This window comes from Atractosteus spatula, chromosome 7, assembly GCF_055471065.1.
Source record: "Atractosteus spatula isolate fAtrSpa1 chromosome 7, fAtrSpa1.hap1, whole genome shotgun sequence".
NCBI lineage: Eukaryota > Metazoa > Chordata > Actinopteri > Semionotiformes > Lepisosteidae > Atractosteus > Atractosteus spatula.
The window spans coordinates 8,042,696-8,164,591 of NC_142712.1; the positions used below are offsets into that span (position 1 = coordinate 8,042,696).

The window sequence follows — 121,896 nt, forward strand, 5'->3', positions numbered from 1 at the left end:
TAAACATGCGTCTATAAAATAATCTTATCCAAAAGAAAGAGCCACTTAGCAATACTTTACCCTATAATACTTAAATCTGTATTAATGGTATTCAGAACTACTATATACTATACAGTATATGGTATATTATACATAGTATAGCTGGTGCATGCTTTGGTATACACAACTTGCCAGCCATAGCAGTTGGATAACAAAGCCTCAGTGGTTTATTTTTTTAAATGCCTAAGGATTTGACTCAAACAGCAAATCACTTCTCTGCAAATGTGCATGGCCTTGAACTGGATTTTGAAACAAGTTTGTAGCTTTAAATTACGTTGGAGATTTTTCCTTAATAAACTTTTCCCCCTAACTTTTGTTACATTAAAGAATGAACATGACCTTCTGTTCTGTGTCAGTAAATATGAAACATTTTTGTATTCACATTAAATATATGTGTGGCACAGCTTTGCTCATTTAATCTTCAAGGGGATTTGTGGATGTGGAATGCTCCTTCGAGCATGTGAATCTTATATTATATATATAATATTAATATTTGACAGTTGTAAGGCTGAGATCCATATGGAAATAGATGTAAAGTGTGGGTTACCCACATGTAGCCCTAAATGATCTCAGGCCCTCCTTCAATAATTATATGTTACTTAAGGAAATCTGTGTCAACTTTTTTTTTATATTTGAAAACATGCATTCTTGGAAATCTGCACAGCAATTTAGGCCCATAGCTAAAACATTGATATGAGACTGGAAATACTGAAATGATGAAATCTTTGGTTAACACATTCTTCCCATGAAACATTCTTCATTTAAAAATAGGCAATCTATCTTTTCTGTTTCCCCTTTCTTGCTCAAGGGAGGTTTAAATCCCTTTCACATTTTTCATTAATTGAATAAAAAATAATACATAATCCTGCATATACCCTTACTTTTCAAGAATTCTGATTACTGATATGGAAATTTAAACAACATTTCATTAAGATTAGTATGAGCATTGATGGAGGGAATGCAATAGAAAGTACAGTGTCATAGAGAAGAAGAATTTGCACTTGATAAATACAATGAAAATGACTACTACATGTCTTCATTGTACCATCAGCAAAAGTACTTTGACCTGCGTAAGGTGAATTATGACATTATGCAAAATAAACACATTCATAGAAATTCTTGTACCATTAATATATTTAATCTTCCACTGGTTAAAAAGCAACATATTGAGATATTTTAGTTTTTCCTAATGTATATTAGGAAATGTTTTCAATAATATTTTATTTTCTTGTGTGGGGTGATTTTTCAATGTCTGTTGAAGTAAGGCTCTCAGTATAAAGACATTACTAATAAAAGGAGCTTCTCTGCTTGAGACACGAGTTTTCCTGAGCTGTTACAGTGCAGTCCTAAACATTTAGGGAAGGTTTGGTTTTATGCAATTCTTTCAAATTGCATCAGCTTACTGAAACAAAAGTTTTGATAAAATCAGTGCCACCATCATTCACAGTCATTGGATCAGATCACACTAATGATGCCAGCCAGTACCTCCGTGTGTCATCTCAATCTGAAACTGGGCGCTTATTGTGTGTGACAAGTGGACACGTGATCCAAGTGCAACATTTCTGCATCGCAGCAAAGAGCCTCTCAAGTGATCTGTTGACATACTGCTCATTGTATATCAGCTTTCATATAAATACACATCCTTGCATTTACAACTTCTCATTTGCCAAGTTCAATTAAACTGCAATCCATATCATTTTCAAAATGCAAATACGCAGATGCACAAAACAAATGCAGGTCTTAAATCTGATGGATTTTGTTTCATACAGATCAAAGCATGATGATGAGATTAAGTATTTGGCTCTTTGAGAAATTGTATGACTTGGGCTCAGTGTTTTGTTATCTCAGGGAATGATGTTGCTTAACCAACCTGCCCGCTCTCTGAAATATAAATAACGTTATAAATGTGTCCCATGAGCTATTTATGGAAAATGTGGACTTGCATTTTTATTGTGCATCAATATATTTATATAACATCAAGCATTTTTTCATTGCAGCTCCACTGAAAACATGATGAGGAAATTGTGTACTTGCCATTGAAGAACTGTTTTAAACAGTAAAAACATTTTTTTTAATGTTAGCTAATTTTGAAATGCTATATATACTGTTGCCTGTTTCACTTGTTGTAGTGTGCATCTTCCGTTTTATCTGTTTTGTCAAATCATTAGATTTAATGCCATTCTTCAAGGGGAGATCCCACCAGTGACAAAGCCTGGGGTATTTTGCAAAGGTAATGGGAAAAGCTCTCCCATGCAAACTCTGCAAGTATTACTGTGGTTGGTGGCACACTGGTGCAGAGAATACTACTGCTGCTTCACAGCGCTGGGGTCCGGTGTTCAATTCTGGAGATGGACTGCTATCTGCGTGGAGTTTGTATGTTCTGTGCGTGTTTGCATGGGTTTCCTCCAAGTGCTCTGGTTTCCTCTCACAGTTCAAAAACATGCTGGTAGGTTAAGTGGCAACTGGGAAAATTGGCTCCGGTGTGAGTGTGTCTGCCCTATGATGGATTGGCGTCCCATCCAGGTTGTAGCCTGCTTTGCGCCATTTGCTTACGGCAATAGGTTCTGGATCCCCTGCGACCCAGAATTGGATGAAGCGGCTTGAAAATGGATGTAAAGACAGATGTGATTTTCATTCTTTTTTTTTCTTGCTGGTGTTAATGACAGTTACTGACAGGCAGGTGTTCTAAAACTGCTGATTTTTTAATGTTTTTATGATTCATATGACTGTTGTCATTTTTTATCTACTAACAAATCTTATTTCCGCCTTTAATATAGACACAGCTCGAGCTTTAGGGCTACTGGAAGACTACTGTTCCAAACTAAGAAGGCCTGAGGAGCAGCAGCTAAAAACTGCCATTTTGAGGGTTATGGAAATCTTCAAAAGCAGCCTGTTTCAAGCTCTGCTAGGTAGGTGAGACCAAATGTCACTACGCAAATCCCAGCACACTTCTTGAGAGGTTATATAGAAAACCTCCAACAGCTGACTTGAATGGTATTTTAGTCTGTGAAGTTTCTGTATTATATTTCTTTCTTTTTTCTCAGTAAATCTGCACACAGAATGAGAATCTGCATACTTTAGGTTTCACGTTGGAAGTAAAACTTGACCTTTCAATGTGAAAAATTAGTGTGTCTTTATTTGCTGAATCGCCACTCTTATCTCACCTGGATACATAATACCAAGTTATATTTCTTTTGAACTTCAAGCTTAGTGTGCAGAATGTGTTTTTTTAATGTTTTATTGTTTTGACTACATATACAGGTCATTGCTTCAAAGGACATTAATTTGATATAATGCTAATAATGTCATTTACTTTTAAATTACTTTCATTTGTGTATATATAAAACCCTTAATCGACTTTGTTTCTGAAAAAAAAATCCATATGTACTTTGTTCTGACAAGTGCTCAACAATACTGGTTTTTAATACCTTCCATCTTCTTATCAGTTTAACAATATAGGGCCTCCGTACATATATTCACATGGTTTGTATATCTATACACAAACTTTTGTGTTAATCCTGATGGAAGTCTGCTGTGATGTCTTAATATTCAGAACTTAATTTGCCTAGAACAAATAATCTAGTAGTAAGGTTTTTTTTTGCTACATTGCTTACATTAATGTTACTGCTAATACATACAGTATGGTATATTAGGCCTTGAGACTTCATTGTACAGGGCACTGGTGTTTGGAGTCACCTCTCAGATTATCTGTCAGGGCTGTCTTTACTTATCTAAAGATTTGAAGTGCTCAGGTAGCATTAAGTAGACTTACTGTATGCTGACAAGGCTGACAGTCTTTGTGTGTGTTGGTGTCACCATATTGCTTACTTGAGACATTTTTCGCCTGTGTATGTGTTTATGTACAATTTGTAATTGGAAATGATACAAAGGAATCATTCCTAATCTGAGGCATCTTCTCTTTCAAATGTATTTCATGCTATGATGGGAACATGCTTAGACTTGTTGGGTCCTGAGCAAATTATTTTAACAAACGTGAATTGATTGGAAGTAAATTATGTTCTGTGCTCAGCCTTTTGCAGTTGATTAACCATTTATCTATATATTTTGGTGGGATAAGAAATGTAGAACAATGCAAGGTATAGTATAATACAGTGGTGGCCAACTCTGATCCAGTCCAACAGGTCTTATAGGTTACCCCTAAATCACACATTTGTAAAGACCTGGGAGACTGATTAATTTAGTGTGTTAACTGGAAGTCAGAAAAGATTAATGTCTCATTTGCCAATCAATGGCCAGCAATGGGCATGAACGCTATGATGTATATTTCAAATGATCTTATTACTGTTGAATTGGACAATGCATCTGATCCAGTGTGCAAAAGAAATTATCCCTAATGTTCAGAACTTCTGTGATAGATATTTAACATTGTGCTGGTAACAAATGGTTAGTATCAAATTGCATTGTGTTGGATCACAGGTTAAGTCTGAAATATTAGAATTAAAAACAAGATGAAGGATTCTTAAGACCTGAACAACCTCGACATCCATAATCGGTATGATGAACTTGCATTGTGATGATTATGACAGTCTGTGTGTTGCAGGTAGGAGTGGACACAGGGTCTACAGCGTCTACAGCCTCAGTAAGCAGCAGGACAGGCAGCAGAAGGCAGTTAGAATTTCTGCAGTCCTGATGTGCCCAGGACACAGGAGAAAGGGAGGAGAGATTGAGTGAACATGAGTGGAGTGAAGAGAGGGAACTGCGACCCCTCACTACTATTTAATTCCCTATAGTTTGACTGATTAAAGCAGGGCTGCAAAACCTTCTCTGAGACTTTACGACTTGTGTTCCACATCACACCAGTTAAAACATATCAAGCTCAGAAAAAGGCATCCTGAGCTGAAGCAAGCCTGATTGAATGGTAGCATAAATACCACGTGCTCTTTCAAATGGACAGAGAATATGATTTACAATAGCGCTTCAAGACCTGCGACATATTGCCAATAGGCTTTGCCACGCCTGTGATATTTTTAAAATAGCTGCCATCACTTGGTAGTTTGTTTGGTTACTTCAGAGTAGCAATTCTGTGACAGTAATTACTAGTGTGTGTATGGCTTTTCTGCTGAGTCAACAGAATATTTTCAGAGCTCAATATTTCCTTGCCTAACAATATATTTCTCAATTAAAAAAAAAAGTTAAATGAATTTGGTTAGCCTAAATTATACTGAGTCAACTGCTTGGTTTATTTTCCATCTCTGGACTTATTTTATCATGCCTAATCACAATAACATTTGTTATGTATGCTAATGATTATGGTCTTTCAGCTCCGACTTAAAGCTGCAGTTAAGAGTTTTTGCTTAAACCTGGATTTACTCATTTTTTCTTTTGAACTTGATGTTTTTGATTTCTTGCATTCAATTATATGCCATTATTTGCCATATCCATGTAGAATTATCTACAATACAGCATATACAGTATTAAGATAATTTACCAAACACAACATACACTAAAGGTGTTTGTTTTAGAATGGCACAATGAAATAATAATAACTTGTATTAATGCAGTGTTGTACTGCTTGGACTTTGTCTTCTTAGTACCATTTTTTTGCAGAAAAAAGCAGAGAATCAGCTGATCCATAATACCATGGAATTCTGCATTTGGTCTCTTTTTATTCCAGTGAGAATAAATGACTCATACCATGCCCAGTGCTGTTTTCAGGTAACATCTGCTTTAAGCAACTGTTTTTGGGAATCACTGTACTGCATTTCAGAGTAATGTCTTAATTTAATAGAGTAATAAGGTGCTGGAGAAAACAGCCAATCACATACATCAGTCCTGATACTTGGCTACCCTTCTGTTGTCATTAAATAATTTGATTGTGGCCCTAATCCTACCATTCCTGCACTTGATTAAAGCAACTTACTGATTGTTGGATTATAACATTCTGACTGAAAACTCAGCTTTCAAATATTAAAACAGTTCTGAGTAGAAACAGATTAAACTTGGTCGCTTGAATGTTTTCTGAGCTCTCATCTGTTTTCCATTCATCTGCTGGAATTGTGCTCTTCGCTCTAAACTTATGCTCTTTTATGTGTTTTTTTGGAATGATGTGCCTAGTTTATAGCACTGGCTACATTAAGGAAAGTGCTTTCTCCACATGCAGCATCTTTCACCATCATGAAGGATGTATGAATAGGAATCTGTGGGGGTTGGGATGTTTTTTTTTTATGAATTCTGTAATAAAACATCATTTTAACCCTGCCCTGGAACTAATGCCTCCTGAAATAGATGTAATCATCTTATCAGCATTAGGTAAAAACTAATCTCTCCAGGGCACACACTCCCATAAAACCCATCATTATGAAGTGGAACCACTTTTCATCTATTTAACCCTTTAAAGAATAATACTGGGATTGTTCCTGCAGCAGCTTAAAACATCGAAGAAGCAGACTTGACATGCTAAGAACAACAGTCTCCATCGTGGCAATCACATAATTGGCATCCTGATGCAAACAGTAATTGTGGCTGAAAATTAATGTGTGATTATGGGTTCAACTGCTTGGCAAAGTCACTGCCTACATTTTGTCTTTTACTAGGCTTTATATATTCATTACTGTTCATTACACCAAAGAAATTAGTGGTCTGAACTGTATTTGTTGTTAAGTCAGATCTAATTTCTTGTACACATTTAAGGACATTTATAGAAGTAGATCTTTAAACAGAAAAGTTTTTCCTTTAGGTTTCCTTTAGGTTGTTACATTTGCAGTTCTTATGCGAGACAGAGAATTATTTTTTTTTCAGATCCGTTGGAAAGTAATTGCAAGACATTGCGTAAATCAAATTAGTTTTTTTAATGTTTTTTATAGTTTAATGATGTTATTTTTTGCTGTAGATTGTGACATGCAAAAAGGCTTTTTAACCTTAGATACCACTAGTTAAAAAAAAACTTGTTTGGGGATAGTTGCCAGTAATGTCTTGCATGAACCCAGACATGCTTGCAGGTATGTAAAACAGGATAGTGTAGGAATTCTTGTTCACAGACAGCGGTCTAGCATTCTATGCCAGTACTGGATACTGAATAATCATTACTCTGTCATCCACACACTCAGTATGGGCCGACTGTTTCCTTATTCCTGAAAACCTAGTTTACAGTGTTACTTTATTGGTCAATAGTTAATCTGAGTCATATTTCAATACTTGTATTTGTAAAGAAAATATGCAATCACAGAGGAAAGAATGGTTTGCTTAATTGTCGCAGTCACTGTTAGATCTACAAGGATGGACAATTAATTCATATTATTAATTAAGGCTTTTATTTCTGAGGAGGCAAAAATAAATGATAAAAAATCATTTCTGAGCAACAACAAAAAAAGGACCAACAAGGATGAAGTGAAGGGAAATGGCAGATGTACTAAATTAATATTTCACTCAGGTATTCACTCAGGACAGTTCAACAACATGCCTCAGGCAGTCAGTAGAAGACAGTATACAGTATGAACTCAAGATTAATAAACCCCCAGCACTTGATGGCATCTTGCCAATCATAGTCAAGTAAATAAGAGACATTATTCAGAAGCCATTAATGCCACATTTCCAACAATGCTCAAGACTGAGGTTGTATCCATGGACTGGAGAATTGCTAATCTAATGCCCATCCTGAAGATAGGTGAGAATAGGGTACCAATTAATTATAGACCTACTATAAAAGTTTGACTTCCATTAAATGTGATAGAAATGATTATTTGAACAAAATTTGAGGATCACCTTTTTGATAATCGAATACTAGAGAATGGTCAGCATGGATTAAGAAAAGGTTCTTTGGCTCTTTTAGAGTTCTTTGAACAAGCAACAACAGTAATGGATACACACTGGCCTTTTGATGTGGTATATTTAGATTTTCATAAGGCTTTCAACAAAGATCCTCATAAAAAGATTAGATCTCAAATTACAGGTGGTAGGCATTCAGGGAAACACAACTGTTTGGGTTGAGAATTGGTTATCAAAAAGAAATCAGATGGTAAAAATAAGTGATGACCTACTCAAATCAGGGTGCTGTAACTAGTAGAGTACCACAGTGATCTGTATTAGGACCACTGTTCTTCTTAATTTATATCAGTGATCTAGATTCTGGTACAGTTAGTAAAGTAATCAAGTTTATAGATGAAGACAATGCTCTGACTTCTTTTTAAAATTCTTCTTTCTAGAGATCCTTGAGTCAACTAGCTAGTAACTACCAAACAAGCCAGCTGGGCCAAATGGCCTCTCTTTTTTTTGTACTCTTTCGTATGTTCACAATTCTTTTATTCCAAGGAGATCCATCCCCAGAGGAGAGTTGGAGAGTCTCAGTACTGTAATTAAATCCTCATTTCCTGAGAGGACTGTCTCTAAAGGATAAGAAGCTGGGCATCACAAAGTTGTCTAAAAGCAGTCACATAAAATTCCCACCTTTTCTTTAGATAGTGTGAAGCTACTATTTACAAGAGCTCTATTGTGTCTGAAAGTGTCTTGCTTTTTACTATGCTTGTCAAGTTTAAATGAGCCTGATACCTAGCTTGGATTACTAGCTTGGATTACTACTGGAACGTTAACACAGGAGTAACATTTCAAGTGATTGCAAAGTACAGATCAAACTTAAACAGAATTAGCTTTTATCAAATGTAATTTATTTTTATGTGAAATGTGAAGGTAGTACTCATCCTTTTTTGTAGTTTTGTTTATTTCAATGTATACCTTTGAGCGATTCATTTTATCATACTTTAAATGTACTCTATACAAGACTTTCTGTTGCTATCCAATACAGTATTATTCTTTATATTTATGCCTTAGAAGCATTTCTATCTATACAACAAGGAGCTCCCCTATAAATCTCATTTGTATGCTCTCTGCCTCTCCCTCTGCTGAGCACAAAGTAATTTATGAAATAATCTGATGAAAGATGACTCTCTCTTAAAACTATGAAATTGTTTCTGTTTCTCCAGGCTGTGCTACCTTGGTGACTCCCACTTAAAACCACAAAATGTGAAAAATGCCACTGCCAGAAAAAGGTCTTACTTTTGTACGAATGAACAAAAAAAAAAGTTTTTGGAGCAATGATTTTATCATCTTAAAGCTGGTCTTCGCTATTTTAAACTGACAGCCCTTTTACAGTATATTTAGATATTAATTTAAATTGTTCTAAATATATTTATATATGATATTGAAACTAATTGTAGAAATATAGGAATAAAGGTTTTCTTACTATGTTTTTGATAAATTTGTTGATTGCAATTTACCATCTGTGGCTGTACACAAGATGGAATTAGAGATATCCATATCTGAATTGCTCTGACGGTGCTGTACATACTTACTTATACAGTTTGTAAAGGGTGACATCTAGTGGCTACAGATGAGAACGCATTTCAAACCAGAAGAAATTCCATTCAAACGAGAACAACAAAATGAAATACAGTAGCAGCAGCAAAAACAGATCTTGTGCCTTAATTCAGAGAAAAATAGAGCTCCTATGTGAATAAAACCGATAATAGTGGAAGAACCTCCCTTTCTAGGGATACAAAAATATTTGGTTTTCTGGGGAATATGGGTTTTACTTAATTGGATGATTAACGTACTATGACAGTTAAAGAAGCTAATATTGCGTTGTGTAGTGCACAGATATATTTTAGTGAAAAGTTCATCTAAAAAGTTTGTATCATGCCACATAATTTTGATCAAAGCCATGATGTATTTCTGCAACAGACTGTTTTTAAAAAATATTTCTGTGAACTGAAATACCTAAATGCTTTGAGTATGGACGGTGACATATATCTTTTCTCATATGTCAGTCACTGTTAATTGTGTAGTTTCCTATTTGTACTGTGGATTCATGATTAGTGGATTATAGCTAGGTAATAATTATTTATGTTGAGTAATTTCATAAAAAAACACTTGCAAAAGTAGTTTTAGTTTGAGATTTTTTCTGTTGTAGTGATAAATTGACATTCAGTCTAATAGGAGTATGTGAGGAAAGAAGCTTGCATCTGTTTGTATGTTTTATTGAAACTCTTATCTCTGATACTCAAATCCTATAACTTCTGACAAAGTAAATTTTCAGTCAGGAACAGGAAAGCAATGGAAACCACAAATCAGTTTTTTAATCTGGACACAAAATGTGTTACGTCTCCTATTGACCTGCTTCATACGTTCCATGAGCATAATGGCAGTTTCTCCTCTGAGTTTCTGATATTATTTTAAGTTTCAATTTTCAGTTTTAAATGAAAAAAAAATGCTGTGGTCCTAAGAAACAAAAGTACCAAGCGCAGTCTTTGCTGTTTCCATGGAAACTGCAACATGCAGCTGCAAAAAAGCCTGATGTTACCAAAAAAGGCCCCAAGGTCTGTCAGGCAATAAAGTTTTCCAAAATACTTAATTCCCCATCACATCTGTGGTGTGTTAACAGCAAAGCTTTTGACTTGACATTTATGAGCATGCGAGTATAACACATTTAACAATAGGCTAAATACGTATATACATCAATAAATAAGTGACAGTAAAAGTGGAAACAGACAAAAAATTAATTATAAGGCTAATCAGCTTTCAGGTAGTTTGTATTTACATATTAGTGACAAAAAAAGTTTTGCACTAAAGAAAAAAATCTTTTCATCATTAAATTAACTTTTGTTTTTTTAATGAAAGTGAAATTCTTTGCTTCTCGCAGATAAATGCAAAATTATAGGAAGACCTTGCATTTGTTTTTAATTTAAGAGAAAGCTTTTGCTCATAGAGACATTCATCTGGGATATTAGAAAAAAAACAACAACAAACAACAAATCAAACAGTTCTATTTGTCCCATGACTTCTAAAACAGCACCAACAATATTAATTATAATTCCTTATATTCATAAAGGACTTTTCATCCCAGAGGATCCCAAAGCATTTACATTTCACATACATTATAGGAGGGGACACATTTCATTCATTATTACCCTGGGTTAGGGTGCAACAGCCATGATGTGCCAGGTGTCCCACTATGCAGCAGATCAGGTAGAGAAGTGAGATCAATTGAATTAACAATGAAATTTAGGGAAGCCAGTTAGTGAAAAAGTGGAAATTAGTCGGGCCTCCAGAGCTACCACCCCTACCCTTACAAACTTTGCCATGGGATATTTAATGTTCAAGTAGCCAGGACCCTTATTTAATGTCACATCCAAAGGAAAGCACATCCTACAGTAAGGTGTCCCCCTTTACCATAATTTGGCATTGGATTCTGGTCCAGATGGAAGAGTGCCTACAATGCCAATTACAGAAGCAATTGGTTTTTGTATTTCTGGAACAGAAAGTAATTTCAAACCTATTTTAGTATTGATATTCCTATATCCTGATGTACTACTCAGTTGGAGGTTTATAGATGCCTGTGGCATCGCGACATCAGTTTCGGCACCCTTCGTCTCAACTCAGTTCATTTACCTGAAGCATTTTCTGTTACTCAGTAGGATCAGTTTGCATTCCCAAAATTCAAAATGGTACCACTGATAAAAAAGGATAGTTCAATAAACTTAAGTTTGTGAATGACACTGCTGATGAATAAAGTTGCATTTCAGTCATAATGTAGTAATACATGGCTTACAAGTAACCCCTAAAATATAGTCCCATCTAAAAAAAGCACATAACTGTGCATCTTTGAAGCATCTTTTTATTTCAATACACAGAAAACATTTCTTAAAGAATCACTGTAATTCGGAAATACCGCTCCTTTTTTGCAGAACAATCTCATTCTGCAGATGGCAGTACACTTCTTGTTTCTGTGAGTTTTATGCAAATGCAGTGTGCCAGGTACTGTAGCTTTGCTGTTAAATTATTCCAATGTGTTTTCCCCAAGAGTGCCGTGTGTTTAATTGCAGAGCTAGCCTCGTCTGCACTTGAATTCATTTCAGTGTGATATTATATACTGTTGAAATATTTACCGTATTTATCATAATGTCCTCTAATGGAATTCTGGGGTGAAAATGTAAGCCAAATTTAGATTCATTCTGGTTATAATTGTATGTAACTTTGAAGGCAGCAGTGTAACCATTGATGGCCATGTTTTTGCCAAGCTTTAGTGAACTATTATTAGATCTAGATTAGTTATGAAATATGTATACCTGTACCTCACATGGCTGAAAGAAAAAAGCCAAAACAAAGCTGTTTCTTTAGCAAGGATACCAATTGTGACACATATTTGAAAACACAAGATTTATTATTTCTTCTAGCTTACTATATAGCTAATTGTGAAATGAAACACATAAATGGATTTAATGTGAGGTATAGTTTTCTAGAAATAAGCTCCTCAGTTAAACTATTATACCTGAAGTATTTTAAGTATACAGAGGACAAGAACTTCACTTTTTGTAAAGGCAAAAAATTGGTTCCTTTTTTTTTTGGTGCCAAACTCAAACTACAGGGGAGCCCTATTCTCACTGGAGAATCGCAGCACGCCTTACATAATCCACTGAGCTGTAAAATCAGAGGCTGGGGCTGGCGTCCCGGCTCACTGCTGCAGCTGGGTGCTTACCCATCACTTCAGATACTGCTGGTGTTGATCCCTCTGCCTTCTGGTTGCATCGGAATCTAACACAGCAGAAGGCAAGGGTCATACATCACATTGATTGGCAATGAAGCTGCTGCTGGATACACAGAAGCATGCTAGGGGGAGAAACCACCCAAAATAAATCACTTATGAGGAAAACACTGTTTTTTTTATTTTTTGTTCTTTGCCTCACTGGGTTCTGATGGGTAAATCACGGTTTCCTATTCATTTCAAAGTCAGCTGTGTGGTTTAACAGGTATGTGGAAGGGCATACCGTGAGTGGCTTTACTATCTGTTGCATGCACTCAGCTGTGAAATCAAGCTGCACTGTTAAATGCTGTTGTGGGAAATCAATCTGTTTGTTGCTCAGTTGGTGTGAATATCTCTGCCGTGATGTAAAATGACCAGCATAAAAGTGCAATTAATTACAAAGGTAAATAGGACTGACTTTCTGACCCCTCCCCCAACAAATATTTTAACTGTCAGAGATAAGGGGATAATGTACTGTTTGTCTTCTGGGCACTAACGGAACGTCTGTGCCTTCGTTGCAAAAACTCAACCACAAAGCAATGGTCTCTCCCACTTTTACACACAATATGTGGTCTTGATGACCTCAGTGTGTCTTACCTAATCCAGTAGATAAGGTCATAAAATTGATAGCAAAAACCACTAAAAGTACTAGATCACAGACTCTCGTTAGGTCCCCTGGAGTGCCTGGTGGTGTCGCACTGTTAAGAGGAATGGAAACAGTGTTGACCAAAGCATCCCAGACTGACCACAGGCTGAGTAGGAATCTCCCCTTGAGTGAAAGAATACAGCCATTACCTCTTGGTCTGTTTCTCTGTCTCTCTTTCACTTTCCTTTTGCTGAGGATTAAATACATGAGGACCAAGAAAGGGAATAAGTCTGGAGAAAAAAATATTTAATAGTAAGAAGAATTGTTTCTTCATTTATCTAATGGAAGCCAGCAATTGTGTTTGAACATCACCATGTTGGAGCATGAAACAGTCAGCAAGTATCAGAAGGCAGAAGTTAATATTGGGGAAAAGCTAAGCATACAAAGACATTGATCTTATAAATACACAGTTATCTCAAACATATGTACTTAATAACCAAATCCCTCTATGGCTTTGTGTTTGTGGTCATAATAGCTGTTCTATTGCAAATATTTTGTCTTCTGAATAACTATATTATAGTAGCCACCCTAGAAATGTACCAATTAATAGGCACCTCTGTCATTGTGGGGGAGGCTTGGCTCAGGGAGAAGAAAAAGAAGTGAGCATCCTCTAGAGAGAATGAAAGATTATAGAGATGAATCCTACGCAGTATAACCCACACCACCCACCCATTACATAAATGTGAAAAAGAATCTGATACGCATTGTATGTGTGTGTGAATCTCCTCAGATTCATAGCCTGGTTCCCATGGAAACAACAATTTGTAAATCTGCATGCAAACAGCTGCTGTTGCATACCTCAAAGCCGAGAGATTGCTTTGAAAAAAAGAAGAAAATGAGGGGAAAAAAAGTGTTGGGAGAGTCCTCTTGTCAGCTTTGGCGAACACAGAAAGGTAGAATTTAGAGGTTAACTTCCATGTCTGCCCAGCATATACTATATGCTTTTCCCTAGGGAAGGAGGTACAGTGACTAAAACTGACAAACTTGACTGTATTAGACATACAGAAGGAGAGCTTGGGTAGGCCATCCCTATATCCTCCATTAGTGCTAGAGACTTAAGCACAACATCTATGTAGAAATCATAGCAGCCTAATGACTTTTTTTAATAATGTATTACCGGACCTGTAAACTGCATAGCTATAAGAATCCAACAAGACATGTGGGCTATTCATACATTTCAAATGAGCGTTTTATCCCTTTCTGTGTTATCTACATTAAGCTGTTTGATGGTGAACATCTGCTTCCTTATGTCTCTCTTTGAAAACTTGAAAACAAAATGCAAATCAAACAAACTACAAAGAACCCTCTTGACACAGTTTTCGTTTTCTTTTTTTTCCGAATCTGCCCTGCAAATACTGTAGCTATGTGTGTAACATAGCACGTATTTATCCTGTATGGAAGCAGATACCAAGACATTTGCTGAACCTTCAAAGCTTTGGGTTTTTATAAGCTGGCATAGTCATGAAGGTAGTCACATGGTTTATCTTCCATTTTCAGTTCCATTTTTTTTACTGTTTTCCAATCCAGTAGGGTAAGCCTGGTTTGAAACTAAAATGTTGTATAACCACCTTTAGCACCTTTATAAAATGTGTGAATACATGGTCAGGTTTATTAAACAAGTTTCTTGTTCCTTGGATTTTATTCAATTGCTCTGCGTACTTGGATAGTTTTGATTTATGCTTTATCACCGAATGTTTGGCACAAAACAAGATAATTGTGCATCTCTGTCTGAGGCTTGTAGTGCTCAAGTCTGTTACCTGGTAAGCACATGGAATGACAGGGGAAAAGGTGCTGTGAAGCAAGAGAGAAGAGGGCAAACAGGGAGTTAACAGACTTATTGTAGGGCGTCTTGTGGCTCCTCTTGCCAAAACAGCACTTTGTGTGAGGTGTAAGTTGATTCACACTGTCAACAGGTCATTATTCTGAGTCCTGGTTGTTCAGAGTAGCAGGTCCTACTTGTATTGTACATTTTTTTCTTTGGGAAATGGAAGGAAAATTATGACCTTGTATTAAAAGGAGCACTCAGCGGAATGTAGTGCTAATGAAAGTTCAGTATAAAACTCCACTATTCAATTTCCTGTTATATAGTACTTATTGTTCAGTACAATATTTGACAAATAAAAAGAATAATTAAAAAAACTATTAATATTGAAAATAACCAGTGTAATATGCCAACTAAATAAGGTCTTTTTCATATCAGAATTGAATTTTGTAGGCAGGGCCAAAAATTACTTTTTTGGAGGACATCTTAGAATGTGTTGTTGAATAGAACAACTTTATTCAAAGTTTTTTAATGACAAGTGACAAAATTTCAGAATCTCAAGGTTCTCTATCTTAAGGTTCATATTAGAAATAAGCCTAAAGATCCTTTTTAGTGATGGATTTTTTAATGTTTTTTATACCTTTTAACAAATTAGAGAACAGCATTGTAGCCTTTAAGATAACAGAATCAACCTATTATGTACTGTATACAGTACTATTATATACTATATATATGGTATTATGATTATGTTTGGCTTATTGTAACTGGGAGGGGAAAACAGATGTTTTCTTTTTACTCTTTTGTAAAGATTTGTTTCTGCAGGTGATGACATCAGAACTAATGATTGCAGATTTTTTTGAAATACCGAATTGCAATCTATTATTTTATTCATGTGCATCTTTTGCAAGCTCAGAGCCAAGCACGCCCATCACACTGGTGCATGGATCAAGTGAGAAGTTAGGCAGCTTGACAGCTGGTTTTGGTGAGCCGGCATGTCTTCAAATAGACTGTTTAGGGAGGTGCACACGAAAAGCTGTTTATTTCTTTCAAAGCATATGGACGGCACAGATAAGTAGGCATAACAAAGACATTTTAGAAATGGCTTTCAAAAGCTACATGTGGGAATTACTGGATTTAGGATGATGCTTGTGTCTGTGTTGTCAATTTGGAAGTAAGTTTTTTTGAGGAGTCCATTTAACCTGCAGTGTGTTTTTGCCAAATGCAGACCACGAATTATGTTTAGCATACAAAACGCTGTTTTTTTTATTATTTGTCATCTGAGATAGTACTCAGACCTGCTCTAGTATGTTTTACTTCCCTGTCATTGCAATGCGTTGCAAAGTTAAATTTCTCTTTATTTCTTAATTTGTTGCATATTTGTTTGTGTTAAAATACCATGCTTTAAATTTATTTTTATTCTGGATTTAGTTAATTACAATTCCAACTAATGCAAACATCCTGTCTTATCCTTCTAGGGAAAGATCTAAACCAAATGAAACAAAACTAGTGGTATAGGAGTAAGAACTCAAAAGCAGGGGTAATAGGTAAATAGAAAGTCTTTACCTAGTGCACCTAGTCTTTAAAACCTTTGGAAATGATCAAATACCAATGGTATTGTAAAGACAGATGGCCAGTGAAAGTCATATGGGATAGTCCTGGTTTTAACAGCCAGATTGACATTTCAGGAAGTTGGTCACATGCAAATGGTGATCCTGCCCATAGGATTTATTGGATCAGTGGGACTTTAAATACATAACAGCAAATGATTTAATTCTGAGTAAAATAATTAATATTATGGCTGGTCAAATGTCTACCCATTTGTCACTGGAAAATATTTTCATTTTGGAAACACATCTAGAAAGACTGTGAAATATGTTAAGTGAAAAATCAATCGATTCAATCGAAATGTAAGCTTGGATTAATGTGGAAAGACAAATGCATTTAGTTTCAATACATTTCCTACAGCACCCTCGAGAGATACTTCAGTATTTATGCCACCCTTTCATGCTATTTCAACTCTTTATTAGCTTGTGAAATTATTCTTGGTGGAATAATTATTTTGTTTTCATTATGGCAGACACAATTCTGTAGCCTACATAAGAAAGTCTTCGTAGCTACTAGTTTAACCCCAAAACAGTATTACAAAACAATACAATGCAACCTACTGTATGTAGTGTATTTTGCTTTGCAACTAATCATCTTTTGTGAATTACTTTACAAAACGTGTGAAGGTATTTGGAAATCCTAACCCATAAGCACCTATGACGTGCTTTATAGGGCTGTGAACAAAACTGATTGACTGATGGATGGATTCAATCTTCTGCCTAACTATTGTTTACTCCCCTCCCACCTTACATTATTAAAAATATTTATTTCAGGCATGTTGAACATTTTTCTTCCTTTAGTGGCCATCTGTACTGTGGATCTCTTGCTCATGAATTTTAATAAGCAAGTAAGACGTTTTTAGTTAGATTTTGGCTTTAGCTCCATTACTAACAGTCTTCCATCAGCCAAAATCCAGTGTACTGTAAGCTGTTCAGTGCCATTTATGTTTTCTTGTTTTATATAACAGCATCACTCTGAGCCCTGCATCTTAACATTGATGATATATAGAACTGCAGGCCGAGATTATTAAAAGAAATCATACCATATGATGTCTATTCCTGTTTTCACATACTGTAGCGCCATCTTAGACTGCTTTTTAAATGATTTTTTCTGCTTTTTAGTTTAGTTTATATTAGGTGTAAAGCAGGATTTTTTCCCTAGAATTGCACTTGGGATTATGGACACAGTTTCCACTAAGTAAGACAAAATCTTGCTACACAGGTTAAGCAGTATCTAAGCAATTATAATAGAAATAATTCTGTGACCGTTTTTAAATTCTAGGGAAGTTATTCATTTGGAAATACACTGCAGAGACTGTTCTGTATAGTCTGTAGTACAGTGTACTTTTACATTCTAAATCTGCCAACATTATCTTGAAGGAAGTCTCGTCTTACATTAAGAGTTCTTCAGAGGTATGATGCGATATCATGTGTCAAGAGTCTACAATTTGGATTCTGGCCTTTTTTCAGTTCCTTATAGAAGGCTCCAAACACTGAGAGCTGGTTGTCTCTTCAGCTGCTGCAGAGCAACAGAAGACTGGAATGATCTTCCAACCCATATCAAAATTTGCAAGTCGGTCGGCTCTTACAAATTCTTTCATAAAAAAATCACTTTTTTGCTGTGCACATACTGTAGCTTTCAGTTTCATGTAGCTGCCTGTTTAATTTACTGTTATAATGTGTAGTCATTTCATTGTTTTATTATAACTTGAGATGGTGTGTCATTGAAGGTACTATAAAATTAATGTATTATTATTATTATTATTATTATTATTATTATTATTATTATTATTAAAAGGAAATGCTTTATACTTCAGATGAAGCTTCAGCAGTCTCTGGAAGCTCAGAATGTTTTGTTGGAATGCCAAAAGCTTCCATTATTCCAGTTTGACTGCTCCACCCCTGTCAGATTCCCCAACTATTCTATGCTGATAATCTAATGAGATCACAATACTTCCCACATTGCATCTCCATCACAGCTGTCACAGTCTGCACCTGTTCCTCCAGCTGGGCCACTTGTGCTCATCTGAACAATTCAGACATATTGATTGGTGCTGGGGGCTGCAGTGGGATCCCTCTTATATGTAAAGCACTTTGGGATCAATTGGGATGAAAAGCACCATACAGTCATTTATCATTATAAATAGATGATGAATCAGACGAGTACGGTAAGAATCTATAAATATAAAGATATTTTACAGGCTTTATTGCTGCTCTCAAGTTGTTGCTTGATATCATTATTAATTTCTCCAGATATGATCCTGAAAGTCATCAAAAATAATCTGAAAATAATACTTATTCTTTTAAATTTGCAGTCTCCTTGATAATAAAAAGGAGTTCTGGCATATATGTTGATCATGATTTCAGGGGAGTGGGGAACAAAGTGTTGATTTTGCAATTGTAATAGAAGTATTACACTAAACTAAAGGGATACAGTGCTTTGCAAAAGCATTCAGGCCAGAATTTTTGCACTCTTTTTGTAGTTTGTTAATTTAAACCTGCAGTCATGACACTTTGATGTAGCTATTAATATTTGTTATATATACAACCTACTCTGCACAGGAAAACCAAATAACCGAAATAAAAAAAGAAATAATCAGTATGAAAGAAAAACTGAAAAAATGTAATTGTATAAGTATTCATACTATTTGCTGTGGTGAACCTAAATTAATTAATGAGCACAAAATTACCTTAGCCACACTAGAGTAGTTAACTACGTAGTTGGTCTCTGTGTGCAATAATTTTGGTTGCCATAATTTCAGAATAATTACATCTACTGTATCTCTTTAAGGTCCTTCAGCCAGGTAGTGAGTTTCACACAAAGATTCAATCAGTGAGCTTTCAAAACAAATGTTTCCTGGAGCATGGTAAAGTGAATCATTAAGAAGTGGGAGGCACCCAAACTCTGGCTAGATCAGGCTGTCCCTTCAAACTGAGTAGATGGGCAGGGAGGAGGCCAACAGTGACTTTGAAAGAGTTACAGAGTTCAGTGGCTAAGATAGGGAAGAATGTAAATAGATCAACAATATCTCAATCAATCCACAAGGGGTCTTCTAGGGAGAAATCACCTAAACAAATTTAGGTGATTTGCATTTAGGTGATTTGTTGTAAACGAAGGACCCGAATAATACTGCAAACATTTGACAAAACGTTTTGTGGTCAGGCACGACAAAATTGAAACAAAACTGACACAAAGCCCACCATAGTCAACATCATCCCTGCTGTCAAGTATGATGGTGGCAGCATTCTGTAATAGTTCTGCTTCTGATCAGCAGGGAGTATGAAATTGTCAAGACTGATGGGAACATAAATGGAGTGAAGTACTGGCCAATCTAAGAGGAAGGCTGTGCAAGGAGCACTTAGTAACCTTCTTTTAAATGGACATATTTCTTGACAGCTGTAATGTTTTTTAATTACATTGAATTTTCTATATTAACCTAGCTTAGTGTAGTTTGTTTTATTTAACTTTTAGTGTTAGGAAGCAATGTGTTGATCTTAGTCTGGCCTTAAACCAAAAATGGCAAGCCCCATAATGAACATTTAGACATATAATGTGTTTAATGTAAAAGTTCACTTTTTATGTCAGGAAGCTGTAAATGCATAGCACAACAACTAAATGGTTGTAATTTGTTTGTGTAATGAATCAGCTGAAGAAGTTAAACAAATAAAATTCCTGTCTGCAAAGCTGCTGAAAACCTTTTATGTTATCAGAAACTGTGATCTTCAGACTGTGTGGTACAACAGAGTGGACTGAGGAAGTTTACTGAAGTCAGGCTATAATTCCACACTGATGTGTAACTCTTAAAGTGACCCACTACTTGGGAGTCTTTTTCAATTTTGGATTAATCCTCCAACAGCTAGTATCAAACACCAGTCTGAGGTATAAGAATTCATGTGACTTTAAATTCAGATAGTTTATGAAAACCGAGTGTGTTTACATTTTGGCTGCAGTGTTTTATTCTAAGTCTGTCAAATGCAAAAAAGTTGGATGTGTACTACTGTACTAAGCCTGGTGGTAAGCACGGAACTGAATTAGAATTCAGCTGTTACGTGTGAATGTTGCCCAGGGTTGAAGGTCATTGTTTGAGTTAGAGAGAACAGGAGGCTGCCCTGGGGATTAGGCTGCGCGTTCAGATGGTGGTAGCGCAGACATCTGGCACTCATATTCCGTTTTACTTCAAGGGACAGACTGTACTGAGCATTTCCATGGAGACCCGGGAAGTTTTACTTCATTGTAAGTGCAATAATAGCATTTTGCATTTTAACTATGCGATGATCCGGGGAAGTTTTGCAAAGTGTACTGCAAGCTGTAATATGTGACTGCTAAATGTTGAAGAGCAGGGTGTAATAAAATAGCCAAAGCATGAAAAGATGTTGTGAGAGCTCTGATTTCAGTGTTCCCTAACTATTGTACTAGAAGCTCAGAGTGGCAGGAGATTTGCATAAATTTGAAGTGTGTGGCATTAGTTCTTGTTAATGTCTTTCCTTAAAAGGATTTAGATTGAAAATAGGTGGAAGAGATGCAAAGTCAGTGTTTGGCAGAAGTAGGTGAAACTTCTGTCTGCCAAAGTTGCAGAATCCTCCATGTTTATTTTTGGTTTCAGAAAAGGAAAATAATAATGTACCTTCCATATGAGTATACAAGTTTCCAATACCCTCAAATCAAAAGTTTGTCAAGAAATATCAAAAAGTTTTAGACTTCATTCATTAGAACTCAGCACCCATGCTGATTTTATTTTTTCTGTGTTTGATTTATACAACAGTGGTTGCATTATTGAGGTGTTGGTTTATTTGTTTTCGGGATTTGTTGCCAGACTTTTGCTTTGCTTTTCAATGAAACAAGACCTTCAAGTACAGTTTACCATTTCTTTGATAGTACTCTCTCCTCTCAAAAACAAAACTGTCATATTTCAAGCCACCGCCTGACAGCCTGTACTGTGCTTATTTCAGTTTGAGTGTCAAAAGTCTGCTGCCTCAACATCACTAAAAACTGCTGCTTGTCTCAATGTCTGCCAATCTAAACAGTATGTTTGTGTTAACTGCTCACTGTGATATCAGTATTCAGATAGGCAATCTGAATATCTGAATGATGTCCTCCTTCTTAGGGACTTGTTATGAGGCAATTTTATGTTGTGAAGCTATGATTTTGTTTTGAGACTGTGTCAGGGGCAGCTATTGAGGTACTGGAAGCCTCTCACTCTCTAGCACAAATATAAACTAGAACTTTCTAAACAAAGGATTTAACGACTGCAGAGCTTTTTCTTTTTGGCAGGGATGATGTTAGTCCAGTTGTTTCTGGCAGTACAGAAGTGTAGTTTGTGTTTAATACCCATTGCCTCCCCTTAAATAAACTTTTAAGTTTCAAATGCATTGCAACTTCACTATCAGGATCATTGTAAACACAAAGGCCTTCCTTTTTGAAAGGTGAGTTGCTTTGTTTAAAAGTCCCAACTCAAATTCATAGCCAAGGAAATGTGCAGTATTTTGTTTCAGAAATCCATGTCTGCTTGATAAGAAACAGGAATGGTTTCCTTAATTCAACATACAATTCACAAAATCCATAAAAACCAATTCATACACAAGTGCTGTGTTTACCAATAAATAAAAATCAAGCAATACAAGCAATATTGTAACTTGATGTAATCGAGGTAGCGTAGCAGGTAGTGTTACAACTCAGCCAAACATATGTGGTTGAGAAGAAAATCACATTCATGGGTGTTGGTTAGCCTGAACTTGAAAAAATAGTGTCTGAAATTCCACAGTACTTTTTCCGTCCTTCACTGAATTCAATAAAGAGTACGAGATGCTATGTGTACTGGAGCCTGGAAAAATGAGCTTAATGTTCCTCCTGATACTACTAAACAGGGAATTAAAAAAAAACTGCAGGAAAAATAGCCTACAGTATGTGATAGTGTCCTCCAGCCATTTAAACATCTAAAGAGTATGAACTGAAATGTAACCTGTCCCAACTATCAGGTTTTGCTAATTATGGACCTTGAAAAATCAGTGTAAGATACTTCTGTGGCAATGTTAAAAATGTTTGGGAGTGCATAAGTTTTACTGGGAAGGTAGTTCAGGGGGCAAATGTGATGCACTGAGGGATGAAGATTAGGATTCTGATCATTTTATGAATAAAGTTCTAATTTAATGTATTCAGACTCTCAATATTATCTGCATCTACTTGATATTATAATCTTTTCCTCCATGCTGAGACTCTGTGAAGTTGAAACTGTTCAGATTTTCATAGAAAGGATTGCTCATATCTCGTTCTGCACAGTATGTCATTTACTTCAGTTTAAGAAATGGTCGTATTTATTTTCGGTACTTGTGTAACATACAGTATGTCTACTGCAACGATACTTCATATCAGGCCCTTCATTACAGAATGGGGCCACTTTGTCTTTATTTTGATTAGCAGCATTTTCACCCTTCATTACCTCCAGATTGTTAGAGATTTAAATCATTATTGCTTTTCAACCTGTGGTGGGCCAGTGACTGGTGATTCAAATATGAAATATGTGAATTGAGCCTATGTTAAGGAAATGAATTAACAGTTTGTTCAGTCATTGACTCCCAGATGAATTGTTAATCTCAGGTTCTAAATGAAATGTAGGAACTTCATTCCTTACTGAAATCAGAAATTGGTGTTACTTAAGCCTTGGTGTGATGCAATATTTTCATGAACCACTTCAATGTTTCTTTTATTCCACTTTTGTGGCTTAAGTGGTACTTGCTAATTAAATTGCAGGTATAAAAAAGTCCTTGAGGTCATATTATGTTTGGGTATGGTTCAATAGATGTCAGAAAATGTTTCAAATAAATCTCATAAAGAGGTAAAAAACAGTGGTTGTTCTTACATTGCCTTAATTTAAATTAGTTATTGTAGTATCCTACTTAATACTATGAGTGATACTTAACCAATATATACTGCATAGATATACAGTATATAGATATATAGTAATATTTTCCCTTATGCTTCATTCTGATTTAAAAAAAATCAATAAACAAACTCAATTTCTGAATTTGTAAAGTGAATAAACATAGTTCTATTCTTTAGCTTAGCATAATGTTTCAACATCACAATGTTTACTGTATAGGGCTGAAATATGGACAATATACAGAAGACACTTATAAGAACTGGAGTCATAAAGCAAATGCTGTTTGAGGTAGATTTTACATATTAATTAAGAAGACAGATGTACCCAAGCCAGTGTTCTTCTCTGATCTTCCTCATATCAGCTCCATTGCGTCCAGTTGCCCAAAGAAGATTCAGTTCTCCCTGTGTAGTCAAGGCAATCATAGGTCCCAGAAGTTTGTGTTTTAAAGAAATGGTAAAAAGCTAACCTGAAGAAAGGCAACCTCCATATCAGCTCCTGGGAGATTGTGGCTGTTGACCTAACCAGATGGAGGAATAATATCTGGGAAGCAGCCCAGCACTTTAAGACCCAAAGATGTCAGAACCATGATGCAAAGCATAGTGTCAAAGAGCGCTCCCCATGACCAGATTGTGCATTGCATGTCCTGATATCTTCTTTGACAACACCTGTTCAAGCGGCCAGACAGTGCACACGTCCTGCAATAGCCTTAACTATCACCTTCGTGTTCATGGCAGACAATTATAATTGAACACAAAGGATAGTCAATGGATAAATTGATCAACTAAAAATGGAGCGGTGGCTCTGTGGCTCAGGATCTGTGTGCCTGTGGCTGGAAGGTTGCTGGTTCGTATCTCACGGCTGGCACAGGAGTCCTACTCCGTTGGGCTCCTGAGCAAGGCCCTTAACCCCAGCTGCTCCAGGGGTGCTATACAATGGCTGACCCTGCGCTCTGACCCCAAGCTTCTCTATCTGTCTGTGTGTCTCATGGAGAGCAAGCTTGGGTATGCAAAAAGACTAATTCCTAATGCAAGAAATTGTATGTGGCTAACAAAGTGATCTTATCTTATAATAATAATAATAATAATAATAATAATAATAATAATTGCCTACACTTTTATAGCACTTTTCTGGACACTCCACTCAAAGCGCTTTTACAGGTAATTGGGACTCCCGTTCACCACCATCAGTGTGCAGCTCCACCTGGACGCTGCGACGGCAGTCATAGTGAGCCAGAACGCTCACCTCACATCAGCTATCAGTGGGGAGGAAAGCAGAGTAATGAAGCCAATTCATAGATGGGGATTATTAGGAGGCCATGATTGGTAAGGGCCAATGGGAAATGTGGCCAGGACGCTGGGATTACACCCCTTATCTTATCTCTTAAATGACAATACCACTCTTAATATGACAATAAGCATTGAGAAAGCATGCATTCTGGAGGGACTGTTGCCTGTCTATCTCTGATCACTTCTGTAAACTCACATGTAACAATTAAAGAAAGGAACACTTGACATCTGTGTTCAATACTGCTCCAGCACCTGGTCTATTGTTATATTTTTATTTATTTTTAAACCATAACACTGAGTGACCTACAGTATATATTCATGAGTTATAAATATGACAAAAATAAACTTCATACAACTGAGTGGTGAAGTCAGTAGATGAGTTCTGCTATGAATGAAGTGCTGGTTACCAGATGCAACAGCTGACTGTGTCTATGGAGTTCATAACATGAATGGGAAATTGCAATGGTTTTACATACCTTTTTATAAGCACATTATTGACAAATTTCTTACCAATTTTTAGGTAGTGTCTGTCAGTTTAGAAAAAGTGTTCATGAGTTGACATGTAACAATATCCCAATATGTAACATGTCTTATCACAGTATTTTAACTAGCATGTGACATTTTGAAGTTTTTTGCAGATACTCAGTTAATGTGGCATCTAGAGTGTATGTGCATCAAGAGTAAAAAAAAATGCCTCTTATCTTCTTTGAAGTTTTAACATGTTAGTAAAACATATTCTTCTGCTTTAAATTTGTGAAGCACCATTGCAATGCGATCATACTAGTAATGCCTGAGAAAAATGTCATTCAACACAGTTTCTAACAATGAAAAAAATCACAATTTACTGTAGGTTATAAACAGACTTCTAGTTATCAATTTTTAAATTATGTTTTCAATGTTGCTTTCTCCATTATGTGCACAGCTACCCATTAGGTTGGCAGCCAACAGTGCTAGATTTTTGGAAGCAAGTTGAGATACCCCTCATTTTTTGGCACTGCAGTGTCTGCTCATTGAAGGAAGGTTCTGTTTTTAGACTGGAGACAGACACATTTGAGATGCTGGGCACGTCAACTGTTTGCCTTTGCTACAGTAAGTACTCACCAGTTTGTGGAGCTTGCAGGGATGTTGAAATTTACTCCCAGGTGAGACTTTGAAGAAAGTATCAAACTTATAGTACATACTGTGGGTGTCCATAACAATAACTATACCAGGTTAATTCTGTAATTTACAAATTTAAGCAGAAGGTACATATTTTGGTAACTGCTGTACAGGCTATGTTCTTGTTTCAAAATCATTTAACAAATATACCTTGCATTTTATAAATATCCTGTAAGAAAGCATGGATAGCAAAAAATATACTGCACATGCACACAGTGCACAGTATAGGTCTATAACACATACTGTATATAATACATACTGTATAGTTTACCTCATTATAAAAAAATCATTCTTAATTTCTTAATTTGCTTCATTCTTAAAAGTGAGGTGCTGAAGAATTAAAACCATCAATTTTTTATCCACACTACACTGGCTTTAAACCATTTATATTTGTATTTACATATGTGTAAATGTACAATATGTTTTTATTGTTTATATGCACAGTGCCTATAGAAAGTCTACACACCCTGAAAATTTTGTAAGGCAGAATGTGCCAACCAAGTCTATGTGTGAGACTTTGGGACAGCCCTATCCAAACAGAATTATGTCTGTAATTCAAGTAAAAGGTGCAAGAACTTGCTAAGGGGTGTGTTCCAACCTATTATTCTAGGTTTTCATTTGTAATAGCTTTTCAAAATGATTGAGCATCTGTTTTTCATTTGGACGTTGTGTCTAACAACGTGTAAATAAAGGTAAAATAAATTCTGATTTAATGCTTCTTGATTTCAGGCTTGATGCAAAATGCGTTTTGTGTACAAAATGTGTGAAAGGGAGTGTAGAATTCCTATAGGCACTGTATATAAAGGGACTTCTATTTATATAATTACAAAATACAGTATACATGGACATTTACATATCTCAGATAAAAAAGATAAGATACTATTTACAGTGGGACAGCTGTCAAAATTTTTGCTAAAGTGTTCCCTAACAACCGAGCTTAGTTTTGACCGCAGATCTTGTTGCTTTTTTTGTGCGCTGTCACATTAATATTTCACTCTTACTTTTGCCTGTCTGACCTGCGCCCATCTCGGTGTTCTCTAAAGAGGATGGACAGAAAATAGCAGCATCCCCACACAAAGTTAAATACAGAAACAAAAAGGTCATTTTCTGATTGCAGAAAGTAGAACGCAGTCAGATATATGCCGCCTGTGCCCACGTAAATGTTTAGCCCACAGCCCTTGCTGTAATAAAATTCCTCCCACAGCCCACACCTCCAAGCTGCAAATATGGCTTTTAATTCACTAGCGAGCTCTGATAGTAATGATGATCCGCAGTCCTCCACTGCTGTAACTGCTTGTGCATTTCTGGGGTTTTAAAGCTGTCAAAAGTAAATTAACTATGGATGAGCTGATTTTGACAGATGCTTATTAAACATTAAGAGGAAGGTGGCAAGAGTACGTACAGGAGAGAAGCCTAAATATCACAAAAAGAGCATTATGAATGCTTTCCACTGTGAATTCTGGAGTACATCTCAAATACATTTTGCTTACCTTAGCATTTATTATCTTACTACGTTGTGCGTAGTAAGTTCTTAAAATAAACAAGTGAGTAGACTACAAGTTTTAAAATCTAGGTAATACACCAAATGAAGACATTTTTCTAATACTGCACAGTTCCAGAGTTGTTCAGTGCAGGCAGTGAGAGTGAGGCCTGAATGAAGGCTGCATAAGGTACATGTACAAAATGTTTCAATGTAATACCCTTCTATTGAAGTTTCTCAGCATCAGTATGTGCCCATTTTGGGTTATTGAAATAGCCTTCTCTTGTTAGCGCTTTTGTCCCACAATACAATATCATTTGCCAGAAAAATGAATGTGCTGGAAAAGATGATTCCAGCATTATCCATGCTTTTGCTGTTCTTTCCCCTTTTATCAACTGAAGCTTATTAAAAAGATATGATTATGTAGAGCAGTATTTTTTAACCCGAGATGACATTTTTCCTATTGAGCGGACATTTGCAAATGAAAATGAATACCTTTGACATGAGAACGTTTTTTTTTCACAGACATCCAGGAGTTCTATGAAGTCACGTTGCTTAACACTCACAAGAGCTGTGAGCAGAAGATAGAGGAAGTCAATCATGTGGCTGACAAGTGGGAGCAAACAAACGCTCCTGCCACTGTCCTCCAGCATCTACACACAGGTCAAGAGGTGAGAGAACAGATTACTGAAGGTGTTTCCCTATGTATTCCTACCAGGTCAGGCAAACAGTCCATCACTATAGCCTGGTCTCTGGAGTGAGAATGTTCTAGGTTTTAGAGACATGCAGTAAATAAGAGATCTGAGTGATGTGATTTTGCCATGCCTCTGTTGTCTTTCCTGTGATTGCAATTAACTGTTACAGTTCTTTAATGCTTACAAACTACAAACGTCTAGTTTACACACTCAATATTATGAACTATTCTTCGATATTCTTTATCAGAGCAGGTCAGAGGGCGTGCGCCTTAGTTAAATATGGAAACAGACCAAGTTTTCATTTCTCTAAAAGAACTAAGTAAAGGACATTGGAAAACTATTAGTACTCTTCTTTCTTTCACTGTGGTTGGCTACATTTTGTGAGATTTAAGTTGTTTACTAATTCATGTAAACCAAATATTTATGAGGAAGTGTAAAAAAATTGAACAGGTAGCTGTGTTTCTAATTACACATTGCATAAGAATATATGTCATTCTACAGTTAAATCAAATCAGACACTCTCGAAGAGAGAAATATTGTTGACTAATTGAAGTTTGTTCTAGAAAATGTTTGAAGAGCCTTTTAAAGAACATATTAAAACCCTTTAGAGGAGTGAAGAGAAATATTACCAGCAAAAAAAAATTAAACAGTTTGATAGTGTACATCATAAGAAACCTTCAGGATTTATACATTTCCATGTGCTTTGTATAGTCTAGGAACTATTAAAGAATGAACTGAGTATGAATCTGATTGAAAAACCACTACTAGATATTGGCTCTCAAGGAGGAGGTTTAGCTGATGATGCTGCCTTTTCCAGTCTGATGGAAAGACAAGTTTAAAAAAAATGTCTGGTAAACTTTTGGGGTTTTGAAATCCTTTCGACATTCTTTTGCTTAAATTCCTGGGTATGATTAATTTAGGGTCAGTTGCTTATGTAGCATGGCTCCTTCAAGTCAGCAGCTGCTGTTTCCCATACACTTTCCTTTCCTGTGATTACAGGCACTGCATATTGTTTTTTAATATGCGGTTCATTTTTTTCTGGATTGTATTTATTTATGCAGTGTTAGTCAAGTTATTAAGTAAAAACACAAATCTATATCGTTCCACTAGGGGGAAACTACTTCTGTAAAAACAATGTATGCTACAGTTCTCTGGGTTGTGAGGAGGGATATTATATTGTGCATCTGGTGCTTAGGTCTCTGGGGTACGAACTACCATTTCTGCAGCACGTTTCACTTACAGTATGCTAATATACATTCTGAATCTGGATTCAATTAAATTTATTTTGATTAGAATTTATTTCCATACGAAAAGGAAACAAAACATTATGAAACACGGATCAGCTGTTTGCGATTTTGTTACCTATATTTGGTGTTTTGTGTCTGATTTAGCTGAGAACAGTAATTACAAGTTTAGCCAATCTTTAACCTTAAACAACAAAGTACAGCAAATGTTTCCAGGACAATTGTGCAACTGCAATATTGTTGCCAGAAATTGGTGGCTTTCACAGGAATGAAGATGTAAGTTATTTTGACTTCACTGTATTATAATTGCAATACAATATTTAAGCATAGGTATCAAGATTTTGAGCATCAAGAGGTTCATATTTTTCTCTCTCTAGGTAGTGTACTGTATATAGTATCTTGTCAGATAGAATATTTTTATATTTCTGATTAGTGCCAGCAGGGGGATTTGTTTTTCCTTTTTGGTTTTGCTTAGGGCAATATAAATCAGTGATGATTTTGCCTTTGTATATGTGGAACTAAATACAAGTATAAAATATTTTAAGCATTACAGAAGGCCATACCAGTAACTTGTTTATGCGCCAAAGTGCCTAAAAACATAGATTTCTACAATGTCAACATCTGTTTCTGACTGCCACCTGTTGCCTGCTTGGTCTTTTTAATCACATAATTCTGCACTCCACTTGGGGGAGGTAATTCATTAATCAGGCATTTGCTGGCAACTTAATATTAGCATTTATTTAAGAAAAAATCATTCAAATGAAAAATAGGCAAGAAATAAGCATGAACCAAGTACTTGTAGGTCTTGTTCTGTTAAGTTGTCTAACTGTTCGTGTTTCTGTCACTTGAGAGAAAATAAAAATTAGTAACACATTTTTGCAGAAGAATTGAGCACAGGGAACTGACCCCACAGTTCAGTTTTTGAATTTGACAAATTACATCCATATGGATAGCAAGCCCAATTTTATTTTGACAATCCCATTGAAACCCTTTGGTTTCACCCTGAAGCCAGCAGGGGTCAGGACTGATTAATCACATAGATATCCAATGTTGTTGTTTTCAATTACATATTTATTATTTGAATTATGACAGTGCTTATTTTTATATTAGGTTATGCGTGGAGGTGTCCTCGCTAGTCTTGTGATATTTCATTTTTTATAAAAATTGATTCTTTCAAATGTAGTGTATGCATCTGCCATCATTATTTTGCGGTCCATAGACACACACTAATACAGCACCTCCCACACCAAAATATATATATACGGTATTCAAAATAATTATGAAAACAGAAAAATGTGTGTGTTTGATGCAAATGATAAATTATAACTTTATAGATTTTGTGTAAAAATGACGTGTTGTGTAATACAGTATTATACTGACATTCTACAATGTCATTGTCAGGTAAAACATCAGAAAAGGCCCATCATATTAGGCCATATTTCATTTGTACACAAAAGCTATTAATCAGTAATGCTTAATTTGCTCCTATATCCAGATTTTCCTTTGATTAAATCATTATTTTGAATACTGTATGCTAACGAAATTCAGCAATAGCATAAAATAGTTTTTTGAATGATGGCTTCATGGTGAAGACAGGTTGTCAGATTCACCTGGATGCCACAACAAAGCAGGCATTCACACACTGACTTTCATCTGACTAGGTAAATACTGTAGGCCTTGAATGAATCATGCGTCACAGTACAATGCAATGTGCAGGTGTAGCCTCACTCTGGCATTTGATAGACGCATACTTGGGTGGTAGTGTGGAGCTGTGGTTAAGGCTGTGTATTCATAGCTTGAAGATTGTGGGTCCAAATCCTGGGTGGTGTACGTTTTTTGATTATATATCCCTGTTAGGTACTTTGATTGCTTCAGTACAATTCCCTGCAGGATATATGGGTACAACTGTAAGTCACTTTGGGTAAAAACAACAGCAAATGAATTAATAATAATGATGATGAATTGATGAGATTGCTTCCATGCATGTGGTCACCTCTTGTACACTGTGATTGCAATAGATTCCACTATCTCAGCAATACAGAATATGTGCCTGTAGGCCTGAGGGATCAGGAGACTTGAAAGGGGTCACCCGTCCTGGTGTTTAATATCAGCTGAATTTGGCCTACATTCGCAGAGCTGGATTTTAGTGTATCATTTGCTTTGCGACTATTCCCCTAGTGAAGCCTTAAAGTCCATTGCCGGGATGAACAGTGACAATAAAAACTACTTTAACCTTTTGTTTTTAATAATATTTCTGTCAGCAGGAATATATAAAATTAAAACATGCACACCACAAATTGTACAATAAGTACCCCCACACCCAAAGAAGGCTCCACAGCCGAAACGTTGTGTTACCTTTCTTCTCTTTTCAGCATGGAATAAACCTATTACTTGTTCCTTTACTATAAGTAAGTACAGCCTACATCACACAAAATGTAGACACATTTCCAAACATTGCTGGAGGATTTTAACTTGGTTATGTTAGACAAATGTTTTAGCAAGCTGTTTACAAGGTGAGATATTGATGTCCTGTTGCTACTTGCATTTTTCTATTCTAGCTGTGTGGTCTGGACAACATGTGCATCCCAGGTCCTGTGTGTCTGTGAACAGATGTATGTTGTGTAGAAATACATTATACGAGGTGCATTGGAAAGCCATTGACAAATTATTTATCGGGCTTCCCGATTTTAATTTGAATAATTTAATAGCAAATAACGTATGCCAGAGAGACCTGCAAAATAATTGTTGTAAAAAATGTTTTATTCATGTTGTCTTATGGAGGGAAAAGCCATTATAAAGGTTACTGACTAATACAGTATACCGTGTAAGCAATAAAATACTACACAAATGTTTCTTCCAATTCATCTGTCTTTGCTAATTGGTAAAACCCCTTTATTGTATTTGCTTAATCTTGTGACCTTTAACTGACACTTCCTGCTTCAACTTACCATACAGATGTGAGCACTCAGAATGAATGTGTCGTACTGTATGTACTGTAACTGGAGCTGGATAAGACTAGCCAGTTCAGCTAAACGTGAAAAATGTTAATTGATTTCTATATTTAGACATAGCATTGATTCAGTGTTACAGACACTTAAGATGTGTTGTATGTTTTAGAAAAAAAAACATTTGATTTTATTTGGGGGAATTATTATACACATTATTAGGATATTACAATGATACAAAATCACAAGAGGACAAGTGAAAAATAAATTGTGTTACTGTAATGGTTGGGGCAGGGTAATGAAGAATTTTCCAAAAACATCGCCTGGACTCTTAAATTGTGAAGTGCTAAAACCTTTTGTTACACCTTTTTAATGATTTTGCCAGAGGTTAACGGAGAGGCTGCAACAAAAAGCCAATTCATAATTTTATTTAGTACTGTATATTCTGGGTTTATTTGTAGCTAAGATAATTTTTGGTCTGTCATTTCCCTAAAGGTTTTTCCTACTTGCTTTGCAACATACAGTATTTCAGCTGTGATTTATTGTTTTTTTTTCAATTTTAAATTGAAATATATATCTAGATTCAAAACACAAATGTTTTATTTATATGCCACCATGATTTAATGCAAACCTCATCTTTAAAAATCAAGTGTGTCTTAACGGTATACCAGGTGCAGTTAGATTTAGTGAGGAGCTTGGTGTATCGTTTATCAAATACAGTTTGTTGAGAAAAACGTCTTATCTTAACTCTTCTGGAAAATTATAATAGTCAGAGGCAAGTTCAGAAAGTTGATAAAGGGTATATAAAAATAATGATATGTCAGCATGCTCTTTTCTGGCATGCTCAACTTTTGTACCAGTGTAAAATTAGAAAGGAAAATAATTGAATATCCTTATTGTATTGTTTCCTACTGTTCTGTACACTGCATGCTTTATCAATGGCTCATGCACTGATGTTTTTCAAAGGAAATGAGAATGCACACAACGCACACTGCTTCAACCGTTTTATACACTCCACAATCTGTGATTTTCACTTCTTTTTAAATTTAATTTTCTGAACTTTCACTGAAGATTTGAGAAAACGAATCATTGTCAATATGTTGACCAAAGGTGTGTTTGGGGAGGAAAAATTGTATCATGAAATGTTATTTGTTAGTCTGTTGCCTTTATCCAAGGTGTGGATGGGTAAATGGAATGGGCATGAATGGATAAGTAAACATTCAACACGGTATTACATTGCATATTCAATGGGTTGATTTAAAAATAATGTTCAGAATAGTATTGTTGCTTATAATCTAACAGCTTTTATTTATTTGTTTACTCACAGCCAAGAGATCTGACCAATTTAGAGTGCTACATGCCTAGAACAGAGGAAAATGCAGAGGAACATGGTGAACACAGCACTATAGAGGTAAATAGTCACTTGGCATGTTTACCACTTACTATTTTGATATTAGTGTCTGACAACATTTGGCTAGATCTTTAGGTCCTGGCATTTGTAGCATTTCTGTGTTTTTGGCCACTTGTATGACCATTGGTAAGACCACAGCCGTCAGACTAGAATTTAAAGAATAATTTAATTGCTTTATTTTGTTGATAATCTGAATCTTTTATTTAGAAATCAAAACAAGCGTTTACAACAACCAACCGTCTTCTGAATTTAGAAACGCGTGTTTCTTCATTATTCAGGAAATCTGTTCGCTGTTGGCATGACACTGCTAAATAGAAATGGAAAATCTGCTACATACTGTACAGGTAATACTTGCAAAATGCAGCAGCGCATTAAGAAAATGAATCTGTTTTCATCAAAACTCCAGAAGCAGCCAGAGGGTATTTTGGAAATCTGCTCCTGTCTGATTTCACAGATAGAAAGTTTTCGGTGTTCATTGGCAGCCTGGAGGTATAGAGAAGAACTAGAACATCTTATAAAAGTGATCAGACTGGTGGTTAAAATGCATGTTCCACAGCGTATTTTAAAATGCCTGTTTTGGGAAAAGGCTGAACTTATTTTACAGGTAGCCAAGCGGTTATTTTATTTCTTGTCAACTAGAAAGGGGCCGGGTTGTTTTCAATCCGGAGGTGCTTTCAACGGTGTGTGTTCTTGTTGCATCATAAAAAACTGCTCTTTGCATGGGAGGTTATAGAAACAAGAGGTGTCCTTTATTAATATCTTCACTTTACATCTTTCATCCCACAAAAGTGGAGGTTCTTTCTGTCTAGGAAGCAGATTCTTAGATTTCTGAGACTGATTTTTTTTCAAAGATGAATGTCCAGTTGTTCATCAGCCATTATGTATGAACAACACTTCAAACCTGACCGTTCACACCTGCAACATGGTTCATTAGGGACCACACCATCCGAGAATTAAATGCTTGGAATACTTGGAAAGTTTGGCTTAACCCACTTGGTTAATGTGTATCCTACTGGCCACAAGACCCCATCCAGACTGATTGAACCATGGTGTAGCTGCAACGTAGAGATGAGGCAGAGGAGGGGTTCTTGAGGTGAATGTGAAAAGAGGTATTTGAGTTCAATATACAGTATGTAGCCAGTTACATAATGATGGTGATGAGGTACACTTGATGAGACTGGCTTGTCATTGTTCAGTTAATAACTTTCATCCATTAAAAGATGTTGACAAAATCTCTGTAGTGGAAAATGTACAAGCATGTGCTTTATTTAATTGAGGCCTCATGTTTTGGGTATATTGCAATGTTCGTAGCACCTTAAAAAGGGTCTTCTGGGATGCTGAACTGCATTTGGTGAGTACATCGGTGAGATTAATAGAGATAGATGAGATGAGACCAAAAAGGAAAGATACTAAAATACAAAGTAAGGAATATACTGTATATAGAAAGGCCTGCAACTGTGACAGTCACGGTTCCGCGCGGGGTTGTGCCCCCCCGTCGCCCGTTCAGGCCCCCACACCTGGGGCGCGAACCCGGGTCTCTGGCGTAACGCAACAGGGCACCAACCGCGTGAGCTAAAGGAGACCTCCCTCAGCCCAGGCAGCTGAGGACCCTGATACGCGCAGTGAGGGCGCTGACGTCACCACACTAGCTCCGCTACACAATGCAGTTAGAAGAAAATGGGGGAGTAGGTTGGTTAGCATGGGAAAAATGTAGTCATTCTGCTATGTTTGTACAGGCCATTGCATTAATAAAGGATGTGAAATTAGACTGAAGATACAGGTTTTGTATGTATTAGAAGCACTTGGCTCTGTTATTAGATAGCCACTGATGACTTAGGAGTGTTGTCATTATATAACTTGGAGTCTTTGAAGATTTTTTTTGACTGCAAGGCAGCAGCAGCACCAGTAATTGTCACATCTCGCCCACACAGGCTGCTGTCTCCGGCTTTACCCTGTGTGTGCTTCATCAGAAGTTGCTACGGAATGGCACATTCCGTTAGAGAACACTAATGAGGAACTAATACATGCAGCCAATCCCTTTCTAGCAGCAACGCACTGCTGTGCCTTTCTTGTCATACTGTAGGTTTTTCTTCTGTAGATATTTTAGATCTTTATCTACAGTGCCAGTGTTTGATGATGTTAATTGCTAATGATGCATTCAATTATGACTAGGGAGACACAATCAAGTGCCGTTTGCATTTGCAATTAGGATTAATGAGCGCCTTTTCTTGGCACTGTTTGGTTTGAATATCAGGGCATATTAAACCAAAAAGGATATCTTGAATCCTGTTAGTTCCAAAAACAGCAATGAACAATGTAAAATGTGTCCGCATTATCACAACTTTGATCACAACTTTCAAATTCTCTCCCTCTAGCGCATTTTTTTGTAATAGAACCATATTTCAGATGTAACGAAGAAAATCTGGTACTAATGTTGGTTTCCACGTAGTCTTGGTATAATGGTAAAGAAAGCTTTTAGAAAAGTATTAATTTATTTTTGCAAAGTATTTAAACGCAGAGCCTCTGATTAAGGTGGTATGTGTAACTGGTTTAATGATAGCTAGGATCCGTAATAATTTATGCTTTGTTTGAAATGATAGAAATGTCCTTTGCAACTACATAATATTCAAGGTCTGTGGCGAAACATTGTATGGTAGGATTGGGATAGGGTAGAGTTTAGTTTGGGAATCTAATGTTATAGAAAAGGAGCAGAATTTCAAAGTATTCATACACAGACCCTTTTCTGTTAAGTTTTATTTACTTTGCGTCACATTTACATATTCCTAAAATATACAAGCCTTCTTTGCCTGACAAAACAAGCATTTTTTAATTGAAGCCTTACATGAAATTCTAGAGGTTGTTATATGCAGCATCAATAGAGATTATGATTGATTTTAACAATTTTACAAATAATCACAGCATAGTTTACAGAAAGCATGTCCCGTCTGCCTTGTGGCTGAGAGAGATCTATTTTTGTCACTGGTGTGTTCAGTTTTATACGTTCCTAGCATAGAAGTAAAATTTATTCACAGCATCAGATAACTCCTTCTCTGCTCCACCTCAGGTTTTCTCGGCCTGAACTTTTTTCCATGATTTGACCTTGTAGGAAAGACATATTTCCCTTCCAAGGTTGGAGAGATTATACTTTGGGATTTGGGAGTGTGGATACCTTTTGATCAGTTCTCATGCAGTTCTTAGCTGTGACTTAAAAATGCTCCTTGCTGGTGAACTAGTTATTCATTATAGTGCAGGTGAGGGATACTACATTTAAAAGGGACATGGGTACATATTCTAAATAATTCTTCACTGCTTTGGTAGAGTTGCTTGGAGAATCTAAGCCAAGTTCTCCATGATAGATCAACAGAGACGTCAAAAGAGAGCTCAAACAGTTCAGCGTGGGAAAGGAGTTTATCTCACTCTGAGGGAGAACAGGAAGATGCCTGCTGAAAGCAGAACATGATCATAATGTCATCATCTCACTGTGTTAGACTGAACTTCTGGGTGCCTAATTGCCTGGCCCAATTATAGAAATCATGTGAGAATCGGTTTTAGGCATTTCTGCAAGTTCAAAAAATGCAGTCTTAACTCCTAAGAAAAATGTTATGATTGCTTATTAATAAAACAGAACATGTAATTCTTATAAAATGTAAATTATTATAATATATTTTTAATAAATAGGTTGCCTTTCTGGGTAGATATTTACAAATGTAATTATTTTTAATTAATTAATCTTCATGTTTGTTTTTGATTTTGCATTACAAATAAATGAGCAAATAATTAGATTCTTAATTTGTCTTTTTTTTCCAAAGGAAGATTTAATTACTTTTTGAAGTCCCTCCTTAACAAAGATTTGTTTTCAGATTCAAGTTAAACACTTTCTATTTATTTTGTCGTTTACTTTTGCATGCGTACTATAAATGTATGAACGTATACTTTGAAAGATTAATAGTAGTTAATAGTAAAACATACTATTGACTGAAGGTTTTTGCTCATTGGTTGTTAATATAATATGGCTATAGATACAGTGCTTATTTTTAGTATGCAACACCTTCTGAGTCTGATGGTTTCTGTCAGCACAAGAATGAGCTAAAGGCATACTTAGTTCAGCTGAGAAATTGTAAAGAAAATAATAAAAGAAATGGGCTTCCTCATTTATTCTTCTCTGTTTACTTTTAAGTTTATTTGGTTTATATTCTGACCTTGTTTGTTAACTGAAAACAAACCTGTAAGTGGCAAAACACGTTCAGGTGTTTTCACTACATAATGTGATCATTATAAATCTGCTTAGGCTCCATCTGTAGAAAAGATTAGCCACTTCCTGAATCTCTACACACAAGCAAATTTTTGCTGAGGCCATGACATGTCCACCAATGAAAGCAGTTATAAGCGTGCTTTTCTGTGAAGAAATTCGGGCAGAAGACCACCCTTTCTTCAGGCAGAAGGTAAAGTTTAATAAATATAGGGGTGAAATTCAATGGTATAGATAAGGCCCCATAACGGATAGCTCAACGGTTAAGAGTAAATCCTTGCTGTTGTGCTCTCCAATTGCTTCTTCGTTATATGTGCTTAACTCTGTTGTCAAACACTTGACCTTGTAATGCAAACTACCTTTCATATGTACTGTATTTTAAATAGTTATGTGCTATAGGTATACTGGTAGTATAGTCTTCAAGTCACTGAGTTTCGTTGTTACTAGAACAAGCTCAGTAACTTGAAGATAGTGACTGTAAATGTTTTACTACTTTAGAACTGAATATACTTGTTTCTCTAGAACTGTAGGAATTTGTTGGTTATTTTTTCTGACCTTTTCAAATGAATTGTCGTATGTATGAATGATGTGTTTATCAGTACCATTTGGATTGGCACATTGCCTGTTGTTGTTTTTGCACACTGCCTGTTGTCTCTGTCTTTCTTTTATTATACAATTGTATTGTTGTTGTTTTTTTGTACCACGTATCGTCTGAGAGCTAGCTAAATAGCATTTCGTTATACCATATACCTGTACATGAGTATAATGACTATAAACTTGAACTTGAACTTGACTTGACTTAGATATTTTTCATGTTATAACATGAGAATCAGCTGTTAAAAAAGGGAAATTTGGATAAAAGGGATCAACATCTAAAGTGACTAAACTCACAAAATCAGTTTCATATAAAAATGTTGAGTCTTTGAATATTTTATCTCCTTCTGGACATTTGTATCTGTATAATTTTGACTGTGTTTATGCAGTACATCCATCTGGGCTTGTTTTAGACTTGCCATTCAGTGAGTTTAATATAAAATGCATTTGTTTATTTGTTTAAAAAACATACCTGTACTGAAAAGTCTCAGTCACTGAAGAATTTCAACATACCTTTGTGAACCGTTGAGAATACTGTATAAATAAGACTAAATCCCTTTCAGAAAGTATTTTACAATCCCCTGTCAGTCGGTAATCTGAAAACAAGATAAGTGTAGGTTTCCATTTGAGTTCTTTAGTCTTTTTTAAGTAAACTACAAAATCAGGTTATAGTTACCATAAAAGAATCTCACTCAAAGGGCAGCACAGTGACATGGTGGTAGCAGTGCTGCCTCACAGCTCTTTGGCCCTGGGTTCAATTCCAGAGTGGGCTGGCATTCTCTTGTGGAGTCTGCATATTCTGGAGATTATCTGGAGTCTCCGGATTGTCCCTGTGTGCTTGAGAGGGTATGTGCTGGCAAAGGACAGGTGTCTTCTGAAGGATGCTGTCCCACCATGTAAAGAACTTTTCCGTAATTTGCTAATAACATATTTTTCATAATAAATGGACTTTTTTAATCTACATGATCAATGGAGTAATTTATTTGATTTACTATATATTCTGAAGCCATGAAATTTTAAAAGTAAAAATATTTGTCTCATCTCAATAAATACTTGATCAGAGATGAAAAATAATGATTAATATGACACTGATGTTTAACGCTAATGTGTCCTGAGAAAGAACTGACTATGACAGCACAGCCTATAGAGAACAAATGTGAATTTTATCTGCATTTTATTAAGCTGGCTCTAAAAACGCTGATAATCTCTTTTGGCTGGCAGATCTACTTGTAATTAAAATGGAAACTGAATGTTATTGATTAAACACTCACATTTTTAAAAATGTTAAAAAGTAAAAAAAAAAAACTTTGGGTGCTCCTTTCAGTTATTGCATTTCCTTCAAGTGAATGACTGATATACCTGTATGGTACTATACAGGTATATCAGTCCTTAGGAAACAGATCAGTACTTCTGTGATTGACTTCCTACTCAAATTGTGTTTCTGCCTGGATCGGTAATTTCAGAGACTTGCCATACTCTTTCTGTAAACTGTTGCTCCCTAGTCAAGTCTTTGACTGTTTATAGATTTTTCACTCTGGTGGCAGTGACCTCATTTTGTATGAAGTAATGACTTGTCAGTTAGAGAGTCAGTTGTGTATTTGGTACTCAGCACAACACCTTTCGTGGAGGGAGAATGTGGGAGGGGATGGGGGGGTTGGGCTGGCTTATGAATTATTCATGAGAGTTGAATGATTGTTAACGGTCCCTTTGTTATTGGCGGTGTGTTTTTAAAAGCAGTATAATAGAGAGAGAGACAGAGGGACTAGCCTCTTTAGTCTTGCTGTGTCCGAGGATTGTATTGCCAAGTGCATTGAAAAGGTGCACTGTAACGTGAGTGCCTGACAATGCCTCTTGTTCTTCTCAACAACCCAGTTGGCAGTGTGTTTTTGTACAGTGAATAGGCAGCATTGATTTCCTCACTCTGAACAGACAGGATTCTCTTGATCTCTCCTCATTTTTTTTCCTTTTTTGCTGTTGGTTGTGTTTTTTTTTTTGCTGCTCTCTCACTCTCTTGTTCTGTGTTTTTTGAATGGGAAGTGTGTGGAATAGGTGGGCAGAAAACAATTTATCTCACTTCAGTATGATTCACATCAAAAGCATCAGAGTCAAGCTCTGCGCCAGCTTCACTGCAAAAAAGGTAGGGGGTTTGGAGACATATAAACTTTTCATTAATATTAAAGGAAGCAATTGTCCAAGGCACCATTTCCTTGAGTCACTGTGTTTTACACCCGCCCCTTTGCTGAATTTAAATTGAATTAAAATAGTAACAGCTTATTTCTTAGTGAGTTGGGAGTTCACTTTCGTCCACATGTAAAAATATAAAGTAATACTTTGACTTAAAATCTTTAGTGGATTCATCCCCATTAAAAAAAAAAAAAGTTCTGTAAATTTATTTCAGTTTTATTTATTTCCGGATTAAGTTGATAGTTAAAGCTGAGTGTTGAATATAAGGATAACTTTCAGATAATGTATTTGTAACTCTATCAAAAGAAAGCCAGTATTTTAGAAAGTTAAAGCGAAATTATTATAGGTAAGCAGTGCATTTTGTAAATGAAATATTTTTTTCCTTGTTTCTTTTACTATCTATTTACATTTAGTTCAGGCATACTTATATTATTTTTCACATATAACAGATCCTTTGTACCCCATCCAGTAAATAACTGAAATAAGAGTTGATATTTGAAAAAATATCATTAAACTCCTTTCTGTTTTTTCCCAAATGTAATAGCTTCAGGGGTTGTGGGGGGGGGAGTGGAGGAGATCGAGTCGGACAAAGCCTGATGACATATCAATATGCACAGAGAGTGAAACTCATTAAGACTATCCCAGTAAAACCGAAAAATGCAACATTACTTAGGCTAGTCCATGCTTATGGTAATTTGTGCTCACTAGCGTTTTTGCTGGTTGACAGGAGACAAGCAGGTTTTTTTTTGTCTCTGTAGGAACAGAGCTTTTTAAGGGGATACTACATATTTAATCCAGTGCCATGCTAAGGCTGATTTCACATAAAAATGGTTTGCCTACAGCATATCTTGCTGTTTCAGTCATGCTCTCCCTGTGTTATATTTGGAGGACTCGTGTTTCTAATAAATAGACTCTCAACAGGAAAGTGATTGTTTTTGCAGGGCTGAGACAGCACTTTAATAGATGGTTCAGTTCTGAAGCTAACTCAGTTTAAGAGGGGAAAAAAAAAGTTGGCAAAAGGAACTTGGATATTTTTGAAACAGAAAAACCAGGATCTTGATATTGAGGCCAGGTTTGGAAATCTGATTCTTTCTACTTCAGCCACTGGTTTTGCCTTTAATATCTGCTTTTCTTGCTCTCCTTTATTTTTTCAATCATCGGCTGACGAAAAAGGAATGTTTTCTTATCAAAGGAACTAACCAGGCAACTGTGTGGCTCAAAGCCTGACGAAGCAAATAGAAGTTTGCACTGGATGATGTCTGGTGGGCTTTAAGATCGTGTTAGAAACATGATTGCCTTTAGCACTGTGGAGGAGGACTACAGTTACTCAGAAGGGGCCCATTTCGAATAGCAGTCTGTGTGCATTTCTGTTCTTGCGGCTAATTCTTCTCCCTTTTTTTATCTTGCTAATTTAATGGTGATGAATACGTGCAGAGGTTAAGATATTCTCCAGAATGGACTGTCTTTGTATTGTCACAACCAAGGTAAGAGTACAGAGAGAGATAGAGAATGAGAGAGAATGTGTATCCCTGTACATTAGAGCAGTATTGCTGCATATTCTACATCACCTCATTGCAGAATATGCTAGTAAATTACTAATGGATGTAATTTGTGTCTTTATTTGGCATTATGTCTTTTCATCTTAAAGGGGTATTGTCTTGTTTAATGTCATCCTTTTTTTTTTTTTCCATTTAAGTTCCTCGATTCCACTGTCATTGCTTGGCTGCATCGAGATCTTTTGAATTGTAAAGAGGGATTAACCCTGTTGTAACTGTTGCATTGGAAATGTCATTTCAAAGAACTTGTCAGAAACTTCAGGCAGCTGCTGAGGCAGAAATCAGAAAATAATGACTTTCTTTGACAGCCAATTGCTCTCACTAATTAGGTTCAGGCCATGCTCTTATACTGTAGAATGACAGATACTCATTTTTGTGCAATATTTTTGTGTTTTGGCAACATTGAGTAAATTAGTAATGTTCTTAAAGCATGAATGGCTATTGTATATGGAGTTTAATTCCAGAATGAATTTCATTTCAATTAGGCAGTGTCTATCGAAGAGCTCTGAAAACTGCATGAAACAGGAAGTATGATCATACTTTATATGTACAAAACTGTAATTCATGTATCTAAGCAATGCCACTGGTGAACTCACTTTGAGTTGAACTAAGTACTTGTATAAATCTGACATATTTCAAAATGGAGACATCTTATTAAATACATGGTTTCTTACAGTTGTACTGTACATAATATATAGTGTACATTAATACATAATATGGTTTGTTTTTAATGTGTTTTATGTTTTTGGAAATGTTGCATGTTATATCATCATGTCTGAGTTGGTAAGAATGATCATTTTCAATTTATTTAGTATATGCTAGTTGTCAGATATGAAAGATAAAAAGACCTACTGTAGGTGTTCATATTAAAATAATCTTTATTCAATGGTCAGTATTATATTCTCAGCACTTTATAATTTTAACTGTTCCAAAGAAACATTCAGGGAAAGAATGTTAAGCCATTGTGTTCCTGTATTTTAAAGTTCCTAAACAGTTGCATAAAACAAGTTGAATGTGTTACATGTTGTAATCTAGCATTGGTTGTGCCTGTTTACTATTATCATAATTGTACTGATCAGTTTTGTACCAGGAGCAAAACACAACAATTATTAAAAAATGATAGATGGAGCCCCAGGTTAAAGGGAAGAGCCTGGAGGTATATTTGAGAACAGTGTAAATTCTCAGGAGAGATCCCAGCTTCATCACAGCAGGAGGAGGCTTTCCAGAATTCTGCTGCATTGCTGACTGACACTAAGACTTGGCATTAATAGATCAGGGTGCTTGCCAAAAGAAATGGAAGATAATATGTATGTGTTTTAGAAGGGTTCTACTTCTTCTCACACCAGTCATTTCTTGTGGACCTACCCCAAGTTCTCAAATTGCTTGTTTTAATTCCTCCGTTTTCTGGCAACAGAGATGGTTTCATACTATGTTCCATAGTTCCATGTTCCACCAAAGGCTATTCATTGTTTCACTGCTAGAAGAAAGGTTCTTTATGTACAGTGAAAAAACAGTGCTGTGTGTCTTATGTGTATGTGTGTATACATGCCATATGCTGTGTATGTTTACTGATGCCTTTTCTAAGGTGGTTTACATTGAAAGAAACTGTAGAGAACAAAAGTATATCGCAAGCCAGATGAACATTTGAATTGGTCAGGACCAGGCTCCTATCATAACTAAATCACATACGATTTGTGGTCTTACTAAATGTATGTTAAAGGAAATGCCTAATAATCTGTAGTCAAAGGGTCGTAAAATACTGAGAGGCTCTTGACCATTTTTGTATCTGTTTAGTTTGATCAGTTGGGTACAGTTCTCTCTTCTTTTGGGTAGAAATTGTTTGTTGTATACTGTAGGTCTGCAGCTGCTTAACATCTTGGAATCTCATTGCTTGATGTACTGTAGATCCAAAAAGCCACTTGGATTATACCTGAAATAAAAACAGGAAGAGCCTGACACTTGAGAACTTAAGGTGCACTCCTATGACTTACTTACACAGCATTTGTTTGTTTGTATTTATTATATCAGTGAAAACAATGTTTTACAAATACACCACTACATTACTCAAAACTCACATAGGTTTCAAAAGTATATTTATTAACACCATAAGCAGGAGAGTTTCTTATGCCTTTGTTAATAATTGAAGACACTCAAACAGTGTGTTCATAGTCCCTAAAGAAAGACATAGAGAAACTCTGGTTTGTTTGGCTAGTGAGAAAGGAGTTTATTACAGCACAATTAAAAACAACATTGCTTGTCAATACAGTGAATTAAAAGGAAACTTCAGAGGAGATTGTAAGACTTGCTTTGTACAGGTGTGAGCCTTTTTCATTTTTGGAAGGAACTTTCAAAAGCATCTGGATGTCAAGGCATACAATTTATTTTTAACTACTTATTTATATCCTTTTATATTTCTCTTATTTTTCAGACAGTATTGGTTACTTAAAACGTTCTTCGCTAAGGAAAGAAACAGCTTTTTAAAGCTGAAATAGAAGAAACCCTAGGCAACAATAAAGAAAATGGAAATAAAATTAGAGCATCTACAACAAATACTTAAACTCTAGGTAGTTTGTTGTCTAATGCTTGAAAAATACACTATATAATATTGTTAATATTCCGAAAACATATAACTGCTACTGTTACTTGATTAATCATGTGGATTTTATGAAATACATTTCCTTTAACTGTTGAGAATTCAGTTCTTAGTGGAAAATGGATTTGAATGTTAAAAACCAGATTTGTTTATAGAATGCAATGATACCTGACTTAAAAGGTTATCGACATATAATTTGATGGGACATTGGGACATTTAGTTATGAATTCTTCAAATTATCTCATCAAAGAAACGTTCTTCATATAGGTATTCTTTGTTACTTATGCTTAATTATTTATTGCAAAATGATCTCTCTTCCTTAAATGTTCTCATTTTCCTTCCCTGGTTTCTATGGCAGCAGTTAAAGTAGAAGGGATTTACTTTGATCTTGAGTTTTGAATTGCATTTTCTATTATTTCATACTTTAGCCCCATTTAATTACCCTGAAATTTTATATGGTACCCAAACGAGTTTGTTTCACTGATTAGAAAGAAATGGCTTTGTCTCTTTGGTTTTACACAAACAAAAGAAAGTCCTTCTATTTGTCTTAGTGGACTTTAATTTATTAGCTTCATAGCTAAGCTGACATAGTTACATTTGATTTAAAGTATTCTGAGTACAGAACAGCTAGACAAAGTAGGCTCTTTGTCTAAATTGTGGGGAGGTTATGATGTTTATCTTACGACATGACACAAGTGAGGGGGGAGATAAAAATGTATTTCAGCTCTTGGTTCTCTTATAATACAGGAGAATCCCTTTGGTCACCTCATCAGTTCTCTCTGGGGTTGGAGTAGTTTCACATTACCACTGCTCATTGCCTTGTCTGTTATTTTTGGCTGCTGGTTAAACTTTCTGTCATCTGTTTTTCTGCATTCTATTTAAGTCTCCTAAGACTCTTTTTTGTAATGTTAGCATAGTTCTTTGATGGTTTGTTTCAGTATCTCTTTTCATTAGCTATATACTGTACAGTAGAATTCATTTTTTAAATAAAGATGTTTTCCAAATTTTGGCATTGCTCTGGACTCTGCAAGTACAAAGTGAGGAGATGAATTGAAAGGCTGGGAAGATTCAATAATACTTAGTAATCTAATTGATTAAATATCTGAATGGAAAATTAGATTATCTCTGTATTTCAAGTGTATTTTCAGTCAGGTTTACAACATAAGCATGTGTTTTGAGAGAGACCACAATGTTTCCTAAAAACTTCATATGTGTTTCTACTTGGACCAGGATCTTTTTAAACTCCAAAATTACACAACATAGTTGGGCCTATAAAATAAAATGTAGTTAGGAATAGTAAGATTTTATGATCAAAATAGAAATCCTTTTACATTTCCTTCTGCAGCTGCTTGAGAGAGGCAATCTTTAGCCTGCATTGTTGCCAGGAAGTGGTCTATACAGCCAATATTCCAGACTACCTCAATCTTTATTAGATAAGCCTGGCATTAGTTTGTGAATTGAATGAATGAACTGATCATTGTTCATGTCATACCTATTATTGAGCTGGGCTAGCAACTCTTTTACCTCATAGGATATAGACAAAAATTCTTAAAATAAAAAAAATATATATTTTCCTCATCTATCATGTGCACTGGAGCGCTACATAAAATACATAAGATTTAGAGCTACCTACAGCCAAGAAAGCAAAATTAAATGAAAACATTCTAATGGACTTCAATTCTTTCACTGAGTGATGAGAAACATACATGGTAGGAAGTGAACTTTGAGGTACAGTAAATGTGGGGTTCTGTGCTGTATCAAAAATAATTTTTGCTTGCTTCTTGTATCTCACACTCCATAACAATTTCAACAAATCCAGAATCATTGGGAAAAAAATGTAAGAAAATATAATGTTTTAAAAGTACAACGTATACAGTACCACCATCACGGTTTGACAATGGACAAAATCGTGAAGCATCTATATGTACTGTATATGGTAGTGTTAAAAGGGAAACACAAAAATTTGTTAGTTTTATCATTTCACAGCCTACCTACTATATACAATACAGTAGATGCCAAGGGCTCCAAGGGCAGAAATCCATACACCTACACTATTACTGAAAACCCAGCACTTCCCAACACGGTGTTAATATTTGAGCTCTGAGCCTTTTTTAGAAGTACTCAACTCCACTTGTAAGTGATGTAATGTAGAAAATACCTATCAGTACCAGGATTATCACAAAAGCCTGCATGGCTCTCACGTCAATGTCTGAAAGAAGTTCAGATTCCTTTTAAAGAGTTGATCCTCACCCATCCCTTATTCTTTCACTATGGGGGATGAAACATTCTGTCCATGAATCATTTTTAATTCCTTTCCTGACAAACTGTCTTTCCTTCTGTCAGGCTTTGCATATTATTGTAGATGTTACAATTAACAATGCAAGGTGTACAGGTTGTGTTTAAATTGTAGATTTTAATTAGAATGAAACAGCCCACAGTATGTATCCCTTCAATGCTGGTTGAAGTAGATACCAATGTATGCAAACTGATTTATATCTAGCATATTTACTTTTTTGTAAATACGGTAGCTGTTCTAGACTGACTATATTACGTAATACAGTAATACTCCGCTCTTTCTCTGTTTCTCAGTAGCAGATGTGAAAAAAAATATGACTGCTGCTCAGAAAAAGCCATTAGCAATTGCAGGAAAAATGGGTCTGTGGCATTCATTTCCTTGAACTTGATGTGGAAATGATTGCAATGTAATAGTTGTTTATTTCAGTTGAAGTACTACAAGGTAAAAAATGACATTGAAAGCTGTTCGTCTGGGCATAGTATTGTGATATTAATGATGTTATTGAGGGTAAAATTGGTATTGTGGTTTAGCACTGGAAGTTGATGAAAGGAACCTGTTGAGTAAAAGTAGAGTTGAAGTAGAGTACTCGTTTACGTTGAACGATCATCTTGGTTATGCATGGCTGGTATCATTGATAACATTCCTGAGGATCTTTGAAGTCCTGATTTAATGGCCTTTTAGCATTTTTTTTTGTTTTTTGCCCTTTAAATGGTGATGAAATACTTTTGACCACAAACCTGTTGGAGCAGAAACAAACTGAGTACAGTAAAAGCTTTTTTAAAATATGTGAATACTCAAATATGTAAAGAAATGTCTTTATATTAAATACATGTGTTAATGTCTATATGTCCTCATTGAAGAACAGCACTTACCTGGTGGTGCATCTAACAGTTTGCAGGAATGCAGAACATAGAGCTGCTGATACTTATGAAAGTCTTTGGGTAAATATGATCTGATGCCATCTTCAGATTGTTTCATTTCTTTAACTAATTTATTTTATCTGCTTTTTCCTATGTGAAGACTTAACCCATAATTTAAATCTCTGCTTCAATAAGATGGATCTGTTCTGGTTAATTGGATGTGCCAAATTCCATTTTATTTTTCAGAGTAGATTTAACCTGAGAGGCCATTTGTCATAGTTCTCAGTACAAGTGAAAACAAACCAAACGGAAAAACGCACAGCTGAACTTTGAGGGGTACTAAATAATTTTAAGGCTGGCTATTCCCCTTGATTTAAAACAAATGTTATAATTTCTCTTTGGCAACAGGACTGTGGAGATGAAACAGTAAAAAGGGAGAAATGTACAAATTTTTTTCTGTCTTTGTGACTATATAGAGAGGAACAAGTTATGTTAACAATAAGGAGCATTTGAGTTGGGGTACCCTGTTGGATTTGTTGATAGATCTGTTTATGTATTTTCAGTCTAAGCTTATTTTTTGTATTTTGAACACGTTTCTTGGATTCACATTGATCAGTTGTGTCATTTTAAAATATAAAAAAGAGTAGAGTGCGCACTTCTTGATATTTGTTAATAGTTTACTATTTTGTGGCTAAATCACATTTAAAAAATTATGCACTATATTGTGTGTATCATTTTGTAGTCACAAAACTGAACTCCTTTATTTGCACTGCTTTCATTAGCACTTGCCAGCTGCAATAAGCCTAAAAACACCTGAGTTCTCAAATGACCAGACTTGTTAAAAACTTTCTGTCTGTACATCTCTGCTTATGATTTGAACATCATTTTAAGAATCTTATTGATGATACTGTAATATTTTCAAATATGAAAAGTACTGTAAGTGCCTTAGGATCATGAGAACTTCTTCCTTTTCCTTCTTTTCTCATTTGTCAGGATCAGTAAGTTCAGTAAGGTTTGGGAATGCTCTTGACGGAGGACTCACTATTTACCTCACTTCACCAAAATAAATACGTACTTGATGTCCACGGGCATGATATTTGTACCACTCCACACAGGACTGAAATAGTGAAGAGTCAAAGCCTGAAATAAAGACCCATTTGAATAGAACTGAAATCATCCCTTTGTAATAAAAAAAGCTAATATGTAGTCTGAGTAGAATATTATGGTAATAACATGGCATTTCTGTAATATCTCATAGTATGACTTTATTACAAGATATGCTGTATTTGTTTTATAAAGTATATTTTGGGTTATCTATGAAGTCTAGTGAGTTCTGATTTAGTTCTTCTTTTACGTGTAAGATATTAAGTCATATTTCTTTTACAACTGCAACATGACTAAAATGACCGTTGAAGAGTACCCTAAAAGAAACCATTCTAATGTCTGGACAAAATGTCTGTATTTTTGTCATCTAAAGAATTTTTCCAGATTCATTTAATATTGTATTAATGTTACTGTCACATCAATGTTGGTCCTACTTTTAGTTTTGCTGTAACTACCACTACTGCTGGTACAGCAAAGCAGTAGTAGTAAGAATAATAATGAATCGCTTGCATTTGTGTAGCGCTTTTAATCCCAAAGGATCAAAAAACATCCACTACGGAAGTGCAGCACCCATCTGGGTGATGTATGGCAGCCATTATGTGCCAGCAACCCCTCTGCAGCACAGTGATATATTTCACCTATTGAATGAAGAAGGAAATTTGAAGATGCCATGTCATATAAAAGTCGAGATTAAGCACCAGCAGTGAGGTTAAATACCCCAGCATTTATGCTTGGGTGGGAATCTCAATGACCATTTAATCAGGGCTTTGGTTTAATGTCTCCTCCAAAAGACGACACCTCCTTCAGAAGTATCTCCTATCAATATATCGGGGATTGGTTTGGCAATTCTGGTCCAGAGGAAAGAGTTACACCTACACAATTGACAGCAGTGACCTGTTTTTCCTTAGAGGTACTTCCATCCCAGTACTGGCAGGGCTCAATATTGCTTAGCTTCTGAGATCTGATGAGACCAACTACAAGGTGTTACCACTGCTGTACTAATAATTTAAACTTCTTCTCTGCTGTTACACTCATTGTCTTAGATTCTAAGTATGGGGTTATACCCAAGTGCTAAGTAAATAATGTGTATGATATCCTTCCAAATATAATATTCATCAGTTTGCATGAAGTTATATGGGATAAGCAAAAACTGGCCAGCAAGAAGTTATGGATCTCCAGGGGGAAGGGTGTGGAACTGAGTGAAATTTGTACCCGGATAGAAAACATGGATTAGCCCCACTGATTAAGGACTAAGTGTAAAGTATAAATATGTGTGCATTTAGATTATGTCTTTAATTAATGACATACAAAAAAAAATATCACTCCTTGGCCAAGAAAGCCTGGCCAATAAATCTAGGGTTCTTTTTCTAAGAATGAACTTGAATTTGCCAAACTATCGCTTTGGCATCAGTTCTGTAAGAAGGTACCGTCAAGGGTTTAGTGAAGATGGTCTCTCACATTCATTCATTTGCACTTCTGAGAGAAAGCATATGGTTGCCTGAGGACCAATCCACTAATCCTATTTGTGTAGTCTTTGTGTTATAAACTATAAACCATGAGCAGTAAGAAGATTTCAACTTATGGCTGCTAGGTCATCTACTTTCAGAGTTTAGAGCATGTGTTTACACTACACTAGTGAGACATTAAGAACACCTTTTAAAGGGACTGCTAGTAATAATTCATTTAGATAAATTAATTTCCTGTTCAGAACCTCATACCCATACCTCCTTCCCACGAAAAAAATGTTTATTGAATTTTTGTTCTGGTTTCTGACTGAGTGTAGGATGATGCTTAATCACTGTACTGAAAAAAAAGGTTTGCAGGGTTATAGTATATTTCTGGCATAGAGTCTGACCTCGGGAGTGTTTATTAATTTACTGGGATGCATTCATAAAGATCATTCAGAGAACTGTAGTATTTGTGAAGTCAGTTTCAATCATTTATACCTTGTGTACATTCCAATCTCCAAACCCTTTTGCCTCTTTTTCAAATCTTATTTTGAATTTTAAAACTTTTGAACTGTGAACTTCAGGGAGAGTAGCTTTAAATCTCAGGTGATGTTCTGCTGCTGTAATTCTGAGCAAGGTGCTTCACTCATATTGCTTCAGTAAAATACCCAGTTGTATGAATGGGAAATCGGTAAAAATGTAAGTTGCTTTGGAAGCTAAATAGCTAAATTATTAAAATTGTCTGTCAAATTGATTAATTACTGCAGTTCAGCTTCCTCTGAAACTAATAAGCAAACACACACCTACTGTTTGTGGAGACTTTGTTTGTATAACTCAGTCTAGAGACTGTAGTTAAATATACAGTATGTTATTATAAGAAAGACCAATTGTTACGTCCCAGTGTGTGTTCTGTGTGTGTTTTTCTGTTATGTCCACACTGCGGACCCTTGATTGTTCTCCCTTCCCCATTGGCCCACCATTACACCACACTTTCAGTTGATGTCATCATCAATCAGCCTTCAGCCAATCAGAACTCATTTTATTCACTATTTAACATGGAGGTTTTCAGCAAGGAGAGGCCTTTCGTTTGACTTCGGTCCCGTTTGGTTTTGGTTATCGCTTCGCTTCGCTTCGCTTCTGGTTATTGCTTTGGCTTCGTTTGTTGGTTTGTTTTGCTTTGTGTGTGTGTATTTTCGTATAGCTTCGGCTTTGTTGTTTTGTTGGTTTTTTGTTAGTTTCTTTGTACTTTCATTTGTTTATGTGTTCATCCTTGTTTTGTCATTACCTTGCCCCAGTGTTACATGTTCAACTTTTGTGTTCTTTTGTACCCTGCTCCTGTTTATTACTCTTGTTTTCCTTTATTTGTCTTCCTGGTTCACTTGTGTTTTTGTGTGAACTTTTGTATATAAGGTTAGTTTAGGTTGTTGGGTACACTTACACACTTAGTTGATTTTGGATTAGTACACTAGACTTGTACGGGTGAGTGCCGTTTGTCTTGTATGGTTTTGGGTAGTCAGTGCAGGTTAGCTAGGGTGTTGAAGACGCCGAAGACCGTGTGTTTCGGGTTTTCTTTTGTAGTCAGATTAGCTTTCCCTCACTGTCCTAGCCAGCTCCATTTTTGTTTGTTATTTTCTTTCCTTTGGCACCACTCTAGTTCCTTACCCTTCTTATCACGCTTCCTAGTCCCTCACCAAAACCCCCCTGCTTCCAAAAGAATTATCCTAAATGTTATACCCCTTTTCCCCTAGACACTTGGGGTCGTAACACCGATCATCTCATGCCAGCTACCAGACTAACTGACAAAAATGTTACTGTATGTACAGTATACAATACAAATTCCGTAGGAACATACAATCTATACAATCTGAAAGGAATTTAAGAGAAAAGAAAAAAATCAGAAAAATTGTACAGAGAGCAGAGGTTACAAATAAGGTGAAGGAATATGCAGAGATAATTTTGGTAAAGTCTTTACATGTGGTGGTGAGTTGTTATGGTGAAAATAATAATTTCTTGTATTTCAGCTTTGAGCTTTGAGGGGATTGAGGAGTGCTATGGCACATTCTGACAGGAAGAATTATTTTCTAAAGCATAAGACATTTGGCAACAGAGATGATAGTATTGTGTATCTTTCCTGATAACCTTATTACTAAATGTATTTACTTTAAAAATATTACATGTGCTTTGTAGTGAGAGTGCTCCTTAAATGAACTTCAGCAAAAACAAGAGTTAATAAAAGAATGGTAAGCTCTCACTGACAGATGGACTTAAGAGATGAAATTGACTGTGTGAGGGGGAAAGGTTCAAAGACTTTGCTGGCAAAAAATTCCCTTTGCAGCCTAGAGATCTAGACTTCATGCACATGGACATTTATAAAATAAACAATAAACTATGTTAGAAGTACAGGTATGTACTTGTTATTCTAAATATTCAATGTTATTCTAAATGCCTATGGAAGTTCAACAAAGCAGACCTAGGAGGAATTGATTGCTGATTTTATGCTCAAGTTAGGATTAAATGCGCTTCAGTGCTTAGTGTAAATTTCCTGGAAGGTAGCATTTGTCATTCTAAGTCTCCTCTCTTGTTATGGTTAGGTGACTTGGATGTATTGTGGCGTATGTGTGATGTGAGGTAAGCTGATAGATCTCAGCAGTGCTCTTTTCTTCAACTTTATTATCAAAAGTGGTTCAAGCAAAGAATGGTATCCATATAATGAATATGTTCAGTCCAAAAGGTGTTTTTCTTCTGCACTTGGTTTTAAAACCTTCTGTATTTATGATTTAAAAAATATTTTAATAATTATTTCTTTTCAGTAAAATATATAGAAAAACATTCTCACTGTCCGATTATGAGCTGGTTTGTGTAATACGTGGAGGATGTGAATGTTAAAAATATCTTCCTCTGCACTCTTTTTCATATAGACATGTGGTGTGTTTGTTGCTTGGAAACCATTTCCCAGTTTTTTTTTCTTTTGGGAATATATAGGACTTCCTTTGATGAACTCGTAATAATTGTACTTCATAATATTCCCATTGTTAATATTTCTTTTACTTTTGCAAACTGGAGACTGAATTCATTGACTTTTCTTCACAGCAACCAAGAAGCACTTAGAACACCATTATGTAACTTAAGCCAATTAGTTCATAGTAACAGTGTTATTTGTTTATGGAAACCATGAAAAAGCACTAACACTACAGTATATACAGTAGTATAAAGGGTTATTTGGTCTTGACTAGTAGTCAGGTGTGAGTGACAAAGTGAAATTTGTGTGAGTTTTAATAAAAATAGTAAGAATGACAGCAGTCCAATAGCTGAATTGAAGAGAATATTATAATCTGGCAAGTTTCAAAATGGTTATTTGTTCTCAAATACAATTACTGAATGGTCTCGACTTTTGCAGAGGTATGTGTTAATCAGATATTACTATAAAATAAATATATACACACTTTACTTACAATTAAGGCCAGAATGTGGTACAGCAGCATTGCATTTAAAAGGTACATGCATATACATGCCCTGCCCTTTTTTGTGTTACCACATCCTGAGAAAAGTGCTTTGGATTCTGGAAAGCAATTTGTTTCCACTTTCTTCATTTTCGCAGGGCAATTACAGGCTGGCTTAGGGTTTCTGAAATCATGATTATGTCTCTTGTGCAGTCTTGCAAACTATCAGCAGTTTGGCTTCAAAAGATTTAGAGCTCTGTGGACTTGCCACTCTCGGACTAAATTTCAGTAAGAGGATTAATTTCTGTTGTATTAAAGCAACTGGAAAAAAAATGTCAAGAGCAGTAAAAATGCCAGATGTACAAAAATTGGATAAAATTCCTAAAGGGATCACAATCTCTCCAGTCCTCACTATCTTTTCCGTTTAGGTCAATTTGAATGGATTTTTTTTGTTGCTTCTTTCCTTTTCAGTGTTTTTCTCATACTCTTCTCTAGCCCCTGTGTTTCATACTTGTACATGTCCTAAATTTAGAGTCTGGGTGCAATCGTCTGCATTCAAATGGATCCATAAATAGTGACGTCTTTACTTAAAGATTTTAACTCCTGGATTTAAACCTATGACATTTATACCAGTATAAGACTATCATAATAATAAATGATCCTCTTATGTGGAAGTGGTTCTTAGAGAAGAATAAGACTTGCATTTCAAGTCACTTTCTTCTCTATCTCTGATCTAGAAAGAAAGTCGTACTTCTCAACATGTTGCCTTCTAGGGCTCTGAGTTGCCTTGCGACACTTTGCATCAGAAACGTCTGCCAAAACCTATTTTAAAACTGTACTGAGCGTGGAAAGACACATCCCTCGCATTATGTAGATTTTATATTCATTAAGTCTGCTTAGTCTATAGTGATGAATCAAGATGTTGTGTAGATGACCCTGATGGAGATCAGCAAGGGATGCACCGTATCATGTGCAGAATGATACGGTACAACAGAACAACAGACTCATGAATGGGAAAGTCCTAGTAGGACAGTCTGGGCAGGAGTCTCTGCAGAACTCCATGATTGATGCCAGCACGGCTGCATGGCACAACATTATTCCAGTCCTGAGACCTTACCTGTTGCCCTTTGTGTGGACTCATCCTGATTTTACAACATTCCCTGTGGATGCCCTACTTGCCATTCTTGTGCACAGCTTCAACATTTGTTTGATGACATGTGGCAGTTTGCTTAAGAGCCCAATGAAGAGGCACATGTTCTTAAAGGCTTCTGAACAGAATGTGGCAGCATGTGCAATCTAGCACAAAGCGTGCATTGCAGATATATAGCTTACATGTCTTCAAACGGTGGCCACAAATTCAAACATTCACCATTTTGTCAATTTATTGCACTTATGAGCGATATGTTTCCTTTGATAGCATATTTTAAGACCAAGGTTCCCTACCTCAGACATTTATTTATGATTTAATTTATTTTAACTATAGCTTAATGTACTTAGTGCGGTCTAGCTTTCCTGAATCCGTCTTTGGTGATAATACATTTTATTTGCAGCACAATTTACATTTAATTTTTTTCTCGAGGTACATACTACTCTTGGGTCCTGGGTTCACATTGGTATTTACAGTATTCATGTTTTTTATGGCTGTCCAAAGGCATGTTAGAAAGTAACTGGTGTCTTCCTGTATACTTTGTCTGTATTCACCCATGTTAATTTAGTGTGAATAAACTGTAAAACCAATTGAATACATGTTTTACATTCTACAGTATATATTTAAATGTAAAGCTGCTGTATCTATTTGTGTTTAGATTATTAACACAAGTCCAAAGCCACAATATGTATATTTCTTACCAAATTTTAATGGATAAACACTTAAAGAATGTTATTTGATATTTCAAATGCAATGAATAAGCAAAAAACATATTTCCCAAAAGAAAAACTGGCTTACAATCATCTTAAAAAAACTGGCTTTCAAACATTCAGAGATCAATGAGGGCATCCTAGCTTCTAATGAAAACAAACTTAGTAAACAGTCCGTGAACTGACTTTTCTGAATGGCAGCTTGCCAGGGGATTTCCATCTGTCTTTAATTTCATTGGTTTGTTAGCTTACAGACTGATCTAGGATCAGGCTGTGTATGCAGATCCTAGCTGTGTACAGTACAAGACTGGTGACACCCAGTGTACTGGACACATCTATATTAGGAGTAATTAACCCCCTTGTCATCCACAATACTGGGCTGTAAACCATTAAACCCAAGTAAATAAATTAAAAAAAGTGTGTTATATTACTGTTGTGCACACGCACCATTTAATTCATTCAAAATATTTTAAGACCCTTAATATTTTCACAACCAACATACAGTAATGTTTCAGCACATAACATACCATAGTTTTACAAAGTTCAGAAAATGAGCAAGAAAAGAAAAAAAACTGGATGAAAACTGCTTTAAAATGACATGCAGTCTTAAACATCATGGCAAATCGAAGAAGTGCTTTTCAGCTGTGAAAATGTACATCTAAAACTTTCGCTCCAAACTATGTGAATACACTTCTGGTCATGTAGAAGTGAGAAACTGTCGATAGTTTGTAAATTCAATAAAATGGTCCCTATTCTCTTAGCAGAATTCAAGTTCATGTAAGTGTTGGGAAACAGTGCTGCAAAGGAAAAGTAACTCATTAAAAAAAAATCAATGATTCTCAAGAAACCCTTACCTGCTATTTCATGCTCCAGTGTTCCTCTGCTCTTTAAAGCCCGAGGATGTTCTCATATAGCTTTCCAATTTTACAACCATTGCTTCCTTGCAACTTCACAAGTCTGAAAATCAAGTTTTTTTTCTGGTCACTTAGAATGAGCTGATGTGTGCTGTAGGTTCCCTATCCCATAGTAAAAGATCCTTAGAACTATAAAGATTACATAGTAATATAACAAACATTAATATGTAGTAAATACCATTCAGAGGCAGACTCGATTAATTGTACTTTTATTTTGGATGCTCATAATTCTCCTTGAGCATAAGAAAGTTTGCAAATGAGGCAATCTGCCTATTTTCCATCACAGTGAGGCTGTTCTGCTGTATTTTCTCTTTTAATTGGTTGCAAGTACAGTAAATATTCGGGTCCGTTTTTTATTCTTTTCTCAGTTTTGGCCTGTAACAATTCAATTTATTGGCTTTTACTAGATGAAGCTTTGATGATGTTCAAATATTGTGCTTTCAACAAAATGTCCCAAAACCTGCAATTATTTGTTAACGTTGCACAACCAGATATCTTTTATCCAAGTTTTGCAATATCACTCCAATGAAGTTGATTATCTTTAATGAAACAGAAGAGTTTTGTTTAAAAATCATATTGTGTCTGTGAATTAATACTGTATATGTTATTTCCATTAATGTAATGAATGAAAAGCATTCATATTTATTAACTGGTAGGATTTTGAAATTACTTCAGTCAAGTCTCTTATTTTCTAATCTTTGATCATGTTTATTAATTATTACGTATTGTAACTCAGAACTTTTATGAAAGTTGATACCTGATACATACTGCACATAGACTTTCACTTAAAGGAAACATTTTAGAATTACATGCCAGACTTGGATTAATGACAGAGCAATTAACATGAGAAAACAATTGATTCTCATTCAGTTAGCTTGAGTTTGTATTGATCGTCTTGGAAAGGCTGACCTGCCTTCAGTTTCAAGTACTTTGTTAAGAGTGTACAGATCTATGTAATGCACAGGAGGCTCAACAGTAATTCTCAATGCCAGTATTTGTCATTGCTTCCAAAAAGTTTGGAAATGTTAGCTAGAAATAGAAAGGGTAGCTAAGTGTTTTTTGAAAACAGAGCTATAACATAAAACATACTTTACATTCAATTAGCTTGATAAAAAAATAACAAAATAATAGCTGATCTATATGAAAAGCTGTGAACAAAAAGAGGCCATTCAGCCCATCTAGACTGTTTTGTAGTTAGTAGCTAGTTGCTTTGAGAACCTCATCTAACCATTTCTCCAAAGAAGCCAATGTAAGGACTATAACAACAAGACTGGGTATCTTACTCCATACTCCCTTAGCACATAATTCTAATATTGACTTGACAACAAATATCACACATGTGACACAAGTTATACAAGCACTTGTTTTAGCTGTGGGTCCCCCCCACATACTTGTGTTTCTACAGCTCATCTAATTATGCTGTTTTTGAAATTCTTGATCTTAGCGCCAAGAAAACCGCTATGCTTGGGCAAAAGACATTTGACTCTGTGACAGGGATTTCATCGGAATGTCCAGCTTGTGCAAAGTGTGAATGATGAGATGGCTGTCTACATCAATTTTATTTATGTGACCAACAAAATCTAATAGCTTTTAACTTTGTGTTATTTCAGCTGTTTAGAATCTATGTTTTGTTTCGTCCCAGAAGAAATGGTGTTGTCTGCTCCTTTTTTGAGGACAGCAAATTGATTCAGACATGCTCAAGGACAGTGAAAATCTAATTGTTTAGATTATGCCTTCAGACGAGGGCAAGCCTGTGGTTGTAATGGTTTCTCAGATTTATGCCTATTTAGAAAGGCAGATAGTAACCTCGAACAGAGTGTTTATGTCACGATCAGTGTGCTTACAGGATTTACCATTTATGTTTCACTGAGTATTCTGCCCCTTTAGAGACTGAAGTTAAATATCTACAACTATGCTTAATCGGTTTACCTGTTTAAAACGGCAGTGATGATTGAAGTGAATCATTGCCTAAAGATTTGATTTGTGTTTCCAAGTCTAGAATTCAGACTTCTAGATTTATATATGAATTAACATATGGCCTTGTATTTGCATCATAGCATATTGAATTTGTTATCATTTAAAAAAATAAAACTTATGAATTATTTTGATATTTTCTAGATGGATGCATTCAGCTTGTCAATTGCTAGGAGTTACATTCTGCATTAATTAATCGTTTGAAGTCTTGTTACTGTGGGAATAGAGTGATGTCTTTTTCATAAAAAAAATTGGGTCACATTATTGTTTTGAATAGCTTAAAAATAATTGCATGTTTTTTTTATTACAAACATATTTTGAATGTGGGACATTGATGTCTTTTATGAGGAGTAAATTATGATTTTGTATTTGATGTCATAGATTTGTTCCTGCTCAGCTGTTTTTTTTCTTGACTAGTGATCAACACATTCTGTATATATACTGTGTATAACTTAAATAGGTTAGAGTGGGGAGATGGATCAGAATACAAACTGCAAAGGAACAAGAAGATGTGAATTACAGATTGAAAAGTAAAAATTAAAAACACAACTTTTTGGCTTTGGAGCCTTCACAAATGTTGCTTACAATGTCTTCTGTTTTTTGTGATTCATACACATTACAGACTATAGAGACTCACGCAAAGCTTTGCTAACACCAGAATTTAGAAATATTTTTTATGAAGAACTTAAAAAATAGCAATCGCTGTGATATAGTAAAAAAAGAACAATGAGGTGTGAAAATAAAGTAACGTTGTTTCTTGTTGAGTTGCTCTGCCAAGACTTCTTCTTGTATGACATTTCTGGTACGAGAGATCTGTTTTAGCTTGATGATTTATAAGGAAGAACTGTTTTACTGACTTCTTATTTAGGTGTTTGATATCCAGTCAGGAAGGGTGTGAATGCTAACACAAAACCCCAGAGCTATATAGACTTTTTTGCAATCTGGTTGGGATCCAGCCTGCTGTTGTTCCACTTACACTAGTTTGCTATTTCTTTATTGGACCGAATACTAGTAAATAAAGACTTTATCCACACATTTTTAATGTCTATGCCACTTTTTTTCTCATTGCATACAGAACCTCTGTGCTTCTAAAGCTTTTGTAACTAAATGTGTTTTACATGCTAATATCTTTTTTGGAATGTATACAAATTTCAGCTGTGGATGTCAGATTTCTTATCATTATCATTTTCATACGTACATTATTATATATATAATAATTATATATTATTATATATATACGTACAAATGACTCCAGGAGTCATTTCCCTGGAGTATTCTTTTATATTAGGGTTAAATTAAGTGTTATGTTGAAAGTAGTTTACATGCAAACATACATTACATCCTCATGAATACACCATCTTCTTTAAATTGGTCAGAATGAAACTTTTTTCTTAAAGTTCTTTTGAGGTATTATTAATGATATGTCGGGTAATTTCGTACTGTATACAGAAATTGATATTTAGGAATAGTTCCAAGGATATGTGTTAAGCAGGATTTGATGTGGTGATCATTTATAAACTTTTTAGTCATCTATAGTTTTTTCGGCACTCACCATCAAAGCATTGTTGCCTTTTTTATTTTTTGAAATCTCTTCACACAATTAATGTTTAAATTTGGGTATTTGAGAGATAGACCACTTCTCCTTTTCACATGAAATAATCTTATTTGAAATGACTCAGACTCAGACCTAGGTAGATTTTTTTGTAAGACATCCACTTTCTCCAATCACTCATAGGCTTCTGTATTGTTTTACTGTGTGTTCAAATGAGCATAGGCTACACCTCTACATTTCCACCTTGAAATGAATCACAAAGTACACTGCACATTTGAATACAAGCTGAGGTTTGGTGTGATTCATTTTATAGATGTTTGACCAAGATATCAAACAGCACAAAGGAGGAAATAAATTTAAAGGTCTGCGTACCGTCACACTGCTTCAGAAAATACAAGTATTCTAGGCAGACCTCCATTCTGTCTCAGACTTCCCCAGAATTACTAACATGTGACCTTGACCTTCCCAGTTAGTAAATCACAATCCAATTTAGACCTGCGATCAACCTCCACAGTATTACTGCACTGTGTCCCATTTAGGCTTTAGCCTTTGATTAGTCCTAATAAACAAGATAATGATTGCAAGTCTGTGAATCATTTGTGTCATTTTGATATCATTTGTGTTTGATATAACCTCTATCCTTGGTGACAGTACATTTATTATTTATTTACCATGCTACAATTTTAGTATTGTTTACAGGATGAATTTGTGGACCTGTACAGTATGAAATTTATTTCACCAAAATTTGCTTAGGTTCCTTTAACCAAATATGTCAGTGTGCTAGAAAACTGAATATTTCTTTGCACACTGGTGCCCGACTGCAAGTCATTAAAGTATGTAATGTGTTGTATAACGGATGTGAGAATATCCCGCTGACAAGCTTGATCATTCAATCTGACTGCTCAGATTTCTTGTATGTCTCTTTATTCTCAGATCTTAGAGGAAGCCGAAGTGGATGTTGTGAAAATAGAACAGCTTCTTCATCCTTTTCTGAAAATCATTAATATTAGGATGGCTGGATGCAATGATCAAAATTAGAAATCTGGATTATAAACCAATTGTGCTTATTCAGCTATAGACCTGCTTTTCTGCTGGCAGATTTTAGGCTGTTGTCAAAGTGATGCCAAAGCTTTAAAATGCATGAGTCTGAGATAGCGAATAGGTTTAATCTTCATTTGTTCTCTTCTGGCTTTCCATATATGCCCTCCTCCCCCTTCCTTCACCCTCCCACAGCTCCCTGTCTTATCCTCCTCTTTCTCCCACACTCTTCATCCCCCTTCTCATTTTTCCCCTCTGTTCCCAACTCTATCCAGTTTTTCTTCCTATTGCAGTAAAAAAAACGCAAGAAGATCTTTCTCATCTGTACTGTAAGCTGCTAGCCACTGAACTACTAGTTACCACGGTAACAGGGAGGCTAGTACCAAAAATATATTCTATAAAACATCTTTGATATCTCCCACGGCATTACGCTTCATGCCTGCATAATGCAGCTTTCCAAAATTTAAGAAAGGGCGTATCGGTATTCAGTGTAGCATGTAGATTTTTAACCTTTATTGAAAAGGAAGTATGAATAAGCCATTGGAGAATTGGGATTTGATATTATTAAGGAAAACAAGTGGGGAAAAATTATATTCTATGCATCCATAGATATCAATTTTAAGTAACACCTCTACTTAAATGCAAAGATTCAATTTTCAGTTTCTTTGGCTTTATTTTCCCCTCAGATTTTTGGAAAGTATATAGTGCACCTGATGGCCAGAAGCTGTAACTGCAGTCTTTTTGGGTGTTTAGTGAAATGTATTTAATGTATTTTTAATGCAACTATAATTCAATGTAAGATTTCAGACGGTAATTATAATCACATTTGTGAAACTCTGCTGTCTGTTTTTCAAATATTTTTCATAGCAGAATCTCATTCTATGGAAAGTGTCAATGTTAATACAGTATCAAAATGTTAGTACTGTATATTCAGAACTGTTGGAAAGAAAACTTTCCATGAACTCAAATTCTGCAATGTCTGTAAAGTTCTGAATCACTGTGACAAAAAATAGTCAAAATGAATTGCATTAGCTTTAGCTTTGATAAAAAAAAACATTTTTATTGAGAACTACTGTAACAGTTCTAACTGCTCAAAGTACAGCAGGATGAACACATCTACTTCTTGTTTTACCCTTTGCAATATAAACACTGATAAAGATGTAGTGTACACTGAATTATTAACATAGATTTGTGTAATTCACAAAAAAAGTAATAGAATAAAATAATTTCATAAAATCTGTTGAAAGGGGAGTCAGCTGCAGTTAATTATGTATGATAGTCCCTGACAAGCTTCTGCACAAAGGATCTGCTAAACTAATTTGGGTATAGAAATGCATCTTGTGACCAGGACACAACTAGGGGTTTCGGTCTTCTACAGAAACAGCTCAAGTAATTAAGAACCTTATTGTCTTACAAAAAATAGCATTTTAGTTTTCCATAAACACTTTTTCAGCGCCTTTTCTGTAAAGTATTGATTTATAGGCATACATCACTAACAGAGTAACACTGCTTTTTTTGTAGCAGTTTGAACTGTTTCATTTTTTGTGGTTGGAGGCAAATGGTTTAAACAGGCATCTTCAACACAGTGTGCTGTTTTGGATTTCTTGCTTTTGTTGAATTTCTGGCTTTTTGATTAATGATAAAAAATCTGATAAAACTTCAATTTATGTTGAGGATGTCTAATGTTTTAATAATTTCAATCATCTGAAAAAAGCATCCTTGTTCTTTTAATTTCAAAAAGTTTGTTGAGATGACATTGATCTAAACTGCTGGTTATAGAGGATATTATTAGGTTGTAATATTGCAACAATTTATTTCCAGTTTGTGCTAAAATATATTTTTTACTGCAGAAATACGCATGCATTCTGTTTTGAATTATACTAGATGAGGAGGCAGCACTACAGCTGGGGAAGGATATTACATAACATTTGCTTTAAAAAAAGGGATATTCCATTGTTAAGTGTCATGCTGCATCTAATGTTCTTCTGCTGGAATTACCAACAGACTTCCTAGCTGCAAGCCTTCCTCCACATTCCTTTTCTGTTTTATTTATGATTAGTCGAATCCTCTATGTCGTGATCATGCCGAGTAACAAGTTAAATTTTAATTCCTCACCTCCCTCTCTCTTTTTTTTCTTTTACGAGTGAAATGACTACAGCACGGGGTGAAGAGATTTATTCTCTCCGTTGCTGAATTCTCTGCCTATTGTGGTTGTCAGGTGAAATGCTCAATATAGCAATAAAGCGATCTGCAGCAGCATTCACTCAATGCCTTCAAACCATGTCTTTTTCTAAAAGTCACCAAAACAGAGATCAATACATTAACAAACTGCCATAGAGAACGCTTGTCTCTGCCTTTGGAAGCACATGCTCAGGGATGTAATGTGTTTGTGATCTGTGCTTTTTCAAAGAAGCTCGACAGTGGTCCTTATGCTCCCTGCTTATTGCAATGTTTTTTGCATGTTACTGTGCACTGAGGACTAATGTGAAGGTAAGGAGAGATTATGTGGGTAGCAGAGTGTGTGAGGAAAAAGTCTGTCTGCCTTGTCTTTGAAACCATGCTTTGGTAATCATAATGCACAGGTGGTTGTGATCTTTTAAATGTACATTGTGTTTAAGTGTGCGCTTTTTCATGCACTTGGTGATGTTGCATTGCTATTGACCTTGCTTGCTTGTTTTAATTGTACTTAAAATAACTATGATTAATACAGAAACAAGGTCGATTTGTTGACGGTAAAAAGACTGCAGTCTTTTTTTTATATTTACTCCCAGCAGTAAATAAATCATAGTGATACCTTTTCATGATTTAAGACAATCATGATAGTGCACAAGTTAAATTAAGCGATACATCTGAAATACAGCAAGAACAGTTAGTCAAGAATGGTGCTGCAAAGGAGGGCATGTTTGCAGAAGTGTGTTGAAATTCTAATGTTATTCTTCCTTGTTTTGGGGGTTAAAAGAGTCAGCTTGCCGTCAGCATCTGCCTTATGGCTTGTGTGAAGCTGGAGTAGCAGTAGCTTTCACTGCAAATGTGAAAATTAATTTGCATGGGTTAATCAAGCACACAACTTCAATGCAAGTTGAAGCCTTTATTCTCCAGACAGGAGCAAGCTTGGAATTTTCAGAAAGAATCACTGACACAGAAAGTAGCTTCGGAGAGGAACATGCAGCTCAGCCATGAGATGTTTGTCTACATAACACTGTAGAGAACAGTTGTCTCTCAGCTGCTGTGCAGCATTTAACATTAACAAGTACAGTATAATTGATTCAGGGCTCTTGGAAAAGTGATCATTTGTATCTTAACTATTCAATTGTTTTTTTTAATTCTTGGGTTGATACTAAAACTTGCATTTCCTACAGTATGTGCTTTCTTTGACAGCTAAGATTTTTTAGGATCATTTTTCACTAACTAAGGGTGAAAGGAATTGAGGGGAACTGTAATTTCGATGCTATAGAAAGATAACTCATCGAGGCTTAGTGCATACAGTATGTAATGAATGTGCCACCTTTCAGGGGGAAATTTAAAGCATGCGTTATCGATTTTATGGGGTTTCTCCTCCCTAATGATTTTTTATCTCTTTACAATATAATTTATGTCTCTCATTGTTGGTCAATGTGCATACTGCACAGCAGGAAGGACTGTGTTAATTTAACTTATTGGATTATTTTGGATGACTGAAGTCTACATTTAGCTTAATTCTTTACCTTTCTCTCTCTTCTTTTTTATGAGTGAAATAACTACAGCAACAGCTGTGCTGTTGGGGACACTTTGCCTGCTATAAAATAGCAGTTAGAAGGTTTTATGGATGTATTACTGTGTGCATATTTATGGTTATATATCATTATTTTTAAATATCTAAAATATGGAACTATGCCACCTTTGCACTACATCTAACCTTGATTTCTAATAACAAGTAGAAGTTGTTTAAAACACATCATTTTACTTATTTTACTTACAGATTACTTACTGTTTTCACTTCTTTCTACAGTAAAATTCACAGAATGTCCTGCATACTCTTGCTGACTGTAGCAGCTCTTAAAAACTAGACTTTTAAGTTGAATAATTTTGGTAATGTAAGTGTAACTTTGAGTCTAAAGTATGAACTGTTGTTTGGCATTCCTAACAGTTGTTTTTTATGGATGTTTTTCGTATGTTTAATTTAAGCCACTGCAAAAGACTATCGTTTAATTTGCTTATTATGTGATATCCTGTATGTTTTAAAACAAACACCTATATAAAGGCTAGATCTCAGAAGTATTTTATGTCAGAATGACAGGTACGATGAGAAATGCCTGGGGCAGTCTATGTGGGCTGGATGTGGAGGTGTCAAAGGAGCATGCTCACTGGCAGCATACAAAAACACAGCTGATTGTAAGAGCTTCTTACACTAATTATTGATAATCTTATTGAAACAAAATTCTGTTTTCAGGATATGTTTGAGCCCACCTTGAAGACAAATGATACTATATGAAACATCAGTCATGTAACTGTTTTAGGCTTGCACATACCAGATTTACATTCTTCCAGATGAATGCATATGCAAACTTTGATCTTGAATTCATTACTGTGCACTTTTTAAAATGTAATTACTTTTTTTAGTTCGTGGTTTGTAAAGATCGTCTAGATATTTTTTCTGGATTTACAAAGTGTGTACAAGCTCCTACCTTTCTTACTGAGATGCCCAATGTGCACTAAAACACACTTCATTTGACAATATTGAAATTTAAACCATTATCATAAGTAGGTCAAACACAATGGTCGAATGAAGAATCAAGTAAGTGTTTTTTCAGTACATGGTGTTATTACTGATAGTGTTTCTCTGGCTGGACCATCTAATGGGCTGGACAGAGTCTCCTACTAGGAATGATTTCATTAAGAAAATGGATACATAGAGTATGAATGTAAATAAATATTTTCATAGTTATTGTCAGATACTATTGGCAGAAATGCCTAAGTCCAGTGCTCCAAAGAGCTTGTCAGTTGTTGCTTTAAATATGGCCATCCATCCATTTTCAAACCACTTCTCTCAAGTGGTCACGGGGGAGCCGGATCCCAGCATAGCAAGCGATATGTACGCCCTGGACGAGATGCCAGTCCATCGCAGGGCAGACACATACAGTAGATAGAAACACAGACACTCACAACAGGGCCAGTTTGCCCAGACTCCAATTAACCTGCCAGTATGTTTTTGGATTGTGAGGGGAAACTGGAGCACCCGGAGGAAACCCACACGAACACGGGGGGAACATACGAGCTCCACACAGACAGCACTCCTTGTCTGGGACCCAGAACCCCAGCACTGTGAGGCAGCAAAGCTAACCACTGCGCCACTGTACAACCCTCTAAATATGGACATGGTCTCCTTAATTCCTTGGGAACAGTATCTATATGTTGTATAATCAATTAATTAAAAAATAATTGATTTCTTTAAAAAATAGTGTAGATCCACACTGGAGGCAAAAAGCTGGTCATTCAATTCATTTTTAACTTGAAACAAAACACATGCAGTATTTTTAAACACACTATTAATAGATAATGCAGTATATTGGAGTATACAGAATCATACTGTACTCATAGAATGTACTTTTATTGTGAAACTTTCACTAGGGGGAAAAGTGGACACGGGAAGTGATAGGTATCTTACTATGCTTGGACAGATGAGCTCATTAAAGCAAGGCTCATTATCAAAAATACAACACAAAGTAAACTTAAACTATCTACTGTTCTATGTGATTAATCCATTCCTAATTCTTGTGTTAATCTTGGAGGTATTAACAAAGCTGAGCAGTGCTGAATGTTATGTTAGTAATAACAGTAGTACACGATCCAGAAAAATTTAGAATATTGATTTTTCATTTATTTGGTTGCTTGTGTTCTTAGTGATATGAATCTGTTACAATTGTTACAGACAACAACGGGGATTCTGAAATTCTATTTTTGGATTATTCCTTAGTGTTGGATTACTCTTTACACCTGGAACTCCTTAGCACAGTGCAACAGTCTGGCACTTAATAAAGACTGCACTTACTGTTTTTTTCTGGTTTTATTGTTGTTCTAATCTTTAAAGGCTATAACATCTTGACACAATACACAATTGTCAGTCACTTTGGTCAAAATGAATCAATTTTATAAATGTATATTGTCATTTCTATGCAGTTTTAGAAATTATCTTTCCAGAATGTGGTGGAATCCTGGAAATGTTTTTTTTTATTCTTGAAAGAAAAGTAATGTGTATTTGAAACTCTGTGCATACGAATGTAGTATACAAAAAAGCAGTAATGCCACACGTTTCTTGATTTCAATAAAATGCCCCCTACTGTTTTAGCTGCTGTAAAACAAAACAGCCAATATTAAAGCAAATGATCTGTAACTTCTCGCCCAGTGTGGTCCTGTTACCACTGTGTATGTAGTGTGACAGGAATGTTGAAACAGTGAACGACAGGTAGGAAGTCAAGTTGTGATTGACCTTCGTCTGTTGACAGTCAGGATGAAATCTCAGGTAGTCCTTCACCGATGAGAGGGGAAATAGAGGATATGAGATCCATGTTTTATTATTTCTCTTTCAGGGGTACAGTACAGTATCATTATAGTTTATTATTCACTTTAATAATCAGTTGTGCCTTTTCTGACTCTAATCGGGGAACTGAAAAATTGAATATAAAGAATGTGTAAACCATCAGGGTTTTAGTAGTGTTTATGAAACTGAAACAGAACTACTCAAGCATAATTGAGTAGAGACTGAGACTTCACATTCTTTAATCTGTACTTTTATGTTATTGGGTCAGGATGTAGCAATTTTACAAAGCACTTTTACTTTGCATAAAATATAGATTTTGCAGATTTGCATTTTCTTGCAGTATTATTGTGAATTTGTGATAAGATTGCATTTTGCAGTTGTCAGATTAAGTCAGTATTTAATTTAATTTAATTAATTATTGTATTAATTAAAACACAATACAAAAACTACTTACCATGCTGCATCCAGTGTTTGTGGTCTGTGCTGAAGCTGAAACCATAAATATTTAATTTTAAATGGCTTGGTCATATACAGTAAGTAGACTGCAAATATACTTTATATTGAAATCCATATTAAGAACCTGCTTTCTCTCTGTGGTAAACAGGTTAGTGGTTAACATGATTTTAAATAGCGCGTATGCTATTTTTCTACGATTATGGAGGTGGTGGGTGGTTATCTCTGGCTTTAGCCTGGAATGATCTGTAACTATAAGTGGAGCTTGAGGAGTGGAGAACATATCAGGATGGTGAGACCTACTGTCATCTGAGCTATAATTCATACAAGGAGACATTAGAAAAAAAGCCTTTGATCATTTAATTACTCTCTTTACCTAAAGTATTCTTGAAGATGATTTTAGAATCGGTAACCTTAAACACTTAGAAGAAAAATCCTAACCATCTAATTCTGAAAAATTACTCAAGTCCTAGATACAGATGAACTTTTCCATTCTGTCACTATTCAAAATTTTGTACATCAAAGAAAGCCCGCATAATTCATGGTGCCAAATAATAGTACTTTCATATACTGTAAAGCAGATATTATATGTTTTTTTTCTATTACAAGTCTAAGGAGCAGGATTTGTTTCTTATAGCATTGCTTAAATATAGACTGTTCCTGACAAGGTGATTGTCCTGCCAACTAGAGGTGCTTAGTGGCAAAGACTATCTATTATCACTGTTTACTCATACTGTATATAAGATGTTGCAGTTGCTCATTTCTTGTTTTACTGCAGAAAGCTACTGTATGCCTTCTCTCTCAGTACACCTTGAAATGGAAAAAGATTGGACAGCTACAGATTCCAGTAGTGATTTTTGCACATGCTAGCTAGACTGAGGTTTTCCTTTCTGAGCTTTCTGATTAGCGAAAATTCACCCTCGTATTCACCCTCAAATACCAGGTCCTGGTTACTCTCTCTCCGTTCTTCGATGTCTGGGTACCTGCTGGTGTACAATGCAAGTACAGCAGCTCCACATTGATCACAGTTTAACAATCTCATCCTCAAAAATGGATTTAAGATGGTTTTGTTTAAATTTACGTAACTTTGTAAATGAAATGCCCTTGAGATACTATGAATCAATCATGAAGTAGATGCTTTACAGAGTCATGAATCTAAGTAAAAGAGTTAAATTAACTACTGCGAGTGCACATCAGTGCATGCAGTGTGAATTAGGTTTATTAATAAAACTGAACAAAATATGTACAACTGGCACTGCGTTTCATCTGAGGCTTCATCTTATAAAACAACAGTTTATTTGAAACTCGATTTTTATCAAATATCTATTGAAGAAAGTCACAATTTTGTATTAAAGATCCTAGTGTTTTGCATTAATTTAGCTTCAGGTGTAAATTGGCTGTTTTCCAAAGCCTTAGCTTTACTTGCTAAAATAAGATTTATAATTTTGATCAATTAGTGAGCGCTTCACATACTCCATTGAGTCACAGAGTCATTTATTTAACACATTTTGTATGACGGCTTTCTGTTTTTGATAGAACAAATATCTAATTTAACACACAATGTCAGGTACTTCAACAGTTTACCTGAAATCTGCCTATGAATATCTGGCATTTTGGGAGATACTTCTTACTTTTCAAAAATGCACACAGTGAGTCACACAGTTTCTAAATCTGGGGGTGTCTGAAGTTTTCTTTGTAGTTTTTATTCTAGTGCTGAAATATTGACAGAACCCTCATTAGTATGGTGCAGGCAAGCCAAAAGCTTCTATCTTTGGCTTCATATTAACCCCAGCAGACTTCACTGCAGATGGGTGTTGTTTTAACTATGTACTTGCCCCATGCAACCAATTATGGTCATTGTAAATACTCTGTAGACTCATACCAGACTCACCTTACAAACCAAAGATTTGCTTCCACATAAAGAAGTATTGCTACAATAACTAAATGGTATAGATTGAGGCCATTTGTGCCCAGCTGTTGTGAATCAAATAATTCACTAGATTTTAAAGGTCTAATAAATTCATTATTTATTGCAAGAGATTTAGTGTTTGTTAATGCAAAGGAATATTGTACACAGCAGTATTAGCATTAATTACATGACTCAAGCTAGAATTTAAAGGTAAAAATGTGGAACTCTATATTAAAAATAACCTAGGTGCTTACAAGTCAGTGTTTATACTATACTAAGCATTTGGTGGGTTTATTTGTGCATGTTGATATTTTCTAGAATATGTAATTGATTAAATGCAGAATGATCATTAGAAATTCTGTACTTCTGATACTAGACGGGGGTGGGGTGGTAGCTCTGTGGCTAAGGATCTGCGCCTGTGCCTGGAAGGTTGGCGCTTCAAATCCTGCAGCCGGCAGAGGAATCCTACTCCGTTGGGCCCCTGAGCAAGGCCCTTAACCCCAACTGCTCCAAGGGCGCCGTACAATGGCTGACCCTGCACTCTGACCCCAAGCTTCTCTCCCTGTCTGTGTGTCTGTGTCTCATGGAGCAAAGCTGGGGTATGCGAAAAGACAAATTCCTAATGCAAGAAATTGTATAGGGCTAATAAAGAAACATTATCATTACATTATCATTATAGACTGTATCCTACACCCCTGTCCAGTTTGCTCCATTTAAAGAATCAGTAGTCTGTTAATGAATGTGACCCCTGGATGGTTCTGTTATGTCAGTGCTTTTAGGTCAATTCCTTTATCACGCACTGTATCCAATGGTTTCTGATTAAAATTCCGAACTATTTACTGTGAGATTCCATTGGTTTTGCTTTGACCTGAATGACCACATCCACAGGCAATGAAAGAGTGGCTTTCATTATAATTAGATTATATCCATTTCTGTGGAAATGTTCAACATTTTATTTAATCTGCTTACTCAATCAAATAGGATTTTCATTTTAATATTTTAGAATGTAATTTGGATACTTTTTGTAAAGTTCCACAATTGCATATCTTAAGGAAAGGAAATGTGCTTTGCAGGTCTGTGGTATTGGGATAATACCTTATGCAAAGGAATATTTTTTGAAAATGAGAGTGTTTTTTCAGTTTCTTAACTTATACTTTCACATCTGTTTTGCTGTGCTGTGTCTTTTTTGGCATAATTATCCTTTTGAACATATCCTCATTCGTTTCTAATGTCCGGGCCCTCCACATTTATATGCCAACTATAAAATAATTCCTTAGAGCAGCAGAATCACAGGCATCTTAGTTCCAGCCTGGATGTCTCAGAATTAAGTGCAGTTGTGGGGAAGCAATTTACAGCTGTCCCGGCTTCCTGGCATGCATTACAAACACAATGAGCATGAATTATAAACACAGCCAAAGAGAAAAGTAGAAGTTAATAAAATAAAGATGTACTAAGGCTGGATGACAATTTTTAAATGGCAATGCAAGATCAAAAGGAGATGAGCACTAAGGTAGGCTAATACTAATAAATACTAATTACATAATAAAAAATATTGGTGTTTTTAGCAGCTGTCATTTGAGACTGCAGAACCCAGGTGTATGTTATTCTGTTAGACATGTTTACTCCTGCTGGCTATTACTTTATATGGGCAAACATGTTCCTCAGAGCTAAGCAGCAAAACTCATGTCAGCTCATGTACTTAGTGAAATCTCGGAAAGCTTTCAGACAAAAAGGCAGACACCTGTATGCACAAATAACATACTGCAGGACTAAAACAAAAACAAGAAATATAAAATCTACTAGACATTACAGTGTTATAGTGAACCAAATCAGCATAGTAGTGGAAAGAAATGCAATAATAGCTAAAAATATAAAAATTGTGCTTTTTTGAGTGATGGCATTTGTGTTAGGAAAAAATCTTGGCTATGACCAGGGTTGATCAGGTTTCCCTATGGAAGGAGGCTTTTTCTTATTTGGTTTGGCTCCAGAAGATGTACTACTTGAGTTTAAGAGGTGCCAAGGAGTCTGAGACTGGTGCAATCACATCAAACTATGGTGCTTGGATTTGCAAATTAAAATAAAAAGAGATAACCACCGATCAGACACCAGAAAGGGGAAGATATGAAAAGCTGTGAGAGCGGATTTCTTTTTTTTCTTTATCCAGCCTTGTTTCATTATGCCATTCTGTATTCAGGTTCTAATCATGTGGCCTTTATACTTTTTCTCTTCCTGCTCTTTTTCTCTCTAGAATGTGGGCATTGTTAATGTAACTGCTCTCATGTTACTGCCTGCCTTCAGCACTGTCTAACCAAAAAAGGGAAAGACAGCTCACATTACCCTGCCTGTGTAAGAAGCAGGCAAATAAACACAGGCTGTTAACAGATAAAGCTACTATTTGTCAGTGTTAGTCATTATAATGTTCCTTTTCTTAACAGAGACTTTTTATGAGTCAAAGAGTTCAACAGAGTCCTTTAACATTTGTGCTCTGAAGCTGTAATGCCTTTCTGCTTCTTTTGTCTCAAAGTACACACAGTATATTAGATATTATTGGCATTTTTCCAGAAAAAGACATACCTCATAAAATTAATAGATGATGCACAAAAGTATATGTTCACATACAGTATTTAAATTATATTGAATATTAATTGTATTGACCATATTTCAATTTTAAAGCAAGATGTTTATGATTCAATTGGTTTATGTAAAGAAGTAAACAAAGTATTGTGATGACATAGCATGATGTCAGTCAAAAGTTAGAAAATGTATGATTGGACAATAAGATTCTTTTATGTTTTATGTTTTCAAAGCTTGTTCTATATGGGCTATACATTCACCATTCCTTTTAAGCTCTTATGAAAGTGGTGGCAGTCATTTGACACTGTAGTATGTGTCTTAGCTGCACACTATGAAATTGAGTTTCATGTAAATTAGACTATTCTCCACCTGACAAACAGCATCTGCATTCATTTTTTATTTTTGAACTTGCTTAGGGCATACAGGAGCTGATATTATTCAGAGGCTGTTGTTTGAGAGGTCTCATGAGAAATTGGCAATTTGATCAAATCGTTTTAGCATTTTTTACATTCAGCCATTTCTCTTCGGTTGTTTTGTCCCATTTCACGTGGCAGAGGGAAATGAGCTGTTTAGAATTCAAAAACATCCCTGCCTTTAAAAGTTTGAAATGTTATTCATTTAAGTTCCTATAGTTTGTATGAAACTTTGTTCAGCTTGACTACTGTATTTTAAAATAATAGAATCTAAATCGTTTGAAGATTTCTGCAGCTTAACTCCCAATAAGAGACTGATGTTTGTAGGAAAAGTGATTAATGAATACATGTGTATAAAAATAGAGATATTTGTGACAAATACCTGTTTTCAAAAAGAAAGACATTTTCATTTGATCAGGTTTCTGTGGGTCTATGAGTCCATGTGTAGACAGACTTTCAGTGAAATGAAAGGTTTTCTATTATTAGTAGGCTATTATCTAAATAACAGAATTAATGACATAGCTAGCTTGCAATGCCTTCAACACTAGAGATTTCCATAACAGTTTGCAAACAGTTTTCTTAAAGGCTATCATCACTATAGGAAATACAGTACTTTGATGTGGTCATATACTGTACCTCCTTTATATCATTTACAGTATAATGCCAATCTATTTCACAATAGCTGTCTAAGCAAATCAATTATCTAAGAAACCTGACATCTTAGGAAAGGTTAAAGTGTACTGTTTTCCATTAAAGCATGTCATTTAACATGATTGATGACAAATTTGCAGCTGTTTGTAGTGGTAGATGCATGTGATCTCAGACTTGTACTCATGGTACATGACTTTGATGACAAGAGGCATAAAACCTACAGCAAAGAGGAGAATGTCCCTATTACTTAAAACCTGTTACATTTCATACAGCACCGAATCATGTTCTGCCAAACAGAAGACAAAAAATAAGAAATTACTTAATACTTGGTCAACTTCCCATCATTACACGCATGGACAAAAGTACATACTGTATGCACACTCCTTTAATGATTTACACCAGCACACAGCAGAAAATGTAACAGCACTTTTAGTCTGCATGTTACTCAGGTGAGCACATTGTTCCACTTTCTTTATGGATAGGAAATTGCAGAAAATGTACAGTGTAATTTTTGACTGTTATACAGTATATATTATATACTGTATTACAGTATATACTATATTAGTACAGCATATACCTTGCTCTATTTGAAGAATAGTCACATTTCATTGTAAAAAAGTGATGAAATAGGTAATTACTTCTTACTCTCTGTACTGTAAGTGGTTAATTCCAAAAATGAAAGCCCTGAAGGAAAGTGCTAATCACGACAAACACATTATTCAATTCATTCAATATTTTTTTAAAAACATGTTAGAAATTCTTGGAAAATTCAGTAAAGATGTAAATTCAGTAAATTCAATCTGAGCTGCCCTTCCTTATAAGATAAGATCACTTTATCGGCCATATACAATTTCTTGTATTAGGAATTTGTCTTTTTGCATATCCTGACTTGCTCTCCATGAGACACACAGACAGGGAGAGAAGCTTGGGGTTAGAGCGCAGGGTCTGTCATTTATACGGTGCCCCTGGAGCAGCTGGGGTTAAGGACCTTGCTCAGGGGCCCAATGGAGTAGGATTCCTCTGCCGGCCGCAGGATTTGAACCAGCAACCTCTCAGCCACAGGCGCAGATCCTTAGCCACAGACCCACCACTCCACCCCCTTTTTACCCCCCTATTTACTTTTGACCACTAAGATTCAGGATAGATCATCTATAGGAGACCCAGTGGGTCTTGTTTTTGTCATTTGTCATGGGAAAATAGAAATTTAGTCAGATTACATCACATTTTTACCCTGATACCTTATTCCCTTATGACAAATAGGCTGGGAATAGGCTAGGACATCATTTTCCAATTAAATGAAAAGTTAATACAAATGCGAAGAAGGCTTTGTCATATCCATAAGAGGAGCTGGAATAGTCATGTTAAATGCTTGTTCACATGGAACTTCAAGGATCTTCAATTTGTAATTTTCTACAGAATGCAATTTCCAGCTTAAATCCATTAAAAAAAAACAATGCATTTTGCTCCTGTTCCAACAGTGTGATTGCAGCTGCTACCCTGCAGTGCACTGGAACTTTAACTTGTTTGTACGAAGCCAAAAAATGCAATATTCAGTATTAATCATTGGAGTGGCTTCTTTATTAGGCTTAGTGTCTCTTAATGTATCAGCAATATACTGTGCATGTTGCGGTAAGAGTTGCAGGACATTTGGAAGGCCATATAGTTCTAGCTTTAATTACACTGCCTGACTGTAATCATTAAGGGCAGTTGTGTGCAACAGTAACTATTGGTTGTGTGTTCATCTTTCACTAAAGTGTAATTATTTTACACTTGCTTTTTTAGAATAAAAGTCTAATGACTTTTATTTTCTTAAAAATGTCTAGGTAACGATAGCACATTACTTCCTCACAGTGCTGGGTTTCAATTCCTGGGGTGCTACCAAATGTACAGTACGTCGAGTTTGTATGTTCCCCCCCATTTCTGTGTGGGTTTCCTTTAGGTGCCGCAGTTTCCTCCCACGGTCCACAGACATGCTGGTAGGTTAATTGGCTTCTGTCAAGGTCTGGCGTGAGTGTGCGTGTTTGTGTCTGTGTGTGCCCCGTGATGGACTGACATCCCACCCAGGGTGTATCCTGCCTTGTGCCCTCTGCTTGCTGGGATAGGCTCTGCCTCCCCTCTGAACCCTGTGTGAATTATTTTTATACAATATTGCGAGGGACACTTTACATTAAATCAATCAAAAAGTTAATATACTTTAAAAAAGTTGTTTCTTGTTTACCATTTGAAAAAATGAATTCTGTGTATGACAATATTTGGTATAGAACTCTGACACAATGACAGCAGGTGAAACCTTTTTATTTAACCTTTTTCAGTACCTACTGTGTGTCCTTCTGCTAAGAGATCATTAATTTGGAACAATACTTGTCCTTCTGCAGTAGGGAGTCCTTTTCAGGAAGATACCTGCTGCCGATATTACGGTTTTAGTTACAGGACATAAAAATAAAGTTTGCTGTTGTTTTCCCCTAAACAGTGAACCGATTTTTTTGAATGCTTCGTTTTTTCCAAACTGCTACAAAGACAAAGACTGAGAGCTCGCAATATGGTGTTTAATATTTTCAGACAAAAGCAAAACATCTGATGATGCTGTCACAGTGTTTGCATTAGAAAAATGTAACCTAATCGTGCTTCTCTCCATAAGAGCAAATTAATATCTCGGTCTTTATCTCATCCATAAAAAGCCACAGTTAGACCTGCAGTGAACACCTTGCTGGAATATTGAGAATTGAGTTGTGAGAAGGGAGAAGAGGAGAATTATTATATCATGTAGTAAACTGAGTTTTGTGTTTTAAACAAACATATATACTGTAGGTGTCCTTTGTATTTTATATATACTCTAAATCCAGTTTACTACAATGTTAGTGCACTCACATCTAAAGTTAAAAAACTGCAATAAAAGATGCATTATTTTCTAAATTTTGTAAGGTACAGAATAATATGTGTTGGACAAGTTATTCAAATATATTGAGCTTTGGTAAAAAGCATTTCTTTGAATTCCATTAATTGCAAATTAATTGCAATTTTTTTACAGTACCAGTATTTTTAAATAGAGTATTTTCTCTGTACTTGTCCAAAGTATATATTATCAGTTAAAGTTTGAGGTGCACAGAATTCTAATTCTATTAGTATTAGTATATTTAGTATTAATTCTAAAATTTTAATCTCTAAGATCTAAACTAAGGAACAATTTTAAGTATTACTTGTAGCATGTCAAGATTAATGAGATTTTAAATGTATGGGGTTGAAACCGCTGCTAAACTGTTAAATGATAAGATTTTGACTGCAAGGTTAGTTTTTATAAACAATGGGATTTGCATATTAATCACGCCATTCTGTGACCAAAATTACAAAACCTTTTTGGCAGTATAAATTACATTTATCCTTCCAATTCTAATTTACACTATGTTTACATAGTGTTTACATAACTGTGGGTTAAACAGACTTACCAACCTGGAGACAAAGACTTGACAAAGCAGTAGTTGGAAACAAAACATCATACAACTATTAGAGTGATTAAGTATTATGACTGCACTCACACTGCTATGGATGTAATCTCTATACATTGTAAGAGGACCAGGGGAAGGGGCATTTATATTCTGTTTCCTGATGCAGCTCACCTGTGTCTCATTGTTTCGCCGCATAGGTCTTTTCCAACAGCGGGTCAGCTGGTTATCCTTGGCGGCCATCTTGCCTAGGTCTATATCGAGTATCTTAAGTGTTTCATTACGGAAATATCGGTTATAAATGACCCTTCCCCTGGTCCTCTTACAAAATATATCTATACATAATGCTGGAAAAAGAGCTAATAAAACCAAATAATCCTGTATTTAATTTTCTCTTATATCTTGGTGCTGGAGATGAACTCGTGTGGAGATCTTCAAATTAATTTCCCCTGCTGTTCTACAGTTAAATGTTTTGTGGAGAGTAATAAAACTCCATATTAATTCATTATGCTATCAATGAGCAATCAACTGCCTTTTTAATTTGTTTTAATTAGTTTTAATTTGCTATTGACATTTATAAACTGTTTTTAGCCGTGTTCAGGAAAGACCTTGATATTTATTTATTACATTTGGATTTCTGATGTTCTCTTCAAATCTATCTTATAGTCAAGGCAAAGGTAACATAATTCTGATTTGAATATTTATTAATCATATTTGAACCTTACAGGAATGCAAGTTATCCCAAAGATATGTAAATCAATGTAAGGACACTAGATTGAAATAATTTCTTATTAATACTGGGCTGACATCAGGTTTGTCTAAGTGTAGGCACTCCAATCACTCCAATCTGATATTGTTAACAAAGCTGCAGGCAAAGGTGTGTTGTTTGGCAGAAGGACTTGGATATTCTTGAAGCTTCAAGTCAATTAATCAACAATTCTACATACTTCTGTCTTTCACTGAATTCATCCACTGACCAAAACGAGATTGTATCCCATACATCTCTTCTCATCACCAACAACAAATTACCTCCTGAGGCTAATCGACTTATTGTTGAACACCCACTGTCATCTCAAATCTGTCTCCTTTCCAAGATCCACAAATCGCACACCTCAGGGTGCCTGGACATGTCTTTCTATAATGGTCCAAAATTCACATATCTGCTTTCCTTGACAGCTTAATAAGACCACATGTTGAGGGTGTTCCTTCATGCATTAAAGATACTAACCGCGCTCTCCAGCTGTTTGATAGCTGTCATTTTCGGATGACAGAATGTTTTGTCTTCACTATGGACATCACGTATACACTATACACTGGGACTCTCTGTGACAGCAGTATGACAGCTCTCAGACACATTGAAACAAATGTGCAGTGCTTTCTACATTACTCCACCAGCTTGCCTTCATCTCTCAAGTTCACTGTTAATGTATCTTCCATCACTTTTGATTTTTTGAACTCTCTGAAACTCTCTCTTGTGTATTTCAGACCCAGAGATTCACACTCTTACAGCCACCTTTACAGCTCTTTCCACCCCAGTCATATTACAAGCCCCTCTTCTTTTCTCAGACTTTGTTCTACATGCGGTAATGTGACTGACTTCTGAAACCAAGCCTTAAAATGTTATCTTTCTCATTGACAGTGGCACTGCATAGACAGCTCCCTCACCTCAGTCAGAAACAACTCTCAGACCATCAAACGCACAAGGAATTCTCATACAGAGAACCACATTTCACTTGTCCTCCCCTTCCACATTATCCTTTTTACCACCTTTTCTCAAAGTTCTCAATCAAATCTTCTCCCTCATTTTACAGAATAACCCTTTAACAAATACTCTTTCTCCTAGACCCACCAATTAACTCATACAGCTGACCTCCTAATCTACTCAGCCTTCATGGGCAGAGTTTCTTTAACTAAACCACCATCAATGTTAGACATTTTCTGTTGCTATGGGAGACACACCATCTGTGAACACACACATATAAATATTATATACTGTATATAGCTCTGGCCATTTCAAGATCACCCAGAGTATGGTAATATGGAATACCAAATAATGTACAGTAGAGAATTTTGAATTTTAAACCAGAAATAAAGTTCAGTTGTACTTTTTTAATCACTTAATAACTGCAAACCTGTTTTGCAATTTGTGCCCACACAGTGCCTCATGTTCTCTGGTGTGTTAACATTTGCTTTCCTTTGACAAATAGAACACCTTCAGGCAAGCCACATTAGAAAAGTCTATCTTAAAAGAATATATTAGCTGTAGAACCACAAAACAACATGCACATGGTGCCTAATAGACATGCTTAAATGAAAGAACAACATCAGCCAAAGTTATCTTTAAAAACAATGTTAAACAACAAGTTTAGTTTTACAATATTCAAAAACCTCAAAAATCAGTTCAATTCAAAAATCCATTTTCTAATCATTTCTTCCAATTCATGGTGGAGTTGGAGCCTGTCCAGGCAAGCAACTTGTATAAGGCAAGGTACATCCCAGATGGGACATCAGTTCAATGCAGGGCAGACACGGAGATACAAACATGCACACCTAGGGCCAACTTTCCCAGGGGCCAATCAACCTAACAGTACTGGTTTCTCCTACATGAACATGGGGAGACCACACAGATACCACACAGATAGCAACCTTGATCTGGAACTGAAACCAGAGCTGCGAGGCAGCAATACTACCCACTGTGCCACCATGCCATATTTTCCTGAGAAAGCTAATTGCCACTATTTATAATGGAATGACAATTTACATTTTTATTAAAGATGAATTTCAATTTGACCTAAAATCCAAGTCCTTAAGATGAAATAGAACTTGTATGACTTGTGAATTACATTACAAGTCTTAGCTCGGTCAATATTCTGACCAAGAATGGCATAGATATAACAAAGGCATCACATATTCTTCTACAAAATAGGTATGCTGTACCTCTACGTTTTGAGTTTGAAAGTGATGATTTGCAACGTACAACACTAATGAGGTTAGAGAGGGGAGCTGGTAGTGTGCAAGCTGCACAGGAACAGCCAGAGGTCAATCCTGTGCAGAAAAGTAAAAGGAGCAAAAACAACAGTTTGGCTGTGGTGGTTCTTCAGGTGTGTGGGGGAATAAGGGAGAGAATAGGAACATGCGGCAAAGGAATAGTATTGATTTTAAGAGGCTGAAGAATTCAGCCAGTCTTTATTCTATTTCACCAATATAAATGTAGGGCAGCTTCTCCAGGAAATGAAATAATTGAAATTGCTGTATTCTATGCTCATGCTATAAGTAAGGCTAATATGGGGTGAGATATTCAGTGCCTTATATACAAAAGAACAAGTCCACTCTCCAAATGTCATCTGTATCCAATAAGACTTTTTTCCAACAGACCCATTTTCTTTATTTTATGGAGCCCTGAACTGAAAAAGTTCTTTAGTAATTATTACCACATGTGGCCTATATCATATTGTCCTTGAAGCAATATGATACAATTCAAGAGTGTGATTGGCTTGTATTTTAATCCTGCGTTCCTGGTCCTGTTCATTTTTATTGATTCGTTTCTAAAGGATCATCATTAGAGACATTACTCTCTCTTTCTAATTAAGGATATATTTAAAAAAAAGATGCAAATGTACTGTTCAGAGGCAATAAATAATTGTCTAGCTTTTTATCTTAATAATAGAGCAGGACAGTCATGACTTTAGTTTCACAAATAGAAAAGGCATTCTCGTCTAGAATGTCAATTATGGTACAGTTAAATGTGAAAGTATAAATGCAAAAGCATTGAAAAATCCCGAAGGCTCACCATCTGTCACACTTATTTACTGCTGTTAGATTACTGTTAGTCTTGAGGTCACAAAATAAGAGGGTAGATTAAGGGGGAACTGCAATGCTATTTTTATATTTCAGGGCTAGAAAGAATCAGCCTTGATGAGTGCATTTCAAACTACAATTAAAGTAAAACATCCAATTTACATCACAAAATAAATTAAATTTTCAGGTATGTGCAGCGCCATATTATGTGATTTAGAACGAGGCAACAAAACTTCAGGTGACATAAAGCCGCCCTATTATATTGTACACAGCAGGCTTGTGAAAACATCTCTTAATCCAAAAGAGATACTGCTCTCGATTTTGAGACAGTTTTGACGAAAAATACTATTTACTTGTTAACTCTGCATGCAGATCGCATTCAGACATTTCTGCATTGAAATGTCTTCTGCACAAACTCTACTTATTCTCTTGTACATCGCATTACATTATTCATTACAGTGACTAGTGAGCAGAAAGGGCTGCACGTTGCAATTCTCACAATTCTCAAGCCCTAAATGGCGATTTCCATCATTTTCACTTGACTCTCTCACCCATGGTGAGACCAGAGGTTTGCAACAACACGGTGACTTACAGTACTTTCACAAAGTTAACAATTTTGTGCCTAATTTAAAATTTGTAAAGTTTATCGATACTGTCAATGAATTTACGCCGTTACCAAGATTTAATGACTGGTCTGAGAATTTGGGACTACAGTTTGGAGCATGACTGCATAACCAATAGTGCAAATTTATTTTCAGATCTTTTTTAATTCATCCAAGCAAATAATCTAATCTACATGTACGTATCACAGCTAAACTGACTGCACCACAGAACATATAATCTAATTTAAAAAGCTGTAAATAAAAAAATGTCTGAAAAATATGTACACAAGAAATCGATGTGTATTCAGTCCTTCGGATTCTTCTTTCTGTTCATATTAAAATATTGTGTTCACATGTCAAAGATACTGCACCTATTTATAGTCTTCTGCATGCCTATTACATGTTGGCCAGATCTTAGCTTCCTTGTAATCCTATTGCAGGGTGCTCAAAAGTAATGTCACTAAAGGAGTCAGGACTTTCGTTACTGTTGTTGAGAATACAGCCTTAGTCCTGCTTTAAACTCCTAAAATCAGTGCTGTTCAATCCATTTAAAAAGCCGTGGTTAGAAATGCCTGTCTCTTTTCCATTGGAAGTAATTTAGCAAGAATGTATGCAAACCTAACAAAAGATAACTGTTTCCAGACAAAGGGATTGTTTCCAAACCTAATTAAATTTTGAAGAATTGTTTGCCCAAGAAAAGGCAGTGGAACTGGATACTGTAGGTGCTGAAGTGAGCACAGTGAGGAAATTCAGTTCTGAGAGCAAGCTGCGGCAGTCATGTTGATGGCCATATTAATGTCATAACAGCCTTATGACAGCAGTATGACCATCAACATGACTATCATAAGAGGCCAGTCTTTTGGCATAGAAGATTGGATTGCTGTAAGGGGCTGTGTGACACAGGAATTGGACAAGAAGTTCATGACTTTGAATTCTGAAAAAATATTTTGGGGATATTATGCTTTCTGTTGATATCACAGTATGATTAATTATGTGTCTTCTTTAGTTATACAAAATTAATCATTCAATCATTCAATACTAATCATTCAATAAATGGAGCATTGTTAAACTCCTGTTTATTCAATAGTAGTTTTCTTTACTTGACAATTTCCTATAAACGACTTGTCTGTATATCCTGCTGCTGACACATTTACAATTAATTATTTCAGTCTGTCATAATTCTGTTACAGTGCCTCCTTCTCTCAAAGTTTTTTTTATTCCAAAGTGATTGTTTCGATGAGAGTCTACACCAGTGATTGGTGATCTGAAAACCTATTGATTTGAACATTTAAAATATCTGCGATTTTCACCAGTTTTATTAAAATAAAAAAACTCCAAGTAACTGCAGTACCTAAACTTCCTTTTATATCCCTGAGAGAAGAGCGGAGATTCCCTAATGCCACTCTCAACCTTGACAGGCTGGCCTGGGCTGCAGCTTGGAGTAAACTATCTGTACTGATAAAGTACTTTATTTACTCTGGTATCACACTCTCAAATCACTCACTGGATTGATAGATCTGCTGTTGTTGCCTGCGCATCTTGTCACCTAAAGAATTAGTTACAATCTTTGACTCATTCACTTTTTAAGTCTAATGTTAGCTCTTTTTAATGTTAAAGAATTTTCCCTTTTGAATTTTTGACATTGATCCATTCATGTTTACAACTATTTTTGTGTTATTTGTTTCTTACACTTTACCTGAATGAGAATAAAAAACACCATCACCTTCATAAGCACTACTCAACATAATATAACAATGTACATAATCCTTTACAAACATTTGGGCATATAATCTTATGCATATGCAATTATTTGTAATGGCTCATAATGAGATGGTTTCAGCTGAAAGTTAAGAGCAGGGAACCAGGCAGAGGTACTGCAAGTCAAGTGAAAATGATGGAAATCGCCATTTAAGGCTTGAGAGCTGACAAGGATTTTCTGCAGATGCAGCTCAGTAACAGTGGACCAGGGATGTGTGAAATTCAATTTTACTATATGGTTTTTATACATCTTTTACTATGTCTTGTACTGTTTATGAAGGAGATATGACTGTTTTTAAATCCTCATTCAAGCAAAGGTGTTACTAATTTATGCCTCTAGCTATTTTCTAGCAGCTCTTTCTTCTTCATATAGGATCTTTTACTTAATGTCTTATCAGTGAAGGGACAGGTTCAAGACTACTCTGCACAACATTTCCTTACCTGCATTATTAATTATGAACAAATGGACTGTTTGTCAGAAAGCACTGACAGGGCAGTATCCTTTAAATTATTCCTCTATATAAGAAAATCGCTGCTATGCAGTGCACCATGTTCTTAAATTTAAACTTTAAAAATTATTTTTGGGAGAATATACTATACAGTGCTGTATACTGCAAGACAGGATGCTGTTAAAAATGAACGACTGGGAGAAGCACAAAGATATAAATGAATGAAACAGGGAAGCAGATATTGTAATTTAAATAATCAATAACATTTCCTGGCAGAAGGACAGATGTTTTTAATGGATTCATTGAAAAAAATATAAAAATAAATGATGATAAAGTTATTGATAAAATGCAAATGGCAAAAAATGGTTGCTGCACTGGAATAACTCATCTGATACTCTCAACCACTGATTCTTTTTCCTTCCCACTTTCTGTCTGTTCATCTGTCCTTCCTATGTAGTACATGCATTACACTCTCGCAGGTCTACAAATGTTCATGAAATTCATTTTAATCAGAGTGCAGGAGTATTGAATGTCTCTATATCTTAAAATTTTAGAGTATGTCTGACTTTCTGGTGCTGCAGTGTCATGGCAACATCTAATCAGCCACTACTCTAACTGCTACTGCATTCATGAAAGATCTGTATTATTTAGCATCTGGGCATGCAATAAGTGCATTACAGCAGTTAAAAGTAGGATCACGATATAAGCAGTTTTAAAATTAGTGTAGTTTGCATTTACTATGCAGTAAGATGGCTGACAATTTTTGTTCCATATAAAAATGTGTTTAAATGCTATATAGCATGGATACACTTTGCTCACATTCATAATATGTTATTCTTCATAAAATGTTGTATTTAGCTCTGTGAAATTTACTACTGAGATTAGTTTTTCATTAAAAGGAGGATCCTTTCATTATCTGTACAGTAGCTCCTAAAATTTCATCATTCTCAAAGGCGTGAGATTAAAAAATGAATATGCCTCTTTCAAAAACAACAGTACACATGATTATTGTTTCACATAAAAAATCCAACCATAGGTTTACTCTTGAGTTATAGGAAAAATCATGTATTGTGAGCATGGTATAATAAAGTAGAGCCAGGACTAAATGTACAATTAATGAGAAAATCTATAGATTTCAAAACTTTGCTTTGTACTGGTTAACATTTATGACTTTTCCATTCATAATTAAATAAACAATGTCAATCTGGATGAAGACAAGAAATATAATAAAACATTCAGATGGGAAAATTAAAGATGGTATAGTATAGTAATATACTGTTATAGTAATTACAGTATGTCGGTATCTGTGAGCCACCTGCTGGACATCCTTATAAATGTAAGTGACCCAATTAATAATTTAACGTGTAGAAAGCTAAACTATATCTATCCTGCTGTGTATAATACTATACTAATACTGCTTTGTTTAGGTGCTCAATGAGAAAATCTTAATTCAGTAACGAAAAGTAAAATGGGATAAAATGAGACACCAGCTATCATTGTTATGATATTCCTTTATCTTGTTATGATATAAATCACATACTGTAGGTCACTGCACAGTTTTCTAGACATTGTTGTAGAATTGACCTTAAAACTGGACTGGACGCCTGTTCTACAAAATGGACTAATTTCTAAGACATTCTGCTCTTTGGGCACCCTTATTTAAAAATACAATAATAACAAATCTCAAACATAGAAGCAAATCTTATGCTATTTATAAGATTGACATTTCTATTAATATTAAAATATTAAATGCATTACAGAAGGGCACAGATACATTTTTCTGTTGCTGTCACCCCTACATTTTCAATGATGATCCCCAATTGAGAGAATTTGTGCCTTTGAAGCTTTTTTTTACTGCGTGGTTTAAAAACAGTCAAAGCTGTTGTCTTATTCTGCCAAGAAAAACCCATATGTGATGCAGATTATGTGGGTGGGTTGCCCTAGCTTTTAGAACTGTAGGTGTTTTGAGAATGTAAATTCATAATTAATTTTGAAAGCGGATTTGTAAATGCATTTGTGGAACAAAGTTGGCTGTAGAACATAAGTCCTACTTCTGTTGAATCCCCCATTGAAATTTTTAAGATAAACTCGCAATTTAAAAAAAATGGCAAACTGAAAGCAAATTTACAATAAAATATCCCTAAGGATTTATGGAGAACCTCAAAAGTACTGCATCAAAATGCACCATTTTGCTATTCACTTTTACTTATTAGGAGTCCAAGTGGTGGAAGCCTTTTACCATAGTAATTTTTTTCCCCCCACTTTTAAATGTTCTCATTTCCAGAGACTGGACAGCCTAGTTTCTTTGCCTGAAATTGTCTGGAAAGAATTATGGGGAATGGAACTAGGATTTGTGTGGAAACCTGTCAGACTGATTAGATGAATCTTTGAAGGTTTAAACTGCAGTATGTTTTGGTTTTGTGACTGAAGTTGAAAGTGACATCGACATTTTAAATCACAACCTTTAGGGATGACAGATATTTCAGTCCTTAAACCCTGGGATAATTTAAGACATTGCAGGGTTTTACTTTTTTCTTTTAATGAAAGAAATAAGCACGTCAAAAACATCACACATTTGCTAAGACAAATGCTGATGTCTAATGGCAATGCATGACAAACAAATTACTTCAATTAGCTGTTTTGTTTTTCCTACGACTGGATTGAACAGCTGATCAGTATTTCTGGTCTGATTATTTTTTGTAGTCAGAAATATGTGCAGTATCTTCTGGTAGTTGATAAAATGTCATTTGTAACTTCTCTTGCAATCGTGTGAAAAGCACTGATCAGGTGTTCATTCAGCCTGATCTGTTCTGTCTGAAAGCATCCCAAGGATTATGGGGAGATATGGTCAACCCACCTTTCAGTTTCCTGTAGCACTGCAGCAGACATAATGAATTCCTGCTATTTAGAGCAATGCTGCAAACACAATTCACCTGGAATGTGAAGTAAGTATTCCAAGGGCCTCTTTTGGTCATGTCTGTGGGTTGTTTTGACAGACTGCCCAAAGCATCATTATAATTGTGCTGCAGCACTGCTGCCAAGCCTTCTGCAAAGAGAGCTGTGGATTAACCTGGTTAGGAATTGTCAGGGTTAATAGGAGCTCTCTTTTTACTAGCTAAAATTCAGTTAGTTATAGAACAATTAACTTCTAGTTCCAGCCTAAAGGATCCCCTCCTGAATTGCTTTAGTCTTTGCCATCTAACAGCACAGAATCCTGCTGTAGTTTGCCATTAACACTTGGTTGTTGTTCATACAGGAGGTCCCCAGAAGCATGATGAGTTTTCTGCAATTGCTTAGGTAATGCACTGCATTCCTTTGCATTGTATCAAGCAGCTGAATGCCTCTCATTTTTAACTGAGCATTTAAACCACGTTTAAAAAATAGATACCTTAAAAGTAAAGAAAATAAGCAATGTATTAAAGCAATGTATTAAAAAACAAAATTGAATGATTTACATTTCTAAAAGAATAATGTTTGTTCTATGACAGATTCACATTAATTCCTTCCTTGCCTTTAAGAAAACAGTATTAATATGAAGAATATACTGATTTTGGATGTGATTTTTTTATAATGGTATGCTTGTTTTACTTTTTAGGTATGCAGAAATCATTTGTGTACGAAACACTTTTGAGTATGATATGTAGGTTGATGCAATGACTATGATACAATGTCTTCATATTTTAGATATTTCCTTTAATTACAAACAATTAATAATCATGGGTATACAGTACATTAAATTCAAAGGTTTGTTCTCTTCTGCCCTGTACGTTTTATTTTATCCACAAATGCATTCATTTCTTACAGCCTTCATTGGTTCTTTTAATGATGTGAGAATTCTGCTCTCTGTGATAAGCAGGGTTTTCCACAACAGCTCCATGCGGACGTTTTCTGAAAACTGGATTCTAACCAAACTGCAGCATTTCTGAGACAGATCCAGCATTAAATTTACATCTTATACTACAAGGTTGTTTAGAATAGGCGTTTGTCTCTTTTTATATGCTAATGCTGCTACACCTGGTGTTTTTTTTACATTTCTTTTTATGGTTGTTGCACAGTTTCCACTTTGAATTGAGAGAATCCCTATATTTCCCAGCTTGTTTGATTAAAGAGAGAGAGAGAGAGAAGAGCGTGAGAGAGAGAGAGACTGAAAGAGGGAGAGAGAGAAGTCGGTGCATCATGGTTCTCCGAATGAGTGTATAGCAGCCTGCTCCAGATCAGTAAACTAGCTTCTCGGCATTGTATGATTGCACTCCATGTGCTGTACAAAGCTACATGTTTCTCTGCCTGAAGCAGCAGGAAGGAATGTCTCCTATTGTCAAAAATCCAAACTGCTTCTCACCCATGATCTGCCACTGCAAAGTTGCATGCACCAACAACACTTTGTCGTTGATGTTTGGATGCAAGGTAGGCTACTGCTGAAATGTATGAAATACTAGATGGTGTGTCTTTGCTTAAATAATTTCATTACTGCATGATGAGGCTGTAAGGGCAATGCTGACATCCTATGAAGGAGGAAAAATCAAGAGTGTCAGCTATTCTTGAACATTTAGTAGTCTCTGACTAATGATTACTGTTCTCCAAGCTGACATTGTTTCTTGTACTTTCTGGATTATATTGTTACAGTTAAAAAATGTTTGATATTTAGGGCAATCTGAATGCCTTTTCAGGGGTTACAACGTGGCATAAACAAAAATAAAATGCAAAGGTGAGAATGAGGTTAAATTTTCAAAGTGGATCCCTCACATCAGCTCTACATCATTTATGATACTTCTTCACTTATTTGGTATTTTACAGTTCATTACATTTCTTGATTAGTAATTGCTTCCTTGGTATCAGAGCATTCTTTATTCAGTAACAGTTTTATTTTAGATTTTAAAACATCACACATATAGCAATATGTGTATATATAAATACATTTCCTTATCAATGTATTTGTTGCTGTCTGCTGTCTGGGTCAGAATACAAGGTGTATTCATTACAAGACAGGTATGAAAAAAGTATGACAGAGTATAATAAATACCTTTCTAATATTATTGAAGTGTGCTGTTTCTTGCATATAGCCTAATCTTGGCCTTTTTGTTTTTTTTTAATTAAATTTAGATATTTTTAGATAAACGTGCTGTAATGGCTTTTGGTCTCTTTTTTCTGTTAGCACTAAAGCAGGAAAAAGTTATTTGGTAGCCATTTAATTTGGTCTTTAAGGCTTTTTTCCCCCCAGTTTGGTTAAAAATTAAATGTTTTGGTCAGACATGCAGCAGGCAACACTTTAATTCTGAGATTTGAAAAACAATTGTTCTGCACGGGAAATACCCAGCTTCAGTGATCAGTGTACTTTCTGCATCAGCGCTGGTGGGAGGAGAGGGAATTGTGACATCAGAGTTCAGAGTGTTTAAAAGACAGTCTATCTTAATTTAAATATTACAATGGGTGACAATTCATGAAGTATGGAGAAACATATATCCGTGCTCTTGGTAGTTTTAGAAATTAGCAGTGCAAAAAACATCTTGAATGACTGTGATGGTGGCTGGAGAAAATGGCTTTAAACCCCCACATGTTATTGCAATGGAAATTATAGGAATTGAAGGTCAAAGATAAGGCATTTGGCTTAACATTAAACATAATCCCAAATACGATGAATGATTTTTTTTCTGTGTAATACTTTATACACCACCAACTGTGATTATAGGTGTGTGTTGATTTTTTTTTACAGCTGAAAAGCTCATATTCTGTTCTTTAGGGGCTGTCCTTAAATGTGGTCCTTTTGAGTTGTACTTTCTATAGCTTTATAGACTGAGTATTTCTGTATGACATTTGAAACCATTTGGCCAAAATGGCAGAATTACACACATTGATTGAAAGGATAAAGGTCTTCACCACCAGTCTTATTCAGCTTTCCTTTATACTGTACAGCAGATGAGGGAGGATGATACTGTACTGTAGGTGGCCTAGTAATATTGTTTGTGATCTACTGTAGCTTCTTAAATTCACCCTGGTATCTTACGAGAACAGATGATTATTTTGTACAATCCTCATTTACCTCATTTCTTTCATACAAGTGAAATTGACCAGAATCTTTTATAGAATTGTTTTTGGTACAGGCTTAACTATAGCAAATAGAGCAAACCTGTTTGTGTGCAATTATGAACATGCTGACAAGGACAGCATTTACATCTCTTTGTCTTGCTTGGTGAGAACAAAGCACTGGTGCTGCCTGTGACTGCTTGGCTTGATTTGCACAAGAAAATAAAACAAGAAAAGAATAAAGGGGGTCAGTGCATACGACCGAAAGAAGATAAAACAGTCTCATAGCAAGCATGGGATTTGCCTGCAGTCATGCCACCGTAGATTCAGGTCTTGTCACATCTCCAGCGGCTAAGTAGAAGTGAGGGTAGTTAGTACTAGATGAGGACTTTCAGCCAATGTCTGATTATGATGATGGATGCAGTGCTTTTACATGTGACCTGTTCATCAGCTGAAAAAATAAATGAGGCCCTTCTGCAACAACGGAAGAGAGCTCATGACATTCTTGAGAGGAAGAGCTGAGGTGTCTGGGATAAATTTCTATCCATTCAAAAATATAGCAGTCCCGCTATGTCATAAAGATGAGGTGGGAGGATGAGATGTGAAGCAGCTTAATTTAGAAACACATTTGGCAAATTTTGTATTCCTGAATGCAATGAAATGCTTTCTAAACTTAATACCTTGATACAATGTAAACATAGCCAGTCAGTCACATTAGAGACATGGACAGCCAAGGGTGACTTCAAATAAAAGAAACAAAGACGTCTACCTCAAACAAATCCTTCTTGATATCGGTTGAAACAAAGCTTGTTCTTTTTTCCCCCCTTTAAATACTGCTCAAATTACTTTCTCTGGTATTTTTAAAGTTTCTGTCAGTCATAAATGACTGCCAACAGCGCATTCTACAGTAATCAATCCACTGACTGTAAAGTGCAAAAACACATTTGTCATTTATTACTCTCAGGTCCAACTTTATTTAGCTGAACACAGAGATCCTATAACTAACACGTACAATTGTACAATGTGGCCAGTTAATATATCCCTGTCTTTGGTAAAGTAGGCTTCTTCCAGAGTAAAAAAAAGCCTTCCCACAATTCCCTTTTTCTGTGGCAGACAGCATGTCATTTTCTTACCAGGCTCTTGGAGCCTTGGGGTTATTCTTGTTTATACACACTCCTTCATGCACTGCCACTCAGTAGCTCCTTATCAAACTGGATTTCTTTCATCCGTACAATCTTACAAAACGAGTTATGCAGTTGTCATTATTCTCCAGCCTATTTTTGTGTATTTACTGTATATAATGTAATATGTATTTACTATGACTTAACGATCAACACATTTGAGAAATTGTATTTTAGTGTTCCTGTAAGTATACAGAGCATTTTTTAAATGTATCCCTCTTAGGTATTTGCTAGAGTGCCAGGTATAATTATAGGTATAAATTTAAATTCGGGGATATATGCATTCTGAAGCATTATAAATATAATGACCATCATAATTTTCTGATCATTAACTATATGAGGGTTGCTTTTAAATTACTGGAGGTGAAGCATGTGACATTTATTGTGAGTCTAGCAGTCTCACACAAAGGATATCAAATGAGGATTATTCTGGACATAAACAGAATAATCCTGGGTAAAGTGCTCAGTTATACTTTCTCTTTAACAAGCTCTGCAACACACTTCAAAGTATAGGGTTACAGCTTTCTGTCTGTTATCGCTGAGTGCTGTACTGAAATCCCTTCGTGTATGTCTCCAACTGGAGTGCAATGAACTTCTCAAGTCCTGTTTGTGCTCATACAGTATCTGTGTTCAAAACCCATGTGTCACATGCTTCATGGGTGATCATACTGGCCAAAGGCTCTGATTCTTGAAAGTCAAATTGCACAGCTTATTCAAAATTGAACAAACAGTTGATAACTTCATCAACACAAGCTTAAAAGTCCTGACATTTACCCAAGCAGATGGGTTTGCCTCACATTTTGCCAAATGAAAAACAGCAGACAATTCATTTACTCTATACTGAGTTTATCAGATTACTTGATCTTGTTCAAAATTTTATTTTTACATCGAAATACTTTATTTGAATGACTTGTTATAGTAATGCATTATGCTTTTTAGATCAGAAAGGTTTCATTATTAAGAAAATGTTATAATTTGACAGCTCTTATACTTAATATCTAGGTTTTTGATGTTTGCATTTCAAAATATGAAAAACAGTTAGTGTCTGTAATGTTTTCCTGGTAATTTTAGGCGATAGTGCCTAGTGTTGTGGAATTACAAACCTTTTCTATTTTATTTGTGGCATTGCGCGGGGGCGTGCCCAGTGTGGAGGCGGAGCCCTGGTAGAAGGGTGGAGCCTCGCCTTTGTAGTCCCAGCTGTCCCGGCTTCCAGCTGATGAGCCCCAGATGGGCGGGTCCTATAAAGACACACTGGACACCCCCCCCTGAGGGGGTGAGCAGGGCCATCCCCCGGAAGGGAGGGGGAGTTAACACTGATAGTCCCGGAGGGGATTACAACCGCGTAAGGTCTTTTTTTTGCCTGTCCTATCACGTCTTTTCACTGGGGCAGGCACACAAGTTTGTGTTTTGTTTTTGCCTTACACGCCCTGCTCTACCAGACTGGAGCCCGTTAAATAGGGTAAGCCCAGCCTGGAGATTACAAGGCACAGCAGTACACTTTCTTTTTGCTTTTTGTTTATTATTTTACCTCTTTTTGTATTATTTTTGGTCCCTGCTAACCTCACAGCGGTGCTACCGTCTCCTCACCCCAGGGCGTTGACTTTTTACCGGTGCTCACCGAGGCGCCTCCCCCACCGCACTGTCACATATCGCTGTGACATGTTGCAAACCTTGATTTATGTACTGTAGATATGATTGAAATTGCCTCATCTTAATTACCGTACTTCATAGGTTTAGTCCAAGAGAAAGTGCAGCTCTTGCCAAAATGAGGAAAATATGCAATAAATAAAGTCATAAAAACAGCATGGAGTTAATGCAGCTGATCATCAGAATTCATAATGTCTTGCTTACCATTTTCCTCACTATTTTCAACAGCTGTTTTACATTGCAGTAAATCCGCAGTAAATCCATTAGACTTTCCCAGAATTTACCTCGGGCCATTTCTGTTATTAGACCTGGAAAAATATTGAACTGCAATTCATCCTCTCTCAGTAATTGTTTATTAGAAAGGGGAATTCGAATACAAAGAGGGAAATTGTATTTCTCCTATTTCTTGTAATTTAAAAACAAATTAATATACAGTATGCAACATAAAATGGACATTAATTGTATTATTTTAGAAGTGAGCAAGTTGTTTAAACACTGTGACAGAGAAGTCTGGGATTATTCATTTCTGGATGAAAGTTTTTTTTAATTTGACAAAAAATGTATTTAAATTTTAAACTGCCAGACTGATCTGTATTATACACATTAAGTAAAATACTGTATGCTATCAAGGCTGAAGATGGTCACAATCTTGGATTTGGACATCGAAAGTCCTTGAACTAATTGTGAGGAGTGCTCAGTCCCCATTAGCATTCCACATTAGAGGAATTGCTGAGAAAAAGAAGACTGTTGTACAGCAATTACCTATATTGAAGCCCTCGAAGTATAAAGAAATTCAATTCAGGAACACTAAAGTTTTCCAGTACTGAATTTGAAGCTCTTCTTGATGTTTTCATCAAAACAATGCAAATAGAAATAGAATGAAGGGTAGAAACAACGGGATAAGAGATCTCTTTTTGAAATCACAGTCTTTTTAAAAAATGACTTCTCTACCCATGCTTTCTTTATAGTGAATTTTAAACAAAGCATAAATTGATTTTTTAATGCACAGTGGTTCCCACAGCCTGTGCAAAACCCTCAAAGAAGATTAATGTTGCTTAATCTTGGGCTTTTCTTCTAGTGTAATATGCATTTTGGTAGAGCAGGACTTTGCCCAGGTTCGAGTAGGGAGCTGCATCAGTGTGCTTTGACATTGAAAGACAAGTAGATACAAATTCTATTGAAACGTACTGTAGAAACAAACAAAGTGCAATGTTTCAATTGTTAAGACTTTTCTATGTTAAGCCTTCACACTTGCAGAAGGTTCAACAGCTCTTATTTTTTCTTTTTTTTTACTTTTTCTCAGTGCAGACTTATACTTATACAGTGGTTTCCTTATACCTCCCCACCCTTTTTTTTGTTACAGGCAGTACAGTGGTATGGTACTGTAGTTAATCCTGCTGCTTCACAATTCGTGAGTCCTGGGTTCAATTCCACATTGAGCTGCCTTCTAAATGGAGTCTGGGTGCTGTGCCTGTGTCAGCAAGTGTTTTCTCTAGGTGCTCCTTAGAAAGACACTCTTTCTAGTGTTTAATTGTACCTGTGTGCACTCCCATGGCATCTCATTCAGGGAAACCTTGTGCTGTATGCTTCCAGGATTGGCACTGAGCAAAAACATAATAATAGATGGACTATTTTGTTGCCCACTGTTTTATTTGCTCAAAATGGAGCCAACCATTTGGTTTTTGTACTGATGCTGTACTCTAGTATTTAGCTCCTTTTGTAAAAAGGAATGTGTATATGCCTGTTAAATATTAGATCCTACTGTAATGACCTTCTGATTCACTGTTTTATTTTAAAGACAGAATGATGCTTGAAAAGCAGTAGAGCTTGAATGAACAGCCTACGTATGCTAAGTAGGTTCTGTCTGCCCGTTTCCATTCTGATCCTGTTTCTGAACTAAGTTTTTATACTTATTTCTTAGCTTTTATGAAGAAGTTAACAGCTGTAAGATCTGTGTTATTTCTTCTTGATGAAGCTGCCCTAATTTTAAACTGTAAGTTTAAGAAATTAATACATGATGTTGTTAAAACACCAGACAAAATGTAAATGTCTTGTATTACTATGTAATATTAATGTAATAACGTAACAATTATCGTAGTTTTAATTCTGCTGTTTTTTTGCAGAGGATTTCAGACTAAATGTGATATTTTATTATAATTTCTATGAGTTTACACTTACTGTATACAAATACAGGAGGTTCATTAGGTATCTTTGGAGACATACTGTACAATAGACATTTTATGCATTACTTGCAAGCTGTTATTAGAAGAAATATGGTTACAAACATAGTATCAAACAAAATGTATTGTTCTTCAGATTACTTTTGGATATCAGTATTTTAATGAAGAAAATATATTCTTCCCCACTGCCTATAATAATGTGCTTAGATTGATTTGCATGATGATATCACTATTCTTTCTATTTATTATAATTAGTCCATCTAAATATGTTCAAAGAAAGCAAAATTACATTTTCTGATCATTTACAGTCTTGCTGAAGATTCAGCTTTCACTGTTGTAGTCTTCTTTATAAAGAAGACTACTCTTCTTTTCTAGTTTGTCTACATTTTGCTACATTACTGAAACTTGTTAAGCCTGAGGTAACTAAATGACTTGGGTTCTTCAAACACTGGATATTGTTCAGTTTAGTTTTCAAAATTAGCCCTGCTTTGAGAATGATTAATGAACGCTGTAGATAATGACTAGATGAAATACAGTTTACATTTTTAATCTTCAATCTTTCAGTCTTAATGACATTTTAACATTGTGTACTCCATTGTGTACTTCATAGGATTTGCAATTTACAAAAAATATATTTTTTCAATTTTGTAGAAGGTTGTAGCAATGCAGGTTATGCTTCTTTCCCTTACTAAATACAATATTTTAAACATTTTACACTCTAATGGGATTATTGTTTAATGTAAGCAATGTGGGAAATGTATAATAAGACTTTCACTCTTCTTGTCATCCTTGCTGATATATTTATTTTAAATGCTAGTCTTTATGATACCTGTAACATGATAGAGAAGACTACCATAAAAAATGGTGACACTTCTTTGTCCTTCTTTATCCTGTGTATGTCTATATTATATGAAAACAAGGAGTAAGAGTTGACTACTCAATATTCATGGAGAATGCATATATGTGTGACTATGCATATTTGTGTGACTATGACTACGCAATGTTAGATCAAGGGTGAGTTTCACATTTTCCTTGGTCTTTAGAATGGAATTGAAAGCTATCCTCAAGGTCAATAGTAAACTTCTAAGATTTAAAGAATATTTTCATTTGTGAGATATGATGTCTCATGATATTGAAGAAGTTTAAATTTTTTTTTTGTTTGTCTAAATCTGCAAATAAGATTAATTTATAATAAAAAAACAGATATGTTTAAAAGGAAAAAAAATCTTATACTGTACCTTGAGTATAGTTCAACATATACAGTAAATAGTATAAATTTGTATAACAAGTTAATTGAGTATAGAACTCAAAACAGAGTTATAATCAAAATGATGTTTTTGTTTGACATTGTAGTTCTAAAGACATGTATGTAATAATTTATGTAATAACTGTGGACAGTGCCCCAAGGGGTGGATTGTGTATTATACAAGCTTTATTTTCTTGTATGATGAATATGTCAAATGACCAAGTTTTACTTGATTTTTCTTAATAGCAGTGACAAAGCTCATTAAATGTAACTCATTTAAATGACGATTTTATACTAGTTATGTACTTCAAAGTATCTGTTTAGTGTAAACAATAATACTGATATTTTATTATTAACTGTTGTTGAGAAGCTTGTGCACCGTTCACCATTCTATAAACCTTTACCTTCAGATTTTTAAATGATTTATACAGTACATCTTTAAAAATTCAACTAAATGCTTGCAGTTCTGCTGTTCTTATTTGTATTGTGGAATATAGTGGGGGCAAAGGATTGGTTGTTAGTACAAAATTCAGATTTGAGGTATCATTTGAAACAGAACCAAACTGCTTCTTTTTGGTTCAGCTGTAGCAGAGCCTGGCTGAACTGTGTATAAGGTGGCATCATAGCATGTCAAAAGCAGACACTAAGTGCTACTGTTGGATAATGCCTGCTGATTGCTGCTACACGATAATTATATTAAATAACACAGTAGAATGAGAAAGCTGGGCTTCACTCAATGAATTTATGCAAATGTGGAAGACAATGGGGGATTAAAATAACCATAATCCCTGTTTAAAATGTGAAGCAAAATTCTCCACTTTATCTCCATTTCACCAATCCTTGTGTAGTCTTCTTTACAGTGTAAATTGGTACAATCTGCTGATAAGATGCATTGTGCAAAATTAAGTGTCGTAGTTTGGTTGCAATCTGTCACGATCGTTACTCCTCCTCTTAAGGGCGCTCCAGCCCTTCCTCGTTCTGTCCCATTCCCCACACCTGTTCCTTATTCCAGCCCCTCTTTAGTTCCACCTTAAAGCCAGACGCAGGCGATTGCTCGGGGCTTCTCATTGATTTCCGTGTCGTGAGAGCCCGGGGTCCTGCCGCGTCTGGCTCCGTTATGGTTTTAGTTTCCTGTTCCTGATTCCCTGCCCCGCCGGTCCCGACCCGGTTCTGGTTTTAACTACGGATGGATCCCCTGGTTTTGGACTATACTGCCTGTCTTGGATTCCCCCTCTGGATTTACCCTTGGATTGTTCGCCTGGATTCACTCCCCCTGGACACTGGCACTGCATGGACACGCCCCCCTGTCTCCTGACCGACTCCTGCATGTTATTTTTCCCTATTGTTTCTTCACCTTTCGGATCGTGTCGTCCGCATAGGGCCCGGAAAGAACTGTTCTTGACACAATCTTTGCTACTCTACATTAACAATCCCTGCTTTATCCTATCTATGATTTCATGAATAATATAGCACACATGTAGTTAGAAGGTTTTCCTAATGATGAATGCAGTGGTTGCTACCTTCTAACATAACACAGCAGCTGTTCTTAAACAAAGAGGCAGTAATATTACTGATCAATCAGCAAAGCCACCTAGACCAATACTCCTGTGATATTAATAAGCTTTTCTTGGCTTTTACAGTACCCTTGACACAGACCACTAAATATTTCAGTTTATATCTCCAACATTTTTCAATTCAATTATTAACATGGATTTGTGTGACCGACTGTAACGAAGTGTCTTTCCGGACCCTATGCAGACGACACAATCCGGGGTAAAGTAGGGAAAACATGGGGAAAAAAGCATGCGGGAGACGGGAATGAAAACAGGGGGCGTGTCCATAGTGCGCTGGTGTTCGGGGAAGGTGTGGCCAAGGCAAACAGTCCAGAGCTGAGTCCAAAAGGGGAATCCATGATGGGGAAAAATTCCAAAGCCAGGCGATCCATCCAAGACAGACGAGATAAAAACAAGAACCGGGTCGGGACCTGCACGGGAATGTGAACGGGAACTGAAACTAAAACCTTGATGGGGCCAGGCGCTTCCAGGTCCCGGACTCGCCTGGTACAGGAACCAATGCAGAGCCCGGAAGAGAGTGAACGCCCGGCTTTTATAGGGCGAGGGGGAGGAACTGGAGGCAGGTCCAGGGAATGAGTTCTAAACAAGGAAGGGCTGGAGCGTTCTTAAGAGGAGGGGCTTATGATTGTGACACCGTTGAGGTTCCATGCGGGCTCGTGCCCTCCGCCACCCGTTTCGTCCCACAACACCTGGGACGTGAACCTGGGTCTCTGGCAGAACGTAACAGGGAACCAGGCACATGAGCTAAAGTAAACATCCCTCAGCCTAGGCAGCTGAGGTCTCTGCTACGCGCAGGGAGGAAGATGACGTCACCGTATATGAACTACATTAGCTCCGCTACACCTGCATTACATGAACATGGTCAACAGAAACTAAAACACATGCATGTTTACCTAGATATTTTTCCTTCAAACAATATATTGTGGTATTTTTATTCCACACTATAAATAAGCTATCATGATTTTTTCTTTATTTTAATAGAAAAAAAAGTTTACATTAAAAAAACAGCAAGTTAAAAAACAAGGTACCCTATTAACTCAAGTGTTAATTTACAGTATATGCCAGGTTTTAACTAGTGCATAACTTTCAGGAGGAATGTTATAACTAGCTACCCTTAAGTGACATAGTATCAGCCTTATCATTTAAGGCTATTTCCTTGTTTTTGCTGAATGTTTTGCTGCATGTACAGTATAAGTAGTACAAAAGAAGAAAAACGTTCAGCTGGTGCACAGCAGATCCCTATTGTGAGCATGTCTATTACCCTGAGAAGCCACCTTTCATCTCCACACAGGGCCTTGCAGAGTAACAACCACCTCCTGAAGCCCTGTATTGTCACTCCCTGAACTCTCCAGTAGACTCATAGAATGAGGGGCCATTTATCGAGCTTAGTAGCTTTGGGAGAAAATTATAGAATGCCATCGCTTGACTCATTGAATGGAAACTATAACAGACTGTCAGTTGAGCGTTCCAGAGACATGCTTTACTTTGGTGTCTCCGCCTCCCCCCACTGGCCCTTCTGTGACATTTATTAACACTTCACAGTATATTTCTGGTCTTACATTTCATAATTCAGTCATTTCAAACAAGGTTTCTTTGTTGTGCATAGCAAAGAAGGTCGATAATTAGGAATCCTAACCCTTGTTTGCTTAATCTATAATTAACTGTTACTGTTTATCATACCACATTTGTGCAAGTCTTGGCTAAATTATATTAATCAAAGCTTTTTATGAAATATGTTCTGCCAGTTTTAAATTTCTTTATAACCAATATAAGCAAGTCTTTACAAAGTAAATGGAGATTACAAAAATGTTTCTGTATGTTAATGTACTGTATGTGTAAAAAAAGCGTATCAGAACTTTTATTTTTCTTACTTTATTTTTTGCAAATGGAAGCAGTCTTGTGTTATGTTATAGGTACATTTTGAGCTGTAGATTGCACTGTGATCGTATAAATGCCACTTTTACATTTGCAGCTCATTTAGGGGATAGTAGTTCAGGTGGGTAGCTGCGTCAGCATGCGTAGGCTGCAAAGGAACAAGTAATAGGTTTATTCCATGCTGAAAAAAAGAAGAAAGAGAACACAACGTTTCGGCCGTGGAGCCTTCTTCAGGTGTCATTTAGGGGATGTTCATTTTGAAATACTGTACTGTTTTCTAAGATGACAGACAGGTAGTGAAGAAGACCCCTCAATGTATTTCCCCATAGTCAAAATAATATGGTACTCGTGCCTCAGTTTTGTGCTTATAGTGATCATAGTAGATTGGGATGACTGACATTTGTAATGGACGACAATAGTGCACAAGGTGTCACTGAGAATCAGTACAAGAATCATCTTAAAAATAAGGAAGGGAAAGCTGTGCATTTGTTCTCAAATGTTAAATTCTCCTGGTGTTGATGTCTTACTGTGATGGGATTATTTAATCGAAAATATTGAGTTTCATACAGTATGTTAGCAATGTACCCTATAGAAAAAATTTCAATGCAAGATCTTCTTTCCAAATCATCCTGTATTTAGAATGATTTTCATCAGGAGTCATCTGTAGATGTGTGATGTATAGTACTAGAGTTCTGGAGTTGCCTCCAAGGCAAAAAAAAACAAAAAAACAATCGTGAATAAAACATCCTTCAACTCCCTTGAGGGACTGATTCTTAAGAGTAATGCTTCGACGTTGAACAACAGATCCAGTTAGTAATAGGCTGCATTTTAACATACTGTATAAAATATTACATTCTTTAAAAGTGATTTGAATTCTTTACAAACTTTAAAACTAATTTTTAAAGTTTTTAATAGTGCTTTTCTTGAGCACCAGTGAAGCATGTACTTTGCAACACCAGCTGCCCTCCGTCTTGTAGAAAATTCTCAGTCAATTTGCAGGAAGTGTCTGCATACTGATGAAAATGCTGAATCTGCTGTCGCAGCCTGACACCTTTTACAGATGATTTGGCTTCACTCAAGGACTAACTCAGATAAAATGCCCTTTTCATTCCTGGAATCAATTGTTGTTCTATTATTTTTAAGAAAATTCCAAATGATTCTTATGGTTATTTGTTAGTGTCTAGAGAGATTGGACACTGATCTGTGATCTCAATCATCTTTATCCACACTGCAGCAATCTTTTTCAGTAACAGATACAAGAATTCTAACTTGCTAATCTTAGTATTAGTCATCTACTTTCCAGGTTTTCCTCTATTGGAATAATCATAGATGACTTTTTAAATGTAATAATGGTAATGTACTGTAATTGATAGATTTGGATCTGATTTTAAGTCTTAAAAATGTTGTACTTTTTTCTTTATGCAGATATACACACATACTTGTCAGTTCAGATATCATATACAGTATATAGTACAATGAATCTTAAAAAAAATCCATTGTACTATGCAATAATAATTTTGTTAAGCTGACCAAAAGTTACTGTATTATATCAATATTCCATTTTTTTCCGATTTTTCATATTCCTGCTGTGAGGTTTAGTGTAATATTTTGCTGAACTGCAAGTGTAAGTAAATTAATAAAAGATTTGAACAGAGGCTGGGCTGACATATCTCCAGTCAGGGTGTTCTCAGCTCTCAGGTTAGGCTTTTGGCTTAATTCTTCCATGAAAAACAATTTGCTCACAATCAATAAATCTAAGAATATAGTAAATAACTCTGAGGGCTGTGGTATAAATGCTTTAAAAATAGCTTTTAGCTAGGCCACAGAAATGCATTATTTAGCTTGATGTTGGATGCTGTTCATTGAGATACTCCCAAGAACTTGCTGTGGTCCTTATCCAGCAAGGCTTTAGTACTGTAATTACTGTATGTTCTTGTTTACCAACAATTATATTGATTATACCTCCAATCCAGTAAAAATTGTTAGTTTGTTTTCTAGTTAAATGGAAAGATGAAGCTGCTTAATAATACTGCATAAAAAATCAGCATTATGAATGAGGAAGATATTTGTTATTTGTTGGATATTTGTTTTCTAATTCAAGGCATTTCATCTTCACAATAGATGAGCTGATTTTTGTATTTATTTGATAATTTGTGATACAAATCAGATAATTTTTTAAATTGTATTTGTTTAACTTAAAATTCAAACAGGCTTGTTTTTGTCATTATTGTTTGAGTTTCAAAATTTTGCATTTTACCTTCTATCATACACCGTTAATCAAGCAAAAGTTGTTCATATACAGTACCAAATTACCTGAATGGTCCGAGTCTTGTATTTGTATAATTACACACATTTCAGTTTGGACTGCCTTGGCTTTATACTATGCCTGTGCTTCTGAATTAGGATAGAAAATGTAATTTTTCATGACAAATTTTATCCCTACAAATGCATATGTTAAGAATTAAAAATACATTACTTCTGGTTTCTGTAATTAACTGGTCATTTGCTGAAATAGCTGATGTGTTTTTAGTCCATTTCATCCATTAGTAACAGAAGAACAGCTCATTTAAACTTAATTTATATAAATGCTACCTGTGAGGCAAGACAAGTTGGCAGCTGAATGTAAAAAATGCTTTATGGCCCCAAACTGTGGCATCATTAGTGCTGGCTGTTAGACAAAGAAATTGAATATTATGCTATAGGCCCAATGCTGCACAGGATACAATTCTTTTACAAATATAAGTGGAATATCAGGCTTACAGTAAGTAAGTGGTGATACTTAAATGAAATGTAGACGTTTTAGCAATAAAGTTAGCTATCTCACAACTCCATGCAAGATTGTCCCTATCGGTGTAAAGTTGCATTTTACAACTCACATGCACCTTGTTGCCTTATCTGAAGCAGATAAATGCTGTATGAAGCCCCGCTCGCAGGTCCCTTTAGTGAAACAGAATGAAAAGGGTTGTGTGTTGAGTGTTTGACAAAACTTGATTTCACGTGTTTTGTACTGAGATTGAAAACCTGTCAGTGAGCAGAGACTTCCCTTCTAGCAATTGAACAGAACGGTCCTACTGAACAGTTCTCCTTTGTAAGGAAAAGTGCAGAAAGGTTAATGCACACATAAATGCACTTGGTTCAGGTTAGCATGACCCTGGAGCCCCACAGTGTGTAAAGGCAAACAGCTTTCAGTATTGACAATTAACTGGAGACATTAAACTTCATGACAGGCAACAGAACAAAATTTCTCAGTAGATCATTTCAAATTGCACTTCAGTTGCGGATGACTTCTGCCCAAGATTTAATTATAGCTACTTACTGTAGCTTTTTGAATTTCCTTGTTTAACACTAGCCATTTAACATTTGGGATTTCAATATGTGCCTTTGCTAGCAGTTAGGTTTTGTATAATGTAAAATTACTGTACATATTTTTTTATTTCTAATTTTTCCCTTTATACCTAAAAAGAGTGCCCTCTGGTGGCAAGCTACAGCACCACTGGATGATTGCTGGCTGATTTATATTTCAGCGCTAAAGAGGATTGCAAAAAATAAGGGAACATGACAATTTTGCACGAATTTATCTTTTATGTTAAGATTACATTACTTCAAAGTTGCTGTCAGTGTGTGAAATGAAATATATTCAACCTAAAGTTATGTACAGTTTAAACCTCTGTTTAATGGACTTCCTTTAACAGACTTTGGATTTAATGGACAAAATCCCCTAATAGGGAATTTGGCTGAAAATCAGAAATACACAAATATGCACAAATAATAAATCAAAGTAAAAAAGTATAATACTTAGGTTTAAAATTCAGGAATAACAATGGTGCCCTATAGGGGCAGGTCATTGCTTACAATGGGTGCTCTTTGTGTATGCTTTAGCAAGTTATACAGTACAGTATATTTACAGTACGACACCTGATAAAAAACAGTTTTCAAAAGATAAAGAATATATAATGGGCATTTGGCAATAATGAACACCCTATATATGAACAAGATGGGTCTTGGAAGTTTTATCATTTAAGATCTACTTCCTTTGATGGCTTGAATATCCATATGTGTTAAAAACATTAACTTTGGTGCTTGCTAATGTGAAGTCAAAACCTTGTTTGAAAACTCAGCTTGTATCTTGGTGTGTGCAGATCTCTGCGTCTGTGTATTCATTATTCATTGTAGCAGCTCGGCCGTTATGTCTGTCTGGTTCCGTGCTGCCCAGAAGCTGGAGCTGGCTTCTCTGAATCATTCTACATGTTGTGGTCCATGTACTGTAGCCCTGGTGAGTGGCACCTGCCTGAATGCACTGGATACTGAAGTCCTCTCTTTGTCCACAGAACAGGTCGGCTGCAGTGCAAGCTTCCCCACACACGGCCCAGCCAACATGTATGAGCCCTGCCCTGATGAATGCTCCCTGGGTGAGAGAGTGGTTCAGTCAACCCCATCCATCCCATTCTTGCACTCAGTGGCAGCTAGGTTCATCTCAAAGGGCCATTTTCATATCGTCCGATCGGTTTCGTCAAATGAGCAAAAGCATCTACTGAGAGAAGATTGTGAAGAATTGTTAAATCCTCTACTTGTTTAATCAATCTCACTGCATTTGAGATATTTGCTGCCTTAATGTCTTTTATGTTTTAGACTTATGCAGTAAAAGCTTAATCAAAGAAAAAAAAATCTGATCATTGCCTTTTTATTTCGATCATATCCACCCAATTCATTTCGTACCGAGCTATTACTTGAGACAGGATAACCCTTTCTTTGCCACTCACTGCATCTGAATTTAGAGGAGAACCTCCCAGACTTGTTTGAGTCTTTTGCAGAACAAAACTCTTAAAAAAATAAAAGGCAAACGTACTGTAGCTTTAAAACTGTGATACTCTATGCATTATAATTGGCAAAAGCTTCACTATCCAGCTGAGAAGGCAAATAAAGGGTTAACTTACAACTGATGTTTGAACTCAAACAACATAATATCTAGTGCTTATAATAAACTGTTCTCTGCACGACATTTGCCCAAAGGCAAGCAGTTACAAAAGTTACAATCCAGTGCCTTATGTTTCGTACATGTTTTCCCTTTTAAGTTCCAAAACTTAAATCTGCTTAATGACTTGCTTTTGTTATATTTCTGTCATCTGGCTGCTAATACTTCATCAGTGCGCATCATGATGGGTGCATACATGCAAACTGCACTGAATAAATTGGACTGTCAAACAGTGGCATTGATCAGCCAATTTTAAGAGTATCAGCAGTTTCCTTGCCTTGAGGAGGCACTTGGATATTTATTAATATTACAGACTGTAAATTCTAACATGCACACTTGGATCTGACACAGTAGAAGCTGCATCCTTCAAACCTTAATAGCAGCGTATGCATTTGTGGATCAGCACAGTGTTCTGTCCCTTTATAATAAGGAAACAGAATTCAATCAGCTATGATATTCAACCCAGTTTTTTTTTTAATTTTGACTGTTCCTTGTTTTATATTTAATTTCTGTTGTATTTTTTACTTCAATTGTGCAGTTGAGCAATAATTGTCCTTAGCCAGTGTTAATACTGTAACTGTTTAGTTACCAATAGGATGTTTTGACATTATTAAATGTCCTTAAAAACTTCAAAGCAAACACTTGCAAAACTCAATACATTTTATATCTTGAAGTGTTCTCAAAAATCTGCACTCAATTATATGTAATTTGTGTTAGTATGTTGTTTTTTTATATGTACGGTAATGCAACAATTGCTTCTTCTTAACCTATTCTTTTCAGGTATAATCCTAAAATGTATTGTCTAGTTAATTAGTTTTTCCAGCTGGAACAGCTTTTGAATTCACATCATAATATTGAAATTGTGTACAGGTATGTGACATTTGCAGAAATAAAGTTACAAACCATATTGAAGGAATTTGGAAAACCAAAAACATGCATTTTAGAATTTTTAAGAAATACGTTGTCATGCATTACTACCTCATGCTAATGTTGTTTAGAACAAAAATGGGTTAATCAAATGCACTTTAATAACATTAAATAAAAGCTAAATCTATGCAACCCTGAATATTCAGATAGGGATATGAAGAACACACTGATGACATTGTTGTTACCAGGCTTGCAGGCTGTCTTTCAAATATTTTTGCTTTGATTCAGAATGTAGTCTGATCTTGGCATAATTCCAAAAGCACTCCAGCTAATTTTACAGAATTCAGCTTCAGTGGAAATCAAAAGCTACAAATTTAATTTCTTTTCCACTTGCTTATGTCATACATGTAACTATATTTGCAGCTTTAAACATCAAAGGTTACTTTCAGTAACTGTTAAGCTAAATATTGTACAACACAAAAAACTTGTCGAGATACATCTTCCTTGTCAATTGAATTTTTATTGATAGATTTCTCTATTATAGTTCCTGTATTTTTTTCCCAACAGCAGTATTGCCACCCTTCATCCACACACATTTTTCTTCTTTCCACCCTTCTACAGGAAATTTAACTACCATTTGTTTGGATGAATGAGTGCTCAATGAACACCAATTCGTTTAACAACAATATATGTTGAACTTTCAAAATTAGTTAAACCTAAGTCTGCATTTTTACTAAAAAAAAATCCTAAAAAACTGGAAGGCAATTGTGAATAGACTAAACTTTATGTAGGCATAGTGTGCTATGAACAGAATTAAATATGGCAAAGAACTATTTCTTTTGATGCAACTTTTAATGTACAGTAGTATCTTCACTGATTGAGATGAAAGACTGATATTTTTTCAGACAAAGGGGCAAAAATCATCCAGATCATCCAGATCAGCCTAATCTTTTTTCTTTCCCATATTTTTCCTTCCGTTTTTGTTTTCCTCAAGAAGTATCGGTATCAGGATGAAGATATTTCGCCGCAGGATCACGGCTTCCCTCGTCTGACCAATGAAGTCCGTCCCCCGGAGCTGGTGCATGTGTCCGAAAAGAACCTGTCGGAGATCGAAAATGTCCACGGATATGTTTCTCATTCGCACATTTCTCCCCTGAAGGTCAGTCAGGACGCTGTGTGGCTGGAGCCGTGGTGTGAGTCTAACATAACATGGTGTTCCTTTTGTGTGCGAGACATTTTATCCTTTTATTTTTCATGTCTGCAGATTTATTGCTTTACGCTAATTCAGTTAAAACATTTGTAACTCCTGTTAAAAAAAAAGCATAGTAAAGACACAGTCCAGTTCCAAAATGATTTATATCACTGTATGTCTTGCTAGCAGGGTAAGCACAAAAGTGAACTAAGTTTCCAATAAGACCATGCATTTCAGTTAAATACATCTAGAAACCAGTGAAAACCTTGTTGTTTTCATTGACTTGTTATATAACATAACATTAACCTTAAAATGTTATTGGAAAAAGCATGCAAAACAAAAAGGTGAAGAGTTCTCTCAGACTCTCACCTCTGATGTAGTTGCCTCAGCTAAAACATTACAAATACTATACAGTATGTTAACCCCTTCTCTCCCTTGCACATGTCTTTCCGCCTCCCACCTCAACCCCATCTCTACTGTACCTTTTCAGCTCCCCCTTGGTCACTCCTTACTCTGCATGGGGGTCCCAGCCTCCTCGTCCTATGACCAAGAGGTCAGCCCTCAACCAAGCGGGTTAAGCCAATTTTGACACCATTATCCTTTCAGTACACTTCATTCTTGGGTATTGCTGCTCGTTTTCAATTAAAAAGAACAGTACACACTGGTTTTCCATTGCACTGTTTTGCTTTTTGTGATATCCTTCCATCCATTACCAGAAATCTGCTTCTTTCCAATAACGGTCATGGTAGAGCCCACCCCAGGAGCACAGGGCACAGCGACAGAAGCACACGTACAGTATGTCTTTGGAACAAAGGGGCAAACTGCACAAACTCATGACAAACTCATACAAACTTAGAGCATGTCTACCCCACACAGAGAGGAGGCTCTGTCAGTCCCAGGAACTGTGAGGCAGCCATTTTTTAAAACATAAAGATAAAAAGATTTTGTGAGTGCAGTTCAGAGTGACATTTGTTCCCTTTCCTAAAAAAGTACTGGTAAATGAGAAAATAATACCTTATTTAAAATCTTCCTGCAGTACTTAAAAGATCAAAGGTCAGAGTTGCTTTTTAGCCACAGGCTAGGCCAACAGTGGACCTGTTCGCAGATAAAAGAGGGAGGAACTAGCTCAAATGCATTGTCCATGCTGGCTTACATTTTATAGTAGTTGACATACAGTCTCTCTTTTTTTTCCAAGTGAAGCAAAAGTTAGGGCTTGGAATCTGTATTGAAAATTAACACCATTACCTGAACAAAGTTTGAACACATTGATATGATTAAATGTCCGGATTGATTTCAATGCCAATCTGTTGACCGTTTTCATCAATTTAATATTTAGTGGCAGACTTAGTCCAAAACGGGGTGTTCGTAGATGCCACTTGCAAGATTTATTTTGTATAATTGATTAAATATTTTGACCAGTTGTCTTAGATCAATTTTATCGTTTTTGCATGAACAAAAACATTTAGAAAGAATTTCTGTAGTCAAAATTAATTGAGAAAGCAGGCTGCCTTCTAGTCCTTATATTGGGAGGACTGGTGTTGAAAAATAACATCACTGTTGAATAATTTCTTTTTCCATCATTGATGGTCTTAAAAAAAGAAGTTTACAGTTCGTGCTTATATGTAACTATGAAGGGCTTTACAGGTCCTTGTCTGCTGTAAATTATGTTGTTTCAGTCATCAAGGACTTATTTTACATATTCTTTCACATACAATAATACTCCATCCATTAAACATGGTTGCTTAAAATTTTCTACTGGGGCTTTCTTATATACCTAATACATACAGTACCTACTGTACAGTATATACAGTACTATATAACATACAGTTTCTGTAGGTTGTCATATCATACATCAGCACTAGGTGGTGCCCAAACTTAAAGTTACTTTTATTTATCATCGAGACCATTGGCCAAATCACAACATTCTCAATATACAGTAGGAACATTATAAGCATTGTGGCTTATTCTGTAATTTGATTCAGTTGTTTCTGTTGCTACAGTATATAAATAGAGCAGAGTTGTAGCATTTATTCAGTATCATACGACCCAATGAAATAATTTTCTTTCATTTGAGGCTTTATATTTTGGCAAACTGGATTTTCATTGGAGGGGAACGGATGAATATTTGTTTGGAATCCTTTTATCAGCAGGGAAGAAAGCTATAACAAGAAAGTGGCTTCTCACAGATTTACCAACAATGAATGATTGGATTGGATTAATAAATGAAATATATATAATAGAAAAATGAACATTTTCACTTAAATTACAAACGAATACATTTGTCAACTATTGGTCTAGATGGGTTAAGTACATTAAAACTTTAAGGTCTGAATTTGTTGAGATATAAAATAGCTGACACTTAATAAGGTACAGTACATTTATATAGTCTCCTCCCTTTTTACATTCATAAAAGAATACATCTTTCTCATTTTAAATGTATACAGTTTGTTTAAAAGTTATATAATTGTAAAGTACTAAGGGAACAAATAGGAATAGACAATTTTGCTTGTGATGTATAGTCGAAAGTGTATTGTAAAAGTAAGGCTGAGTAATGGTGATTATATGTAAAATGGTTTTGTTTTGTTCTCTAAAATAAAAAAAGAACATTTTCTTGAGAAACATCTGCACAGTATAAGTAGGGAAAGGGTATCAGTTTCATCATGTTTTTTTCTGTTTTTACAATACACATTTTATCTTCATTTTTCTTTAGGAATTATGTCTTGAGCTGTAAATTGCTGTTCATGTCAAGAAAAGGAACTGAATCGTTGCATTCACGGTGAAGTCGGCTTTATGACTACAAAACATGAATAAATCACTTTCAGAGCAACAGACTGAATGCAGCAATGAATTAAAATTTAACTGGAAATCGGATGCACCCCCATTAATTAGCAATCCAGATTGTACTGCATGCTGAAGCTGTTTAAGATCCACTGTGAGTGGTTTTGATATACTACTCTGTAACGAAATATGGTTTAAACATTCAGGGCTGTTCACATCAGCTGACAAAACAGGCCAAGCTTTGATGTGGCAGCTTCATTAGTGGGACTCTCATAAAATCACCTCCAAACCATATCTATGGTGCGTTTTGCTGCATAGATTATGAGATGAAGTGGAGCTAAATTGTACCCTTTTGTAGAAGATAAAAATACAAGGAATGGAAAAATTTAAGGCTTTCAAGAAAAAACTAATGCCAAGGCCTTTGTGTGAATGTCTCCACTAAAACATCTGTACATATGAGAGATATTTATTTATACATTTCTATTTCTTGCCCATTCCTGAAACTACTTTTTGGATTTGAATTCTGACACATTCACAGTTAATTTCTGTAAGCTATTCTTATTGTGTAGATCTCCACACTGATATGGACAGTTACACTTGATTAAAACATGTTATTCTACTATAGGTACTAAATATAAATGTGTTTCAGGGAATCATCTCAATTTTATGAGGCAGAAGACACCTGAAATCCTTCAGTGTTGCCTTTTGCATACAATGAGACATATGGAACAAATACATTGACACCCTGTAAAGAAGGACTCCTTAAAATTAAAGAATGTTATTGACAGAAATCATACTGGCTGTCACCACAATAAACCTTGACTGTGTTAGAGCCCAAACCAGCATGATCATAAGTTGACAGAAATGCAGAAACCCACTGGCTATCCAAATGATTCATGATACACAGAAACAATAAGACAACACACTGTGAAAACCAATATCCTGTCATGGGCAAGCTGCACTTGTTTAAACCAGTATTAAATAACTGGTGTGCTGTTCATTTACAACTATGGGAAATCCTAGGGAAAATTATGGTCACTGTGTCAATCTAAAAAAAAAGGAATATACTGTAGTTTTTCTTATAATGGTGCTCTGTGCTGAGTAAAGCCACTTACAAAGGGAAAAGGGAATGCAAGAAAAAAGCAGGCAGTCTATTGAAAAAGCTTAACCGTCATGACCTGGATGAATCACTTAAACATATAGCTAGCTGGGCTATTTTCCTTTTTCATCTTTTCACCTTCTGCTTTAATGTACTAAGACGCGCCTCGAGGGAATTCACAGAACACACCACTTTCTATGCTTGAATACTTCACATATATAATTAGTTAATGCACTTTTTTTTGTTATTGTTTCATTGCTATGGTTATTTTCAGTGTTTTGAAAGTTTATAATTTTACCATCTTTCTGTTCTCATTCAAAAACCAAGAGCTTAATTAGTATTTTTGTCTGGTAAGATGCATTCAGATTATGTTAATAGCTGTTCACAGAATTAGCACTGCCTTGCTTTTTGGCATCCTTGTTCTTTTTAAGGTCCCCATTAACTTACAAATACTTAATCAGTACAAGAGGCATGCCATTTAGGAGAGAGTTACTGCAGATAAGTCCTTACTTTGTGCTTGCTGTTGCTGTCAGTGCACTCAGGTTTATGAATAATTGAATAGCGACACCCACAGATAACAATTTCATGTCAGAAGAATTGGAGACTTTCAGGTTTTACCTAGCCAATGGAGATTAAATGTTGAGCAGTTACAAGTAGGTGTACCAGTGTGTTCACATGTTTTGTTTTTACATCTGAAAGGAGGTGTTTGTCAGGTCTTTAAATGCTGATCTGTACTGTATTTGATTGTGTTGATGAAAAACTCTTACAAGAAGAGAAGTCAAAAAGCAAGGCTGTTAAATCTTTAAATCCTTTTTGCTTGCTTGAAAACACTACTTATGGCTGCTTGTCCTATTATAAAAGGACATATGCATAATAAAGGTGACATTAAAAAATAATTTAAACCTTTCCTCCTCATCCTGGTTGTGAGAGGAGAATTTCATTCTTAGAGCTTATTTAAGAGCTTATATATCACACTTATGAGAGATTATTTTATGAACTAGGACCTATTCTTCCAGCATATTTATATTAACGATTGTATGCCCATTATTAAAGCTCACTACTGATGTTATTAGGGTTTTTTTCTCCATTACATTACACGGGAAGTCTGCTTATCCCTGCATACTCATTCACTTGTGCACTTAAGCCATTGTGGTTCATGCTGAATGAGTGGAATTTGAATTGATCATTTGACTTCTGAAAATGTCTTCTCTTTATTCAGGTATACTTGCTAGTGATTTTATTTCTTATTTCTTACCTGCAGCCTGCACTGGTTACCCGTTTTGATCTTACATACCCGGGTCTGACTGCTGCAAACTACCTGGCAAGTTTATTTTCATTTGCAAATGTATTTCCTATATGATTGGGTACTGTGGGTTCGAGAAAGTTTCATGTGTGCCCTTCTTTTTGTGAAACAATGGTGTTTTAAGGTATCGGCCAGTCCCTTCACCCGACTGTAAGGAATGACTGTAAGTGAGGAATATTTTAATACATACTGTAGGAAAAGTGGTGGCTGGACAGTGTTTTGGGGTTTCGTTTGCTTTATTATAGAGTCCAGTATGTTTTAATGCTGTATACTGTACACTTAGGTATGACAGTTTTGACTAAGTAGTGGCAGACAAACGTTTTGGCTTTCTTTCCTTTTTTGTCACACATTCAATTGCCTGATGGTACTGCCTGGTCATTGTTTATTGCTACTTACTGTACATTTTGTCATGTTTGAAACTTATTCCATTCCATGAAAATTCACAGATGTCACCATGCTTTCTTAACTGATGCTTACTATTTAATTTGTTCACTATTGTGGTGGCTGTAGAATTTAGGATTCTTAAGGTAGTACCTGTGTTCCAGAGTTCTGATAAAAGAATATTTCATGAAAACTGAAAGAAATGTAAAGCTTTGAATTAACATCATAGAATACAGGTCTTTTGTTTGTTTAGTAGAAGTTAGTGATAATACAAACTATTACAGTATGGGAAATATAGTATTATTGAAAGTAGGTCTTTGCAGGCTTCTATTATAGAATGTTTGAGTTTACAGCAACAACATTACATTTTGACATAACAGTCTTAGTTTGGTGGATCTATGGTTAATTACAGTGTTATGATGGTGGAAATCATTTGAGAAGCATTTTGTTCAGTGCATTGTACACGTTTACACATTGAAATTGCTTCCATAGATCTATGTTTTTCCAGCCTCACTAACCTTAATGTTGGCTTCTACTACATGAATCTGTGGTATTGGAAGAAGCAATAATGTTGGATAAGAGCTTTAAGATGTCTTTAGCCATCATTTCACAGCTCTGCTGATTGCTTCAGAGAATAAGCGTTGACTTTAATTACTGGTATAATTCCATTATTGATATGACAGTATTTTTTTAGCAAAGGATATATATAAAGGATATATATATATACCTGAAAACAAATCTAAAACAAAGAAACAAACATGTCTGCATTCAGTAAACCACAGTATATGAAAGGTATTCACCAGATAACACCAGCATGCTCATATGACCCTGATACAACCCTTATTATCCTAACACGCCTGATGCATATAGTTACCGACAGATAGAGGTCTCCTCTACCTTCCTGCCACTTGACAGTATTCTTGCACATCGTACCTTGGAAAATGCCAGAGCAGATGAGCCCATGTGATTAAGAAGCAGGGTGAAAGATGACTCCTTTTTTCTCCCTAGTGTGTTCTTCAAGGCATGAGTCTGTCTTAGAAATGAATAACGTGCACCCCATCATAGACAGCACAAACTCGCTGTGTTCCCTAATTCCTTTCTTTGGTTGAATATCTGTTGATTTTGTTCAGTTGGCATGATAGTTCTTCATTTTCAGTTTTCACAGACACGAGTGGATCTAATATGGAAACTGAAAGTGACTGGATTTGCCGAGCTAAATTTTATGTGCAAAAAAAAAGGTCTGCTAACAATGTGCATGAATCATGCAGCAGCTGATGCCTATGGATTCCTCTTCTCAATTTGCACTCTAGCCCTGGGAGCTTGTATGAAAGATTACTTTAATACCAGGTTCTAATTGTACTGCCAAGACTTCTTTTCTTTCCCTCACTGCAGTGCATAAAGTTCAGCTTTGATATACCTCAGCGGTTTTTATTTTTTTTAATAGACTAAATAATTTGCACTGAATTTCATTAATAGATCACAGTGCTTTGCTAAAAATAGGAGAAGTCATGGTTTTTTAACCGTCTTGATTTTTGCTGTCTGAAAATGGACACACAGTATGGAAACTAATTGAGAAGGGCAGGCTAGTATACATGGCTCTTTCTCTGATCACATGCCTTGAGCTGAGTTTGAATAGTACATTTGGCTGCTGATAGTCTGAACACGCCTACAAACCTGTCAGTTTCAGCCTGGGGCTCGAACAGACACTGAAAGGAACTGTATAAATCATCTTCACTGTTGATATCACTTTTTCTGTATGACTGGCGGTGTACTGTACTTGTTAGTGTGTGAGAGTTTGTAATGATTAGTAATTGGAAGTAATTATCATCAAAGGTTAAATTCCTTTTTTCTGTTAATACAGTATATACAGTACTGTAGGGATACTTAAGACTGTATACTGTACACATACATATACAAATGTTCAAGGAGAGGTAGAGATAAGCTTAAGCATTCTCATCCTATCTCATTAAGTAACTAAAAAACAATTTTTATTTGAGCAGTATGCATCACACTAAACATCTATACAATTCATAAAACTCAAGTAATTTACGTTTTGCCCTTCTGCTGTCAAGAGAGAGTGTGGCCAAAGAAATATGAAACATCGCTAAAAATATGAGCTGAAGGTTTTGCATTATTTAAAACCCAACCCGCTCTTTTTTTTCCCCAGTGCCATTTATTTAACTGTACTACATAAAAGCTGGATTAAGAAATACAGTATTATCGATCTGAATTAGTAAATGTGAATTTCATTTTAGGCTTTGTTAGGGGAAAAAAGTGCAAGATTGCTGAAAGATCGCACTGCTTATTCATTGCAACCAAAGACGTAAAGGGATCAAGCTCACTTCAATCTTGTTAGAACAACAGTATTGCACAAAGTTGTTTGGTTAATTAATAATAGAAACTTCACATCAAAGGCAAATTTTTACTAATCTTTATATTAAATTCTACCATATATATATGTAGATGAGGGTGTGAATTATAATTATAAATTATAATTTGGTATTAATTAACTAAGAATCAGAGCTAATAACAAATAAAGATAAATGAGCCTTTAAATGGGCCAAGTCTGTGCGCTGATTCAGTGCAACGATGATGTATTGGATTGCCTTGCTCCCACTTACAAAGACATCTTGCACCACTTAGGTTTAGATACTGTTCCTTTTACATAGATAAAGGCGACTAGATCTACTGTAGGTTAGAAATTGATGTTAGAATGCAAATTTGCAATCCATTGCAAATGTAGGACTATTTTTCAAGAATGTGAATATGAATGCTTTATAATTCTAAATGTTTCGATAGATAGATACTTTATTGATCCCGTGAGGGAAATTGCAGTGCAACAGCAGCTTAACACAGACAACACAGCCACAGTGTAACGAATGATACAATAATAATAATACAATACATACAATACAATCAGTACAGTGAGAAGTGCACTAAGAAGAGTGCACTTAAAAAGAGAGTACATGTTTAAACATGGAATGTGTTTGGTTTAGCTATTGTATCTTAATTTGGTGCAAGAAATTCAAGTGTTACAGTAAAAAAAAAAAATTAAACTATGTGCTTTAAAAATGTTTTGTGAAGTTACTTTGGTAGGGCATCAGTTATTGCCTGTTGTTTGTTCTGTTTCAGGACTTAAATGCCATACTGAAGGAGATGCGTTTTTTGTCTTCTTCATGAACGTACTGATGAATGTTCTTGCTCCAGCTGCCTGCAGAACATTTAACCAAAAAGTCATTTTTTTCCGCTCCGTTACATCAAAGTAAACATGTCTGTGGATTTCCTGATGAAGAGCAGACTTCAAAATGAGCAGGTCTTTGGGGATAGTGACAGCAACCAGTTCTGTCTGCTTAGTGTGAGTGCATCTTCGCAATGCCACTGAAATGACGAGAATTTAGTTTTCAAGTAGCGTGACCTATTATCTAACAATCACATTACAATTATTATTTTTAAAATGACGGAGCAGGTGTAAATTATGCCTTTTTCTACTACTGGAAATCCAGATGCAAGAGCTCAGGGAGGCAGTACAGCAAGTGATTGAGGAAGGCAGGCAGTTGTTTCCTTATGGAAAAAAAACTTTTACTTCATTATTCTTGGATCTAGAAATGTTTGCTATATTTAAAAGTACCCATGAATAATGCAAAATTGACATTGGGAGGTTTTAGGACAATTTTGTTTTTGTGTCAAAGAAGTGTTTATATTTCAAAAGCAGGACGTTTTCTTCCTTAATTTGGAAAATACAACAGTACAGTATATTTTTCATAAACTTGAATTCTAGGAAACTTTTTAAAAAATGTATTCTAAAGTGACAGTAATTAATTAATATGCCAATTCTATTTGCAAGGCTAATTTGATAATAAGTTGTCTAAAACAGTAAGAATACGTAAAATTAACATATTAATTGTTTACTCCTATTATTAAACAAATCACATCTTATTAACTAAAAAATAGTTTCTAGCCCTAGAGCAAAATATAATTAATTTGGTTCAAAGAGGTTTAACTGAAAGGAGCTCATTACTCAATACTGAAAAAAAATCCCTCATTTAATATGAATGCTTTTCTAGAGTTTGTGCCTCCCCATTTGTTGCTGTGTGAAAATATACAGTATAATTGAAAAACTGTTTACAGGAGTAATACATCTGAAAAGATACAGATGAAGAAATGGTATCACATTGGATAGGACTTGCTGCCTTGTAGGTAAAATCTGTAAACTACTGGTATAATGCTATTAAATAATGTAAAATTATTGTACAAATCCTTACCAGGTTATTAAATTGAAAGTACTACAGTACTCACAGAAACAGGGCTGATAGGTGCCAATTAGCTCTGTATGTCTGTGTCAAAGCCTTGCCCTTTGTACAGTATATTTGCTGTATTCTAGATTCTCAAGGAGGCTCTGAATCCTCACATCACTGAGGCTATGTAATTAAAGGGGGTAGCAGTCAAGGATGGATGATGCTCTGTCCTTTCAGGTCAGCAAAAGCCCACATTGATGTAATACAGTGATGGAGCACACTGGCTTTCCAAAGGAGCTTGGCTCTTTACCCAGTAGGTAGCATGTACTGTATAATGCCTGGTTTCTGGCTGGGAAGCTAGGATTAGAGGTGCATCAGAATTTAACAACCTACCCCTTTGGTGACAGTAGTAGGTAGTGTATTTGTAATAGCACACAGAGATGTTTTGGAAAAGAGAGATACAATGTCTTAACATGACTTTGAGATGAAGAGATATTATCCTGCATCCATTTCACAGAGAATAGTCTTGATTTGTTTTTTCACAAGTCAAGGATCATTGAACTGCATCATTAAGTTAAAGAGAAAAAATACAGAGGCAACTGACATTAATGCAAAAGAGACAAAAAAGGGAAAATGACTTAGCTGTAAACACATGCACTTATCTGTCAAAAAAGATACTTGGAAAAAAATTGATTTGATCTGAAAACCTTAGACAGTTAATTGCAGATTAATACACTGGTATGGTCCAGTCAGACATCAGTGGCGGCACTGTCTCTCTAATAAGTCCACTTGTTTTTGGAGGTATTGCTCTTTCAAGCTTTATGTTAACACCCAACCCATAGCATAAACAAAACATAAATAAAAGCCTGTTCAAAGCTTCGTTAAGTTTAGAATATTTAACATCTGCTTGAAACCAAATGTCAGTGAACAATTATGTTTTGATGAATTGACTGCTATTGCTGATTTGGTTCCAATACATTATTGGGTATGAATTCATGTTTCAAAGCACAATGCAAATGACTTAAATGAGAGATGCAGTGAGATCAGAAACAAATCATGGGAACGAAAGTTATTCAGTATTTTGTTCTCTGTGAAAGCAGACATCCTTGACAAAGGTTATCTAAATTTTAATATCCATCCTCCAGTAAATGTTTTATGGAATCAAAGAGAGATAATGATTGAAGTTTCCCATTTAACTGCTTCAACTTCAAGCTGGAAAGCCAGATTGTGACTCTGTATTTCAGCGTCACAACAGCACCATTGGATCAGGGGTTTGTTTTATTCTGTTGAACAAAGTGTATAATTATCATTCTTATTTGTGGAGCATACGGAACCATCTCAAACATCACCCTGCCAGTCTGACCTTTGATAAATGTTTTAGATCTAGAAGAATGTTTATTTGGTGCAAGTTGATGTTCTTCAGTGCCTACTAGAAAATAACATAAGCGTGGTTGCAAAGGAGAGAAAGTTATTGGGCCCAGATATTTCTGCATTTCACCTTAAACTCAAGTTTTATATTTATCACTTTATCAGTTGTATTGCGAGTTCCCCAAAGAGCGAAAAATCATTGCACTCATTATTTATTTAAATGCTTTTAAGGTAAAGTCATGCTCTGATGTTACTCTTCTGTTTAACAGCAGTTACCAAGATAAAAGTATTATAAGAATCATCCATTTTTTCAGAAACTACGCAGCAAGCCAGAGCCTAACCCAGCAGACAGAGCACAGTTTAGAGATGCCAGTTATCTTAGTCATCCTGTATGTGGGAGGAAACCAGAGCACCTAGAGAAACCCAACTCACATAGGGGGTGAATATGGAAAACTCTAATCAGGGGGAATCCCAGGGCAGGATTGAACTCAGGTTAAGAGCTGTAAGGCAGCATCTCGAACATCCATGCCACTGTGCCCCTCATGACAGGATTCCGTTTTTCTACAATTAATAAGCTATGCTATTAGCGAACAAAAACCCCTCAAGTGCATAAATAATTGTAAGCTTTTTTTATTGAATAAATCAATATAATTTTGCATTAAACATAAAAAAATCATTGCATGTGACACTTTTCTCTTTTTTAAGTTAAAGAAATTTAAACTGTAGGACACTGACAGGATATACATGGCTAGTAGGAGACCGAGGGATTTCCTAATGTATTCTCAGTCAGCAAATGGATTTTCTTTGTACTGTTTGTCGAAAATAAATGTCAGTGTTTGTGTCATCTGGAGGTTTGGCTGAGATCCAGACAACAGAACAGAAAGCAGTCTGTGTGTCTGTCTTAAAAGCATGGACATTTTGCTATGAAGCTGGAAGCAGCTTGCAGTGTTTGACTTTGAAGATGACTGAGGTGTACTGCAATTAGATTTACCAGAGTGACAGTTCATTTTGGCACACAATTTTGTAGGTTCGCTTTTAGCACCTAGGTACAATTGAATAAATTGTAGTTGATTCAAGATATGTGGCCAGGACTTTTATTTTTGTCTTTTCTTGTGCTGGTTTATGTGCTATTATTTGACATGCTGAAGAGCAGGAAGTGCAAATAACCACATAAATGATTTTCATTGAAAGCAGATTTCTAGCAGTTATAGCTGATTTCAATTTAATATGTTTATAGCATGTTGTTATTTCACATTAAATGTACAAAGGAAACAACGAAATAGTGTAAACAGTGCCAGTGAGACATGCAAAGAAGCAAGCTCCTGATTTTAAAAAACAGCAATGATTCACCTCAGACACTCCTCTTTACTTCTTTCTTTCTAAACAACAGATGTTTAGAAGGTCACCTCTAGCATAAGCACTAGAGATTAGAATACTGAATCATACTGGGTTTGATTTTATTTGCATTATTTGGGAAGAAAATATCACTTCCCTGTCATTTGATATTGGTTCTCTAAAAGAATGTTTTTATTGTGAGATTTGCTCATCTCTTGCCTTCATAGATCAAGTCAAACTATCAAAGATTTCCCGGAGCAGTTCGTGAGCAGTATGTAGTCACAAGATATCAAAAGCTCCATGTCAGAAGTGTGATAGTATAAGCTTGTCTAACTGAAACATGAGATTTTTTCAACATTTTATTGAAAAACAGAAAAACCCTACTCTGATGTATAATCAACATCCTCTTAAAAGATTCTAAGACAGGTAAAGGAAACTGTCCTACTACTACTCAGTGAAGCAAAGATTCCATTGTGCATTTACTGTACAGATTTATACATTTCAATGTACTGTAATTTCCTAGCTACTTCTTAAACGTTGCTTTTTCTATCAAATATGTATAAAATAATCTTTATTTTATATAGCACATTTAATGTTATATCATCACAAGTCTACTTTACAACATAATAATTAAACAGAGATAGGTACAGTATACATACACTAAAACAGGGTATTAACCAGATCTGAAAGTGCTGACTGACTCACAAATTATTCAGTGGGTGTGTGCATTTTAAATGAATTATTTGGGACCTTATAAAGTTAAAAAAAAGTTAAAGAGTTAAAAGTTAAAGTTAAAGTTTCTTGTAAAGAAAAATCACTGTTCAGAATCTTGTTCCAAGAGAAAATTTGTTTTATATGTGTAATGGTTTTACATTAATTCACTTAGCTTTCCAATTACATAGCAGCATTTTATATAAGATGTTTACAGCATGCTGCATTCATGTTCTTAAATGTGAACTGTCTTTGAAGTGATCATCAATAATTAAATGATTCAGTGGCTTTTCTAATCACCTTAAATGAGGATAATGTTTGGAGAATTTACCCACTGCTGTGAACTATTTGGTGCAAACAGTAGTTACCTGATAATGTTCCCATGTAGCTGAATTAACTTTCAAAATAGGGGAATGCTCCCCCTGCGACCTTATTATAATGTTGCAATGTTGCAAAAAATGTTTCATTTTTTAAGTTCTGCCACGTACTGTATCTACAGTATATGAATGTGGTGTGCTGGATGGATAGCTTTTCCATGTGCTGTTTTGTCTATGGAAACACAAGACTGGCCAGAACAGCTCTGGAACATGTTGCACAAGGAAAAGACTCACTGGGCAGCCCATGGTGTTGCATTCATTAAATTAATTTAAAAAATTAAATTTCTGAAGCCTAGAAATGCTAAGAACTGTACTGTGCGGCAGAACTGCCAGCGGGTGCGAGCTAAGTCAATGTTGACTTAAGACACACGTCTCATTTCATCGTGTTTCACCAACAAAACCAAAATACATTTACAGAAAACCTTTTATCAATCGAAAATGGACAACTGGAGCTTCAAAAAACAACACGTTTTCAGAACCGAAATACACCAAGGCGATCGATCTCAATAACACTTTTTATCTGATGACGCACTTCAGCAAACTTCCAAAGTGCGTCGATAAGTAATCAATAAGCCAGCAAAACATGACTGCAAAACCAAAAACCAGCAAAAAAGAATAAATCCCATGTTTTTACCTTGTTCAGAGCATCCGTAAGACCAGTAATATACAGTATCCACAAAACAATAACCGTACTCATCTCCAGGCCTGGAGGAAACTGAAAGGTATTGGCTATTGGAATTGAATTTTGAAACTGACCGACTCAAAAAAGCTAATCTGATGGGTGAAAACCGCTGTCATTCATTGTATTTTCAGCCATTCAGAGCTGAATTGTATTGTATTTCCAATAACTTTTATACATTTTTTTGGGATGCGAGAAATTTCATTCCAGGTCCAGTCTTCACAAAAAACTACACAGAAATTTTTCAAATTGATCAATTTGTCCCAAATTCTTATCCAAGCTAGTAGACGGCTAGGACAAGGCCTACAGGAATTTTGAGCCTGCTGACAGGCCTAACAATTGAAAAATTTGACCTCTGAAGACCAAAAAAAGTGGACACATTAAGAGATAAAAGAAATTTGACTGTTCACACCCAAAGCCAAGGAAGTTAGCTTCAATGTAAGACCTCAACCAGGCTTGTTTCTGGCAGCTATGTTCTGCTGCAGAGATATAACCAAATATTTAAGGGGAGAAAATTCCAGGCGGAAATTGGCTATAGGGGTCTATAACATTATCAGCTTAAATAAGCAATGGTACATTCTGAACTTTTTTTTCCCTTAGAGGCTTGAGAATGTTTTTGAAAGTGCTGCACCATGCAGAAATTGAGCAAAGCCTTCACAGCTACAGCCTTTTAATAATAGATCGTGGAAGACACTTTCTTAAGGTTAATTTTCAACAAAATTTGATTAGCACCGTAGCCAGAATTTTTTTCAACCCATATTTAAAAATGGGTGAATAATAATTGCTTACACTTACAGCATATAATGCTTTTCTGGATACTCACAGCGCTTTACAGGTAATGGGGACTCCCCTCCACCACCACCAATGTATTCATATAAAAGCCAATTCCAGATCACCCATTCTCTTTATACTTTATATTGCAACAGTATCTAAAGTGTTTAAAATGTTTTTTTAATTAGTTTTTCTTAATTT

The 121,896-nt window shown here is 35.7% G+C and overlaps 1 protein-coding gene across 1 annotated transcript; it reads left to right on the forward strand.

Moving 5' to 3' along the window:
• Positions 1–7,596: 7,596 nt before the first annotated feature.
• Positions 7,597–115,270, forward strand: LOC148830362 (disks large homolog 1-like). The gene is made up of 6 exons (XM_088922295.1): positions 7,597–7,663; positions 27,911–28,056; positions 33,597–33,680; positions 103,956–104,036; positions 106,464–106,625; positions 111,797–115,270. The coding sequence occupies exons 1-6, from the start codon at positions 7,597–7,599 to the stop codon at positions 111,893–111,895; spliced, it is 639 nt and encodes a 212-aa protein (XP_088778421.1). The 3' UTR covers positions 111,896–115,270.
• The last annotated feature ends 6,626 nt before the right edge of the window (positions 115,271–121,896 follow it).

Coding starts and splice junctions, on each gene's coding strand:
- LOC148830362 (XM_088922295.1), top strand. CDS start 7,597: ATGCTCAAGACTGAGGTTGTATCCATGGACTGGAGAATTGCTAATCTA. Junction 28,057..33,596: donor ATCTACACACAGGTCAAGAG/GTGAGAGAACAG, acceptor GTTTACTCACAG/CCAAGAGATCTGACCAATTT. Junction 106,626..111,796: donor CGCACATTTCTCCCCTGAAG/GTCAGTCAGGAC, acceptor TCTTACCTGCAG/CCTGCACTGGTTACCCGTTT.